Genomic DNA, 132,303 nt, shown 5'->3' on the forward strand with positions numbered 1-132,303 from the left:
AACACACTTGGGATGTTAGCACTAGGATCTGTGAAAGCTCCTAGAAGCAGGATTTTACAAATGTGAGCCAGTAGGCCTCCAGTCCAATGACACAGATAAACGAGAATTGGCAAAGCCAGCAGGTCTTGCCTTTTGGCTTTGGCAATGTGTTTTAGCCATTATTTCCACCGTTGGCTGTTGTTCAGTATTGCTAAGTGTTACTGTTATGTGATTGATGTGAAACGTTAGATTGGAGTAGGGTAGGTTTGGATAGGGTAAATTGGGGCAGGGTGGAATGGGATTGATTGGCATAGAGTGAAGTGAGGTACAGTAAGCTAGAAAGGAGTGGTGTGGATTGGGGTAGATTGGAGTGGGGGAATTGGGTAGATTAGTGTGGTATATTAAAGTAGGATAGACTCAATCTGGGTAGATTAGGGGGGGGGGGGGAATTGGGTAGACCAGAGGAATAGATTAAAGTAGGGTAGATCAGAGTAGATTGGACTAGGATATATTAGGGTGAGTGGAGTGGGGGATACTGTAACTGGGCGAGCAGACATGCTGGAGGTCTTGATGGGGTGACACTTGCCATCTGCCTGCCTCACTGCCTTTGCCTCTGCTGGGGGCTGCTGCTGGGTCCCACGTCTGTGGGGACTGCTTGTGTGGGTGTCTCTGCGCTGCCATCGGGGCAGTAATTGAGCCTCAGGGTCAAAGGGGAGTGCTGTTGCTAGGGATATAGTTGAGCTGGTACCCTAAAAATTCTGTCAATGCTGCTTGCTCTCATTTGAGTTCTCTGTGGGCCCTGCTCCTGGCTGAGGAGCTAGTAATTTATCTGTACTACACATGGCAGTAGGGGACACCCCTCAGGGGGCAAATCATCTTCTCATAGAGTGATGGCACGACAGGCGACCATGTTGGCTCTTCCTCACTGCTCGCTGGCCTGGCCCTCCCTGGTGGTGCCATGGCTGAGGATAAACTGGAGGCCTCGACCTCCTAGCAAAAGATTGACAAATTTACTATGAAACTGGTCTCAGATGAGGTGGGAGTGGCTGAGGGAGCTCCGGCGACAGATGGACGGACACAAACCTCCTCCATACTGTATGCAATCCAGGATCTTAAAGTCACCATGGAGGGCAAGATGGGGGGAGCTAAAGCTTGACCTGTGTTGGGGAGCAGAGGTGGCGGGCAGGGTGTATACTACTAGGGATGCTGTCAGTCACTCGAGGCTCACCTGGTAACACCATTATCCTGTGCATTGTGGGCATACTGGAGGCCGCCGATGGGACACCCCGTCTGCATTCATACACAACTGGTTGTTAAGCTGGATCCCTTTGGGTGATGTGTCAAACTGCTTCATAGTGGAGCGGGCTCACGGGGCGTTGATCGCAAAGCCATCGGTGGGAGTGCCACCTCACCCATCCATTGCTCGGAAACTCAACTATGCTGATCAAAATGCCATTCACAGGGTGGTATGCAACACCAAATTGTTAACCTGTCAGTCCTCTCCCATGATGGTCTTTCCAGACTACACCCTGGTCCAACAACAGAGGCTATCCTTTCAAGAAGTGACAAACTGTGTGCCATGGAGATCACCTATATGATCTTTTTTTTCCGGCCCGTCTAAAGGGTATCTTCCAAGGCAATACATTCCTTTTTGCTACTCTGAAGGGGATCTGGGAAAGGATCGAGAAGCATCCCAGTTTGCAGACCAGGGATCTTCTGCCTCAGCGGGTGGGGGATGGGCAGGGGGTGTGGAGGTAGCTGGAGGACCTCCTAAGGAGTTATGAATGGCCCTGAAGATGCAGCTGCACTGCAGAGCTCAATCCCTTGGCCCAGAGGACACACCCACCCACCCACCCTCCCTCCCTCTAGCGGGAGGACTCTTCTGTGGCAGCGGAGGACCTTGACTCTCAGACTACCTGTGATGATCGCATGGAGGTTCTGCCAGCTAACACTTGATTTGCATGTGGGTGCAGGTGGTTCTGGAAACCGCTATAAAGACGCACATAGGGACTGTGTGGCTCACAGGCTTCCCCTCTTTTCTCCCTCCTTTAATTCCATCTTTCTTCTCTATTCCTTCCCCGCCCTCTCTTTTTATTTAGTAGGGTCAGGTTGGTTTCTTAGGGGTGGGGGCTTTTTGGCTTGGGGAGATTTACACCTCACGTAACAAGGTTGGCTACAATCCCTAGTTGCATCAGAACAGGTACTTCCAGTTCACGATGTATGGGGTGGGAGTTGTGGGTGGGGCAAGGCTTTTAGAAACAGTTCTTGGTTTTGTTTTATATGGTACTTTTGGACACTGATGCAAGGGAAGCGCACAAGGTGGGTGCCTATGACACACTTGCATGGCTGCAGCAGGATGGCTATACCTGAGCCCATGACTGGATCGCAGCAGAGCGCCCTTACAGGTAAACTTGCAATACTTTCATGGAATTTTAATGGCCTTCTTAAAAAAAAAAAAAAAAAAATGGGGATGGTTCTCAGGGCAACCTCAAGGGCGGACGCTGACATTCTGATGCTCCAAGCAAGAAAATCACCTTCTTAGTAATCACTGTACCTTTCTGGCCCGTCGGGGTTAAGCCGAGGTCTATCATTCGGGTTTCCACAGGGGTTTGCACAGCACAGCCATCTTGATTCAACAACATATCCCTCTAGTACTATCAAAAGTGTGGTGTGATGCTCTGGGCTAGTACGTGGCAGTAATGGGCACTCTGCAGGGTGCACCGATGATCTGTGTTTATGCCCCTCCGCCTCTTAACTCTGACTTTTTGTGGTGACTAAGTGGCTTACTGTATGAGTTACCAGCAGCTCCGTGGCTTTTGGGCGGAGATCTCAACAGGGTGTGCGGCCAGAGCTCAATCGCTCCTCTGCCCCCTCAACCACTGGCCGAAGTCCAATGCTGTTATCAACTTTCCTGCACAACCTGACTCTGGTGGACGTGTGGACGGTTCATCTTTTGAATGAGAGGGGGGTACACTTTTTACTCTTGAGTCCACAGGTCCTTCTCTAGATTTGACAACTTTCTCGTGTCCCAAAATGACACCAGATCAGGTTTTGAGTTGTGGATTTTGGCGCATTGCCTCTCTGACCACTCGCTGTGATGGCGGAGCTGGTAAGGGGCACCACCCTGAGCAGCAATGGGCTAGCGTATGAATATCAGCTATACCAAAAGTCAGAAGGACCACACTCAGCAAAGAGTTAAGGAACTCAAGGAACGGGTGCTCGATCTTGAGGTCTGCTATGCAGCGCCCATGGAAGAGGTCCCCCTGAGCAACTCAACACACACGTAGATACTGCTTGGACCAGAATTCACACAGAAGGTGCAGGAGGCCTGGATTGCCACCTGTAGTTGCATCTACCAATAGGATGACAAGGCCAGCAAAGGTTTGCATTGGCTATTTATCCCCTAGGGAGCCTGATGCCCCAATGGCCTTCCTAGTGGCTGGGGATGGCTCACAGGTGACGGGCACCGACTACATAGCACATGCATTTGCATCTTAATACCAAGACCTATACTGTTCTGACCCTCCAGGCCTTAAATCAGACCACCAATTTGTGGCGGCTTACCAGACCCCCCCCTCCTCTTGTCTGCAGATTATAAAACTCTGGAGGCCAATGTCCGATGCAACAAACTACAAGCGGCTCTGGCACATCTTCAGGCGGGCAAAGTGTTGGGACCTAATGGTTTTCCGGCAGAGTTTTACCATCTTGTTTGTCCCCACACAGGCCCCTTGCTGCCCAGAGCCTTCAAGAAGGCAGTGGGGCAAGGTGAGTTGCTTTTGGATCACCTGGAGGCTGAAATTGTGGGCATTCCAACACCGAGAATGGAAGGCACATGTAGTAAGGACTGTTGACGGTATTGTTACTAAATACAGAGGTTGTAATTTGGGCCAAAATTCTGGCCACTAGAGTTTCTGGAGTTATTACCCACGTGGTCCATTCAGATCAGGCTGGATTCATGCCCCGTCGAGTATTAATGGCCTGGACTGACGCTGCAAGAGTCGTGGGGTGGGTGGGTAGGTTGACACTGGAGACTCCGCTTTGACTTCGACAAGTCACTGCCCTTCGTTGTTTCTCCGATTGGGACACCATAGGCATATCCACTTTGGGGGATGTGATACATAATGGGTCACTAAAGTCCTTTCAGGAGTTATATTTGAAATACAGCATCCACGGCTCACAATTTTTTCCATACCTCCAGATCCGCAATGCAGTTGATACAGTCTGTAGAGGACATCTCTGAGTATTCCCCCTGAAGCTAAAATTCTACTCACAAATATATAGTTCATACATTTTCAGACATATATAAAATGCTTTTTCGAAATTTACCTGATCCAATGATGAAGGTGAGAGCAGCGTGGGAGGGAGGCCTAGGACCGATAGATGGCAAGGACTGCCTGAAAGCAGTCGAGGCTCCCTCAGAAGCAGTAATAGCCTCCCAATTCCGATTGATACAGCTGAAACTGTTGCATCGCATATATCTCACCAGAGCATGGCTACACAACATGGAATTATTAGCCTCAGGGAACTGTTTGTGATGTGACAACCTGTATGGGGACATACCACACACACGTTCTGATATTGTCTGCAATCTCACACCTTTGGAACAGGGTCCGGGGTAGCTTGGAAGGAGTGTTTGGTTGGAATGTACCCAGGGATCCCATTACTGTGGTTGGGTCTGATCATCGCTAAACGAGATGTGGCGTGCACCTGAAAGGACACCCAGGCTCCCTCGGTTGGGTAGTGGGCCAAGGGCATGGATTACTGTATGGGGTTGGAATGCCTGATCTATCTGGGGAGAGGGTGTCCCCAGAAACACTACAAAACCTTGAAGGGCCAGGGTGATTGCAGAGGTATACAATTGGAGTCCTGTCTGCCTAGACCATGATCCATTTCTGGAGATGCACAACCTGGTGACCTTTATGTATGTGGCACGCATTCAATGGGATAAGTTTCAGGCCTGCGATGCACATATGTGCTGCTATACTATGTTGCGTGTATTGTTGCTTTCAGCCTGTCGTAATGTTGAAGTCATGGCAAGCTTGTGCTCTCCTACTGTACTAATGCTATGTATCTTTTGGATGTTGTGTGTTAAAACCAATAAAAAATGTTTTTTGTGTTTTTTAAAAAAAGAAGGCCAGGACGTGTTGGTGCTAAAACAAATTTGTCCCAGGGCTTTGGAGGACAAATGTTGTGGGCAATGCAAAATAGTTCAGAAATGTTCTGAAGTAGCTACTTAGTGGACACAGATACCACAAGGAAACCTAGGAGGGTGTTGCATGTGAATAGGCTGCAGCCTTACCTCTGGTAAGATTTCAGTGAATAGCATGACTAGGGCACACAAACTTGAGGAAGACTGTGAGCCTCTTCCTGACTAGTTGCACGGTGACGTAAGGCATGGCCCTGTGGAAGGGGTTCAGCTAGCCTCTGAATCAATGTCTGAGCAAGAGAGAGATTGTAGGGCGATATTGGGACAGATTCCCAACCTCATCTCCCTGGCTGCAGGGTTGACACTCATCTGTGTGCTTGACATAGACACACGAAATAGTCTGCTGGTGAAGGGCAGAATGTACAGAATGTCTGACTGAGTTCAGGGTATGCCTTAAGGCGGAAGTTGCCAGAATGTTGGACATGGGTGTCTATGAGAGTTCTTATAGTTCATTGTCTAGTCCTGTGGTACTATCCCCAAAGCAAGGGTCTATATGCCTTGCGGTTCTGTGTGGAATACTGAGCTGTCAATGAGGCGGCAAAGACCAATGACCAATCACAAGAGTGGATAAGATACTGGGTAGGTTAGGTGCTGCAAAGTACTTGAGCACCTTTGTTTCGACTAGTGGCAGGTCTCATTAGAAACAAGTGCAAGGAGAAGATGGCATTTTTAACTGATGTGTGTAAATTATTGGAAAATGAAAACTGTGAAAGTATATTGGAAGAAACCAAATCATGGAATCCCTATTTTATGTAAAGATAACTTTAAGGAAAAATCCAAAATGACATTAAGCTTTAGTGGAGTTTAGGACTACTGTGAGGCTTTGGGTTCAGGATGGATAATATTTTGGGTGAGGAAGGGTTTTAGGCAGTACTTAATTTGAGCTGGTGGTTTCTATTGCGGGGCACTGCCACTTATTTTTGAGGGCCGGCACTTATTATTCTGCATCAGGCATTTACTGCGAGCAAGTGACACCTATGAGAAAGGTAGTGGAAGAGAAAAATGAAAAAGTATCACAAAGGGAGAAAGCAGAAAGCTGCAAGAGTGAGCCAAAGGGGCACGGAGTGGCTGTAAATTGATTAAAGAGGCTCGAGACAGCTTTGGGATCATGTTGCCTCAGTATTCAGCGCTTGTACATTTAAGTGCAGCAGGCGCATGTTTCAGAGGAGAGCTTTGTGCACTGGTACGTTTCTATTTACAAATTAAGCACTGGTTTTATGGGTCAGGAATAAATGGAGTTTGGGCATAGAAAGGGGTTTTTAGGTTTCAGAGATGGGGGAGGTGTAGGGGTCTGAGGTTTTTAGGGTTTGCAGATGAGTGATATTTAGGTGTGTGAGGTGTTTTTAGGTTTTAGGGATGGGTGGAGTGTAAAGGTGTTGATAGGTTTTAAGGTTCACGGATGGGTGGAGTTTAGGGCTGGTAAGCGTTTTTAAGGTTCAATTATGGGTAGCAAAGGGGGGTGAAGGGTCTTTAGGGTTCAGGGTAGGGTGGAGTTTAGGGTGGTAAGGGGTTTTATTGATTCAGGGATGAATGGAGTTTAGTTGTAGAGAGGGGTTTTTAAGGTTCAGGGATTAGTAGTTTAGGGTGATGAGTTCTTATGTGTCATGGTGGCTGGTGTTTAAGGACGGTGTGGGTTTTTTAGGGTTCAGGGATGGGTGGAGTTTGGATGTACTGATGTGTTTTAGGGGTATTGGTTGAGGAAGTTTTAGGCATAGAAAGGGGCTTTTAGAGTTCTGGAATGGCTGGAGTTAGGGACAGTAAGTTATTTTGTGCCCCTGGGATGGTGGATTTTTATGGTAGAAAGCTTTTAGGCTTCAGAGATGAGTGTAGCTTAGGTGTGGTGACTGGTTTTACGGGACAGGGAATGATGGTGTTTACGGGTTGTGAGAGGTCAGTGAACTAAAAGCATCTTAAGTAATTTTTAGACACTGCAAAAGATATAATTATGAAATAATGCCCCCTAAAGTAAAGCACTGAAATAAATATCCCCAACAAAAATGTTTCTTAAAGTAAGACCTGCCACCATTGCTTTTACACTTAAAAGGAAGCATTCAAAAGCCAATTTCAACCAAACAGGCATTCTATGAATTTGTTTCTATTAAAAGGTAAATGCCATTCATTCTGAAAATTTCCATTAAACAGTTTAGATGAAATGGTTAATCAATAACGGTATTCCATGAAATCGTTTTTTTCTCTAAAATCGCATACAACCATTTTCAATACTAGAAGGACTGTGTCAGTTTAAGATGATGGCCATTCGCTTGTAGAATGCGCCTCCCATTTTTCAGCAACTGGTGAACCTTGTTCTCACTGGGCTAGAGGAGATCTGAGTGGTCTACCTGAATGTCATTACAGTGCTTAACAATTCAAGGCAGGACTATGTCCCCAGATGGATGCCTCCGACAAAGAAGTGGGAGCTGTTTTAGCTCAAATGGGTGACAAAGGTGCAATTGGATGGCAAAGGTAGAGAGCTTCCGATAGCCTTTATTTGTAGATTGCTACAAAGGGGAGATAACTGGGTGGCTATTGAGAAAGAGTGCTTTGCAATTGTGTGGCCATGCGTTTGTCCACACTTCCTTGTTTGGCATTAGTTTTGCAGCGCATACAGATCATAAGCCAATGAAAGACTTTATGATTATGAAGGAAAAGAATCACATTTTTTTAGCTGGTCTATCGCTTTATAGGATTAGATTTTGTAGTGGAGCACAGAGCAGGATTGAGCCATGGAAGCCTGATGGACGTTCCAGTGGGTTTTACCAATCGAACAACCCAACCTCTTCAGATTAGGAGTTGGTTTGGGGAAGTCTCATCAGGAGGGGCGTCTGTTGGGACAGCAAAAATCCCTCACATGGTAATGGGCTACTGCCCTTACAAAAAACTAAGTAGCATGAGCACGGTTGTGGCAGCCCACTTTTGTGATGAGTATCCAGGACAGTTTATCTGCGTCAATGGAGCGGGGCCTGCTAGACCACGTGATGGAAGTTCCAGTGATATGTGCTTAGCTCACCTTTGGCCTGTATCAGGATGGATGGAGTGCCTAAAAAGTGTTTGATTACATGCCATGCTGTTATGTATGTGGGTCTGTGTTGGAGTGTCAAATCCTGCTTTGCAGGTCTGCTGGGATTTTACATATAACACATGGGGCACACTTCAATCCCATGTCCGTTTTTGTGTATCCACTACCTCGTTGCTGGAAAACCCTGCTTTTTTCTATCAGACTTCTGTCTCTCAGTTGTTTGGAAGTTACAGTGATCACCCCAAACTGGATTTTATTGTTAGATGTGTTAGGACACTAGGATTACCATAGTACAATTCCCAGAAACATCCCCAGCCCTCAGAGCCCATGTTTAGTGTGGCTGAAGACATCTGCTATCTTGAAAATGCCCAAAGTAGGTAGGGTTGTTCCTGGGAACTTTTACCCTATTGGCTAGTGGAGCACAGGAGTAATTCCCACATATTGGCTTGTACAAGACATCAATGTGGCATCTTCAGGTACGCACGTAAGAAAACTATTGAACATGAGGAAAATCAGAAGAGAACTGAACCTGTTTTCTGTGACCTGAGAAGAGCGCTGAGGGTCTGGACCTGCCTCTCTCTTGTACCCAGGGAAGAGATGTAGACTCCAATGGCCAGATTTACTAGAATGTGGTGCATCTGCTTTGATGTGCTACTTTTCTTTCACCCCGTTCCCTCCAATGACAACATGTGTGCGCCGTATTTACAATACAGGGCACCATGGCACTCGGTTCCACAATAGCGTCATAATTTATGATGCTATTGTGGTGCTTTGCTGGATTAGCGTCATAAATTATGACGCTAGTGCAGCAAAGCACTGGGGAGGCCCATAGGCTACTATGGGCCCGTCACTTTAATGCCTGCCCCAAGCAGGTATTAAAAATGACAGATAAAATGTTGCAGTGAAATCTTGTGTATTTCACTGTGCCATTTTTTGCACCCTCCCTGTGTGGAAACTCCCCCCCACCTTGCATTCATTATACCTGGTGCAGCTATAATGTGGTGCAAGGAGTTACAAAGTGGCGCAATGCTAGCATTGCGCCACTTTGTAAATATGGTAAAGGAGAATGGCCTCTTTAACACCACATTAGCGTAACAAAATAATGCTAGTGTGACACTAAGAGGTGCTACTGTCTTTTAAATCTGGCATCAAGATTCTTAAGGCTGACCTCTGGTTAAAGTTAGAGGCACACAACAAGTTATATGAAGCCTTTTTCTGCAGCTGCCCAGCAGCACCTGGACCTGGACTGCACTCTGCTGTTTGACCCCTGTTTGAAACCGTATGAGTCTCAAATGGCCTCCGCTAAGGTTCTGGGGGCCTTATAACTGTATTCATGGGATCAATATAGACATAAAGTACTAAAGTCAAAAGGTAAAATCACTGACCAGGACAAACCTGGTTCATGTATCTGACCCACGCTCTATCACAGTCAGCATCAAATTGAACCTAGGTCCCAGATTGTTGCGACCATTGACTATCATTGGCACTTCTTCTTGGCACTATTCCTACTTAAAACTTTAATAATTCATATCTCCAGTTCCCCCTTATTGGATTTTTGTTATTGTTATTAACTTTTATTCTGTTTGTCTAGTCCAGTCTGGGTTTTTTATTGTTTTGCATTTTTACTTTATTTCTATTATTTTACTGCATAAAAACTTTACCCATTGCCCTAAGTTCAGCCTGTCTGCTCTGTGCTTAATTTAGTGACTTTGACTGTTCACCCTGACAAAGGTTGGGATTATTCCTTGAAGTGGGTAGTCACCTACCCCACATAATAATCCAATTTCTTGTATTGATCTTCCGTAGTGGGACCCAGGACTTATGTGTTGCATTAACTCTCAATGAATTAAATGTAAATGAAAAATTCCTTTTTAATGTGACATCATAAAACAACTTTTGGATTTTGAAATTGCATTTTGATTTTGTTTGCTCATTTTTCATTGTTCTTAAATTGCATTCCTATCCTCCAATTTTGCACCTTTGATTTTTGAAAGAATGAAAGTGGATCTGAGCAGCACTGACAGCCTCATCATGGGAGATCTGAGGGCGATATGAAATGAGAGAAGGATGAGACTGGCAAGAAGGGGTACTACTGGATCACCCTCTGAACACGGAAGAAAGTCCTATGCTGCAGCCCACCCCACAGAAGTGAAAGCATAAAGGGGCAAGTGAGGCGGAAGAGGAAGAGGTGGAGGAAGAAGGCATTGCAGTGGTTCCCGTGCCAGAGGAGGATGTGTCTGTAGGAGTTACATCATGTGAAGTGTCCCTCTGCAGGGAGCAGTGTGTCCAATCACAGCTTGACAAAATCAGAATTGTAGGACAGGCTGACAGAGGGAGGGTTGAAGCTGAAACTGGCTATATTATCCCTGGAGGAAAAGAAGACAACAGCAGCAGCAACCATGGCCCTGCAAGAGGAAAAGTTGGCTCTAAAAGAAAGGAAAATTCTTCTGATCAATGAGTGACCCCAGAGAGAGCTGGACCTGATGGCCAATAGGTCCTCTAAGGCCCCACGGTTCCGCATGATTGTGGCAACGACAGAGAAGTGCCTAGTAGAGTCCACATTCCCAAAGACCTGGTGCCTAGTTTATCTGATGGGTATGACATAGATAAGTGCTTTACAGCATATGAGGTGGCTGTACGTATGAACTAAGTCCGAGAGGGGGACGAGGGGCTAGTCTGTAGAAGCACATGCCAATCACTGGGAAGGATACCCTTTGGCCCTAGAGGTAGCTGACCAGATTAAGTATGTCTCCCATGAAGGAAGCCTTTATTATGGAGTTTCATTTAACCCCAGAAAAGTATTGCTTGAAGTTCAGGTATGGCCAGAAGCAGACACATCAATCATGAGTTAATTTTGTGGATTCTTACGGTAAGGCACTGGATGACTGGGTGAATGGCAGCAAGGCAAATTATTATAATGGGCTGAATAATTTGTTTATGAAGGAGTACATTCTAAGTAACTGTTTTGCAGAGTAGTGGCAGCACCTAGTAGATGCCAAGCGCACTGTGTCCAGAGAGCTTAGGAAAGATGCTGACCCCTGGATCAGCACCAGAGTAACAGGCGCCATGGTGAGTATGGGCATAAGGGAAAGAGGCATACATGACAGGATTTTCTAGTGGCCCTGTCATAGGTGAATGGGTTGCAGTTGGCACCATAGATTGGATGGCCGGTGACGGGGAGGATCAACAAGTAAAGAATATGGTGGCAGAGAATACCAGGAGAGTCTGGTGTAGCCTAGCAACTCAGGCCCAAAAGTAGGGCATGGTCCAGTGCGTCTGTGCTGACATTGGCAGAGCACATGAGTGTTCTCCCTGATGAAGAATTAACAGCGTCAATCAGTTTGTGAACATTGTTGAGATGGCAGAGTCGACGATTGGGAACTGTGAGCCAGTCAGATGATTGTTGAAGAGGAGACTGTGGAGGGGCTGGAGGGCAGTAACTTAGAGGAAGGTGTTGGTGTGTTACAGAAGAAGGCAGGACATATGGCAGTTAGACGGCAGACCTTGGTGTGGGTCACAACCCTGAGGCCGGGCTAGGCAGCGCCAAATGAGAAAGAGACACTGAATGTGCTCTCCATTGGTGGGGGCAAAATGAAAAAAGTAAGGGTGTCTTCAGAAAGAACATTATGGCATGGATAAAGGGATTGGTACTGAAGAGCTGGTAGTTGTGATGGAGGATATGAAAGGAGAAAAATCTTGGGATCCCGAAAGGAAATAGAGTAAGGAGTTTATGAGTATAAAAAACTGCCTTATATGGAGGTGACAAATCCATTCAGTGCCCCTTGATGGATGTCACTAAAGAGCAGATTTGGAATGGTGAATACATTGAGCTTTTCTAGTTATTGCAGAGGGAACGGCGCTTGAAAGAGGTTTCCAAAGACGAAGATCTATCAAGAAGGCCTAAGGTGCCAGAAATGATTGAGAATTGGACAGTTGCTTTTCTTGTCTATGCCAGTGTATATTGTGAAAAGTTTCCATAGCGCAGTGTTGCGCTGTTTGCATACATTGACATGATTAGGAAAGGTCAGATGATGTTCAGAGTTTTGGCCTTTATGAGGTATTATATTATGAGGAGTTTTGTGCTGGACTGGTGGAGGATGTGAACCGTAAGTGGGAAGAATTAGATACTGCATTGTGGCTTCAAGTCAAGGACTGTCTACGAGACCAATACCAAAGACATATAGCTGGGGGATTGCCAGTTATTTACTGTCCTTTTCACAGGTGGATCTGGTAAAGGGCAAAGTTTGCATTGTGAGACCTGTTGGGCTTTAATAAAGGTTTTTGCAACATGAAATATTGCAAATTTCAGCACAACTGCTACAAAAGTGGGACAGAACATGCATTTACCAATGGTTGTAGCCATGCAGATTGAATGACACAAAGGTGTTTGGGGCAGGCGCAAGAAGGCAGAGGTGAGGACAGGCAAGCACAATTGGAGAAGGGCTCTTACTCTAGTTAAAGTGACTGTCTTGAATTTTTTTGCTACAGTTTTATCCCCAAATAGGAAGATGCTGTTTTGTTACTGGAAGGGTTTTGCATAGGGCTTTCAGTTGGGTTATGATGGACCAAGATTCGAAATTATGTCAAATTGTTCTTCAAATGTTTCAAGTTTTGATGTAGGAGGTTGTTCCCGTTGTTGCCTGAAAAGATAGTTGGGACAGCTTTAGTGCTGACTTTTCGTGGTATTGAAATATATTCAGAGGTGAATGAAGCCAGGTTGCTGCAGGACAAAAGAGGGGTGATGATCAGCTATTCTAGAGGAGATGCTGGCAAAGAAAAAGGTTAAGATGAAATTGATTCAGGTACTACTTGGACACCTCAATTCTGCAATTTTGCATGTTGTATGGTAATGCCAGGAAAGACCTGTTGTAGACGCCTGAGGCTGTCATTGTCAGGGCAATAATTAACTCTGCATAGGGTTCACTTGTGTATGGGAGCGAAAGTAGATCTGTGTGTGCTTGTCCTTTTTGAGGCATTTTAATGGTGGTCCAGTGGAAGATCTAGGCAGTGAGGTGGAATGGAGTATCCAGATATTTTCAGATGCTGCAGAGGGAAAATGTTTCGTTCTCTACTGGCCGGGAAGCGGATGTGCAGAGAAATGTCTAAAAGACCGGAAGAAGGAACAGCAGAGCATAACAATTTTAGAGTTTTGCCTTTTGATGTTTACATTGATGTGGGTAGGCATTTCAGAAAACGAGAGTGGCATTTAATGTTGATAATATGTTGGTGATGCATGCTCTAAATAGGCAGTCAATGAGGGACAATCAAGTTTTGAAGTTATGATGTATTATTTGTATTGGGCTGTTGTCAGTACGATGTTGTGCTTACAACTAGGCATGGTTGGAGTTGGTATCTGAAGCTCAGCGTCTGTCTCAAGATATGGGGTCCAGGAAGCAGTGCAAGGAGGTCAAGTTTACCTTTATTGTGAGTTTAATTGAAAAAGGTTTGTCAGCAGTAACTATCATAGGTAGGATGGCAAGCATGGTGTTTTACGGTAAGTTGTTCTATGGCTATGAGCCAATGACAGATAAGATGGGCCAAAGCATGTTAGAATGTTGGGTGGGGTAGAATTCTGGCTATGGAAGTCAATTTCCATATGTTTATTGCAGCCGGTTTTAGGTGTGTTACTTATTTAGGCGGAGGGGGTCACTCCATCACAAACATGACGTGACGGATATCCCTTCTGACGAATTACAATTCCATTATAGCCTATGGAACTCGTAATATGCCGGACAGGATATCCCTCACGTTTGTGACAGAGTACCCTCTCCGCCAAAATCTAAATCAGGCCCTTAGTTTCTGTTTTGATGGGAGCGAGGTTGTACGACTGCGACTGGTGATGTTCTGGTTGTTTTTTCTGGGACTTTAGGGCGTCTGAGTTATTGGGAGCAAAAGAGGTGACCAGCTTTGTTGAGGTCCGAGGTGAGAGACATCAGGATTGTTATATGGTTCAGGAAGTAAAAGACATTTCAGAGAGGTTGTGGGAAGTCCGTGCAGATAAATAGTTATCCGGTGGAGATTTGTCCGCAGGTCAGGTCAGTGGCTTAACGAAACTTGAGATGGCTCCCCTGCAAAGTACATGGAGGTGCCTCACCCAGAATCAGTCAGGCCATGGCAGTGTGCTGAGGGAGCCCCTGGAGCGTGGAAGCCCCCTGCACCGCATGGGCTGTGGGGACTAATGTTACGCCACCGGGCCAGGTAGTATACATATGGAGATGTTGGGTTGGCTAGGGATTCAAGGGTCTTTGAGTATACAAACAGATCAGCTTTGGTGAGTTTTCAGTTGTTGTGGTTGTTCAGGATGGCTTTGGTACTGCTTGGTTTGCCTGTGAAGGAATTTGCCTCATTCATTCTGTATAGGGTTTGCGAAAGAAGCAAGCTTATGGGTTGTTCACTGGATATGATGAGGGATTCATGTCGATGGAGATCTAATTGTTATACGAGATGGGTATAGCCTAGATGGTTGTGGTATGTTTAACTTTAAAGTTTGTCCTGTTGTGTTTCTTTTAGGTTATGTAGAGGCTACCGCCACCCAGGGCATATGGCTGTGGATCTGCACCCGTTCCCTTGTAAAGTAGTAGGCCAGGCAGATGGAGCAAAAGCTATTTGGAAGGCAGCTTGGTTTTGATGACGTAGGAGTGCAGATCCAGTGATGGGGTAAAGGCAGCATGAAGTGAGGGAATGTGTTGACAACACTGGCACACTTGTTTGAAGGGAAGGGTTGTCTAGATGTTCTGGTGGTACACGGTGAAAACTGTGTGATCCAATCGAAAGGTTTGTCATTACTTAAGAAAGTAAGAGGCATCTGTAAAATGAAGAGTTTGTGGACTAGAGCTGCTATCCTGTGGGCAGAACTGATACTGAGATAGATATGGTGTGCCACATTTAGGGGGGAGGTGATTGAGGGGGCGCATAGGAAAATCAGTATAGAGACGCAGACATTTTGCAGGGAGGAGAACGCGGGTAGGGTGAGGCATGTGCTCAGTCGGACTGGACAGAAAATAGGCCTGGGAACCAAAATAAAAGGGCCCCCCATTAACAGATTAGATAACTGAAAAAGTGGCTCAATTTTGCAAATCAGGGCGGTTTCAAATTGAAAAAACAAGGTTTATAAGTGTTTTGTAAGGTATCTACATTTGTGCTTGCTGCAAGCAATGTTTATGGTAATCTCTGAAACATCCACAGTAAAAACCAGCCCAGCAGACCATGAAACAGGCCACAAAGCCAAAAACCAGCTACCGTTTGAGAAGTATTTTCAGGATGATGAAGTGCACCTGTCCTCACGGCGGAAAAAACACCTCCCGGAGGGGTTTTCTGGTTAGGATGTTTTTAGGAGTTCATATTAAGTTCCACTCAAGGTTGGACTTGCAAATTGGTCGGTCAGGTCAGCTCAAGTGAGGGAAAGAGATATAGATTTGGGGTGAGTTGTGGTACGGTTATGACAAGTTAAGCACAAGCTTGAGAAAAAGGTGTTGTCGAGTGGGGCTTGTGTTAAGGGAGTACCGTTGCCATTGTTAGAAAAAAATACTAATAGTTTGTGTAAATTTTGCTGTTATGGAACAATCGAGCTGTGGAAGGTGAAAGGGAACTCATGCAACATTATCACGATTCTTTCGTAACACCGTAGTTACCCCTCTGTTTGCTCTGATAATTATTGTGACATGAATTTTGGACAGTTCCAGATACGTTTTAAATGATTTCTTCATGTATTTCAGTGGGAAAAAAATCGGATTTCACTACTTTTACTAATATTTGTACGTCCCTGGAATTAAAAATACTTCAAATTGCTTCATAACAATAGCTAGGTGGCAACCCAACAGGTGGTTGTGACGATGAGGTGAGCTCAGGGGTTACTCAGGGAATTTCAGTTTAGACATTTTTTTGCCTGGGCATTGGGAGTTGTTCGGCCCGGGCTAGATTTGAATTGATATGTAGTGAGGCCTGTTGTTTGAGCAAAGGCCGCCCCCGCAGGGGGCATTACGGGCTGGTGCAATAACGACTGCCTTGGACCTGGAAGGGACGACCGGTTTAACTGGTTTTGGGGGAATCTCCTGCTCACCCAAGAGGGGGCACCTCCTTCGCCCCTCCAATAAACACCAAAGTGGGGACAGAAGGTGCAAAGAGCCACCTCAAGGACCAATGGGGAGGGTTTGAGTTGTTCAAACCCTCCAATGAGTGATAGGGCGACAATGCCCAACAGAGAGTTGGGGGCATTTAAGGAGCCCCCTCTGGCTGGGACAAGGACACACGGGAAACTAGCACAGGACGACAGCTGAAGGCGAACCACTCACGCTCATAACGGAGCAAAGAGACATTACAGAGGCCAGGACTAAAAGGCAAACCAGTCCCTGTTTACATTTTTTTTCTTTTCGAACACCGTTGAAGTCTTGTAGTATTGAGTTATAATCTAAGTGTGATGTGATGTTTGTAATCTTTCAAAATGGTGATGGGATTAACAGGGCAGTCAATGTTAAGGTTTTCATGGGCAATTACGCACATTTGTTATGTCAAATAAAAGCGGCCAATTTTTATCCACTGTCAAGTGTCTTTTGCGCGCTGCCGGCACCATTGCAATATCATGTCAAAGTACTGGAGTGTGACAAGTGCGGGAGTTCAGCTTGTGAGGCGCATAGCCAGGGTTAGCTTTGCTGTGATGTGCACTGTTTTCCACAAAAGAGTGTCGTGTTTCCTCTGTTTGCGCAACTTCGCCCCGGCCTGCCGGCCTCCATGGAAGAACCACGAGCAGAGCTATGCAGCGTGATTGGCCGATCAGCTGGGACAGGAAGCCCCTGCTGCGTTATCTGGACAGCCTGGAGGTTTGGCATCTAAGAGGCCTTGTGATCTCAACTTTAAGAGTTTAGCTTAGAAGGGTGCTGCGTTATCATTCGCAAGGGGAGCTTCCGGCTTCTAAAACCTGTGCCAGACTCCATGGTAGGCCGTGTGTAGATGTGCATCTAATCAGAACATATTTAATCCATCCTCCTGTAACCTCCGGGTAGTTTCGGCGAAGGAGGTTCGGTTACGCAAGCCGGCTTTCTTCAATGAATAACAAATGCTGCGCTGTCGACCGGAAGAACGGGTCTGGTGTGTTGTGGGTCGAGGTGACACACAGCCCCGTGGTACCAGGCAGGGGGGGCATGCGCGAGACTCAGCCCTTTCTTGCCCAAAGCCCCGCCCCTCTTCGGTGGGCATCACTTCCTCATTTGTGCTCTTAGCTTGCGATCGAGGGTATTTTGAGATTTCCTTCTCATTTCTTGAGGAGCGCGCGGCTCCATCCGGTTTTACAGAAGTGCGCCTCGATCCAAAGGTTCACATATTGGCGCTTCGCCATTTCTACATTCCATTGAGGTGTGTGCTTTGCTTTCATCCAGTTCAGGTGCTCCACTCCAGCCATCCCAGAAAGAGGTAAGCAAGTTGTCTAGTGTTCCCATGTTAAGTTTGACATGTTCATATGCTAGGGGGGCGCATGTCACGTGACGTGATAACCTTTCCACTCGTGCTGGCATTGTAGCCAACAGCACTTTCGATGCTGGGGCTTTTAGGGACACGTTGTTAAAGACGAGCATTGGCAAAGCCAATAGGTCTCGAATATGCGAGAAGTGGATGCTGTTCAACATGGCTGAAAGTTAGTGGAGTAGGGTGGGATGGGGTGGAGTGGAGTTGGGGGGTAGAATGGAGTGGGTGTGGATGGGGGTACATTGGAATGGAGCGGAGTGAGGTGGATTGGAGTGGGGTAGATTGGTGAGGTAGATTGAATTGGGGTGTAGTGGGGTAGATTGCAGTGCGATAAATTGGAGTGCGGTAGGTAGGAGTAGGTTAGTCAGTGGGGTATAGCGGAGTAGGATATATTCGGTTAGATTAGAGTGGCGTGGATTGGGGTAGATTGGAGTAGAGTTGGGTGGATTGGAGTGGAGTGGGGTAGATTGGGGTATGGTGGAGTAGAATGGAGTAGATTGGAGTAGATTGGAGTAGATTGGAGTAGAATGGAGTAGATTGGAGTGAGGTAGGTAGGAGTAGGGTAGATCATGGTAGATTGGATAGAATGGAGAGGGATATATTGGGGTAGATTGGATTGGGGTAGATTGGAGTGGCGTGGCATAGATTAGTATGCAGAGGGGTAGATTGGAGGGAGTGGGGTAGACTGGAGTGGTGTGGTTGATTGTGGTGGGGAATGTTAGAGTGGGGTTGAGTGAGGTAGATTGGTTTAGAATGGGGTATATTAGAGATTAGAGTGGAGTAGACTTGGGTAGATTGGGGTAGGGTAGATTGGAGTGAGAGAGTGGGACATATTAAATTGGTGTAGATTGGAGTGGGGTATATTGGAGTGGTTTATAGCTTGCTGGAATGGAATGGAGTGAGGCAGATTGAGGTAGCTTGGAGTGGGGTAGAGTGGAGTGGGGTATATTGGAGTGGAGTGCATTGGGGTGGATTGGGGTGGGGGAGTGGGGTAGATTGAATTGGGGATTTGGGTGTAGTGAGGTAGAGTGGAGTGGCATGGATTGGGGTAGATTTCAGTTAAGTGGGATTGATTGGAGTGAGGTGGAGTGAAGTGGGACGTATTGGGGTAGATTGGAGTGGTGTAGATTGGGGAAGAATAGATTATGATGGATTGGGCTAGGCTGGAGTGGGGTAGATTGGAGTGGAGTGTGGTAGATTGGTGTGACGTGGGGCAGATAGGAGTGGACATAAGTAGATTAGAGTGGAATGGGCTAGATTAGAGTGGAAAGGGAGTAGAGTGGAGTGAGGTATATTGGGTGGATTATAGTAGGGTAGATTGGAGTGAAGTGGGATAGTTTTGAGTGAGGTAGTTTAGAGTGGGGTAGATGGGAGTGGAGTAAATTGGAGTGGGGTAGGTTGAAGTGGAGTGGATTGTGATAGCGTGGATTGGAGTAGGGTAGTTTTGGATGGAGTAGATTAAAGTCGGATGAAGTGGGGTGGATTAGTGTGGAGAAGGTTAGGTTGGTCTACAGTGGGATAGATGTGAGCGGTGTGTGATAGATTGGAGTGAAGTAGAGTGGGGTGGATTGTGTAGAGTGGAATGGAGTGTGGTAGATTGGAGTAGAGTGGAGTGGGGCAGATTGGGTGGATTGGAGTGGGGTGGATTGGAGTTGGATGATCAGAGTTGGATGATCAGAGTGCAGTAGTTTGGAGTGGGGTAGATTGGAGAGGGATAGGATAGATTTGAATGGAGAGGATAGGGGTGGTGTAGAGTGGGATGGGGTAGAGTGGGGTAGATTCGAGTGGGGTTGATAGGAGCAGGATGATTAGAGTGCAGTAGTTTGGAGTGGGGTAAATTGGAGTGGAGTGGGGGTAGATTGCAGTTGAATGGGCTAGATTGAAGTGGAGTGGGGTGTATTGGTGTAGGGTACAATGAGGTGGGGTGTATTGGTGTGGGGTACAATGAGGTAGGGTAGATTAGACTGGAGTGGGATGGAGTGCAGTGGGATGGATTGCAGTGGAGTAAATGAGGTAGATTGGAGTGAGGTAGATTCTGCTGGGGTAAATTGGGAAGGGATAGATTGGAGTAGCGTAGATTGCGGTAGGAAGGGGTAGATTGAAGTGGAATGGGTTAGACTGGAGTGGGGAAGGGTTGAGTAGAGTCTGGTATATAGGAGTGTGGTAGATTGGAGTGAAATGGAGTGGGGTAGATTTGGGTAGAGTGGAGTGTGGTAGAGTTGAGAGGTGTACATTGGAGTGGAGTGGGGTAGATTAGAGTGGAGATGAGTTGGATAGATTGCAGTTGAGTTTGAAGTGAAATGGGGTATATTGGAATGGAGTAGGTTAAATTGGACTGAGGTGCAATGGAGTTGAGTGGGGTAGATTGAAGTGGAGTCAGGTAGACTGGAGTAGAGTAGATAGGGGTAGGTTGAATTGGGGTGGAGTCGGGTAAACTGGAGTGGAATGAGGTGGAGTAGACTTGAGAGGAGTGGATTGGAGTGAAGTGGGGTAGACTGGGTAGATTGGAGAAGAGTGGAGGACATTTGATTGGAGTGGGGTTGATTGGGGTGGAGTGGGGAAGATGAGTGGAGTAGATTGGAGCAGGGTAGATTGGTGTGGAGTGGGGTAGATTAGATAAGAGCGGAGTGGACTGGGGTAGATTGGAGTGGACTGGGGTAGAGTGGGGTAGATTTGAGTGGGTTAAATTGGGGTGGGGTAGATTGGGGTGGAGTACATTGGAGTGGGGTAGATTTGGTGACGTGGAGTAGATTGGAGGGGAGTAGATTGTTGCAAAGTCAAGTGGGGTAGATTGGAGTGGAGTGGGACAGATTGCATTAGAGTGTAGTGGGATAGATTGCAGTGGAGTGGGCTGTACTGGAGTGGAGTAGGGTGAGTGTAGAGTGTAGAGTGTAGAGTGGATGGGTGTAGAATGGAGGGTTTTTTTTTGTCATGGAGTTAGCAGCGTAGAGTAGAGTGGAGTGGCATGTCATAGAGTGAAGTGGAGTGTCGTAGAGTGGTGTGGTGTGGCGTAGAATGTGCATGGTATGGTAGCTCACTGCAATTACAGAAACATGTTTTCAATTGAAATAACAATTACATTTGCACCAAAATATGGTTTTACTGTGCACAAACTGCAATGTGTGCAAATGTCATCACCTAGTGTATTGATGTGTTTGATCGTATTCAGATATTTGTTTCCACCACACTTCAGAATTACAAAACAATGTGCTTCATTTGTACTAATTCTGATGTATTCTGAAACATCTGCACAGTTTGTTTATTTTTGTGTTTGAGATGTGCTACCAAAAAAAACATCCTACACCCTCTTCTCTCACATGGCTACTCAGCAGGATAGTCACATAAATGTACTTACTTTTAAGTCAAAGAAAGAAAAGTAACCTTGGAAGACAGAGCCTGCTGACATTTGACCTCAGTCTTTGAACGCACAGCAAATGTGACAAAATAATAAGATTTAAAGGCTTGTTTACAGAAAGCAAGTTAGTGGAAGAATACAGTTACAAAGGACTGGGCAACAGGAGGGACGAACTGAAGCTGGACAGCCTAAAACAAATAAAGCCAGCAATTAGAGAGCCAGAAAATGTGTGTTACAGATCTCAAAGCCAATCGTTAGCAATGGAAGCAATGTATTCTCAGGGAAGTTTTCAGGATGTCCCAATAAGTTGTAACCAAACCAGACAGCTGTGCTGTCTAGTAAGCTTTGACCTAAAAAAAGAGAAAGCCCTAACTTTAAAAGCAATTCTGACAAAGGCCGAAAGTTGTTTTTAAGACTTCATAACCAGAGCCGATTTTTAGGACGCTAAGGCTGTATAGTCTGGAATCGACCCCCTGATTCATCTTCCACCATAGCATACATGCTAACAGCACGGAGCAGAGAGGAAGAGGGTCAAGAAAACAACATTAGAGGGATTTAATTCTCCCATTAATGTTCATATAAACGCAGAAAGTTGTAAACCCTATTATAGCTTAAAAAAGCCATTTTGTCTTAAAAAAAAGTATTTAGCCTGAATTAGGACTGTTGGCAAACATGCCACCGTACACTATGTGTCTCTTCCAGTATGGCAGCCTGCAAACCATGGCTGCTTACGGCTTGCAGGCACCACAGAGATGTTTGCACCAAAAGCTATAACCAGCGGTGGCCTGCCGCGACAAGGGAAATACTTAAATAATACTTTTTTTAAAACTTACCATACCTGATGCCGCCACTGTCTGCCTCGCTCCTCTGCTCTCCTCATGGTGTCCCAGCAGTCCCTGGGACACCAGCACAGGCTCCCCCCCCCAAGCAATCCTCCTGCTGCTCTCATGCTATACCTAGCATGAGAGCAGTGCCAGGTTTGGTCTAAGAGGCTAGGTCTGCCGCTCATACAGTGCACTTGGATCTGTGCAGTTTTTCCAACCTAGTTGTGCAATACATCTTGGTTGGAGAAACCTAAGTGCGCATGTCAGTTTGGCCGACTTAAGATGGCCGGCCAAACTGACATGCACACTTAGTGCACTCCATTCCTCTGCTCCTTCCCCCTCTCTTGACCCAGCCCTGCCCCCCCTTGAACATGCTGGCTGAGACAGCAGCTGAAAAATAAAACTATAATGAAATATCGTTTTATTTTTCAGCTGCTGGCTCTTAGCCAGTGGGGCGATGCTTCTCTGCCACTGCGGAGGAGCCCCCCTGACTATAACCCACTGAGATATTTTGACTAAAACTCTTGCACGTTCTCTGGATCAAATAAATGCCGGTGCCCGCTAGCTGCTCAAATTAAGCAGATATTATGTGACTACTGCCGAAAATGCAAAAAATATCGTATCCCATGAATTAGAGGGGTGAGCAGCAACAGAAATGGGTAGAGCCCGTCAGAACAGAGTCCATGGCAATCAGGCTGCGCGTTACTGTTACAAATTCTGCCCTAAAGAGTTAGCAGCAAGCCAGCAAGTCATGGAAAAGGTTCTCAGACATGCCTAAATACTAAAAAACAAGTTGCGTTTTAAGATAGCGTATTACGTACACCAGCAGGTGCGCCTCTAAAAATCTAGTGCTTAATAGACTTGCTGGAGAGGTCTATTTCAATCATCGAGTCACAGACTTTTAATAGTCTATAAATCTTGCTCCGTGGTTAATATGCTTGTTGCGTGTGCTGTGTAGGTCACAGATTTGTATTTTAGAAAAAATATCTTGGTGGATTACTGCTTTTGTTCCCAATATCCTTGTGGTCATATGCCTCCTTTCTTGTGAAATAGCTGGGCGAATTATGTGTCCACTTCAGACTGTTCCATGCAAGCCTGCAAAGCATAAGTTAAAAAACTTGCAAGTAATAACTACATTTTTGGTGTTGTGCGTTTTTGTAAAATGGGTATTGATAAGTAGAAACAAGTATTAAATATATATTCTGTAATATTTAAATTAACATAATTGTTTTAAATACAAACCAACCTGGTATTTCCTTTTACACATCATTATTAACACAATCTCCTTAATCAACAACCTTCTCTGACATGCTCCCCTATCTCTTTTTATTAATTTCCTGTATTAAAAAAAAACTCTTCTTGGACTTTGAAAAATCTGTGTTCTTGTTCATTTGCCTCAGAACACATTTGAACCCACTTGTTTTTAAAACTTCGTCCATAACTGAATAAGCTGGCCTCCAATTTCAGCTTTTCTCTTTCTGTATTCAGTTCTGCATTTGTATTGTATGTGTATTCAGTTCTATATTTATATTGTGTACTACCTGTGAGTTTCCAACAAATATGCGTATCCTGACATGATATAAATGCCCTTGTTGATCATGGATAGGCTTACACATTGTAGAAGACACAGGACCTGAGAAAGTCAAAAACACTTTAAAACCTCCTCTATTGAATGACAATTTGCGGAGTGATTGCACAATGTGTCATGTCTACTGATGAGCTGCTCTGTGTGGTGGTTACGTATGAGGTCCAGGTGTGACCACAAGGTGGCCCTCTAGCCTCTGCTTCAACAAAATGAATAGGATTGTCTACTAAGCGGCAAATCCAGCTGATCATGTTCATCAATCAATCAATCACTTGTTAAGCTCGCTACTCACCCGTTAGGGTCTGAAGGCACTGGGTGAGGGGGTGGGGGTTGCTACTGCTCGAATAGCCAGGTCTTGAGTCTTTTCCTGAAGGTCAGGAGGTCCTGGTTCAGACGTAGGTCGATGGGGAGGGAGAAGGATCTGCCGCCGGCTGTGGTACGATGGATGCGGGGGACGGTAGCGAGGTTGGCTGAGCGGAGCTGGCGGGTGGGTACGTGGAAGCTGAGACGTTCGTTGAGGTAGGCAGGGCCTGTGTCGTGGAGAGCCTTGTGAGCGTGGATGAGGAGTTTGAAGGTGATCCTCTTGTTGACGGGAAATTGACAGGATGTTGGAAAGGAACACAAGAGTCTGTTGCAGTTCCACTAAGTGGAGCACACTTATGTGCACTAATGTCACTGCAGGTGTTCTGGTGTCCGCACACAATAGTGTCACATGTTTTTTTTGTTGTTTTTTTTGGATGGTTTTGTGGGGTCAGCCTGGAACCATTCAAGCTTGAGAATAGCTGCCAGTACAGGAGTCCTGCTGGTTCACACTTTATTCCAGCACTGGTTGACACAACACATCCATGGCATCAACAACAATTCTGAATGTTTATTGATTTTTTTTGTTGAGTTTTTAAGTAGAGACTTGTCACCAGAACATGTATTAAAAAACTTTACAGAGAACCAAACTTAACCTACATGAGCTAATAGAGGGGGGAAATGGGGTGGGGCGTACCATTTTGAACACCTAACAAAAAGAGATGTTTACGAGGCCTTAGCAACAGAAAATCCTCTTTACCACAACTATACTGTGGTATTGTAAACTAGGAGCCAAAAGGCTTGTGATTGCGGTGGCAGGTCTACATGTCCAGTGGCCAAAATAAACTTAAAGACTTGTCATTGACCACAAACAAAATGTCCTGGGTGCCCTTGTGGCAAAAACCGACTTTCAGTTATCGTGTCTTTGCACTTGATCATGTGTGCTCTATACATGTCCTATAAATACAGAAAATTAAAACAAAAAAATCATATCAAATAATTACATAAACTTTAATACAAAAAAGCAGAGATTTCAGTATCTGAATGCTAAGGTAAAAAGAGAACCGAGTCAACTACTCAAACATGCCATTGGACACCCTCTATCACGAAGTCACCAAATGTTATAAATGTTTATTTTATTTACATGAACGAATGAACTAGTAATGCTTTGTAAAGTGCAATAGCTACTCAGACCTGAGTGTCCCGGGACTCAAACCAGTAGGGTGGCTGCATGAACACCTCATGTCGGCTTCTACGTGAGCAGAAGCGCGTTTTAAGGGATTTCCGGAAAGAGCGTTCTAAAGAAAAGAAGAGAATATGAGATGGAAGAAGATTATTCCAGAGCTCGGAAGACCCATATTTGAGGGAACGACCTCCGATCTGCGATCTTTGAAATCTCTGTCGAGCGAGAACCCTTTGGGGGGCTTAAAGTGCCCTGGTGGAAGTACACAAGGTTCACGAGTTTTGCAGGTATTTAGGCATGTGGCAGCTTAATATGTGAGTGTAAGTGATTTAAATTTAATTATCTTCCAAAGATGCAACTAATGCAAATTTTCCAGGACACAGGATACTGGCTGATGTCCAGGTATATTCAGAATCAGTCTGGCATCTGCGTTCTGGACATCCTGGACAGGGTGTGTTAGGAATTTAGGGTCACCAGCAGCAGAGCGTTGCCCGAATCCAACCTGGAGGCTATAAATGTATGGACACGGTTTTACAGGTGGGCTGTGGGATATAATCAAAGATTTTTTACAGTGTTTTAAAGTATTGTGACTTGAGTAGCTAAAGCAGGTTTCTTGCTGGGGTGACTGGTAACCTTTGCAAGTGGTGAGGCAGAGCGAAGTGCCACACCGCTTCCCAAAAAAACAAAATAAAACGCCTGCCCCCTCCCTCCAAAATAAAACAACTACACTAACATTTAAAATAAATAAACTAAAAATAAATGGCACTTAGCCTCTGTTGCACGTCCCCTCTGTGTTCTGAATCTGCAGCCTGCTGCTGAGGTCCCCTAACCAATCCAGACGCTGCTCTCATGCTGTTAACCAGCTCCCCCGCCTCATGCTATTAATGTTCTCTCACCCTCGTGGAGAAGCCGCTGCTGGTTTCTTGCCATGAGGCTGGACACCAGGACTTGGTGGCCCTGCTGAAGAGAATATTTTCCACTTTGTCAGAGTTAAGATGGAGACAGATTTGGGTCAATCTTGTGGCATCTGTGGTAAGACAATCCTTAATGTTGGGTTGCAGCTTGATGTTCATCTCACTAAGTGTAACAGTAAGTTGTGTGTTGTCTGCATAAGGTACTATTTGAATGCCAAGGGACTTTAACACTTGTGTTATTGGTGTCATATAAATGTTTAACATAAAGAGCAACGTTGCCAGAGAGGTGCAAGCGTGCTGTATGTAGAATCAACATGGCGACACATAGCGTCTCTTACAGATGGCCAGTGTGTATAATGGTAGATGTATGTTGAGCTGTGACAGAAGAACAGTTTAACAAAAACTTTATCAAGACCAAGGTGGGATAGATGTCAGGAAATTACAATTTCGAGTTTAAGTTAAGGGCAGCAACACAGTATAAAGAATAACAAAGGAATATTAGAGTTGAAATGCTGTGAACACAAAAGGAACAATTAAGTAGATGTGAGACAAAAGAGTCAAACAGGTCCAGGGGAGAGAGAGTCAAGAATGTAAATGTGAGGGGCGAATAGTAACAGTAGAGGATATTGAGGGAGGGAGGAAGATATTCTTTAGTGAAGGAAAAGTGAAAAAGGTAAAAATGGGGTAGGGGAAAAGCTGTCGAAGCAACAGGCGAAAATCAAGGTATGTGCAGGCCAGGTAGCAGGGGAGAAAAGATTTTTTTTAACATACATTTTATTGGGGTTTCTTAGCTTGATACATTTTTCTTCACTGAATATCTTTGTGCATTGAAACAGTGACATCTTCAGTCAGATATTACATGGAAGCAAATATTCTCAGTCTGGTATTAGATTACAGTTTGCATAATTGTAGCACAGTATATTCTTCATTAGTATTCCTTATCAGAACCTCAGCCTTCCCACCCCAAATTAACTTTTATAAACTTGTCACCTAAAGAAGCATATTGTATTATCAATAGTACCATACTGAGACGCATGGAGAAGGCTGCAATGGAACACATATGCGGATTGGGTCAACATTTGGGCCATGGGACCAGGGTAGGGCACTGTAGATGCCGAGTGACATCACATGCGGTGCTCAACTCTCCATGTCAGGGTCTGAGCCATATGTCTCAAAGGCCTCCAAAAGCACATCCCATGCCATGGAGATAGGGCTATGTGTGAATGCCCCTACTTTCCCGTCGCAGAGCCATGTTTTCTGCCAGTCCCCAGTGTTCCACCTCCTCCCACCAAGTCGACAACTGAGGAGTCCTTGGGGATTTCAAATTCCTTGTCAACAAACGCTCTGCCAACAACAGGGCCATATTAGCAAATCTGAGCACCACCTTAATGCTTCTGGGTCTGGGGTGGAAACCCAATAGACATTGCTCTGGGGCATTCTATTGTGGGATGTCTGTGATCTCGGACAGGACCGCAGCCACATCCTTCCAGTAAACGGTAAGCCTGGGGCAGGCCCATAGCACATGTAACAAGTCAGCATCTTGACTCTTACAGCGTGGACATAGCAGAGGATTAATGTCAAATATTGGGTTGAGCCTGCACTGAATCAAGTATGCTCTGTGCAATATATGTAACTGTGAACGTTTAAATCGTGCGTTGCACGAGACATCTTTGGGGTATTGTAGTATTCGAGTCCAGTCTCGGTCGTAGGGCTGAAGATTTAAATCTTGTTCCCATCTAAATTTTAGTGAATGAAGGGATGTTCCTGAATGTTCCCTAAACGAATCCCCCGGTACGGCTGGCGGACTAGGTGTCTACCGTTCCCCATAATGTGCAGTGCCTGCAGTAATTTGTGTGTAGGAGGGTCACTTCTATCTGGGGCAAAAAAAGGACGTACAAAGTGAACTATACTCGCGTGCAAGAGGAAGAGGGAAGGAAGAATGTCTTGCATGCACAAAATCTGCATGTGGCATTAGGTTCCCATCATGAAACAAGGAACCCAGAGTAATTTCATCGTCCCTTCCCCAAGGAACAAGTCGCCATAATGTCACAATTCGAGATGCCGTACGTAAGCCTCTTAAGGGGGCATTTGGCGCATAGAGGAGCATAGGGGCAGTGTATCTTTGAGTCATTCACCAGTACGTTAAGGCTACTCATAATAGCATGGGCATTTTACGGGGCTGCTCTACACCCAGATATAGCAGACCGGTCAGTTGGCCTGTGGCCAGCTGCGCCGTCGTGTATTCAGTTTCGAAAAGGTTGTGTCCAGGTAACCATTAAGATAGCCACTGCAGTTGTCCTGCCATACATTATGCTTTAAATCGGAAGCGCCCATTCCTCGACAGTCCAACACTAGTTGCAGCCTAGGGAGGCTAATTCTGCGGCGCTGCAACCCCCAGATCAGTTTCACCAGCATGCTGTTCATCCATCAGAATACCGCTGCTGGTATTATCACTGGGAGAGTTGTAAAGAATTACAGGAGCCGTGGTAGTATGACCATTTTAGCAATGGACAGGCGACCTGCCATTGACAGCGGCAAGGTGGTCCACAAGACTATTTGGGCATTAGGCAAATTAATCAAGCGCATGAAATTCCCATCTAGCAGTTCTGCGACTCTCAATATATCCGTACCTCCAAATATTTGAATGTAGTTGGCGCGACCTGGAGATTCGCCTGGCCAAACCGTAGTGTGAGTTGATCCATTACTGGGAGAAATAGGCACAGGATTTATCCACATTAATATGTAGAGCAGACAATTCACCAAAGGTACTCAAGGTCTGAGCGATTCCATGTAGCCCCATGCGGAGGTCCTTAATATACAGTATTATATCATCTGCATACAGGGATGTAGCATGCGCCCTACCCTATGACCTATAGATATGCCCCATTCAGGTGAGCTTTGTCGCAGCCAATGTGCTAAGTCTTCGATCACTAGTAGAAAAAATGAGGGAGACAACGGGCACCCCTGTCTGGTTCCACAGTATATATTATAGGATTGTGAAATAATAGCAACAGTTTTGGCCCTCGCCATAGGTTGCATGTAGGGAAGGTGTATCCATTTAGGTAAGTCTGGGGTATACCATATTTGGCCAAAGCTGCTAACATAAAATCCCACCCGAGGCTATCAAAGGCTTGACGCACATCTAATGAGATGCAGCCTGCTTGTGGGTAGATTTTACGTTCTGTTACCTTCACACTAAAAAGCCAGCGTATATTCAATGAATTGCAGAGTCAGGCGACAAAGCCACATTGATCTGCCAGCAAAAGAAGTGGGAGCAGGGACAGCAATCTACAGGCTAGGATCTTGCTTAGGATTTTATATTCAGTATTAAGAATAGTTAGGGTTCTATATGAATAAAGTTCTGCAGGAGGTTTGCCAGGTTTTAACAAAGAGGTAACTATTGTTTCTCTGTTATTATCGGGTAACACTAGTGTCTAACTAGGTGTCATAGAGTTTCTCCAATTTAGGGGCCAGCTTTGACATAAATGTGAAGTAAAATTCAGTTGATAGCCCATCTGATCTGGGTGCTTTATTTATGGGTAGGTCTTTTATTGCGCCCCCATATCTCGTTAGCTGTGATAGGAGGCTCTAGTGCCAATCTGTCCACTTTTGTTATCCTTGGCAATGGGATCTGATCTAGAAAATTTTGAATTTATATAGGTTCAGAGCATCCGGGCAGTAAATAAGGTAGTATAATAGTCTTCAAAGGCTCTGTTAGTTTAATTTTGTGAAATGAGCACCTCTTGTAATGGACTGATTATGGATAGCATTGGGGTAGGAGTAGGAGGTGGATGGATAATGCGTGCTAAGAGTGCCCCTGACTTGTCTGGCTCTGATTGTGTTATTTGTGTGTAGGTGCGATAATCTATGACACAGAGTTGTTCCAGAAGATGCGGGCATCCTGTAGTGTGTTTAATGTCTCAACAGACTCAGCCACTGCTGCCTCTAGGGTACCCAGTCTACCTTCTAAACAAGTGAGTTCCCGATTGATCTCATGCCTTGCTCCCACCATCGATTCAATGAAGACACCACAAATTACTACCTTGAAAGCTTCCCACTTCAATACAGGAGAGGAGGTGGTACCTTCATTACAGCTGAAGTATGAATCAATCGTTGTAGCCAATTGTTCTCTAAAGACTGCATCTTCCAGTTGAGACAGTTGTAGACATCAGGTCGGGATTGGGGTTGGAATATGGCCCCATGAAATTGTCAATTCTAGGAGATTGTGAACGAAGATTGTTTTCCCCAAATATTTGGTTTTGCATATAAAGGATAAGAGATGCATGTTGCATAGCTACCTATCTTTGCTGGAATGCAAAGCATGGAGGGAGGGACTAGAAGGAGTATTCTCTGTGCCCTATATGCCTTTCGTGCCACACTTCTCGTAATTCCCATCCATTCATCCAACTCTTTAGTGCCATAGCCTGGCGCACTGTCGGAGCACCTGGCAAAGGGGGTCGGGAGTGGTCTAGAGTAGTATCAATGATGGAGTTAAAATCTGCGCCCAGCAGCCAGGGATATGCCACTTAATCCAACAGCACCAAAGACAATTGAGCCCAATAGACATCCTGCTCTGTATTTGGTGTGTAGATACATCCTAGTGCAATAGGTTCCCCATCTAATCTGCCCCTCAGTAAAACATATCGACCCTGATTGTCTATCTTAGATTCCAGCAGCTCAAAGGGCACGCTGGCTGAGAGCCATATTGCTGCACCATGCGCAAACACAGAGTATGACGTGTGAAATACTTGTCCTTGCCATTACCCGTGCATTTTTTGTGCTCCGTGTGTGGTAAGGTGCGTTTCTTGGAGAAATCCTATGTGTGCCTTACGTCTATTTTTTTGGGGCAAGTACTCTATGCCTTTTGTATTCTGAGCCCAGACTCCACACATTCTAAGTAGCAATAACATAATCACTCAATGAATGTTTCATCTAGTGGAAAAATCAGCCGAGCCCCTCCCGCTCCCAACACCCAACTCCACAGCCGGTCATCTATGCACCTCCCGTCTCAGTAATCGGTGACAGTAACATACTATGCTGAGTCTTCCCCAGAACAAATAAAGCAGCAAACAGAACTAATGCGCGGTCCATCTAAAACCACTAGGTGGACCAAACTTTAACATTAATCAGGTGGTAACCGCTTGGTATCCTACAAGTTCCTCTGTCTAATGGGGGTTAGTCGTGGTCAAAGCTGTAGTATCAGTGCGTAAACCGCTTGTGAAGGTCTGATTTTGTACCCAGTGCATCCGGACCTGGTACCTCCATATTGTATGTGGGTGTGGTACATTGCAAAAGAAAACCCCTGCCATATCAGTAGTTAAGCATATTGCATATCAATCGCCCCCAATTCCCGCCCACATTCCCAGTCACCTTCATTTACTGTTATGCATACTCCAGTATGATGGGGACAGAGTCAGTGTCACACCTATGCTCCTTCAACTAGCTGATCATGTGACAAGTGGAGTAATGGCATGGAACAGAGCCATACTACCTCCTGAGTCCGAGTCCAATCCACTGCCATGCGGGGAGCTCGAACTACTGGGTTTCCTGGAAAGTCTCATGGAGTTCACTGAGAGTATGGCCACTTGACGCCCCTTCAGGGTTTGTGCAGAGTTGGAGCCTTCCTGATCTGGAGCACATGAGTTTGTCGCATTCAAAATCTCCTCAGGGTTCTGCGCAACCTGGATGTGGTGGATTTTTGTGAGGTAGTCCCCGTAGTTTCAGGAAATTCTCTTTCCAGCCATTCACATGCCTCCTCCGCTTGGTCAAAAAACAATGACTTCTGGTCATGAATGATTTTCAGTCTGGATGGAAACGGCAAGGCGTACTTCAGACCACTGGTGCGCAGTTACTTCTTGATGTCTTGAAAGCCAAAGCACCTACACTGTACCACCAGAGTATAGTCCGGAAATAATGAGACCCGGTAATTTGCCAACTGGAGGGATGCTTTTTCCCAGGCTAGGCGTAACAGTGTGTCACGCTCTCTATAGTTCAGGATCCTGGCCACCATGGGGTGTGGGGGAGCTCAAGGTAGTGGTCTCCTAGTAGGTACTCTGTGGGCTCTCTCCACGACAAACAGAGGTGAAAGTTCAGAAGGTGCTGATAACAACTTCAGCCAATCCTAAATGAACTGAGTGGGTTTGGGCCCTCCGCCCACTCTGGCACTCTTACAAGGTAGATATTATTTCTTCGGGGCCACCCCTCCTCGTCTTCCACCTGGAGGTATTCCACTTTATGTTGCAATTGTGAAATCTGTTCGGTGTGATATGACTGTATAGGAAATAGCTGATAACTGTTGTTCTGTTGATTTGACTTTTTCGGCTAGTTTATGTTGATCATCTTTAAGTAAAGTAATGTCTGCTTTGACAGCTTCCAGCCCTTGTTTAAGTGAGATCCTGGAATCTTGTATTTCTTGTAGTATAAGGTCTAATTTATCCACTTGTGGGTTTAGGTCTGTAGGGGGATACAATCCTCTGGGGAAGGGGTCAACGAATCCTTTGAGGGGGTAAATCGGGCATGCAACAGGGATTTTAGGCCACTTTCAGAGGATTTCGTCCACCCTATGTTGTTGGTTGGGTAGCGCTGGTTATGGAGGCAATATAAGGAATTAATCACGAAATCCACCCTGCCATGTCTCGGGCGCGCTCCGATCCCCTCACAGGACCCAGAGGGCCCTCTGGCGTTATCCACCAGTTCCATTCCGTGCCTTCGCGGCCCCCTCTCTCCGCTGCCCACAGGCTGCAGGGACGTCGCTGGGACCGGGCAGCACAGTTCAGTTGTCAGGCCCCGGGAGGCCAGAAAGAATGGCACTCCGGGGCCGTTCTTTGTTGCCAGGCGCTGCAGGGACATGCTCCCGCCTCCGCAGCCCCGGATGACTTCTGCACGGGGGATTGCACATATATTTTCAGTCATGGGCGCTGTCGCTCAAACTTCTGCCATCTTTGGGAGTTAACCCCTCCTCCCCCACGCAGGAGAGAAAAGATAGTTGTACTGATAGTTAACAATCGCTAAGTTTAAGGAACAGGTGAAGGAATGTGTTTTTAAACTTTAGAGAAATAGGATGAAGCTATTTGAGCATTGAATGTCAAATTGAAGTGGGTTTAAAGGACCGGTGTGCTCCCGAGGAGCATTGTGGTGTGGCTTGTGCAATCTGGATGTTTGAGGTCCGGCCAAAGCGCACAGACACAAGGCTGAAAGACAATCCGGTCAGCGTTCCGTGCTAAATAGCGACCTTGTCCGATTTCTGATTTTTGTGACTGGTGCAAAGAGTGAAAGGAGAAACTGACAAAGAAAAATATTTCCATTTGCAGCTTCCTATTGGTCCTCGTTTTTGCTGAACTGACAAACTTTCTTTAACCTCTGTAAATGAAGGGGTTACATATGTGCCCGCATGGCACCTGTTTCAGTCACCCTTTTTGATTGCTGCTGGTGCTCAGACCTGGCAGGGCCGGCCCCACTTAAAGCCCTGGGTGCCTCCTCTGTGTAGAGGATTTGATATTGGAGATCTTGTCCAAGGGCGTAGGGAAGCCCCCACTATACTAGCTTCAGCGGGGGTCAGAACAACTCATTGTTATTGTCTTTAATCTGTGATATGCAGGTCACAAGATAAAAGCCGAAGATAATACAAATTTAAGGAAAGAATATACATAGCAAAGCGGTGGGATCGGTCAAAGGTGTGCCAAAGTGGTACAGAAAGAAAAAGAAACAATGGCAGTGACGAAAATATGTAAGCGGCTAATAGAGTGAGAAAACACGAAAAAGAAGGAAAAATAACACTGCAAAGAAAGAAAATAACGATCAGAAAAAAGGAAGCACACCTGAAAGATAGCACAAAGGAAAAAAGGAAGGAAAGAAAGATGTGAAGGCGGAACGATAAAAAAAAAGGGAGAAGAATGGGTGAAAAGGAGATAAAACATAGAGGGAAAGAATGTAAGAAAGAAAAAGAAAGTAGGGTGGCAGGAAGGGAAGGAGGTAACAAAATTATAAATGAAAAATAGGAGGGAAAAAAGAAGGAAACAGAAAAACAAAATGAAATATTCAAAAAGAAGTCTAAAAAAGAGGAATGAGAGACAGGAAAAAGGAAGGAACGGCAATGAAAGGAAGAAATGAGGAAGAGAAAGAAAAAAATAAAGTAGGAAAAGCATAATGAAAAGAAGGGGAGAAGGAAGGGCAGGAAAATGATGAGTAAAGAATAAAAATAATAAACAGGAAAAGAGAAGAAAGAAGCAAAGAGGGAGATAAGCAAAGGAAGCTAAATAAAGGGCAAAAAGGTAGCAAGAAGTGAGATGGAAGGAACGAATAATAGAAGGAAAGTAAGATGGAAAGAATGAATTAAAAGAGTGGAAATGAGGAAAGAAAGAGTATTATAAAGTAGTAAAGAGAATGATATAAAGTAAATAGAGAAGGGAAAATAAATGAAGAGCAAAAGGAAAGAAACACCATAGAAGAAAGGATAGAGTAATTGTAAGAAGGCAGGGAAGAAAGAAGGAAAGACTGGTAAACATGCAGGTTTTGTGGCCAAATTCTCTCAAAATTGTGCTCTAAACAACTCTCACAGGCCTGCATAGAAATGGTCTGGATTTCTCACTTTGTTTGCATATTTAGTGTCATGTGGTTCAAAGTGTGTGTGGGGGGGGCTTGATTATTTTATTTTTATGGCTACTCCAAAGATGTTGTCTTTCCACTTGTTGCTGGTTCAATTTCCAGTCTTCTCACATCTCCATATTACCCTCCAGCTCTGCAATTCTTGGACCAATTGTTTGCGATCTCAACAGAGAGAGGCAAACAAACAATTGGACTTATACGACTAAGAAGCAAGTTTGCATTACAAATTTTATGTCAGGACCAGAGGCTCGTATTATGCTTCTCTAGTCTTGCCTAAATGAATAGCAGCAGTCAAGAAGCAAAAAAACTACATGTGCCATGAGGCCAAGGAAAAACAACATGCCAATGGGGAGACAACGGCATTAACACATTGAACCAATCAGTGTCGATGAACAGTCTCACATACCTAACTTGACTGCAAGAAGCCCTCTTTTCTTGCAGCTTGCAGTCAAGATAAGTATATTTTATATATGTGTTAACAATTTTTAATATGCCGTTTTTACTAACTTTTGTAGCTTAGTTGGACTCTTTAATGGCTCTTTTCTTGTTCCGTAACGAAGCTCGCGGTTTCATTTAAAATTGCGGCGCACCCACTTCAGCACGTCTCTTTGGCTACCCCACCCGCTATCTTGGTCGCGCCTGCCAGTCTGTAGCTCAGCACGATAGCAACAGTACCTGCTTCCCTACAGAACGTGCGTCGGTTGAACCGTCTCATCCGTCGTGTTAACTCAACTCCTCCCAGCAAACCTGTAAGCCACGTATCTTCTCGGAGCCTGTGTTCCTCAAGGACCGACTCTTCGTCATGCCTGGGGCCATGACCTTCCTCCCAACCCTGCCTTTTACCTCACTTACTTACCTGTACAATTTCTCCTCCCCCAGGGAAGCAACTCCCAGTCTGCATTTGTTTTTTCTGTCATTAACCTTTTGTTTACTAGCTATATTTACAAGTGTTCCATTTTACTCAATAATGGAATTGGGCAAATCTTCCTTTTTAGAGGATAATAATGAGAATGAGGAGGATTTTAAGAATAATATGAATGACTGTATTCAATTCTCTGTAGCTCTAGCTGTTTCAGCTTCTATGAACAAAGTAACAAAAAGGTTTGAAAATACAGTTTTTATTGTCACGTCGCAACCTAACCTCGCCCTATCTGAGAGGGAAAGCAGAAAGCGCAATGCTGCAATGGCTTCTCAAGATCATCACATGAGTACTCCTAATACAGAAACTGCGCTTATGAAAATTGAGGCTTCCTCACATGGGTTTGAGGACAAAGTTTCTCCTGGGCATCCTTCCAAGGAGGGGAACATGCCTGCTGGTAAAAGCAAAAATAAATCAAAGCACTTGGAGGACAGTGCACATAAGATTGTGATATGTGATATTCAAGATAATGATGATGATAAGGGTGTTCCTGTAGCCGATAATGACTCTGAAAGATTGGATAATTCTGATATTTGGTTTGGCTCACAACCCAAAAAACAAAAAGTATCCCTTTACTCTAACGATCCCTTTTATTCCAAAACCCTCCTTGATGAGGAAGGCCAGCCCATGTTCGACCCCAAACTAATTCATCACCCCAACTCTACAGAGTGGCTACCTTCAGAACATGTGGGGGAATATATTACAGCTGGATTACATTTACCTCTTGATAAACAAACAAGAGCTAAACTCACGTCTGAGTGCCCCAGACCTTCTCTTCCTTTTTTCATCACCTCTACATCTGCCATGGATCCCACACTGCTAACCTTCTTTTCTAAATTAGGCAAAGATCCATGCAAAGGTGTTGATAAAGCATGGTCCACTTGCCAGGATAAAATGCTAGACATTGTTGGTCCTTTATCATGCATTTTTGACATTGCTGAAATGGCCAGACTTGATAACGCCTCCATTGATGCAGAAGAGTTATTGTGTGGATACAAAGAGCATTCTGTTTCTTGGGTAATGCCAATTCAGCAGTGACTCAGGAAAGGCTCAAGGGTTTGTTGCTTAAGAAGGATTCCAAATTAGCAAATCTTGCAACAATAGACTTGGCATCAAAGCCAACTTATTATTATTTGGAGATTCCTTTATCAAGGAGCTCAGCAAGTATGTCACCACCTTCGCCTCTTTAGATAAGGCACAACAATCTCTGAAAAAGATGTTTGTTAATCGTGTTTTTGACAGGGCCAGTACAGGAAGGAGTCGCTTTACCGGCCACTCCATTAGAAATCAAGGATATAAAGGCTCCTTCAACTCATTTTCTTAAGAGTTCTGGACCCAATTCTATCCTCAGAGGTCAAGAGGCTACTATGGATGTGGACAAAGGGACCTTTCGAACTTGCTATCCTGCAAGTAATTTTAACTTCTGGCCCACTTTCAGTAGGGGATTGATTAAAGTTCTTTCTACACAGATGGAAAACCATCACTTCATCTCTTGGGTACTAAACACCGTTCAAAGTTATTCCATAAAACTTCACAAAATGCCTTTTCAGATTTTTCTCCCCCTCTAAAATTCTCTACTGAAATGTCATCCCTGATTTCCCAAGAAATTCTTTCTCTCTTACACAAACAGGCCATCCAACCCACTTACACCCATCTTTCAGTTTTCTTAAGTTCAATTTTCCTAGTTCAAAAGAAAAACAAGAAAATGAGACCAGTCATAAACCTCAATCACGTCAATCAGTTTGTAGTTTATCACCATTTCAAAATGGAGACCATTTTATATCTCAGAGATATTCTGCTTTCTGCTACAAAGCGATTGGATGGTACGTTCGGATCTACAAGATGCATACCTCACCATCCCTATTCACCAAGATCACAGGAAGTTCCTTCAATTCCAATGGCAGGGAAAAACCTATCAATTCTCTTCCCTTTGTCTTTCATCTGCAACATGGTGTTTCACCAAACTGATGAAATCTGTTGTTTCCCATCTCAGGTCCCAGGGTATCAGATTAATCATGTATCTGGACGATATTCTTCTCATGTGTCAAAACCTTCAAACACTTCACTCCCAGATTCGCACCGCTCATTCTCTTCTCTCAGAACTTGGTTTCCTCATAAACAAAGAGAAATCGATTCTAACCCCTCTCACCACATGGAGTTTCTAGGCTTCATCATAAACTCTACAGATGCAACTCTCCACTTACCCCAGACAAAAGTAAAAGTAATAAAGTCAGGAATTGTCAACTCTTTACGCTTTCCTACCATCTCCCTCAGGTCTCTTGCAAGGATTGTCGGGTTGCTTTCTTCATCAGTTCAAGCCATTTTCCCAGGCCTATTTCATTATCAAGCTCTATGATTAAAAATTACACAGAGGACTTGTTAATTCTAACTCCATTTCCCTTGACCATGAATCCTGACTAGAACTTCAGTGGTGGCTAGACCACTTAGACGACTGGACTGACAGGACTATCATCACTTCAGCCCCAGAACTTGTATTAGAATCTGATGCAAGCCTGACAGGTTGGGGCACCTGATGTGGTCAAATATCGACTGAAGGTACATGGTCTACGCAGGAGTCATTATTGCACATCAACTGTTTAGAGATGCTTGCAGGCTCCTTTGGGATCAAAAGTTTTGCAGAAGACAGAGTTCAATGTTCCATTCTTCTTCGAACTGACAACCTTTCAGCAGTGAAATGCATAAATCACCTCGGCAGCACCAGGTCAAAACCTTTAGCAAAATTAGCAAAAAGCTTTTGGGAATTTTGTCTTCACAAGATCTCTGTTTGTGCAGAATACTGACCAAGCGATCTCAATACTGGGGCAGATTGGCATTCTCTTTACCCTGCATGACTCCAGTGATTGGAAGCTCCATCTATTAGTCTTTGATATGCTATACCACAAATGGGGACTTCTTCAGATAGATCTTTGTGTCTTGATTAAATTCACATCTTCCTCACTTCTTCAGCTGACGACCGGATCCTTCCTGATGATCAAGAGAGTCCTGTCCCAGGTTTATCGTCAGAATGCCATTCCAGTTCTAGTCATCCCCTTCTGGCAATCACATGTATGGTACCCTCCCCTCCGAGAGCTTGCAGTAGACTTCCCCATTCTACTTCCTTCCTGTCATGACCTTCTCCTGAATCCAGAAGGACACGCTCACAATCTGATTCTGAACAATACCCTTCATCTATCTGCCTGGAAAGTAGCAGGGCTTCCCAATCTTATCCAGGCATTTCAACAGAAGCTTCAGAATATCTCAGTAAATCCTGCGCTCCAGGCTCTACCAAAGCATACAAATCAGCCTGGTCCCTTTGGGCTAGCTGGTGTGTGGGAAGGTCTGTCAATCCGTTTTCAGCAGATTTCACCCTTATTGCAAATGTCCTAGCTTCCCAAGCTAGTGCAGGCAAATTTTTACCATCTGCAATTTCTATCAACCATTCACATGTCAATGGAAAACCTGTCAGTGAAAATGAACTAATCTGTCGTCTGTTAAAGGGAGTAACATTTTCTAACCCTCCTATTCCAAAATCTAGTGAGTTATGGAATGGTAATGTGTTTTTTCCTTTCTTGGCCTGACAATGGTTCCCTCTCCCTCGAAATGCTATCAGCTAAATTAACAATGTTATTGTGACTAATTTCTATCAAACGCCTGTCAAATGTAAACGCACTAGACATCTCAGATCGCTATTTTACTCCCACAGATATTCTCTTCAACATCAGGAGACATACCAAAAATAATTTATCTCTTGTCTTTTGTCCTTATTTCTCCAAACAATCTAAGTTATGTGTGGGAATTGTCTCAAAACTTATGAACAAAAAACAATCCATATCAGAACATCCTCTAATACCCAATTACTCATTTCTTTCAGAAAACCAAATAGATCAGTTTTTCCCCCACCTTGGCCCAGGTTAAATGGGTTATGTCCCTTGCAGGTATCAATACCACCATTTTCGGGGCTCACTCATCCTGTGGTGCCATGGCTTCTAAACCTTTGTGGGCAGGTTCACATTTAGAGCACATTCGGAGATCGGCTGATTGGTCTTATTATGTCTCTTTTCACATTTATTGTAAACCAGTTAATATGCATCTTGTGAAGTAGTTAATATGCTTTCAACAAGCATAATATGAGCCTCCGGTCTTGACATAAAATGTAGATTTTCTTAGTAACTTATGAAGGAAAGTCTTAATTTTATTAAAGACACGGATGCGAGTATTATCCCCCCACAACACTGTATTAATTATGTGTTTCCCACCCTAACAGTTTCATCTACTCCAACAACACCAACCACTTACGAAGCTCCTAGGCTATCACAATTCTTTGGCCAGTGATCTCACAGAGGTTTCAACTCCTTCCTGGAACTATCTCTCCTTGTCTCCTTCTTCAGAGTCTGGATTTTATCAGATGGGCTTTGTTCAAGATGTTTTTTTTTGTCTTAGTTATTTCCATTTTGTTTTGCATTTTCCCTATGTTCAAAACGTATTCATGATTTTCTCGCACAAGAAAAGAGGGCTGCTTGCAGTCAAGTTAGAGATATTACAGTGTTCCTCGATTCTGATTGGTATAATGTGTTAATGCTGTTGTCTTCCCAATGACCTGCTGTTTTTCCTTGGCCTCATGGCATATGTAGTTTTCTTGTTTCTTGACTGCTGCTATTCATTAAAGCAAGAGTAGAGAAGCATAATATTTGCATCCGCGTCTTTAATAAAATTAAGACTTTCCTTCATAAATTGCTAGGAAAATCTACATTAACCATAAAGACGCACTTCAGCACCCACAGACAGGTGTGCTTGTAGGATGCCCATTGAGTCCGTGGATATTTGTAAGTGTTTCTTGAACGGAGCAAGGAAGAAGCTGTAACACGCCAGAATGAGCCTGAACAATTGTCACACCTATAATGTAAAACAAAATCACATGCAAAAACTATGCATATGCAAAGCTAATATTTTAGGAAGGAGAAATTTTGTAATAAGTCTAATCATGGAAGTTAATATCCCCATCCAGATTACAGGTTGTGGACCTTAACACAGAGATTTCAGCTGCTACAAACAACCACCATTTCAGAATGAAGCACTTGGGGAAAAACAAGTGGGAATCACTGTGGAAGCACTGCATCTATCATGCTATTCCCCCAAAACTTGTAATCTCCATTATGTCCTCACCTCTGGAATTATCAAGACTTTCACTGTCACTAATTTTGGAAGCAATGAAATAATGGGCATTATTTGAGTATGCGTTCCAACATTTCCAAACAGGAAATAGGGAGACAGTGAAAAAAACAAGCATTGGCATATCCAATAGTTCTTGCCTTTGGAACCTTATGGCTTTGCCACAGTTTTTATAGTGATGCTGTACGCCATGGGTACTTACAAAGATTGTCCCAGAGGTAAAAAATCATGGTCTGTGGTGTGGCTGAGGGCTGTGTTTATGCCAGTAGGGTAAGGGTCAGAGGACAGGTGGATGTACGTGAGGAGAAGGATGTACATGATGGGCAGTGTTGATGATGGCATAATTTTGAGGGTTTCATTCCATACTCCCCTCTAAATATGCCCCAGTCTGTACGAGAGATACAGAAATGACAGTACTATGCTATGTGGTATCAGTCGCTGTCCCTCTGTCTCGCCCTGGGGTAGGCCTTCCCTGCTCGTTATTGCTACTTTTAGTTAGTCTAGTGTGCAAAGGAAATCATTTGGTTATTGAATTTGAATGAAACTGAATTTTAGGCCTCGCAATCTCCTTATTCTTTTGGTCCTTCATCTGTAAACAATAGGAAATTAGCAATGCTTAGAAACAGCCTCGGTTATGGTAGCAAGTGCTATAAATACTCTTTGACAAAGACTCCTCACTTTGTCGAAACTTGCTATATAGGTGTTGCTGATAAAGGGAGCTTATTGGATGGTTCTTCTAATAGTTGTTTGTAATGTCCGTGCACATACTTCCTTTATTGCTCTTGAATATATCATTATGTAGTTTTTAGATACCTGGAACAGTCCTTTGAATGTGTCCCTGCACTTTTTTCAGCTGATCTATTCAATGAGATTTTGAAATGCGAATTGCAAATAACACAGCATATATGTTTCGTTGATAATGACTAGTCTGTTTTCTCACTGGTGTATTAACAATCAGTACAGAAGTAAAATCTGAGAAGTGATTGCCAGATATTTGAACAAATGCTATTTAAATTGCAGTTGGCTGCTTCCTTCAAGACCTGTGTAGAAGCAGAATAGTTGAAAATGTGCGTACGAGCAATTGGCATGCACCACTGGTACTCAAATCATTTTCAGAGCGGGGTGCTGTCATTAATGTTACAACACTGAAGTCATAGGGATTGTGAAAATTCCATGTGTCACACAAAAACAAGTGTTGCCTATGTATTCGGAAGGAGAGTGGTAAACCTATAGTATGTAGCTGATGGTACATTTTGGAGGACACTGTTGCAAGTATATTATTAAAGCATGGGGTGGCAGCAAACTGCCATTACAGAGGACACATTCTCCTTTGAAATGACAATTACATTTGCACAGGCGTACAGTTTGATTGATTAAACTATACAGTGCACAAATGGTAATGTAGAAATTGGCATCAAATAGTGTATTGATTTGTTTTGATTGTACTAAAATCTTGCTTCCACCACACTTCAGAATTACACAAAATGTGCTACATTTGTGCTTTCCTAATTCTGATATATTCTGAAATATTTGTGCAGTTCATTTACTGGCATTTCCGTTTTGTTGCGTATTTTAAAAAAGAAAATCCTACAGCCTTTTCACACTCCCATTTCCCACCAAGACTGTCACATAAATCTTCCCATATTGCAGTCAGCGAAAGAAAAATGAATGCCAAATTTTGTACTAAGAATAACCATCAATGTTTCAGAAGACAGAGTCTGAGTTTTGACCTCTACTTTGAATGCAGAGCAAATGTGACAAGATAAAAACAAAATGTTAAGGCCTCTTTATTGTTCATTGGATTTCTGAACCCCTGCATGTTTATTTGGGGGGTGGGGGGGGCTTCAGTATCCCTCACTTGCTAATGTCCAGCACCTATGGCATGGCCATGAAAATTAGGAAGATGATTTTGTTTGAGTTATGTTATTGGTAAAGAGCACTAGTCAAAATAAGCAAGCTCAGAGATAGAACATTATTCCTTGCAGACATGTCATATTTATGAACTGGTAGTGGCAGAGATAAGTAGAATCAGTCAAGCAGAAAGATAAGTGGCAGCAAACATTTTAAAGAAATGCAGCACTTTACTGCTATGAACTGGCATACAATCAAGTAAACAATTGAAAACAAATGTACTGTCATGGATTGCTTCAAGAAGAAGATTTCAGAAAGCGAGCACTTGTGGAATAATACAAGGAGACAGACAAAGAAGTGGTAAACAGGCAAAACTCCATCGGAGGAACAAAGACATGCTGGACAGTCTAAAACAAATAAAGCAAGCAAGTACAAAGCAAAGAAATGTGAGTTACAAACAACAAAGCCAATGTTAAGCAGTGACCGGAATGCAATTTTAGGGAAGCATTGAGCATGCCCCCAATAGGTCTTTGCAACCAGGCAGCTGTGCTGTCTGGTAGGCTTCGACCTAAAAATTCAGAGGAATTTATTTTCCCCATTGACTAACATTAAAAAAGAGGCGATGTTAGGCAATAGACAGCCAAAAGTAGACTTTTTTTACTTAAAATATGAGGAGCCTCCTGCCTGAATACGCTCTGCTGGCATATATGGTATGGGGCACTTATAATATGTTTTTGTGAGCTTCTGCTGGTTTCTAGATGGGTTACTGAATTTAAGATTTTGAGATTGTCTCTCTGACCAAGGACACTGTCTCTATTCCACATCTTTGTTAGATGCACTGACTGATTTACAGTCTGCACATTGGTAAAACAGAGGTGCCCCAGAATAGTGCAATCTCTGCACATTCACAGCTGCCTTGTCTTGCTGACAATTATTCAATAGAAACACAGCTGAACAGGAGTGAGTAGTAACCAAAAGCTGTTTGGCTTTAAATGAAAATGTCAGCTGTTGCAATAGGGTCTACAACATTACGGGTAAACCTAGGATATTTTGTATTATTTGGGAAACACCAGCTTTACCTTGCCGTGAGCTCAGCTGAAGGAAGTTTGTTTAGTTCACTTGGACAAGGAATGAGGATATGCTACACACTCTTCCCTGCGCAAACTGTGTTGCAATTCATGGTCCTTTCTATTCCACACATCCTACATTTGTACACATTTCACTGTGATCTCACTACCTACCCTCTATTCACTCTTGTGATTCGGTGGTGGGTTTGGCTCTCGGAACCAGACCTCTGCCTAGAGTTATATAGAGAAAAGATAAATATTGAATCTCATTTAAAAAGGAGATGAGATGGAATCAATTTGAGCTCTGTATGAATCTTGCTCCATAGTTTGGAGGCCACAAGAGAAAGATTATCTGAATCAAGGGATTGACAGACCATTGGTTTGAGATGAATGAAGATTCCACCTGGCTTTATACAGCTTGAGTCTATTTCCCAGGCCTATGGAATGCAATAGTGAGCAACAATGGGACATTCACCAAAGAGGGCACTCAAGGGCTATATTTGGTAATGATACATAGAAGAAAGGTAGATGGCATTCTCCCCTGTTTGGCTTTTCTGAGAATGGGCATATGACTGTGTGTTTTTCAAGTGCGTTCAGTCTATGCGTTTTTGATGATATCTATAAGCATTTTCGAGGTTGTTTGTGTTGCTCGGATGGTGCCTGACCTCTGTATTTCTCACAGGACAGGAACCCACCTTGGATTCTGATTAGATGATGCTTTGGGTCGGAGTGCTCGCTCTGCTCTTTCTCCGGGGTACTGAGGCGACTGAGGCTGGCTTGAAAGGACGGATTACCCAGCAGGGACTTGATTATGGTATGCAACACCTGTCCTTACCATGAATTCATTTCTCATTGTCTTGGTTACGCATGCCTGCTTTTATTTGTGAAAATATACTGTATAGTTATTGTTTGTATTGAGATTTTGCGCTTTTAATGCCTAGAATTCCTAAGAAACCAGAATTGGCCAATGTTAGCACACCACCATGTAACCCTCAACCTCCCCTTTAGCCTCCCAACAGGATAAATGCATTATCTAGCACCTTGGCGCGACAGCCCGTTCAGAGAGAGCAGAGTGATTTACCATTGGGCTGCAGACAGTCATCTGTGGATTCCTGCTCCTGCTTAGAATTTGCTGGTGTGAGGTTCTGCTGGATCCAATGTGTAGGCTGCATGAGTTTTCTTAGATTAACACTGTGGTTTGTACCTGGGGGACATGCTAATTGTTTAAGTACCTCTCGTGCTTGTTCCACTCAAATGTTCACAGGGAAAAAACTAACAACATTCCTGTTGTCACAAGGCCTCTTCAATGTGAATTTACCTTAATGCACAATTTTATCTCCTTGCATCTTGGATTGGTTATATACCTTTTAAGAAAAAAAAACATACGCTTAATGGCGCTTGGCATAAACCATAAAGGCAAAGAGTCCAGGAGATCCAAATGACTTTGGTGAATCCAACCAGAATCCGAGCCCCAACACTCCTTCACAGGCCTTAATTGTGGCCTAAACGCAATCGTCAAAAGTTAATACCAGCCCTGTGTTGCTCAGAGCCGCTATAGTGAGTGGACCCAACCCTGTCCAGTGTAGCAGCCTCTGAAGTGGCTCCTCTGCACAAGAAAAATTCAAAAAACAAGGGGCTAAACTCTGCATGTTTAGTTCATGGTGTGGAGCAGTGCCCATGAGTTTCCCACCTCTGCAGCATCAGAACTGAAACACATTGATAAGGCCCACCAGGGTGTTTATGATCTTTTCTGGGCCTCACTACAGCCTTGGTTCTACCCGCTGTAGCTCTTGGTTCTTCTACTCTAACCTTTGAACTCACATCTTCTTTTAGGGCGCCAGGTGGGCATACAGGTCCTCAAGGACCAACTACAGAAAATATCAATTCCGGACCTGTCTGGTACATACTCTGTTCCAGTGATCGGAAATGTGCATTACACCGTGTCTGAGTAAGTATTCCACACAGAGGTTAGAATTTACTCATAAAGATAGTTCAGTGTGTCCATAAACTGCTCTACGGATCAATTTTTAACTCTCAGTCACCAGGTGGAATACTTTTAGAATCTAATCAGCTTTTCACACTTTTGGGAGCAATTTGTTGTATTGCCATAGATACATTGTATCTAGTGTAACACAAATGTAAGAGTAAACCTACATTACCATAGGAATCCAATAAAGCTGCCCATGAGATGCCTGCAGGTAGCAGGGGATTACAAGCATTGTCAAAGTGAAAAGGTCTGGCTTGCATGTTCAACCTTGACTAAAATACTTAAAAACCTTCTACAGTGAAAACACATAATGCATCTATGAGATAAAGAATTTAAAGTGAAATGGTTTAGTGTACTTTGTTGATGTAAAATAACCCCTTGTTCATTGCAATGCAAGCACTCCATATGAGGCAGAACTACACAGACAGCCATAGCATTAATTGAGAGAGCTATACTCCGGGTGGAATGAAAGACCACGCAAGGAGATTTTGACCAGTTGGTAATTGTAGGTCTGGTAGACAGCTGCAGTGTCAAGCCAGACCTACAAACGTGCAGTAGAATAGTGCTAATGGTATCAGGGACCATACTTCACAGTGTGACATTGTTCACAGGAAGGTGTACTCCCTCTCTTCCTCTGCACTCAGGAGGTCATTCTTTCCAACACCATAGGTAAATTTCTAGGGAGATGCAGGTATGAGGAAGCCATCACAGACTGAGATTGAGGGGGAAGGATGGTGATGGAGAAGGATGGATAATGTTGGAGAGTAAGATCTACGGTCTAGGATTATACCCAAGATTCTGGATACTGGGTTGGCAGTCTTTTGGCACAAATCTCCAGTTTAGTTGACTCTCCACTGGTAATTGTAATTGACAGTCAGTGCCTAGCTCATTGAAGGATGATCTGAAGGTAAGAGCAAGACGAAGTCTATCACAAAGCTATCACAGACTTATTGAAATCATTAATGCTAGTGTCCGGTCAAAGCCATTCCCTTTAAAATGAATATGTTTTTATTTTTTACCCACATTAATTGAACAAGTAAAATTAGACTCTTGAAAGAAAATGAGAAGTTTGTAACATAATCTGCTTTATGTCCCCTAGCAGGTTTGGTTGGTGTATGCTTAAAGACAACTCCTTGTAAGGGCATTTTGTATTTCTGCAGGGCTCGTGGTAAAGGGGGCACCAACGTAGAAGGCTGTATCCCCTAACAGTGGTCGCACCACTTCAGGCCTAAATAGTAAACACTCAGCTAGGGGAGCGCACAGGGCATTTCATGGAAGTAACACAAGAGGCTAGAAAGGCATCATCACTAGGATACAGAAAAAGGCTGTTCCTGCAAAATCTCCCGTAGACTGTCATGAAGCAGGAAGATTCCAAGCTCAGTAATCAAAGAAGGTCACTCCCTGTAGGAAGAAGCAGGGGGAAGCTAGGTGACCCCTATCCTTCTGCTAGGAAACACTAAGGGGGTGACTGAAGAGCCCGAGGCGCCTCCTTGCGCCACATTAGCGTCGTTTTTTTAATGCTAATGTGGCCTAAGGAGGCCAAAATCCATGCGCCAAATTTACAAAGTGGTGCAATGCACGCATTGCGTCACTTTGTAACCCTTTGCTCTACATTATGCCTGTGCTGATCATAATGTATGAAAAGGGGGCGTACCCCATTAGGGGGAGTGAAAAAATGGCGCAAAGAAATGTAAGAGATTTCTTTGCATCATTTTTCTCGGCACTTTGAAAGCCTGCTAAGAGCAGGCGTTACAAGGAGGCACACCATTGTTTTCAATGGTCCTCAATGGGCTTCGCAGGATTAGCATCAAAATTCTTTACACTAATCCTACAAAGCTCCAAACTAACATCAAAAATGTTGCTAGTTCCCCTAATTACCGCCATGGTGCACCGTATCTTAGATAGGGCGCACACATGGTGGTGGTGTTAGGGAGACGCTAAGGGGCGCAAGAAAAGTGGCGCTGCACTCTGTGTAGCGCCACTTTTCTTAAATCAGGCCCTAAAATTGGCTACCTGGTTTGGGTCATGGGATCAGAGTACAAATGTTTGGGGAGGAACAGTGTGTGGCAGTAATGGGTGGTGTTGAAGAGGGACTGACGGTGATGCATCATGGTTTGGTGGTGTTGAATAGGGCAAGGGTGGTGTTTGATAGGGGTGAGTGGTGTTTGAGAAGGGTGGGTTGCAGTGTGGATGAGAATGATGGGTGTTGAGGAGGAAATGGTGGTGGTGAGAAGAGATGGCTAGTGCTAGAGAATGATGGATGGTGCTGGATACTGCTAAGAATCTATTCCAGGGTAGCCATAGTTGTATGTGCGCTGAGGTCCCATGTTGTTCCTTTTCTCATCCTAGGATACGGATTCAGGATTTCCAGCTCCCAGACTCTGCTGTTGGCTTTGTACCTGGAACCGGGATAAAGTTATCGATCAGTGAAGCCAAGATTATGATTACTGCACACTGGCACGTGGAGGTCCTATTCATGTGAGTACAAATGTGAATCCAGTGCGTTTCTGGAGTGTATTTGCAATGCAAGGTGGAAACCGTGGGGCTCTGGACTATGTGTACAACCCAAACTGGAACCAATGTGGCTATGGAGTGTGTATGGAGCTCACGGTGGAACAATGACTGCTCTGGAGTGTGTCTGCATCCCAAGGTCGAACCAGTGGGGATCTAGAGCGTGCATTTAATCCAAGGTGCCAATGTGGCTTTGAAGTGTATAAACAACCAGGGTGGAACCAGTGAGGCTCTGGAGTGTGTGTGCAGCCCAAGGTGGAACCAGTGTAGCTCTGGAGTGTGTGTACAACCCAAGGTGGAACCAGTGAGGCTCTGGAGTGTGTGTGTACAACCCAAGGTGGAACCAGTGAGGCTCTGGAGTGTGTGTACAAGCCAAGGTGGAACCAGTGTAGCTCTGGAGTGTGTGTGCAGCCCAAGGTGGAACCAGTGTAGCTCTGGAGTGTGTCTACAACCCACGTGGAGCCAGTGCAGCCTTGGAATGTGTGCAAAAGCGTAGGTGCAACAAGTGCAACATTAGAGTATTGAGTGTACTTTTCTGAAAAACACATCAGAAATTTTTGTAAATCTGATTTAATTCATGTATTCGCCCTAAAACATGTCTGCAGTGAATTATTTTGCCTGTTTAGGTGTTTTAGATAATACTAACATGTGGCCTTACTATCCACATTAGGATGATCAGCTCCCTCGAGGTCATCACATGCACTCTCTCCAGTCATCAGCTCTTCACCCACAAATCATTGATTTCAGGTGTGTCAGTCTAATTATTGAATGGAAGCAAAACAAGACTACAACACTCTAAAGACGTTATTAGGCTATCACTCAAAAGCCCAGGTGTGAAAGCAGTAACCTTTTGACCTGGAGGGAGGTGGTCACCCGTATCCAGATAGTCTCAAAGAGCATCATGCTTTAAGGGGTATGCAAAGCTAGGCAATGCTCGCTCCCTGGTGACCTCTCAGTCACCTCTGGTGCCTCTTGATAGGCCCTGAACAGCCTGGTTCTATGTGTAAAGCGATCTACATGGGATCAGGAATCCATTCAGTGCTAGTTCCGAGAATCCTCTGACAGCACATGGTCTCCCCGGGGGATAGCCTTGGCACAGGGCCTGTAAGCAGCCTTTAGAGTGGCTCTAGCCAACCTTCTGGAGTGTTCTCATGGTAGACTTCAGTTCGGTTCCTACAGAAGCTACTTAAACCAGCCAGCCCCTCTCCCACTGTGTTGGAACCACCTACCATTTTCTGTTACAAAATAGTCTCAGGTTGACCTCTATAGGGTGAGGATGATGCACCGGCTTATCACGAGACCAAGATACACCAACAACTCATTGATGCCAACTCAGTTGGAAATTCCATTTTGACCATATTTTATACAAATTCCATTTACTGGTGAGCGGAGTTTTGGAAATTTCCTGTGCTCTTATGGAGAAAATTCTAGTTGATTTCAGCATAATTTTTAAACCTGTTATTGGCGTCTAGCGTTTGGTCTCTTTTGGTATGTTTTTTTTCTCCAGTTCTGTTGATCTTATGCAGCCCAAACCTACTGGATGGAGTAGAAACATCTTAAATTGAGAGACTAAATGAATTTGTTCCAGGAAATAAACAGCCAAATGTACCATTGGCAGGGTCTTGTCAGAGTGCAGTGTTTACACAGCATCTGCCATGTGGCCCAGCTAATTTATCTGTGCAGTGCTAACTTTGCCAAGAAAGTCGAAAGCACCTAACAAAGAAGTCGTTCATAAGGGTTTGCAGAATTCTGACTTCAGTAATATTCATGAACCATGTTAAAAAGTTGCCCAATACTAAAGGGACATTAAGGGAGCCTGGAGCAGTCAGTGGGATTGGGATCTGCTCCCTCTGATGCCCACTGCTGCCCCTTACACAGTAGAAGCTAGATGTCCCTCGTAGACAGCTACTGCTTTGCAGCTAGTTACCGACTGCTCTCCGCAGTCTGTAATCTCTCAGCGTTCCTCTAGGAGCAGTTGCACATCATTGATGCATACCCTTATGAGTGCAGGAAGGGCAATGCTAATTTCTGCACCCTTTTCCTTGCCACTCTACAGGAGACGCAGTGTAGACATTATAAGCCCCAATGTTTGTTTTGGACTTGCTGTCACTTTTAAACTCTGCAATGCAGATTTTTGCACTGGGCAGGCTTTGCAACCCCCGTTGTACGTCCAGCCCAGCGTTTTTTCAATTTTGCCGACAGTGTCAACAGGGCCATAATAAACAATCTGAATTCCAAAGCGCTTTCCCCATTCGTTTGTCTGACTGATCCAGGCAAGGCTCGACCCATCACTGTTACAACCCACAGATGGTAGGAGGAAACCAATATTTTCTGCAACAATCAGCCCTCCGGTAGTCTCCGATCCCGATCTTCAGACCTAAGCCCCGTATTCAGACCCACCGCAGCACATTCAGCCCCTTTCCTCAACTTCACCCACCTTAAAGCTTGCAGCCAATCAGAACAATGCTCTCTATAGGCCCTCACCTCAACTTTAAACCAATACCCCTATCCTTAGCCCCTTACTCCACATGCAGACCCAGGCCCATGGCTTCAGGCGCATACCTTTGGCACTGTACGCCTGCTCCACCATTAGACTCCCATCTTCAGACCAGATGATGATGAAGAGGTTTTGTAAGGAGTACAGAAACCCAAATGGGTGTCCTGGCGATGGACCAGACTGGAGAGGAAAATGTAGGTAAGGACAGCGTCAACATCACAGGGGGAAAAGATGAGCTTTATCTGATTTACAGAAAAGAAGAATATTCGGTTGCATGTGAAGGGAGGAAGAGTGCATTATGGTGTTTTGGCCCACTGTAAGAGAATATGTGTCTTCCACACCTGGAACGGAGTATCTTGGGGACCATCAAGACGGGACGGAAAGAAGAGCAGAGAGGGCGGCTGCGTTGATGATGCATGATTCTATTTTGCGGGTGACGAATGCAAAGACCGTTGTGGCAAGGCAGAGTGACTGAACAAAGAACACTTTTAGTAGGAAGCCAGTTTAAGGTAGTCAAAGGCCATGTCATAATTGCATCCCGAGACAGCCTAAGGAGAAGAAGACTGGCAGCTGCATTCTGCACCAGGTAAGTTTGTGCAGTCGGGCAGTTTGGGGGACCGAGGAAAGGAAAGTTCCCATAGTGCATGTGGGAAAGGACTCCTCCCTGGAAAGCTCAAAGATGGTCACCTTGACCATGGTCGCCTTCACACCTTTGACACTTGCAGACCGCCTTGACACTTTCTTAGTCATGTCCCAGCTTTATACCCCCAACGTTAGACCCTCATACACAACTTAAGTCCCACACCCTAACATTCAGACCCACTCCCCCATTTTCAGAGCCTTGCCGGCAGTCTGATAACCACAAATTTAACTTCTGCCATTAGCCAGTCCTTTCGGTGGATGGATGGGTCACATTCTAACCCTCACCATCACCTTCAGTACCTCTCCACACCTTCATATTCTCATGTGACCTACCTAAATGTTTCTGCTGAGACAGGATCTAAGCCCAATTAAGGCTTTTCAAAGCTTGTAACCATATGTGATTAAAATATGACGCAACAGATGTTAAATGTCTGTCTATCTGTGTAACACCCACACTTCGTATTCCCAGTAAAGACAGCGGCTCCTTTGACGTGACTGTGGATGGCTTGTCTATCTCGGCTGCTCTTGGTGTGACACGGGATGACAGTGGCCGCCCAGCAGTGTGGAAGGCCTCCTGCAGCTCTAGTATTGGGGCGCTCCATGTCACCTTCCATGGTGGCGCCAGGTACCGTGCTGATAGAAAATGTTTCCAGAGTTATCCTGTGTGTACTCTTTCTCTCAACCCATCACTCATGTGTTTGTTTCTGTCTTTGCAGCTGGCTGTACAACCTGTTCACAGGGGCTTTAGAGGGACCTCTAAGAGACATACTCAATGAAAATGTAAGCCTGGTTGATCCTTATCAAATACTGATGTGGAGACCTGTGACAGATGTTAGAGAGGTGTCAGGTGAAGGTGTGCAGTGGGTTTAAATTAAAGGGTTATGATAGATTAAGGAGTATGAAATGGGAGAAATGGGCATGTCTCTATAAAAGTGGGGCCAAGGCTTTGCATCTAGCCTTCGACAGACATGGCAATTGTTGCTGTAGGGAAGTAGAGAGTGTCTGCCTTCATGTACAGTATGAGATAAGATCTTAATGCCCAGAGAAATGCGTTTTGGGGTTTTAATACTTTCAGGAATTAGGTCACCAACTACCTCGTGTTTACAAAACTAAAGCACTGCTACCGGCATGTGTGAAGGGTAGCCTGAAAAAACAGTGCAGACGTGTATTATATGCATCAGCACACATACATGTGCCACAATAGAGGAGCATTGTCGGTGGCAATATCATGGAAGCACATTAGGGAAATAGGGAGCTTTATGTGATAGAAATAACATGGTCTGGTGAAATAGTAAAATATTCGATTAAGTAGATTTAACTGTAGAGATTAAAGTCTTTGTATTGTGCAGAATCCTGAGGCATCCTGTCCTGTTTTAACTCTCTGGCTGAACTTATCTTTTCTCCTATTGAATTAAAATCCACCTGTTTTGATCTTGCTCACCAGCAGATTAGAATGCCCTGCTGGACAGGGGTGAACCAAATGTATTCATTCATTCACCCACCCATTGTAGAGGGTAAGTATGTCCCCTCTACCGGCTACAGGAGGTTGACAATTGACAGAACATGACATTTTAGTGAGAGGCACAGCTCATTTCTACTTTTAACCCTGGAAGAGGAATTTACCAGTCCCTCCTTATGAAATATGTTGACTTCTCTTTAGTAGGGGTCCTTTACGCCACCTGCGTCTTGTCGTGAATAGTTATGTAGTATGATCAGAATACCAGAACCGAATGATTGTCTGTGTGAAAAATACAGCCGTAAATATTGTTTATAAAAATATTGTCTCATTTGAATTATTAATAAACAAAAATCTGACTTTAATGGGACAATATTTTTGAAGCAATATTTAAGACGCAATATTTATTTTAGACATTATTTTATCTGACATGCTAGAAAGATGTGTGTAGATAAGGTGAATGTGTAAGTGCTAGATAAATGGATGTACATAGTTTGGTTGGACCTGTGCATTCCACAATCACACAGTGATTATATCACATTGTGGAGGTCCCCCCCCGTGTTACCTTGTGACCTTGTGTACGCTCCAGGGAACCCACATTTAGGTCCTGCTAGGAATAAGGCATGTAGGAGAATGGAGGGCCAGACAAAACCAATTTTGCTGGTTTGCATCTTCGACTGTAGATCCGTTTGGAGTTAAGCTTGCCAATGTGTGGAAGCTACACCCCATCACTGCTCAGATATCCATCCTTGTGGCCTTTTATGACCTCCCACTTTGTCTAGTGCTGGGAGCTACCTGGAAATTGCAGTGACCCCTCCCGGGAACCTTATATCTTCTCCCTTGAAAAGGGCTTCTTTTATGAGTTGGTCACTGCCTCAACCCGCTTATGCGAAGAAAGAATGGAAAATGTGCCCAGCAATGGTAGGCAAGAATTATACATTTTGAGCATTGCACACCATTCGGTTGGTCCTGGCTTCCAGCCGTTGTTCCGTTTTACAATAGACCCTCCAGAACCCATGTCTTGTATTTCTCTGGGCAACTACATGTGCTGTGCTGCACCACCGCACACATCTGCCCAGAAACAGGGCTGTAGATGTTGTTGGTTACCCTAAGGTTGCAATTAAGGACTTGGACCATACCGTTAATGCCTACCCTGAACTAGGGAAACCACACTGCCTGGTGTGAGGAGAGAAGTTGGCTCCTGACCAAGTGGGCAAGGAGCATGCCCCAGCAGACTGAAACCTGTTAGGAAGTTCTTATGAGGAAGTGAGCACCAGAGAGTCATGAAGACCTCAAAGTCCAGCTGTTCAGAACCATAGTGAAAGAATCTACTTTGCAACAGGAACTGGGACTTTCAGGCTACATTCCAGAGCTGTGAATGTTTTTTTCCCTCACTTTCCGTGATCCGCTGTGCACCATCCCTAACTTTCTGGGAGTCCTAATCACCTATTTTCCAGCTAGAGCAGGATTTGAAGGGTTTTCTTTCCCCCTGTGACCACAGTGTCACGTTCCCTTGGTGAGGGTGTTTACCTTGATTCAGTAACCTTTAAGCCACCCCCCCAAGCTTCTGGCAGTGTCACACTTTGAAGACAAAACTAGGCACTAAGTTTAAATTGCAGTCAGTCCCTCAGTACTGTTAGGAACCAGTGGGCGCCCTAAAGCTGGGGTCCCCCCACCATCAAAACATTTTGATTACTACCAGATGTTTATGGTTACTAAAAACTAAGTTACTAAAAGTCTCATAATATTTGGTGCACACAGTGGACCTGCAGCGGGCTAAGTTGAGGTATCAGCAATCTCCCTGTTTAGTCATCCCATTGTTACCAACATCTGGAGCCTTTAATGGTCACCAAAACTTTAACTTTACACTAGTGCTTTTAGGCATCTTTATGGATCATTTTCCTGTGAGTGATAATTCCAGTTCAAGTTTTGGTTGGTGAGTTTTTGGGTGGATTAGAAGAGATTTGTTCTATGGCAGATTATCAGTTTAAGACCACAGTGTTGCCCTCTCTTGCGGCCATGGCCACACAGAAACTACGACAAGTGACAGAGGTTTCATAGCACATACCTAAAGTGTAAAACTCTCTATGGCATCTTTGTTCCATTGATTGAGATCTGTAGACAAAGCCATAGTAGTTATTGGGGCCCAAAGTGTTCTGAAGAGAGCTGATGACAGAGTCTTTTCCCATAGGAAAACGCTGTATGTTGTCACCCACGACAGAAAGTACCTGATAATTCAGTTGATGTTCAAGAACGCCTGAAGCCCTGTGGCCTGGGTTCCACTACAATGGAAGAGCACCAGAAATATATTTAAGGCCAGTAGACTGAAGTACACTGGACAACTGATGGATGGGGTCCTTGTCAGGAATGCCAGACTGGTGCCAGGGATGACGTGAGCTGGACCCCTGCTATAGGACAACTGTACATTCTCTGCTCACAGTTGCCTTGCATGATCTGATTCTGTGATTAAGCACCTCAAGTTAGAAAACCTTCTACAGAAGGGTAGAAAGAAGATAAAGCCAGGGAGTTTTAGCCAACAAAATATTAGGGTACCACCAAAACACGAAGAGCAGGAGGGAGAAAACAATAGAACTGAAGGCAATGGATACAGAGGAAAGTCAATTTCATGAAGGTGAAGACATTTTAGTTGGAGATACTGAAGGTGTCCCCGAATTGCATTGTTTAAGAGGCCCCTCTTAAGGAGCTGCAGCAAGGCTTGCCTCTGGGCCCCTTCAGGAACTTAGCAGATCTGAGACTCTCTAAACCTTCTAACTGTTCTTTATGCCTCTATCAGCATTGATCAGAGACTTGCTGGTCTTTAGAGAGCTTGTATATAAAGATAGGAAACTGTAGCATAATAGAGTTGGGGGTCTGGGTTGTGAAACGAAGTAAACTCAATGACACAAAAGGAAAGACGAAATAAAGAAAGTTAGGGAGAGTAGAGAAATACAGATGGGAGGAAGAAAGAAAGAGTGTGATTGGATGAAGAGGAAAAAATGGAAAAGGAAGAAAGGAAAGACGGATGGAAGAGGAAGGAGAAAGGAAGACAAACTGAAAGGAAATGGAAGATGGAACTGAAGAAAGATGTATATATCTTTAAAATATCAAGTTGCATACACAGATTATATACATTGCCTCTAAATTATATGACCATTTAAGCCAGATACGTTATTGGACTAGAAAATGCTTCCTAATTGTACCCATCTGATATCAAGTTTTCCTGGGGGCTCAAACCCGCGAGCCCCTAAGGAGGATCAGACCTGTGGCACAGCATAAACTATCGAAATACTCCATGAATGCCACTTCGGAATTGCTTATATATCCCTAGGCCTCATTAGTGTGTTTATTTAAAAAAATCACTACAAAAATATTTGTATCTATTGTTTTGGGAAAGATCACCTTTAGTACGAAGTGGTCGATTATTTGGATTATTTCATGAGTGCCCACTCGAAACTTCCTGAATATTTGTATGGTCTATGAAAATTGTACGGAAACATGCATCATTTAGCTCCATTTTTCTCAAAATGTCCGTGGGGTGAGGAGAACCCCCTCTGAACTCTCCTAGAGAGAGTTTTGCGCACTCTGTGCCATTCAGGATAGGCTTCAAAGTGGGTGGGATTTTATTATTCTGGCCTCTTTATTGGTGGCCAGGGCTCCAATTGCTGGCCCAGCTGCATCCAACACTCCCTAGTACATCTCCCAGTGTCCATAAGATCCTGGGTGAGACAGTGCTGACCTGCCTAGTTGAGTGTGTGGAGATGACATATTAGATGGAGCAACTCGCTGTAAAGAGAAATGCCTCTGCGCCAATGGACCCACTGCTCCTGAGTGGTGATGCGGTCACAGTGCATCTGAAGCAAAGATACAATAAAAGGTACAAATGCACAAAGTTTGTGATGATTAGAAGGTTTGAGTCTAACCATGCTCAGTACCTGTAGTGCGGGTTAAAGAATATAGAAGGCCATTGTTGATGTGTGAAATGTAGCTCTTGATGAAACAGGAAGATATAAGGTTTGGTGTCAGGTGGAGGAGGGGACAGCACATTAAGTATTGATAGGTCTTTTTCTTGTCGAGCAGCTTTAGAACCCTTGTCCATGGAGCAGCAACTGCATTTGGCTGATTCACAGTTCGTGACTGGCAGGGTCAATCAAAGGGGTCAAGGACCTTAGCAATCCAAACAAGGCAGCAAGTCAGACTCACAAAGCATACATCAAATGACCACAACAGTTTCCAGAATTCCCGTGAGGGTTAGAATTCCAAGGCAAATGGAACCTATCACCAGGTCAAAATTCAGAATTTGTGATGGTGGCCTAGAACAATTTCCACTTTGCGTGAAACGTAGTCAGCAGGGTCATCAGAAAAACATTCTGTCTGGACTGTAATCGGTGTCCCAGAAAACAAAGATTCTCTGGCCATAATGGCCACCGTAGAAGCAGAACTGGTGGCATTGGGCAGAGAGAGGAGTGGGCTCTTGATTGGTCTCCTGCCTACTACTGACCCAGGAGTTATTTACACTTTTAGCAAAATAATCTCTTTCAAGAAATTATATCTACATAACTGCATATACATAATTACATTGAAGATCGATCTCCATACGTATGTACAGAGGTTCCAGGTTAATGGCCAATGTCAAACACCACTCTGGCATCCTGGCCCTAGATTGACAGTGTCTGCGCCCACGATGTGGCCCTAGAAGTATATCTGCACTCCCTGGAGCCATATATTACCAGTGGAAGGGGCCATTTAGGCAACTTCAGGTGAGAGTGGAATTTCAGGTTGAGGACGCTGTAGACGTGTTTAAGGTGCGAGTTGTTTTAAAGTAAATGAAGCTGTGCACTAATCAGATTTTGAAACAGCCATATACCAAAATCCGAAATCAGATCTAGACAAGTGAATACTTCTAAACCCTCGATCAGTGAGAGCCCTTGATCAGTTTAGGAAAGAGGCCTCCTCCACAAGCACAGACTTTGGTGTACTTTTCTCATATCAGCACATAACTGGTGCTGGGTTTGAGGACCCCCAGTAGGTTTATCATATGTGCTGTGGATGGAACACTTGATTTTTGTGCTTTTTTGGTTTCGGAATGTCTTCCTTCTGTATGATATTGATGGGGAACAAGCTCTTTTAGCAAGTAGAATGCGCTGTGAACCTTTCTTCAGAACCCACTCCAGGCATAGGGCCGATAAACAGATTTGGTAAATAAGAATTGCATTGATTACTGATGGAAAAATTGATAAAGGCTTCCTTTCTCAACTTGATACTCCAAGACTTGATATTGACTTAAAATCTCAATTTTTATATTGAGCCCAGCTAATGGACTGCACTTCACCACGATGCACCTAAGCCACCATTAGACATTTAGGGGCATTAGTGCTTTGATCTGAGTATTGTTTTAAGTTTTTCTGTCAATTGCAATAATATTTTCCACACACAACACGATCATTTTTATTCTTAATGAACCATTTCAAGCTGGAAAATGTGTGCAGGCTTTGCTTCAAGCTTCCCTTTTGCACAGTTTTCTGTATACAATGGCAGAAGTATACCATTTTTTTGCTCTGCATGTTTACCTTTTGTATAACTTTTTTCTGTATAGCGGTACTGCACAGGAGAAGAACGGTAATTGCTTGCCGTGAAGTGTATTTTTCGCAAAACATAATTATAATTAGTGTTACATAAGGATAGATGCATCACAAGTTGTCACAAAATTCATGATTGTCACACGAATGTAGAAAGACCAAAAGGTCATGAGCTTTGTAAAATTGCAAACGTTTGTAAATACCTTTTTGGAGGTTTAAAAACAATGCTCTCAACTTTCACGCCTACGCCTTCAGTTTCTGTTGATCTGGACATCTGTGCTTAAGCAAGCTCTTGAAAATAGTTAGCACTCGCTTCTGCCCTTTAAATACATATACGTATCTGCTTTCCTGAGATGAGGTTCTAAGCTGCATTAAGGTTTTCATATTGGTAATATGTCCCCTCTGTTTCATGGTATGATTCTCATATTGAACATTTGCTAGGCTAGAGGCTGTGAAAAAAGAGTGTTCTTTGGACGACAGAGGCCAGGATGAGTGTGCCATGTAGGCTGCATCTTAAAGCATTCACAAAGTGGTAGAAATGCAAGTAATTACTGATTGTGTTGTAAGATGATATTATGCTCTCAATAACTTTTACTTGTTAGGACGTGTGCTATGGAGTCATTTCCGTGTTTCCTACATCTCCTTCCCTGTGCATTCGGCCAGGCTACAAACTCTTAGCCAGGTTTGATGTATTCTGACTCTCTCTGTGGATGTTCCCCTCATCTTCTCTCAGTCTGTGTGGAGCAGACATTGTAGGCCACACTGTATATGAGTCTTTGCGACACTCTGTGCTACGTGCATCATCTGCCTGGTGGTGCAGCAAAGCCTCTGTCCTAGGACGATCTTCCCTCAGCTTACAATGAGAGGGCCTAGGGTGTCGACCACCTTTACTGCTCCTGGAGCAAGATTTGAGGCTCTCTGTGCTACCCTAAACTCATAGGTGACCCTCTTTTGTAGAGTTTCATCCTTGTCCGTCTTTGCTATCACCTAGATTATAGAAGGCGTAGCTATGCTACACAGTGCTGAAATGTTGCCTGACCAAATAGCTGCCCCCAGATTTTGTTTTCTATTGGCATTCCATTCAACCTGCACTCTAAACTCATTATTTACTATCCATCCTCTAATCGCCATTACCTTTACATTTATTAATTACCATGGGTCATCCATTCATATATGTCTCATTCAACAATCAACCTCACTTCACAATTTACCACATATTGTCCCTAATTAATTTCTTTTTTCACCTTCAAATTATCATTTCATCCACTATGCACTCAACTTTCTTCTTCCATGAAGCATGTAGACATTTTTTTCATTTACTCTCGAGCTTCCATTCACCCTCCATTCTTGAGTAACCATTCATACATTATTTTTCAGTTTGCATCCGTTCATTACCTTCCTGTTAAAGGTACACCTGCCCTTTTGAGAAGAAGTGAATAGTGTGCATGAACTGATGTCTATGGGAGGGTAGATCTTTGGAGGGTCGGAACCTAGGAGGCTAGCATCTGGAGTTTATAAGGGACACCAATAATTGTTTGTGTGTGGCGGAAGTGGGAGGTGTGTGACAAGAGGTGAGTGGTAATGGGTAATTTTGAAATGTATGAAGGATGGAGAACTAGGGTTTCCAGAGAATGGAGCAATTACACAAAGCAAATCAACTGTGTTAAGCGACCTTGCAGCAGTGCAGTGACATGTCCTCTGTGCTCTCCAGCTGTGTCCGCAGGTTGGTAACGCCATTGGAGACCTGGAGGAGGTTCTGAAGACCATACCAGGTAAGAAATACTCACAAAAAGTATCCCCACTGGTGTAGTATGTGATCAGGAAGCCTTTTCCTCACCACCTCCCCAACTGCTGTGGACCCTGAAATAATTATTGCCAGCTAGTAGACATGGCGGTAAGTCACTAGCTTCTGGAGGGAGAGGATGGGAGATGCAGTCTAGGCACACAAACAATTGCCTCAGAAGGATTCCTCATGAGGTCACCCTGGGCAGGACCTCCAGGAACTTTTACAGACACAGAATGCATAGCAGGTACTTCTGATGGGCTGGTGGCACCTGCCTAGTAGTTACCGAATGCATTATATAGGGGGCATTGTTTGGTTTACTTTTAAGAGGAGCCTCATAGCTGCACTAACTTCCCAGGTGGTACAGAATATCCTACTCAAAACACGGCTCTTGTCTTGCTTTTTCAATTTTGTCATGTCAGTTGCACCTTGAAGCCAACATGACAGTACCCAGGGCCACTGAAAATATGTGATTCTGTGGCTGCTGGTTGTTCCGCATAATTAATTTTTTTTAGAACATAACCCACCTCATGTTGTATAATTTACAGATTTCAACAAAGATTGTTTCTAGCTAAAGTGATTCCAAACACGGTACCACCCAGTGGGAGACCCCTTGCAAAAGCTTACTTGTCACCTTTTATTTTCTGATTTCTGTAGTCATTTGTTAAATATGTACTAAGGAGGTAAGTGTTTGCCCAGGCAGTATTAATGTGTGTTAAAATTATGAAATAGTGAAATAGTACTGCCACGGAATATTCTACTTCATCCCCAACATTGCCTTTTATTGCCTCATAATTTAGTCAACTCTGCCACATAAAGTGCTCCTCTATTGCTGCAGTTTCAGTGTCCCTGCCTTTCAGCTGCCGTGAGGGGCAGCATCATTGCGTAGTCCTTTGATGCACCTAGCAACTCAGAGATCCTTTGATTGGCAGTCGGTCAGGCCTTTGTCCAGTAGCCATATTCCTCTTGAAGCCCTGGGTAGGTTCATAGAGGAGGCTGCCTGTTCTCACAGCTGTATCATGGCGCACCATACTGTGTTCTTTGCACAGAATCCCTGCCAAGACTTCTTCAATTGTCCAACGTTAATTGCTTAAGGTTTGATCCAGTGATGCAGTGCGATGAGTGGTTTCAGTTTCACTATATCTGTGATAATATGGAGCTTACTAAATGTCAAGGCGAGGACAAATGAATGTCTTCGAAAAGTAATACACAGTTAAAATGCCTTAGAAAGATAGAAAATGTACTACCAATGTCAGGATGCACGTCACATAAATACTTATTTTAAGTGAAACACAACATTGAAGTATGTGGGACAAATTGATGCCATGATTTAACGTAAAACAGTTTGACATAGTATATTTATTTCAACAGGCCAAACATGGCTGCTACCACCAGGGGCCTGATTACAATTTGAGGCGTTATTTATCACCTCTCCATAAATAACAATACCATGGAGTACATTATTTATCAGATGCGATAAATAACACCTATTACAAGTTTATGGAGAATAACATGCAGATTTTGGTGTTTAAAGCCCGAAAATCAAAATGCTATGGTAAATACTGTATGTTTTCCCCTGTTAAAGTTCGTCAGACTTGATCTGCCGATATTTAATGAACATTGAGTTATTTAACACATCTGATAAATATCAGATGCGTTTAATACCTTTCAACTTGTAATTCCGACCCATGCGTAAACAGGGGTTAATGCAAGGATCAGAATATTCTGAGCAAAATCATATGCAGGCCCCTAGTGTTTCTTTGTAAGTATAAGGGTGTTTTGGGTTCCAATACTGTGTTTAGAAACACCCAGAGTCAACAGAGGGATACAATGGGCCCTGTGTATACTGAACATGTCTAGTACAATGGTCTCTATTAGTCTGCTAAGGGTTCAACAACAACTCATCAGGCTTGGCTACTGCTAGAGAGGGTTGTGGGCCAAAAGACCAGTGAAGTCTTCCAAGCTGTGAGTTAACAACATTTGTGAGGGCTCTGAGACTTAGGAGACGTTTTAGTCAAAATGTATCCAGTTTCTATCAGTACTCTGCTGCCTTTCTTGGGTACCATACTCCATCTTCAACTGTCAGCTAAATATAAAGGATCAACAACTGAAAAAGTGAAGAGAGATCATAAAACAAACTAAAAAAAAGAATTGCACTTTAAAATAAAATGTGTTTTTTTCAATAATAAACGCTCATATTTGGGTCCAGTTTTTCTTAAATGGGGAATAAGCTCAGATGTTTGCTACAAATACTGGTGGGTGTCCAACCAGATGTGGTTTCCAGGTTCCAAGCCTGATATCTGAAATAATTCCATGTATGCAATGCCTATATTTGAAACCATGCAAGAAATGTGGAAAAGGGTGAGGCACACAGGGTAAACACAACACTAGTACGCTATAGCTGGAGTCAGCACACACAGGCACACCTGTCAAGTTTTCTGATTGGTAACGTGATATTTCCAGAGTTTCAGTGTGCATTTGAGTGACATTCTCCTGTCAAATGTGTGACACTTCGAGCGACACACTACTATGAGTACGCCAGTAGATTGGCTTGTTACTGTTAGTAAAATAGTGTTTGAACCTTGCAGAGAGGAATTTAGAGCCAATCCCTCTATTGCCTTTGAAAGTGAATAAAATCATTTTGAAAATACTTTCTTATGAATTGGCAGCCAATGAAGGGGTTTTAGGGATGCTGAAGCAGAGATTCCCTTGGGTAGCTTAAGGACTGTCCTTGTGGCAGCATTTTGTATGGTCTGAAGTCTGTGAAGTACTTGTTTTGAGGAGGTCACAAACAGGCTATTGCAATCTACCCTGGAGGTGATTAGGGCATTTGCTACCAATTTTCTGGTTACTAGCGGTAAGAGATCAAAGAATTTTAGATTTAATTAAGTTAAAGAAAATGCCTGCAGTAGTCACGGCATGAGAGAGAAACAACAGCTGAGAATCAAATTTGACTCCCAGATTTCTGATGACATCTACAGTCGGGGGAGGAGAAGGGATATCATCTGGCCAACAGCTTTAAGGGACACATTTGTTGGCTTTGCCAAATAGCAACAATGTGCCAATAATTTCTTAGAATGAGCAGTTTTGGTATTATTAGGTTTAATGCCTAATTTGAGCCGTTGTCAACACCGGCGCCTATGACAGTCTGCCACATGGTGGCACTTTCAGTCTAATTTAGGGATGAGCACAGTCACAGTTATTGATTCAGTATATACATTGAAAATGACTAATACCTGCTGAGCAAGCCAATCTTATAGCTTTGGAGACCTCTAGTAGTCTGAATAGTCACTCTTGGAGGAGTGTAATGAGTAGGAGTTGAGTTGGTACTGTCATTGGCTGCACTGGCAGGGGCAATGGGTGGTACCAGCTGCAGTGGCTTCCTGATGATGGCCCTGGCACTTAATTGCTTTTACAAATTAAGCACTGATTAGGGGCACCATCAGATTAGTCAAGATACCTCAAAGATATCAAATAGACAAAATGTTTCCTGACTAGTGCGCTGGTCAGTACAAGTGTGACCGGTCAGAGCTGTAGGACTATCTTAGTGCTTGAAAGACGTGTAGAGAGGCACATGGGCAGACAAAAGTTCCATCTTCCAGAATCACCTGGAGGGAGTTGCCTTCGAAATTTCCAACTCCGCTAGTAGCCAAAAAGCTAAAAATATCCGTCAGGCTCTGCCACGGCTGGGCCTGGAGCAGCTATATGTTTAAGTGTAAGTAGTTATCACTAAAGTAAACAGTCACCTCTCCTTGGCCTGTGCCAGGCTCCTACCCAAGCTGGCTGTTGACCACTGACCAGTGTTCTGAGCTGAAGTGCCTTTTCATTCATATGAGGTGCTAGCATCATTATGCATAACATAGTACTTTAGGGTGGTAATGCAGACACCAGCACTGTAATGCATTGTGTTAATCCACAGTGTGTGGTACTTGGCAGGGCTGCACAGGTGAAAGCAAGAAAACTAAATGATTTTAACTCTGGTGAGGCTGGTGCACCTCTTCTCAGGTGCACTCTACAAGGTATGTAGACTCTCTTTAATCAAGCACCTCCAACAAGGATGCCACCCCTAGACGGGTTAGGGTGGTTTAATTAGTCCTTGTGAAAGCATGGCAAGGTCTGCATGGAAACATCTGGAACCTGACACTGACAAAGCAAATTTTCGAGGTGCAAATGGAACAAAGAACGGGGTCCGAAAGCTGCACAAAGAACTCCCGGCATTCATCTCCACAGGGAGTCGACCTTACCTCATGGGGTCTTCTACACTGACGTATAAGGTCTGCCTTTCTAAGTACATTGAGCTGGGCTCAGAATGATTGAGTCATTCATGTTCCAGCTTCCAATACCACCCCAAATGCACACCTGCTGCACAAGGCCAGATGTCCTTCCTCGATCATGACTTGGCAATACACCGAACCACGCTCCCTGTTCAATTTTCCCTGACCCTCAAGCCATGTTGCCACCTACATCATTCATTCTTTCATTCACTCATGCATTCTTTCTCCCAATATTGTTCCCTTCTGCAGAGAACAATGAAGCCAGGAAGACCAAGGTAGCTCACAGGTCGACCATTCAACCCTAGGGTGAAATGTACTGTTCTTCAGTATATACCGTATGTTGGAGACCTTACTTTATGACCTTTGCACCCTCCCATATATGCCCTGCTGGCCCAAGGTTTCATGGCCTGGCATGATATGACACTGCTGATTACTCCGCCCATCTTTAGGTGTTGGCATCATGTGGAGTATTCAGATGGGCGGTAAATGACTACTTAGTAGAGGCAATTCAGTTTGTGGTGTGTACTGTGCCGCAAGTCAACAGGAACTGAACGGTTAATGTGAGACAGCATCAGAGTGCAGTGACCCTGAGATCTCAGCACAGTGGATTAAATGGACAGGTAAAAGATAGTAGGATACGAACATGCAGGGTGTGGAGACCTAAACGGGCCTGACAGATTATTAATAATGTTTCTGATTCTTTTCACAGTCTGTGCCCAGACGGACCCATTTGCTGAAATTGATTATTCATTGACCAGTGTCCCACAGATTATGGATGTGCACATGGACTTGGATTTTAAGGTAAACAAACTAGGATCTGAACATAGTATTGGGTACCAGTGGAGGGCAGGGATTACGCAGGACGGAAAGTAGAGGGTTAGTATTTTTCAAGACAAGATTTGGAGGGCAGGCACTGGTGTGATCTAGAAGTGGAGGGCAGCAGAAATTGTTTTGCATTGGAGTGCAGAGATTATCAGCAATTGATGTCAGAAACTCGTCAGCATCGAAAATGTTAGGGCAGGGAAAGTCAGCACTAGTTTGGAGGACAGAGATTGGCCAACACGTGAAATAAGCATTACAGTAATATGATGAAGACCAAAGACTGCTAAATCTGGCTTAAGGATCCTACTGATCTGGACTATGCACCTTTGGCCACCAGTACAAATGTTTGAGAGGTGATTTGATTTGGCTCTTTGGCTTGAGTTTGAAGGTCTACAGACTGAGGATTCAAAGGTTGGTGATGGAAGGTCTAAGATGTTTTACGGAGCATCAGTAGACAGGTTGAATATCAGACTTTTTAAATTCAAGGTCAAAGAGGGTTTGGAGTTAGACTGTGGGGCACTGGATTGAGGGTAGGATTTTTTTTTTTGCATGTAAAGGTATCGGTTAGGTGGCTGATTAAGCCATTAGGAATTTTAAATGAGGATCAAGCAGTAATCTATCTAAATATTTGTAAATGGCAACTTGTTACTCCATTGGGTGTCCTGAGACTTGTGGCAGCTTATTCAGAGGGCCATCCTGATGGAGAATCAGCAAATTAGGCACTACTCTAGAACATGGCAGAAACAACATTTTAAGGCTTTCCAAAACTGCAGGTGGTTTATAGAGAAGTCTGACAGAAAGAGGGGGTTTGCTCCATGTTTGACTTCCTTTTCGGAAGAACTCCCACCTAGACAAGCCTTTTTGTCCTTGGGAACACCAAGAAAATTCACATATGCTGAGCAAAGTTGGTGAGTCAGGATGTAGGGGGGAAAGCATATGCTAAAAATACAAAGGACCAGTATTTCAAAAGGCTCTATCACAGATGTAGAGAGCTTTACAAACAATACATTTTGCAGCACTGAACCAAGTAAGGCTGGGGAGAAAATTAGAAACATCAACATATCTAGAAAGACTGAGGAGAAGGCAAACAGCGGAAGTTTGAACCATTGAAGGCGGGAGAGACATCAACACATCTAGAAAGGCTAAGAAGAAGGCAAACAGCAACATTTTGAACCATTAAAGGTGGGAGAGACATCACTGCATCTAGAAAGGTTGAGGAGAAGGCGAACAGCAGCATTGAACCGTTATAGGCTGTTCCTATATTTTTTGGAGGTGAGGGAATTTATTGTAGGTTTGCTTATTTTTAGGTGTTGAGTGTGGTAGGCCGTTGGCATCAGGGTGTTTGATCAAAGAATGAGAGTCTGATTGAAGTCATGGTGTTCGGTTGGTGGTTGGACGATAGTTGTGTTGTTGAAAATTAATCCAGGTGTTTGAAGAGAGCATCAGATTACTGAAATCAAAACATCAAAGTTACCTAGAAGGATGTAAGGTGGTCAAGCACAAGGTGGCTGGCAACAGGATGCAAAATCTTAAGATGGGGAAAGAGAGTCAGAGATATGGAGCAGAGTAAGAGGATTTCATTGTCAGTGGCTTAGAGTGAGATCCAGGAAATTGGTTTGAAGTTCAATGTATTGGAAAGGGCTGGAGGTGGAGGTCAGTAGACTAAAAGAAGGTCACCCATACGAATAGAGAGGATCTTCAGACTGAAGTGCAGACCTGTATATTGGACTGAGGGGTGAGTAGGTTGGAATGGGGGTCTGGCAGGGTAGAGAAGGATCAGAAGATTTGAGTGGAATTAGAAGAATATAGTCTGGTGTAGCCGATAGGAATGGATGTCAGCAACCTGGTCGGGGTACTAGTAGGTTGATGTAAAGGTGAGGAGGTTAGAGAGGGTGGAGGAGGATCACCAGGTTGGGATGGGAGTCTTCCGGTTGGTGTTAACTCATCAGGTTAATGTGGACTCAGCAGGTCGAAGTGAGAGAAGTGCGGAAAGCATGCACACCTAGGAACTTTGTTATTCCCTCATATTCTGCTTTGTTCTATATTTTCCCCACTATACCCATTCCCTGTATTTAACCCCCTCCATTCCTTGTTCCTCTTCTTCTTTCTCAATCAATGATTCTCTGCACGTCTCATTCACCCCTTTCAATGTTTCTCAACTAGGGTGAATTTTACAATGTGGGGCACCACAGTGAACCCCCGTTTGTTCCAGCACCCTTCTCCATCCCTGACCAGAACAACCAGATGTTGTACATTGGAGTCTCTGAGTTCTTCGCCAACTCGGCTGGATATGTCTATTTCATGTCAGGAATTCTCCAGATCAACCTCACGGATGCTATGGTAAGCTGTGGGCAGTGGGGTGAATAGTGGGGAGGGGAAGAGCAGAAGATGCTCCTTGCCAGGGAGACGTGGTGCAAGAAGATGGCACTGCCACATCACAGCACAGGCAGATCCATGGGATGTGTCCCACTACAGAACGCTCCACCTGTGGCTGGAATGGGATGGTAGAAGGCACTGCACTCCCCACCCCCCACGTTTTATTTTGTAATACTCCTAAAAGTTATCTAGCTATAAAGGAGTAGAAATGTACATTCTGCAATTTTCTTGAGTATCTGAACTAGGGTCCAGCAATGTGCCATGGACCCTAATGCAAGGAAGGAAAATACTCCCTGACTGCCCTTTGCCTATTAAAACAAAGCAACAAGCAGGGATAAGTAGGCTTCTTGGCCCTGGTGCCATTGCACTTGCTGCACCATTCATAGCTAAGCCCATTATCTGATCCGAAAACACTTCAAGAATAAAAATATACATATCAGAAATAGGAGCAACCACATGCAAGCGTTCGCCAACCTGAGGGCGAATGGAATTTTTTTTATTTGATGGATCATGTGGGAAAGGACTGGTGCCTCTACGACTGGTTTTAGTGGATGGTGAGATAGCTTGTATGTGTTCATAGCTGCTGATCCAAAGATCCCCACAGAATGAACAGGCTGCTGAAGGTTAAACTGTTGTTTGGTGTCCAGGCCTCCCATTGTCTTTCTTTGGACAGCACCCCCATAGATGCCAAGACCCACATTCTTTCTATGGCACATCTTAGAAGAAGGGCTGTCTGGCTCTTTGCACTCTTTGATGTCATATTCAGTCGCTCGTCAGTTTATGAGATGTGAAATTACCTGGCACCTCCTTTCACATTCTAAAAACATCTGAAATGTGGAAAAAAATCAATCAAGATGTACTTTCAGAATCATCTCGAGTAGGCATTAAAAGGGCAGAAAAAAATGACGCAAAGAAATCTCATAGATTTCTTTGCGCCATTTTCACGGCCCCCCTAATGGGGGATGCCCCTTTTGCATACATTATGTCAGGCGCAGGCATAATGTAGCACAAAAGGTTACAAAGTAGCGCCATGCATGCATGGCACCACTTTCTAAATTTGGCGCAGTGATTTTGGCCTCATTGGGCCACATTATGGTTTAAAAAATGACGCTAAGGTGGTGCCAGGAGGCGCTAGGGGTTCTCAAATCAGCCCCTTAGTGCTTTTGCTGCACTACTATCCAGACTCACTTTGCCTTAAAGAATTCCTTCAGAAAAGAACTGGATAGCAGTACACAGAAAAAAATATAAATGTCCCTTGGAAAAATATCTTGGAAAAACATGCAAAGTTCCGGTTTCGTCCTAATATTTATTAGGTTGTTGTCAAGAAAGGCACTTGCAACACCAAGTTGATTTGAAAAGTAGTTTAATCCCGTATAAAGGAGCCCACGTTGCGCAGTCCAACTCTTGCGACTTCCAACACCAACTGGAATGCAAAACATCCAGGAAAGAATATGTACAGAAACAAACAGAAGTACAGTAAAAACTCACACTACATTATCTTATCTTTCTTTTACAAAACAGATGAGACATTGTCACCAATGCAGTGTTAAACAAACACCATGAAATTAAAGAGTGATATATGTAAGTAAGTCTTTGAACCTAGAAGGCATGGAGATATTATGCGAGACTCTAACATTTTCCATAGAGGAATCATATTCCAACTGTTTATAAGTGGAACTCTGACTATAACCAATGTCACCACTTTAGTAATTTCTACTCTCACTGGTGCTGCATACATTAAAGGAAGAACTTGAAGAGGGTAAAGAATTTCCAACATTTAAATTTTCAATTGGTCACCGGTTGGATGAGACTGTTTCAGACACATTAGATCTATTAATATTATCACATTCTGGAAACCAAGAATTAGCCTTGAAAAATTGCTCTTTCAAAACTCTTTTACTCTTGAAGATGTTTCCTGCTTGTTCAGCAGATAACTTGACTAAACATTTTTTTGCTCCACCATCCTTTTCCAAAAAGCAAAATGGAACCCTTCCCTACGTTGATTATTAATATTGGTTCAGTGTAAATGGATTCCCCCTTTTTATGTTGTTTTGCTTTTTAATTAACACCCAATCACCAACTTGAATACTTTGGTCTTTCACAGAGTGTTTATTATCAAAATAAGACTCATGAATAGCCTGATAATGCACAACTCTATTTGCAACTTTTTTTATAATCTTTGCAAAAGCAAATATCATCCTTTGACTTAAAACTCTTGGACTAATCTGGACATGCCTTTGATCTGGAATCTTTTTTCCTCAGAAGTCGAAAAGGCAAAATGCCTGTGGTGTTGTGTGGAATGACTAGATATGTCCACAACATTTTTTTTTTAGAAATGCTTCTACTAGTGCTCCTCTAGCTAGAGCAGATTGGATACCCTATTTCAGAAATGCATTTGTTCTCTCAAATAATCCATTGGAAGTTGGAGAATACAATGCCACACTTAAATGTCTGATATGAAAGGATTTAATTCATTCCTTCATCTGTAAAGATGTAAAATGTGTACCACTGTCAGGCACCAGTCCTTTAGGGGGACCTTCAATTTCAAACATTTTCTGTAAAGTTGTAGGTGCAGCTGTATATACCCATTTTGAGAAAAAGTCAGGAGTATTAAGTATCTCTTATCACTAGTCAGTGTTTCAAATGGACCTGCAAAACCTAACGCAATCTTACATCAAACATCCTCTGACAAAGGCACATTGTTTGCCGGGGTCTGAGCAGTCTTCCAATGTTTAACAGATATTAAACGTGTGTCAAAGTTAGCTATCCAATTAAAGACTTGAGCATCCATGAATGGCTACCAAAAGTATTGCTTTGAGTTTTTGCAAGTGCCACCCACCCCAAGATGTCCTTCAAGTGCTGTTTGATTAGAATTTCATGAATTTAACAAGGTGGAATACATACATCATTCCTCAACAAAACTCATTTTAATATATAGAAAGCTCACTTCCTACCTTTGCAAAAGTTTTGAAAGATGAGGTTAGCAAGTCTTCCTTGGGCCAACCTTTTTTGACATATTCCATAGCTGTCACCAATACCTCATCTTCTTCTGCAGTGCTCTTTTAGAGATATTAACCCACTGGAATTTAAAACATCTTCAGCCACTGCCACCCCACACTCCACATCATCGACATCTTCCTCTACCGGAACAGTAGTTAAAGCCATTCTCGAAAGGCAATCATCCCTAACATTCTTGCCTCGAGGGATGTATTTGATTGCAAAATTAAATTCTTGCAGGCAAGACAGTAACCTGACTAGCTAGGGTGACGCCTTAGCTGAACCATTCCCATTCAGCATCTGAATGAGTGGTCTGTGGTCTGTAAAGATTTCAAATTGTGAGCCCCATACAAATGTTTTGAATACCCCCATTCTATTGTGCTGTAATGTGATTCCATTTGTTTTAATCAGCGAGAGGTGAAACCAGTGGTTTGTTCTCTGTTATTGACTAATTGTGAAAGAACAGCACCTAAGCCCCTTTGGCTTGCATATACAGTGTGCAAACATTTATTACCAGGTGAGAAAGGGGAAAGTGCTGGTGCTAAAGCAATCAATCCTTTGACTTTTTCAAGTGCTTCATTGTTGGAACTATCCCATTCAAATGTCACACCCTTCCTTAACAGATTGCATAAAAGCTGCACTATGAGAGCATATCCCTGAATAAATCTGCAGTACTATTCACTCATTCCCATAAAAGGTTTAAGGGCATCTTTATCTCTGGAATGTGCAACACCCTTTAGTGCTTGAATAAGTGACAACTTGTGTTTGATACCCAATGGTGTGATGCAGTAACCCAAGTAATCTAATTCTTTTGCTAAGAACTGGCATTTCTCAAACGTTCTCTAATATGTTTTTGTGTTCTTGAAGCCTGCCTGCAAATATCAGCACATCATCTTGGTATGATTGCACTCCAATAATAACTAACAGAATAGTGTTCATCAACTTTTGATATACACTCGCTGCAGATGCTAAGCCAAAAGGTAGTTGCAAAAATGTATATGCTTCAAAAGGTCTTATTAAAGAAGTCAATTCTTACAACCCTACAGTGAGTGGTATTTGATGGTATGCAGACCTCAAGTCCAATAAGGAAATATACCTTGCTTTGCCGATGTTGGCTAATAAATCTTGAATCTTAGGCAGTGGGTGACAATCTGTGATTATGTTTTTATTAAGCTTGCGTAAGTCTGACATCGATGGATGCACCCTGTCTTTTTGTAGACAATTACTATGGGACTAACCCACTCTAAAGGATCAGTACTAGCAATCACAAATTCGCCTTCCAGTTTATCCAGCAAATTTTTTAGATCTTGTTTAACACTTAGTGGTACTGGTCTGATCTTGTGAACAAATGGCACAGCCTTTTTCTTTAAACTAGTCAAATGTTCAAATTTTCTGATTGACCCACTTTTTTCACTAAACACCTCTGGGGTATTTTCTATAATCCTCTCAGCATTTTTCTGAAATCAAATCAACCTCAGGCAAGGCAATAAGTGCATAATTTACCATTACCGGAGTGTCAGATTCTGGGACTAGCATTAAACCTAGTTTGGCTAGGTCTTGCCAACCAACAATGTTTTTCCTTTTAATGACCACATATATTTTTGCCACAGTCTCTCTCCGAAGGCATGTTAGAATGTGAATGAAGTAACCCAACATCTCAATATCCTAATCTCCATAAGCCTTGAGATGAACATCTGTTGGACTGAGAGTTTCTTTATCTGCCCAAAATTGGTTATTTAAAATATCTAAAATAATTTTAATTAGTGCCCCAGAATCTGCCATAATTTTTTGGTTTACTTCACCAGTTTTTACCTCACACAATGGATCTTTTACCTGTTTTATCAAAGGTGTACCAGAGTCAAGTGTAAGTACCAATTGTGATAAGTCGTGCACACATTCATCATTTTGGACATCAACTGTGCTTACCATCCCTACAGACACTCAGAAAATGAACCAATTAGGACACTTGTTACAGCGTTTACCAAGCACTGGACAAAAAGGGTTGTTGCTCAAATGAGTTTTTGAACCACATTTACATCACACTGGAGTACTACTTTTATTTTTGAATCCTCCTGTAGATCTCTCTATTCTGTACAGAATTAATATAAGAAAAAGTTGGCTCATTTGTCATGCATTGCTTGAAACTATAGAACGCTCAATATTTTTTGCAATGTCTATTACTTCACACAACACTGGGTCCCTACAGCTTAATAAGTGTTCCTGTATCTTCTCGGAATGACAACTGTAAACAAACTGGTCTCTAATGTATACGTCCAGAGATAATTCAAAATTACATGTAGGAGCCAAGTATTGTAACTCTGAGGTATATTCCTCCACTGCTTCTTCCATGTTTTGTTTTCGTTTGAAAAAATTGAACCTCTCAAGTAACCTGCTTGGCTTTTCAGTAAATTTCATAGAAATTCTGGTTACCAACTCTGTATACTCATTCTAATTTGTGAAGTTATCTGTGTGAGAATCAACCTCAGGCAAATTGTCAAAGGACCGAATGACCCTCCTGCTCCAAATGGCTAAAGAGAAAATCCCCTTTCCTCTCTTGTTCGAATTCTTCAGCATCTATTGCCACCAAGTAATTTTCAAATGATCTAATCCAAGCTTTCCAAAGCACAGGTGGCTTCCTGGTTGTGTTAGAAAATGAGCTATTTGTAATAATTATTGTGAGGAGGCCATATTTTAATTGAGCTTTTTCTAAATATTGTAGTAGATTTCAGTTTCTGTGAAATTGCCCTTAAATTTCAAATGTCACTATTGGGTACATTCAAGGCAATAAATTGTCTTATTACATACCATTCATGTTATGTGAAATGTCTTTCTACATGAAATAGTAGACTGTCGGTTTACTGAATGGTACTTTCCTACTTATGAAGTTCACTGAAACAATGTGCACATAAATTCCCCTTTTTATGCACAAAATGCACCGAGTTGAATAGGAGTCTATCCCAATCCAAGATGGCCACCACATGTAGTGTGATGACTTCATTTCATCATTTGATGCGTCAAGTGATGATTCTTCCGATAAGCGCAAATCAGTGCCAGACACTAGTAACTAACCAGTGCGTGACCATCAGCACTGAAAAGCAGTTGCTTGATGATGTTCAAAGTCCTCATGTGACGCCTTTGCTTGTGGTACTTGCGTCAGCTTGTGCTACTCTTGGGAAGCCTTAGGAGTGCTCAGAGGGTGGGGCACAAACTCCAGGCAAAAGCCCACATTAGGGAAGGACTTCCGAGGACCTAGCAGGCCAGCAAATGGTCAATTCCTGACTATTTCCTGACTATTTCCTCCATAGGGATATGTGGCCTCAAGAGAAATATACAGGTAAAGTGATGAGAATGTTGACGGTGGGCATATGCCGCTTTTCTTCCTCGTCGCCAAATGTTAAGAAGGGTATTCACAACACCAAGTTGATTTGAAGAGTAATTTAATCCAACTCCTGCAACTTTCAACTTTCAGCTCCCACTGCCCACAGGTCTGCTAGTTGGAACTCGCAGTGAGCAGAGCTGGGACATGGTATTCAACACAAAAGGTAATATGTTTATAGCAGATAAGCATATGTACACAAACAAACAGAGGACTACAAATGTAAAGTAAAAGCTCATGCTACAGTTGTCCTCTGAGGTCACTGCTTGAAGTACCCACGATTATAAGGGTGATCCGAAATGATCTACTCTTGTACATGTAGATTTACGCTCTCCCAGTTAGAGGAGGCCTCTGACTTCCCCGCCTGTGAAAGAGTTATCTCTGACCCCTGCTTGGGACAAGCATGCCATGCAGGGCCAGTTTTAGGGCATTGCAACCGGTGTGGCCACACTGGGCGCTGACCTGGAGGGGTCTCTGACCTCGGGGGGGGGAGCGCTTTGTTTAGCAGTAACCTATGATTTTATAAGCACCTGCTGCAGAGTTCCTTGTGCATCCAGCTTTCAGGCAGCAATCAAAATGTCAAGATTAATGTACCTGCTAGAGAGAGAGAGATGAAGTTTTGTCCAGTGGCAGTTTCGACTCAGAATAAAATAGTGCAGAGGGTCAATATGCCTCCTGCACATAACAGATCTGTATTGTATGCGGATAGCTGAGTGGATTAGTAAAGCCAGCTTTTACCAGCACTTTAAAACGAATAAAATGTATGTGAGAGAGGGACTATGGCGAGATGAGCAGCATTTTTGCCAGGTGGTAGTGAAATAATCTGAGGAGGTCATGGGTGAGGGGCCAGAAAATATTGTCACAGTGGGCGCCACCAACCCTAAAGCTGTCCCTGATGCCATGGCCGCTGTACACAGCTTTTGACCAGAGAGCTGCCCGTACCTGTGTTTTCTTTGTCTCAATAGAAGGTCCTCCAGCATATCTCCGTAACTGGCGAGGGTCAGAGATATATACCTGAATCTAGGCTTCCACCCAGAGCACATTCTGCAAGTGATCCCAGCCAGAGGAGTCAGGCCACCAACCTAGACACATTCGGGAGTCTATGGTAAATTGTAGTACAGGCAAGGCGGTTGACGCAGAGCAGTGCATTGCTACTCTGTTACAGAACCATGAACACGTTAACTGAGGCCTTAAAGAACGTCTCGGAAGTGGGTGAGGTCTCTGCGGAAACGGGTGCTAAAAAAAATCAGGTTGTATTTTCCAAGATGGCCACGAGATGGCAGTGTTGATCCATCTAATTGGAAGAAACCACTCTCCTATTGGCCGTTTTCTGTCCTATTGTGTGTTACTTCCATGCTCGACTATATCATACCCACCATGTGGCACGGTCGACTTAAGTTCTAACCAATGGCCTAAAGCAGTGTTTCCCAACCTTTTGACTTCTGTGGACCCCCATTTTATCAATACTGGAGCCCAGGGACCCCCACTGAATCATTATTGGAACCCGGGGACCCCCAGTGAGTCATTACTGATAGCTGGGAACTAATATTATTACATTTTTTAAGCAGTCGCGGACCCCCTGAGGAGGCTTCGCGGACCCCCAGGGGTCCCGGCCCACAGGTTGGGAACCACTGGCCTAAAGGCAGGAGGCACACCGCGATTTGCATGTTTAAACAAATACTGACAAAGCCAATAGGCATGTCGTTTTTTTATAAGCAAAAGCACATGATTACGTTGATAGTTTGTGTGTTAACCTGTGCGCTCTCGCGTGTATGTGTGTGAGAGAGTGGGTGGCGTGTGAATGGGCGAGTAGATAAATGAGAGAATGAACCAAAGGCTGGATGGTGTAGTATCTTGTCTGTGACATAACATTACATTTCCATTGGAAATGCCTAAAATCCACAAAAAATCTTATGTTACCATCTGACAGCAGTTTTCTTGTGTGTGCCTAGCCTACATACTACGCATGCTCTGTAATCATGCAAGCATGAGTCAAATGTTAGATGGTTGGAGAGGTGAAAAGTCCTCTCATTTCCGAGAACCATTGTGACATAGCCCATTGGGAAGGTAGGACACACACACAGTAATGGGAGGGGTGCCTGACGTGTACCACCTTGGATTGAGGGTCTAATGGTGCAGTCCTGTACACCACGTGACATAATCAATAAACAATTGCGCGGACAGGAGGGGGTGGTAATAAGGACACCGTCGGTCACAAAGTTAGTTTGAAGCACATGCCTGTCTCCTGTGTCCTGCGACGTTGGGGGTTTGCATGGGACCGGTCCCCATCACTATCCCCGACATAACAGATGGCTAAGTGAGTGCGCCGAGGGACAAAATATCGGTTTAATGAGCAGTGAATTGATTTATTAATGGGTGAGGGAGAGTACACGAAAAGGTGGACGAGTGAGTGTATGGATGAATGGGCGATGAGTGGGTGAATAAATGGGCACGTAAGTGCATCACATTGTCACCCATTGACAGTTCCTATACTGCTTCAGTAGTCTTCATTCTGCTGTGGTTGATCAGGTTCAACAAACAACAAAGTGATGGAAGGAATGCTTCAGTTAAGCTCTTCCTCGAACAGTCACTCGGACTTCATTCCATATCATCTCTTTTCACCCACTACGTCACTTCAGATGGAGATCAGCCTTATACAAGCCAGTCCTTCGTTCTGCTCCAATATGAAAGTCTATCCCGAGCTGCCAGGCCAGGTCCACACCACACGGGAACACAACCAAATTCAGATCGGTTGCAGCCAACTTAGACCTCATTAGTGAGGTGCAGCTTCAGTCCTGCGGCGCAGTTAGCATGGGACCTGCAACTGCATATATTTATCTCACTTTAGGCATATATGGCAAGATATATAAGGGAATGCTTGAATTAATGACCAGTGGCTGAGATTAATTCAAGCATTCCTTCCATCACTTTGTTGTTTGTTGCAGTGGTCCATCAGACATCGCCACTCATCTGTCTAAAGGTGAGTCTGCCCATGCTGATACCAGAATCTTTACCTCAACCACCTGGGTCTCCCTTGGCTGATGCCAGAGTCTCTAACGCAACACATGGCCAGCAGGATGCTAAGACACAGTGAAGCATCACTCACTTTGCAGGGCTTGCATATATGTGATGGGGCGACCACTGCTAAGGAGGCTGGGTGGTCACTTCCACGGCAGCTGCAGGGGCCCCTTCTTCTGCGGAAGGTGGCTCTTCTTGACTTGGCAGTCCATATTTTTTCCTAATGGATCTATGGCATTATGGGACAGTCCAGCCATCAAGACAATTTGTAATACTTTCCACATACTCTCAATCAATATGGACTAATTTTCCAATTGTTTTTGCCTGCTTACTTATGTGGAGTTGAGATAGAGTTGAAAGCACAGGAGCGGCAATCTGACAGTTGTACTACTGGATGTCAACACCAAAAATATCTTGGTACAAGAGTATCGAGGACAGAATATAGAGGGACAAAATATTGAAAGGTAAGTGCATACAGGGAAATATAGATTTACTATTTATAACTCCACATCTACATACCTGGAAGATCTATGTACCACATAAGTACATTTAAGGTGAGTTATGTATAGAAAATCTAAACGACTGTCATTCTGTTTTTTCTATATTTTTTCCCACAAATATTGTGGGTTTGATATTCAGAGTGCGCACCAATCTGACATTAAAAGATCTTTTGTCAGGAGGCAGGACCTTCTGTTCTCAAACCTGCCTCATGATTCGGGTGGGGGGATGTCTATGTTTCAGTATAGGTGCTGTAACAAAACTGAGTTTTTTAAAACTGCAACACAACTGACAAGTTTATAACATATGCTAATTGTGAAGTAGCAGAATTCCATGTCAGCACGACAATTGCATTCTTTATCAAAACAACGAATGAGAAACAAAAGATACTTGCGTAGCATTTCCATTTCTGAGAGCTTGTTATGTATGTATGTATTTTAAATTTCAATGATGAGTTCTGACAGAGACTTAAAACTTCCTCTAGTTATAAGGGGAAACACGTTCTTTTCTATTCCGGTGACGTGCCTATAAGCTTTTGGACTTTGTCTGCGACACAGCACTGTTCTCCCCAGTCCCACTAGACACTTTCAATCATGAAAGGATAAGGGGAATATGAAAGGTACCAATATTGAAAAATCATAGGACTTTAAAATGTGGCTGATGTCCCATCTGCCATATTAGAAATGCATTGTAGCCAGGGCCACTGGAATTATGTGTCAAGGGAGCACCAAATTATGCAGCAAGATTGACTAAATTATGCAGCACAAAAAGGAAAATTGTGCAGAATAATGCTGCACATTTTTTATAGTATTCATTATTTTGTCATTTAACACATGGTAATACTGCCTGGGCAAATAGTTCACATCATTGGAACCAGTTTAACAACCAAATACAGAAATAAACAACTGAAAGATGACCAGCTAACCTCTGCAGAGGGCCTTCCACTGTGCACAAACACCTTTATAGCACCGTTTGATCCATTTGATCTTAAAATCTGCAGATTATGCAACTGATGATGGATTATGTGGCAAATGTGGAAAATTCCATGATTATGCTTAAAAATCTGCAGCAGAGGAGTCAAATAATTCTACTGGCCCTGATTATAGGCTGTGGGTCATGTAATATGGCAGACGGGACATCCATCAAATTTTGATGGAGTAGTGTGTCTGCCAAACTCTAAATGAGTCCCCCTTGTTGTTCACTAGTTCCAGGTCACAAGAGTCACTTTTATGCAGATCAGTGTGCTTTTTATCAACAACATCCATACTTCTCAACTTCTAGCACATATCCTGAATGGAAAGCACCAAACTACACATTCTATAACGCAAAGAGATGTTTGCTAAAAAGCCAGGGCCGGCTGAAGGTATTCCAGTTCACCAGGAGCCAGTAAGTAACAATAACACTTTTGGGTCTTCTCTTCAAAAAAGTGAAATTGAGAGAAAGGATAATGTACAGCAGGAAGGGAGAGTCAATTGGCCGGTGAATGTGTGTTTCCAATTCAAAGGTAAGCAAGGCCAGTCCTGTTAAAAAACCACAATGAGAAAATCAGCGATCAGACTGAGTAATGTTCTTTTTCAGTTATTGAGGTTTGTGTTGTAAGTGTAGGATTAAGGCATTAAGTGGCCAATGCACAATATATTTTAGTTTCCCTCCATTGAAGACTTTACAGCCTATAGGAACAAAGCAGGGTGGTAAGTTGTATTTGTTCCCAAATGTTAGTATGTTTAGCAGTGCGAGCGGTGGTGGGTGGGAATGGGATGATGTCAGGGTTGGTGTGCACTAGTCCGCATGCAATGCGTTCAGAGTAAGCTTTTCACCTGCCTCTCCTTTGAGGAGACAGCCCACCTTTGTTGTGCGTACCCTGACAATGTGTGTTTTCTACAGTTATATGGATAAATGTCAGCCATCTTGGAATAGGCTTTTCATTGCCTTCAGTAGATAACCCCATTCTAATATGGACTCCATTCACCCTTGTAAATATACATACTTGCACAACCTGGTGTGCGGAGGTAGGTGGTCTGTCCCTCCCTGCCAGCACACAGGCTGGACTGTCGCCTGTGGGCGCTGCCTCCAGCTACACTTTGTGCAGAGGCCCAGGAGGTTCTGATTGCCACAGAGCTTGCCAAAAATAGTTATCTTGTTTTACAATAATCTCTACAAAACGATGTACAACTGCTCAGATGCTGTGGGAGGATGATACAAAATGAGAAAGATACTTCAACCAAGCAATGGCTGAAGAGGGCTGACCCTTAAAAAACAGTGGTTAAAGAGGGCCGACCAAATGACACTGTACATTTTTCACAACGTCTGGGCTACCCCAGACCTAAAAATGGTCCAACCGGCAAGACTTGATTATGAGTGGAATCCTCTCATTTACAATGGCGCCAGCACCATCACATTCATATGATCCCATCTCAAGCGCAGCGATTCTTCATAGAAGCGAATGTGTTTGCAAGCCACTCGTTTGGTCGGTATGTGCTCATGTTCTAGTGTTCATAGGCAGACAATGACCCTGCAGTGGGACATCCACTCAATAAAGATGACAGTGAAGAGAGATGAGGTGACAGTGAGCAATATGACAGAGTGTCCTCGTGTCAGAGCCAAGAGTTCATTCTCTCCTGCGCTCTCTGCCATTGCACATCGCACTGTTTCCATGTGCGCCTCCACTTCTGTTGATCATAAATGTGAATGATTGCCAAAGGGGCCATTATTATATGTATATTTGTTGTGTTTACTGTAGCTCAGGAACATCATGAGCGCTGAAGGTATCACCTTTTTCAGAGAAAATGCAGAAAAGTCAGTGGTGGGGTTAACAGGCTCATAGCGAAGCCACATTTAGGGCCATATTTATACTTTTTGACGCAAACCAGCGCCGGTGCTGATTTGCGTCAAAAAATTTACCGCCGGCTAACACCATTCCTACGCTCCATGCGGGCGCCTTATTTAAGGATTGACGTTAGCCGGCGCTGCGGGCTGGTCAGAGTTAAAAAAATGACTCAAACCAGGCAGCGCCAGCTGAGGGGGAAAAAGCGGGTTGTGCGTCAAAAAATGGTGCAAGTCAGGTTTGAGTCAAAAATCATGGCTCAAACCGGACTTGCGCCATTTTTTGACGCACAACCCCCATTGAAATGACTCCTGTCTTAGCAAAGACAGGAGTCATGCCCCCTTGCCCAATGGCCATGCCCAAGGGACTTCTGTCCCCTGGGCATGGCCATTGGGCACAGTAGCATGTAGGGGGGCCCAAATTAGGCCCCCCTATGCCACTAAAAAAATTAAAAATAAATACTTACCTCAACTTACCTGTACTTACCTGTGATGGGTCCCCCCATCCATGGGTGTCCTCCTGGGGTGGGCGAGGGTGGCAGGGGCTGTCCCTGGGGGCCGGGAAGGGCACCCCTGGACTGCTTCCATGGTCTGAGACCATGGAAGTGAGCCCACAGGTTCCTTAACGCCTGCCCTCAACCAGGTGTTAAAAAACGGCGCACAGCAGGCTGTGTGCCATTTTTTAAGGCCCGCCCCCTCCTGTGCGTCAAAATGACGCCGGAGTATAAATAAGGCGCCCAGGCCTTAAAGTCATTTTTTGGACGGGAACGCCCACCTTGCATGTCATTAACGCAAGGCGGTTTCCCGCATCCAAAAAATGACACACACAGAGGTTTTTTGACCTCTGCGAGGTCGGGCGTCAGAGTTTAAATATGGAGCACGGTTTGCGCCGAATGTGCGTCACAATGTTTGACGCACATTCGGTGCAAACAGAGTATAAATATGCCCCTTAATGTGTTTACAAAGGTGTGAAAAATCCTGATTGTCAACAGCCACTGTTCAGAGGGCCTGAGCTAAAAGGAACTGAAACAATATTTTTAACAGGGCCCAAGGAATATGCCTTGTATTCCTGTGTGTAAATTTAACAGTGTTTACTGAGAGTGTCAATATGTGACTGAGGTACTTTATGCAGGTTACACTGCAATCAAATCATGCCTAGATCCCTGGAAGAATTTCAGGTGTGGATTCGGTACAGGTAGTTTCACTGCTTAATTTGACGTGGTAGTTTCCGGTGCTCGGCACATGCACTTAATTCTCAACACTGGCGCTAATGACAGTCCACCATATGGTGGCCCTGTCTGTTTAATGTTGATATGGGCACAACAATAGTATTTAATAATTCAATATACATTAAAATGAGCAACACTTGCCACCCAGGCCATTCTTATAGCTACGGGTGGCCTAGAATAGTCTGTAGGAGTGCGATGGTTAGTAGTCATGTTGGTACTGTCATTGGCAGCCCTGGCAGGGGCAATAAGTGGTGCAAGCTGCAGCGGGCCCGTGAGAAGGGCTCTTGCAATTACTCTATTACAAATTGAGCACCGGGTAGTTTAGGCTGGATTGGCAACACTGGACAATGATGTCCTCCACAATTTCTTAAACTGTCCACCAGACCCCGCTTCTGAAAATGCATGATGTTACCAGTTTCTCATGCTGCCCACCATAGCCAGTTACCTACACGGCCTGTATTTTCCAGTTTCTCTCGTTGTCAGCTTCCCACACTGCTCACATCTACCTGCTCCCACATTGATTTTCAGATCCAACTTTTCAATATGCCTACTACTTCCTGTGCTGCCCACCAGTGCCAGCTTTTCAAGTGGGAAACAGTGCCAGCCTCGCGCACTGTACACAGTGCCAGCTTCTCTTTCTGCCTGCCACCGCCTCCGAGTGCCCAGCAGTGCCTGCTCTTCACACTGTCACCTTTGTAAGCTCCAAACAGTGCCAGTTTCTCACACTTTTCACCAGTGGCAGCTCCTCACACTTCCCAAAAGCGTGCATCACGCCGGCTCAGATGTGGCTGTGCTCGGTGTAGCACGACAGTAATTCAAATAGATCATTGTCGTCGGCAGGGCTCCTGGAATTATGTGATTTTGTGGTTGCAGCATTTTCAAAATTATTATAGATATGCTACATTTGCCACATAATCCATCATCTGCTTCCTAATCTGCAGATGTTTAACTAAACACAAATTCTAGCTGAAACACCTAAAAAGCCCTACAAATACGCAGCAACATGTGTTGCTACACAGTGGAAAGCCATTAGCAACATTTGTCTGGTCACCTTTCTTTTGCTTCTTGCTGGATTTTGGTGTCAAACTGGTTCTAAAGAGGTGAAGTCTTTGCCCAGATAGTGTTAACTGTGTAAAAATAAACAAATCATGTAATACTACCACAATATGCGCCATATTATGCCTCATATGTGTTTATTTTGCCACACAATTTAATAAACCTGACAACATATTTTGGGCCTCCTATCCTACATAATTCCAGTGGTCCTGGTCATATGAAAGCGCATGAAGCACCATGTTGAGTCTGCATCTGACATGCTCTGAGTATGACAGTGAAGGAGCTTAAGACTGAAAATTGACTTCAGAGAGGCAACACAATGAAAGGAGCATTCATGCCTGGCATAACCAGACATTTCACATGGCGGAGTACGCTGTTTCCAAGTCAGTTCCTGGATCCGAAAGGAAACACACTGTATGTGACATAACATCCTCTTTGATGCTTGCAATACCAGTCCATAGTATGACCAGAGCTTGGTTCATCTAATAAAATCTGTTCTTCATCCACCTGGCATACCATGCCACCTCCAGTCTAATGTTTACAAGGTGTTACAGTGATCTCTGTCTTTTCTTCTAGATCCCAAAGGAATCACCCATCCACCTGAACACAGAGAGCTTTGGCACTTTTATTCCAGAGGTGAGTATACTGGTAGCAAACACTACTGAAAATATGCACGAAAGAACACATGTAATTTGTCACAGGCTGGTCTGCTATTTGTGTTTCCGATGTTCAGTTTATTTAGGTTCCCCATCGGTCCATGCTCCTCAGTCTTTGGTGTGCATGCAAGAGAATTTCACAGGTGCGCTGACTGGTGTGTACCTTTTGTTAGACAGTGCTCACAAACACTTTCCCCAGATATTCTGGGACTGCACTGAGAATAGTAACTCATCTTCTCTTTGACTACTTTGGAGTAATCTTATGCGTCCCCTCCTACTTCCAGGAAAACATAGGGATGCAGGCAGTCCTGGGCTGCAGAAAACAGACGGGGAGCGTGAATTGTTCACACACCAATAAAAGTGCCACATAATCATCACATAAGTAACCACTAAAAGAACTAGACCAGTTTAACCTTCAAAGCTATAAAGAGTCAATGTGTGATGTTCTCCAGATGTGCAGAGCAGCAGCCAGTGTGGAGACAAGATTGTCATTCATCTGTAGGCCTGAGGGACGAACCCTGTGGGACCATTCTGTATGTTATGCTGATTTGTATAGCTACTAATCACCTAAGAAGAAAACTAGGTACTTGAGATTGTGTGTAGGTATGCAGTTCTCAAGGTGCTTATACAACTAGCCTGGTCTTCAACTTCTTGTGGAATTCAAGAAGTGAGGAGTAGGAGGCTCTAATGTGCTGGGGAAGGTCATTCCATGTCTTGAGTGCGATGTAGGAGAATAAGCGACCTCCAGTTTTGCTTTTAGGGATGCGGGGAGTGTGTGAGAGTGAGGCAAAACATAGGTCTCTGGTGGGTTGGTGAAAATGTATGCACTTGTTCTGGTATTCTTGTCCTGTGTTGTGTAGGGTTTTGAATGTGTCCTTGCGAAGTATGAATTGACTTGCCTTGTGCATGGGGAGCCAGTGCAGCTTCCTGAGGTGAGGTGAAGTGTAATGTGGGTGTGGTGTGGGAGGATGAGTATGAGTCTTACATCTGTAGCCTGTCTAGGAGTTGTTTGGAGATTCCGACGTAGAGAGTGTTGCCGTAGTCCAGCCTGCTGTTAATGAGTGCTTGCTTGATGGTCCATCTGGTGTTCTGAGGCAACCATTTGAAGATCTTTTGCAGCATGTACAGGATGTGAAAGCATGAGATGCACACTACATTGACTTGAGCCCTCATGTTGAGCTTGTTGTCTAGGATAATTCCTAGATTTCTTGCATGGTCTGTAGGTGTGGGTGTTGGTCCTAACTCCCCCGGCCACCAGATGGAGTCCCTTGGGGAGGTCTTGTTGTTGAAGACAAGTACTTCAGTGTTGTCAGAGTTGAGCTTCAGGCAGTTGGTTCACCTCCAGGCTGCTACCATAGCCGTGCAGTTGGTGAAGTTGGTTCTGGTGGTGGTTGTCTTGTACGTCAGGGAGAGGATGAGTTGGGTGTCATTGGTGTCGTAGATGAAGGTGATGTTTTGTGATCAGATGATTTTGGTGAGTGGTGTCATGTGTATGTTGGAAAAAGTGGGCCTGGGGGACGATCCTTGTGGGACTTTGCATATAGGTTTCTTGGTCTCTAATGTGGAGGGTGGCAGCCTGACTCTTTGGGTTCTTCCTGTGAGGAAGGAACAGATCCATTTGGGAGTGGATCATTGTATGCCAATCTTGTGAAGTCTTCTGATAAGAGTGTGTTGGGAGATAGTGTTGAAGGCTGCAGAGACGTCGAGCAAGCAGAGGGTCACTGTTTCTTCTCGGTCCAGAATGATTCAAATTTTGTCATTGGCCATGATGAGTCCTTTTTCATGCTGTAGTTCTTTCTAAATGTTGATTCAGTGTTGTCTAGAAGATGGTGAAGTTCAAGGTGGGTTGTGAGTTGCTTGTTGATGGCCTTATCAATCACTGTAGCTGGATAGGGGAAAGGAGATCAGTTTGAAGTCATTCAGTTGATTTGAGTTGGCTGTGGGCTTCTTGAGGAGCGCTTTCATTTCTGCAAGCTTTCCTTCATCCAGAAAAGAGGCAGATTTGATGAAGATGCTAATGTGTGTCAGGGTGGTGCTGATTGGTGATGTTCCTAGGTTGTACATGTAGTGGATGCCTGGGTCCGTTGGGGCCCCTGAGTGGATGATCCACATAATTCCTGCTCTGGTAAAGGTGGTTGATTTGGTCAGGTGGCTGTCTTGGTTGGTGGTGGGTAGGTTAGTGATGAATTCTCTGGTGTTGAGTTCATGTGTGAAGTTGCTGTAGATGGTTACTATTTTGCTGCATATGAAGTTGGGTATGTTGTTGCAGAGTTGTTGGGAGGCAGCAATGTTGTTTACAGTGACTGAAGGCAAGGTGAAATCATGATGATTGAGAAGATCTCCTTGCAGCTGTTGAAAACTTCGTTCAATGTGGTCCACTAGTGCTTATTTCTTGGTGTCTCTTAAATGCTAGTGATAGTGTCTGAGTGTCGCCCCTTAGGTAACTCTGTTTGTGGTGTCATGGCTGGCTATTCATTTCCTTTCTATCTATTTACAGTGTTGCTTGGTGTCTCAGAGATATTCTGTGTACCAGCTGGCCTACTTGTTTGATCTGTTATGCTTGTTGGGTTTGATAGGTGTGAGGGAGTCCGTGCAGTTCTTGAACCAGTTGTTGAAGTTGTTGATGTCCTTCTCGAGGTTGTCTGAGGGGCTAGGTTGATATGTGCTGAGGGCGCTGAGACAGTCTACTTCTGTGATTTTGCATCAACTCCAACTTGGAATCCTGACCATGGTCGGGGTGTTCACTTGAAGTGTGGTGATTTGGAAGTAGATGATGGAGTGGTCAGTCCATGTGAGTGGTGTGGTGGAGTTGTATTTGATGCTGTCGCTTGTGGTGAAGATTGAGTCAATTATGTGTCCTGTGGTGTGTTTTGGTTCTGAGATGAGCTGTGTGGGTCCAATGTTGCTCAAACTTTCGAGGAGTGGTGTGGAGCAAGGTCGTTTCAGTCTGCCAGGTGAAAGTTGAGGTCACCAAAGAAAATGTAGGCTCTGGGGTCCATGGTGAGCTGAGCGACAAAGTCGGTTATGAGGTTGGTGAAGGTGGCTCATGGTCTGGGTGGTTAGTCGTCGAGGATTCCATTAAGGGCGATATTTTCAGATATTTGCAGCTTGAAACGTGGGTGTTTCATTAATGGGGCGGTGTTCTCTGTGAATGTTGTGCATTTAATGGATTCCTTTTAGATGATAGCGAGTCCTCCTATGCAGTGCACCCATATCTCATCCTGCAGCATCTTGCTCACTAAGCATCTATCACTGTTGCCACATGCACCACTCAATTCCACTTTCTGTGGTTGTACACAGGAATGTTTTAAGACATTGGCAAAGTGGGCAATTGCCCAGGGTCTCCACCTTCCAAAGGCCCCCATTGGGAGGTGAACATTCTGTCTATTTGACCTCTGTCTATTACATCTATTTCACTTTCTAATCCACTCTTCCTCTCTCTGTATGTACCTCTTACTCTGTCTCTTGCTCCAAAGAGTCATAAAGAATTTTTGTAGTCCCTGGCAGGACATATTTCAATTATTTTTGTGTATTTTTGTTTCTGAAAGTTTACTATATAATTCAGTATTGTTTTGGGATTACAATGGCTTGAATTAACAGGAAATTCATTCTAAATGTCATGGTTGCTACAAACAAGCTCATCCAACATATGTCTTGCCTGGGACCCCCAAAATCCTTACGATGATACTGACATCTTCCACTGTGCTCATCTCACTCTGTACCCATCCATCTTCAGAACCCATTCCTGTCACTAGTCCCTATCAGGCTGTTCTTCGGTCCTCTCCTACAGATCCCTCAGCACTCTCTACCCCATCACACGTCTCCTTCTCCTGGCTGATTAACATGGTCTTTGCTTGCACCCTCAGATCTTTCAGATTACCCCTATCCCTTGCCCTGTCTCTCTCCTCTCTTTCACCTGATATAGGGGCACTCATCCCACTCACTGTCAACTCCTGCTAATCACTCATGACCACTCTTTTACACTGCCCTTTCTCTCCTGATGGACACCATCTAGGGTTGATCCACACGTCTCAGTCACTCTTTGAACTGTGCATACGTGTGGTCATCTCTTTCACTACCCTTTACCCAGTCTCTTGTAGTCTCTGTGCACTGTCCCATTCTTCTTTGCACTCCTCCCCTTTCGAGCCTAATGGTCACTCCTTGCATTGCTATCCTCCTTCAGCCTTTAATAACATGCAATCACTCTTTACACTCTCCCACTCTTCCTAGCACTACCCTCCTCCTGAGCCTTATGGTTACTCCTTTCACTGCTATGCTCCTCCATCTTTTGATCACATATAATTATTCTTTATATTGTCCCTCTCTTCTTTGCAATGCCCTCATTCTAAACCTTGTAATCACTCCTTATACCTTTATACTCCATCTTTTGATCATATATAAGCACTCCTTTTACTGCTCATCTCCTTCATCCTCTGTCCATCTCCCCTGATGACTGATAGTCCCTGCTGGGACTCTCTGCGTGTAATCACTGTCAGGCTGGCACCCATTGCAGTGTCCATGCTCACCGGTTTATCACTAAATGTCACTTTCTGCACTGCCCATTTAATCCTGATCCACTGTACTCACTCTTCACACTGACACTCCCTCTTGATTCTCCCTCAGTGCCAAATACCTGATGCGCTTATGGTCACTCCGTGCATTCTTCTTCTTCTCAGGTTGTAGATAATTAATTGATTGGTCATATATTTATATATACTCGAGTTGAGATGTATTGATCGATGTTTTCAAAGTCATTTTGTTTTTATGTGTAACTGTTTATTTTCTTTTTGTATTTTTGTATTTTTTCTTCCAGGTCATATTATCATGTTAATATGTATGCATGCATGTTGTTTTCAATTTCCTGTATATAAATATTTTGACAACATTGATAAAGTAAGAATATATTAGTGAAATATGTGTCGACTCAATGATGGAGTACAAGAGAATCGAATCCGAGTTTTAAAGGATCCTCTATCCCTTCCCTGTCATGATATAATTTGAATGTGTAAATTGACAACGTGAAGTGAAACTTTGTGGAATACAAGTATTTGATAACATAAATTAATTCTTGCAAATAGTAGACTTTTTGATTTTGTTATGTTGTTATAACTATAGTTCAATTACTCAGAACAGTGCATATGTACCTGATCAGCATAGAGGTAGTTCAATGTTGTGTCTTCCATGTAGATGGCGTACAGTCACTGCTTCCAATGTCCCTCACTTCCATGCACTCTATTTCCTCTCCTGTCACTCACTCATGTATCTTCATGACGTAGCGCTGCCTGCCAAGTCTGCCATACTCAGCTTGAAAAGTGTGGAGACTGCTGGTAGAATCATAGGCGTGAAGCCCTGTCTAACAATCGTTCTCCCCTGTTTCTCCACAGCTTCCCAAGCGGTACCCCAATATGTCAATGATGCTGCAGCTCTCCGCTCTGAAGCAACCCATACTGAACTGCCTGCCAGGATCTCTGGAAGTGACAGCTTATGGATCCCTCCTGGCCTTCGCTATCCTCCCCAACGCTACCCTGGCACCAGTCTTCCTTCTGCAGCTGGTGAGAAATGAGTGCAGCGCGTGCTGGAATAGGAAGCAGCTAGGAAGTGGGGTGGCTTAGATTAGGGGTATATAAAAGGGGTACAGGATGGTCGGACCCATGCTAGATTTTAAGGATAAACAGTGACTAATGTAAATGCATAGATATCAATTAAGGGTCACCATTGCCCTTTGGTACCCCTACCTTAGCATTTAAGAAAGCAGCAGCAGGAAAAAAAGGTAAACAAGACTCTGGCGGCCTGGTGTACAAATCCATGCAGTATGTTGTCCTAAGTGGGACAGGTATGCCTATACTTGCACACAGTGTCACTGCAACTAAGATATACCTGGATGTTGAGTCCATAACAAGGGTGGAACCGGTCCTGGGTTACTTGTGTTCTGGTTCAGGGAGGACCTGGCCTGGCAGATCGGGATGGACTGTTCCTGTTGGAGCAGGGTCAAGACTGATTTGTATATAACTAGGCCCAAACTTAAGTGGCACGATGTGCAAAAGAATGATGGATTAATTCAAGCATTCCATGTATTACTTTGTGTATACTTTTGGGTGCAGATTAGGCAGCATCAACAGCATACAAGGATGGGCAGTTGACATCATGTCTGTGTGCAGTTCAGGAAGCAGCTGTAGGGTGAGATCTGCACAAAAAGTCTCTCTCTCCTTTGCAGAACAGCACCGTCCTGTGCTCTCAGCACCTGTGAAGCTATGGAATCTGAAAACACTATGGCCCTCATTACGACCCTGGCGGTCGGCAGTAATTTGGGGAAAGGATACTGCCAACAGGCTGGTAGTACCTTTTCCCAAATTATGACATTGGCGGTTTGGCTCAAGCCAAACCACCAATGTACTACTCCGTCCGCCAGGGTTGTAACAGCCGCTGGGCTGGAGTCTTCGGTCTCCAGTCAGGCGGCCGTCACAATCCCACCTTCGGGATTACGACCCCGCCAACCGCCATGATTTTTGTGGCAAGTGTACAGCCACGAAAACCATGGCGGTAGGCACAATCAGTGCCAGGGAATTCCCTCCCTGGCACTGATAGGGGTCTCCCCTGCCCCCCTCCCCAGAGTCCTCCCCCACCCTCCCCTCCTTCTCCTGCCCCCGCACATTTACACACCCACACACGCACACATACACGCTCATACACACACCCGCATACCCACATCCACCTACGCATGCGCACATACATACCCACACACCGCAACACACACCAACATACATTGTCACACACACGCATTCACAACACACGACATACACGTACACTCACATTCAGTCATTCACGCACTCATCCAACGTGACTCACACCCGCATGCATGCATACAAAAACAGACACCCCCCCAACAAACACACACCACCCCCTTCTCCTGTCAGAGAACCTGACTTACCTGCTTGCAGGGGGTCCTCCGGCAGGAGACGGGACGCAGCGGTGCTGTCAGCAGCAGCGTCCGCCAGCGGAACACCGCCAGGCCGTATCATGGCTCATGATACGGTCGGCGGTGTTTTGCTGGCGTGGCGCTGCTGCTGACAGCAGCGCCACCTTACCGCCGTCTGCCACCATGACCGTTGACTGTATTCCGCCAGCCTTCTGGTGGAATTCCATCTACGGTCATAATGCGGGTGGGCGGCTGATAGCCACGGCGGCGGTATGTTGGCTGTCGCCACCCTGGCGGTAGGCGGTCACTACCGCCAATGTTGTAATGACCACCTATGTCTGCTCTCTTTATAGGACTCCACTGTGAAGGCCCAGGTGGTTGTTTCTGAACAGAAGATCGGCGGGTCCCTAGCGCTGAACAAGTGAGCATTTTTGCTGAATCTTTGGGAAGTGAGTATGGGAGGAAGAAACTAATTCTAGAAAAAAGCACAACTGATCAACTACCATAGAGACATTGCCTAGTACAATAGAGATTAGCAGTCTGTCAATAAAAATGAAGGTGGCAGAGTACCATAGAGATCAACAACCTAACAGGAATGAGGAAGAGTAGCTTTGTCCAGTGAAGAACTCTATGACATGAAGTGGTAAAGTAGGGCAAGTAAAATGATGACTTGAAACAATCGAGTGAACCCACTGCAATAAATGGAAGATGTGGTTAAAGCCATAGATAGACACTCTTGCCACTGAAGGAAAGACGGCTGCTGGTATCAAAGTCTCACGCTTGCAGTGATGACTGGAGTGAACCCGTTATCTTGAAGTAAAGTTTATTCTAGTTACTCAGCTGAAAAGCTGTATGCTATATGCAAGATTCACATACATTAGTTTCAATGAAAGTCAACAGGGGAAATACATTGTCCCGATTATTTTTTTTAAATCACCCACTTACCTCTTCTAAAATGTTGCCATGTATGCACCTACTGCTCAGTCCTTTTTCATCTGACAGACCAGCTGACACCAATGGAAATAATCCACCTTCGTCGCCCCTTCTCTTCTCTACACATACACACTCTCTCTCTCTCTGCACCCCCCATCACCTCCCACCCCCCGGTCATGCTAGCTGCAGCACGCAGGGGGACGCTGGAGCAGCAATACACCTACGTAGAAAAAGGACAGTGTTCATATAGGATATTGGTAAGGGCACATCTATACAGGTTCAATTTTTACATCAAATAATGTTAATCACATGCATGCTTCTCTTATCATTGGCCTTTTTAGGGCAAGCCTGCAAGTGCATGCACTAGCGCATGCATCTCGCTTGTGAGACTGTTTTGTACAGTAAAGGTCTTGGAGCCCACCAGTGGCTTTACATTTGTGGGCTTGTGGGACAGCCTCATAATTTATCACTGCCAGGCCTAGCAGCATTTCCGTTCCTCTTTGTGGAGCAGGAACCTAGTCAGTTCCCGTCCGCTGCTTCCGACGTGATTGAGATACAATTTTGTTCTTTTTAACTACTAGGGTCATGCAAACAGAAGGCGTGTGACTGGCAAAAACATGTTCAGCAAACAAACAAAACTGCAAAGTTTCATTTTTTATACCCAACTTTATTTTATTTTGCCATGTCGTGTTTTCTCACTTTGCAGTCATGTTTTCCTTTGTTTTTGCTCGTGGGTTCTGTTCTCAAAAGAGGACCATTACCCTGTTCTAAATATTCTAAAGTAATATATTTTTTTTAATGTGTAATTCATGAAATAATGTTTTAACACATAATCTTTCAGTACACCCCAATCAACCCCACTACAATCCACCCTACCTCACCTCAAACCAATTTACCCCACTCCAGTCCAAACCACTGACCCCAATCCAATCCAATCCAACTCACCCCACTCTAATCCTCCCAGCCTACCCCGAACTAATCTGCCCCCCCCTCCAGTTCGCCCCACTCCAATCCAAAACAATCTACCCCACTCCAAAACAATCTGGCCAGTCCAATCTAGAACAACCTGCCCCACTCCAATCCAAAACAACATGCCCTACTCCTCTCTACCCCCATTCCAATCCAGAACAATCTGCTCCACTCCAATCCAAAACAATCTGCCCCACTCAAATCTACTACAATCCAAAACAATCTGCCCCTCTGCAATCTGCTGCACTCCAAACCAAAACAATCTGCCACACTGCATTCCAAAACGATCTGCCCCACTGCAATCCAAAACAATCTGCCCCACTGCAAACCAAAACAATCTGCCCTACAGCAATCCAAAACAATCTGCCCCAATTCAAAACAATCGCCCCTACTGCAATCTGCTGCACTCCAGTCCAAAACAATCACCCCCCTCCAATCTGCTCCACTCCAATCCAAAACAATCTGCCCCACTCCAACCTGCTCCACTCCAATCCTAAACAACCCACTCTAATCCAAATCAATTTGCTCCACTCCGATCCACCCCGCCCCAACCAATCCACCTCACCCCAATCCAGTCCAGCCTACTGTATCCCAATTCACCCTACTCAAATCCACCACAATCCATCCCACTAAAATCCACTCCACCCCACACCAGTCCAATCCACCCCACACCAATCCAGTCCAGTCTACCCCAATCCAGCCCCGTTCAATCTACCCCACTCCAATCCAATATACCTCAGCCCAGTCCAATCCACCCCACCCCACCCCATCCAGTCCAATCCACCCCAATCAAGTCCACTGCTACCCAATCCACTTCACTCCAATCCAATCTACCCACACCACCACAATCATCCCACTCCAATAGTATCTGCTTTAATCCACCCCACTCAAATCCAATCCAATCCACATTAATCCACCCTACTCCAGTCCAATTCACCCACTCCAAACCACCATAATTTACCCCACTCCAATCCAGTCCACTACACACACCACACACTACACACCAATCCAATCCACCCCTCTCCAATCCAATCCATCCCTCTCTAATCCAATCCACCCCAATCCAATCCAACACACCCCACTCAGTCCAAACGTCTCACTCAAGCCAATCCACCCTACCCCACACAATCCGATCCCCCCACTCAATACAAACTGCCCCACTCAATCTGATCCACCACACTCAGATCCATTCAATCCGATCCACCCCAGTCAGGTCCAATCAGTCTGATCCGCCCCAGTCCAATACACACCACTCCAATCCAACTACTCCTATCCACCCCACTCCTATCCACCCTATTCTGGTCAATCCACTCCAGTCCACCCCACTCCAATCCACCCTACTTGAATCCAACCCACTCCAATCCACCCTACTTTAATCCAGTCAACCCCAATCCAATCCAACACACCCCAATCCAATACACCCTACTCCAGTACAATCCAGCACACTCACGTCCAGTCCACCCCAAGCCATTCCACCCCACCTTCCAATCCAATCAATCAGTTTATAATCAATCAATCAGTTTTTATAAAGCACAACTACTCACCTGTGAGTGTCGCAAGGCACTGGTGGTGGTCTGGGCCTCATTCGAAGAGCCATATCTTGAGGTTCTTCCTGAAGATGGTGAGTGATGGGCTTTGTCTGAGGTGCGTGGGCAGGTTGTTCCAGCTCTTAGCTGCGAGGTAGGCGAAAGATTTTCCTCCGGCAGTGGTTTTCCCGAATGCGTGGGATGGTGGCTAGCACCTGCTGGGTGGAGCGGAGGGGTCTGGCGGGTTATGGAAAGAGATGCAATGATTCAGGTAGGCCGATCTGATGTTGTAAAGGGCCTTGTAGGTGTGGGTGAGTAGTTTGAAGTTGATTTGCTTCTCCACTGGGAGCCAATGGAGGATCCTCAGGTGTTGGGAGATATGTTCCTGGTGGGGGAGGTTCAGGACGAGTCTGGCGGCGGTGTTATGGATGAGTTGTAGTTTCCTGATGTTCTTTTTTGTTGGGCTGGCGTAGAGTGCGCTGCCGTAGTCGAGCTTGCTTGTGACTAAGGTGTGGGTGACTGTCTTGCGGCAGTTGACCGTGTTCCATTTGAAGATTTTGCAGGGTTGGCGGAGGGTGTGCCAGCAGGAAGAGGTGACTGCGTTTAACTGTTGGGTCATTGATAGGGAAGAGTCGAGGATGATTCCTAGGTTGCAGGCGTGGTCAGTCGGAGTAGGCAGTGCGCTGAGCGATGTGGGACACCAGGAGTCTTCCCAGGCTGAAGTGGAGTTTCCGAAGATGATGAGCTCAGTCTTGTCTGAGTTGAGCTTGAGGCAGCTCTCCCTCAACCAAGCGGCGACGACTTCCATTCTGGTGTGAAAGTTCCTCTTAGCTTTGTCCGGGTCTTCAGTGAGGGATATGATGAGCTGTGTGTCATCGGCATATGACACGTTGTTCATTCCGTGGCCGCTGACGATGGCTGCAAGCGGGGCCATGTAGATGTTGAAGACCGTTGGGCTCAGGGAGTATTCCTGAGGGACTCCGCAGCTGACTTCTGTTGGTTTGGATATGAAGGGTGGGAGCCTGACTCTCTATGTTCTTCCAGAGAGGAAGGAGTGAATCCATTGCAGGGATTTTCCACGGATTCCTGCGTCGTGGAGTCTGGTGCACAAGGTGCTCTAGGAGACCATGTCAAAGGCTGCTGAGAGTATGAGTGCTGTGGTGTGGACGCGGTTGAGGAGTGTGCGAATGTCATCGGTGGCTGCAAGAAGAGCTGTTGTGATTGCTGTGGAAGCCAGACTGAGAAGTATCCAGAGAGTTGTTGTCTTCGATGAATTGTCGCAACTGCGAGTTGATGGCTTTTTCCAGTACTTTGGCCAGGTAGGGTATTAGCGAGATGGGCCGGAAATTCTTTAGCTCTGATGGGTCGGCTGTGGGTTTCTTCCTGGAGGGGGCGGACTTCGGCATGTTTCCAATCTTCGGGGAAGGTGGCTGTGTTGATAGAGCAGTTCAGCATCCTGTGGAGTTCGGGGACGATGGATGCGCTGGCTTTGTTGTAGATGTGGTGAGGACAGGGGTCTGTGGTAGCTGTGGAGTGAATGCTGTTCATGATGCTTTCAGTCTCTTCTGTGGTGAGAGTGGGCCAGCTGTGGATGGGTTGGGTGGGTTCTGGGGAGCTGGGTCAGTCGTAGGTTCTGATGCTGGGTGGGTTCTGCTGGAGGAAGCCATCATAAATGTCCTTAATCTTGCAGTGGAAGAAAGGGGCCAACTTGTCACAGAGGTCTTGCGACGGGGGATGTTGGTGGCTTTGGAGGGGGGATTGGTGAATTTGTTGATTACCATGAAGAGTTCTCTCGTGTTGTGCGGGGAGGTGTTGATGCATTCCCGCAGTGCGGCTTTTTTTGCGTTCCTCATGCGTCAGTGGTGGGTGGCAGTGGCAACTCTGAAGGAGGCAAGGTCTTCATTGGTTTTGCTGTTTCTCCATTTCTTCTGTAGGCTACTACACTCTATCCCATTTCAATCCACCCTACGCCAGTACAGTCCACCCAAATCCAATCGAATTCATACACACTACTCCAATCCAATTCTCCCTACTCTAGTCCAATCCACCCCACTCCAATTCACCCCACTCCAATCCAATCCACCCCACTCTAGTCCAAGCCTCCCCACTCCACCCCACTCCAATCCAAGCTTCCCCGCTCCAATCCCAGTGAATCCAATCCACCCAACTCCAATCCAATTCACTCCATTCCAATCTAATCCACCCCACCCCAATCCAGTCCACCCCCACCCTAGCCCTAAACCTCCAATCCAGGCCTCCCACCCCATTTCAATCTAATTCACCCCACTCAAATCCACCCCAGTCCAATCCACCTCACCCCATTTCAGTCCACCCCACTCCAATCCAATCCACCCCATACCAATCCACCCCACTCGATCCACCCCACTCTACCCCAATCAAATCTACCCACTCTACTCCATTCATATCCACCCCACTACCTTAATCCACTCCACCCTAATCCACCCCACTCCACTCTGCGACACTCTTTGCCACTAAACTGTACTCCCTTCTACTCAACTCTACTACACTCTACTCTCTATACTTCACTCTACTACGACACTCCAACAAGTCCACTCTACAACACTTAACTCCCCACTAAATTTCAACCATGCTGATCAGCAGCCACACTGGTGTACAAGATGGCAAAACACATTGCCAAAGCCAATAGCTCTTGTATAGGTGAGACCTATTAGCTTTGCCAATGATTGCTTATCCTCTTAGTAGACTGCAATAAAAGATCATACCTTGAAAGGTTGTGACCTTAGGTGGGGGGGAGGGGATACCATTAGCATTTGTGTTTTCATGAAAAATTACAATTCCCTGCTCAACCCTGAAGAAAATTAGCATTTTTGAGCATGGCATGGGTGAACTAGTAGATAGACTTTTTCTATTGGTATCTGAAGGGTCTATTGCACTGACTATGAGTAGCCAGGAATCCCTTTGTACACTTAATCATCCAATGGCAGCAAGGTGAAAAGTGAAAGTTTATTCAGTCAGATACAGTTTGACACAATAATCCTCCCAATAAAAATATATAGCCTATGTAAGTAGATGTTCCATATTTATACTAAGAAACAAGAATTGGGAAAGCCAATAGGTTTCACCTATGCAAAATCTATTGTCTTTGTCAAGCAACATGGCTTAAAGTAAAAATGAAAAGGTCTATGATGTGGCCAGCTCTGACTGCGTCACAGTGTTTTGTTTTTTTCACTTTAAGCCATGTTCCACAGCAGCTCAACTGCTGTGCAACATGTTAAAAAACACTGACAAAGCTAATAGATTTCGCATAGGCGAAACTTATTGGTTTAGCAATGCCTGGGCTTAAGGGTGGGATATGTAATTCTTTTAGCATAGAGATATAAATATGCAGACATTAACTGCATCCCATATAATACTTTAGACAGTATTTGTAGACATAATGGGGGTCATTCTGACCTCAGCAGTAAAAGGCGCTTACCGCCGGTCAGAAGACCGCCATAACACCGCCGCGGGCGAGGGAAACCGCCACGGTCATTCTGACCCGCAACAGGCAAACCGCCAAAAACCCGACATCCACAAAAGTCCGCCACACCAACGGCCAGCGAAAAACTGGCGATGACCAAACCTCCACCGTCACGCCAACAGAAATACGCCCATTCCATTCCGACCCACGAATCCACGCGGCGGTCTTACAACCGCGGTATTCCATTGGCGGTACACACCGCTGCGGTCAAAATGCACACACAGCTCCAAAGCACTGCCACATTGGACATTTTGAAATACACACACCTGATACACATACAAACACCACTCCCACAAACCAAACACTATATAAAACACACACCCACATCACCCACAAACCCCTACGACCACCATTTATTGACTAAGGCCAGAGAGAGACACCACCAGCTAGTACAGAGCATTCACAGGCACATAACACCATCACTCACACAACATCCACACACAAAACACCACACACCACCACACTCACCACACTCATCACCACAAACACCACCCCACACCTCATCCACACCACCCCATGGCACCCCAAAGACACCCCAGGTTTTCAGACGCTGAACTCAGGGTCATGGTGGAGGAAATAGTTCGGGTAGAGCCCCAGCTCTTCGGGACACAGGTGCAGAACACCACCATTGCCAGGAAGATGGAGCTATGGCAAAGAATAGTGGACAGGGTCAACGCTGTGGGTCAGCATCCACAAAATCGGGACGACATCAGGAAGCGGTGGAACGACCTATGGGGGAAGGTGCGTTCTATGGTATCCAGACACAACATTGCGGTGCAGAAGACTGGCGGGGGACCCCCACCTCAACCCCCAGAATTCAGAGTAAGATGCCCAGACCCCCGCCAGCAAAGGATACCCCCTGATTGTCATCCCACTGTCCCACATTGTCACCCTGTCCAACCTTAAACTGCCCCAGCTCCACCTTCCACAGGCATATGGACAATGCACCTGTGAGACTGAAAATCTGGACTCTGCCATGGACATTCCTCCACCATCACCCATCACCGAATTGCAACCATTACCCAAAATTGAGTGAGCACTTTAATAAACACACTTATTGCACAAAAATTATCTGGAGTCTGCCTGTATTTTTGAACAAATGTATTACACAGAACCGTGCCAAAATGTCCAGTTACATTGTGATGACAACATACCACTGTCACACAGCTGTAGTCCATGGGGAAGCAAAGTAGAGGTCACGGAGTGGGGCCCACATCTCTGAAATTGGAAGGGAAAGTCACAACTCAGTTAACATACACTGGGGGGAAACTCAGACAGTAGAGAGGCAGGAGACTTTAAGTAAATGTAAAATGCCGGGGTTGAATCTTACCTGTATGTCATTGAAAATACTGCTGTATTACTGTGTCCCTGTTGTCTGTGTCGTCCTCTTCGTCTTCCTCCTCTTCACTCTCCGCAGGCTCCACAGCTACCACAACACCACCATCTGGACTGTCCTCCTGCAGGAAAGGCACCTGGCGTCGCAAAGCCAGGTTGTGAAGCATACAGCAGGCCACGGTGATCTGGCACACCTTCTTTGGTGAGTACATTAGGGATCCACCTGTCATATGGAGGCACCTAAACCTGGCCTTCAGGAGGCCAAAGGTCCGCTCGATCACCCTCCTAGTCCGCCCATGGGCCTCATTGTAGCGTTCCTCTGCCCTTGTCCTGGGATTCCTCACTGGGGTCAGTAGCCATGACAGGTTGGGGTAACCAAAGTCACCAATTAGCCACACACGGTGTCTCTGAAGTAGTTCCATCACGTAAGGGATGCTGCTATTTTGCATGATGTACGCGTCATGCACTGACCCAGGGAACTTGGCATTTACATGGGAGATGTACTGGTCAGCCAAACAGACCACCTGGACATTCATGGAATGATAACTTTTTCTGTTCCTGTACACCTGTTCACTCGTGCTGGGGGGGACCAAAGCAACATGTGTCCCATCAGTTGCACCAATGATGTTGGGAATATGTCCAAGCGAAAAGAAATCACCCTTCACTGTGGCCAAATCGCCCACCTCAGGGAAAACAATGTAGCTCTGCATCTATTTCAGCAGGGCAGACAACACTCTGGACAACACCTTGGAAAACATAGGCTGAGACATCCCTGATGAAATGGCCACTGTTGTTGGAAATGACCCACTTGCCAAAAAATGGAGTACTGACAGAACCTGCACTGGAGGGGGGATCCCTGTGGGTTGGCGGATGGGTGACATCAGGTCTGGCTCCAGCTGGGCACTCAGTTCCTGTATAGTGGCTCTGTCAAGCCTGTATGTCAGTATGACATGTCTTTCTTCCATTGTCAACAGGTCCACCAGCGGTCTGTACACGGGAAGATTCCTCCATCTCCTCGCAAGTCCCAGCGGACGGTGCCTAGGAAGGACAACATGGAGCACTGAGTCAATCAACACACAGGTACGTTCCCACAGCTTGCACAGTACACGATTCTCAATGCATTGAATGGCTTGTATGAGTGTTGATGCAAGGCCTAGGTATGTGTGACGTAGTAGAAATTAAGCCATGTGGGCCCTTGAAATGGCGGCTGCCTGACCTGTGAATTGTGACAATGGGATGTGAGGTCAATGCGCTGGCGTGGCACACCGTGGAGGTAGGCGGTCGAAGACCGCGGCGCAAAGCCGCATTGGTTAACATTGATCCCTATGGGTATCAGGAGCCAATGACGATGTGCGCCAGCGGTCGCGGTACGCACCGCCGCGGGCGTGACCGCCATTTTCTATCTGCTTAATCACTCGATACCTGATCATCCACAGGAGAGGACCTATACTGCAAGTGCTGCTGTGACCTCGGTCTGGAAGAGACAATGGCTGCTGCGACTGGGGAAAGGGCCCCTGCCTTCACTTCTGAAGAATTGGAGAAACTCGTGGATGGGGTCCTCCCCCAGTATGCGCTACTCTACGGTCCTCCAGACCAACAGGTAAGTACACTGGGACCATGCTTTGTGGCCAATGCCTGGGTTGAGTGGGGTGAATGAAAGATGGTGGGGAGGGGAGCGAATGAGGCATGCATCAAACGACAGATGAGAGCATGTGCCACATGGCAAGGGTGGGGATGGGGGGCCACTCACATCGAGCATGCAGAAGGTGATGATTTTTATTTTCTCCCCCTGTACATGTCACATAGGTCAGCGCCCATCAGAAAATCGACATTTGGCGTGCCATCGCCAAGGACGTCCGGACCCTGGGGGTCCACAACAGACAGGTTACCTACTGCTGGAAGAGGTGGGAGGACATCCGCTGCGGGAGCAGGAAGACCGCGGAGGCTCTGCTGGGGATGGCCTCCCAATGTAGGAGGGGTGCCAGTCGTACTTTGACCCCCCTGATGTCCCGGATCCTGGCGGTGGCCTACCCCGATTTGGATGGGCGCGTGAGGACATCCCAACATTCTGCTGATTTTGCGTGCAGTGGAGGTGTCTGTGTGGGGGAGGAGGGCTGTGGGTATCCCTAGGCCAGGGCGATTTCTGTAGGCTAGGCCCCTCCGTTAGGCATGTCCCTGTGCCCCCGCCCCCCACCTCTGTAGGTTGCCTAGTACAGCTATTCATGGCCCTGTGTCACCTATGTGTGGAGTTGTCATCCATAGGCTTGTAGGCCATGTCCCACGGATTGAGTAGAGCACCCCAAGTGCGTGGCGTAGTGCAGGGGGCTTCTGTGTCTGTCCTCTCCGCCAACGGTGTCGCCAATGCATGCACTCAACATGTCTTTATTTCTCTCCCCCCCCTCTTTTTTGGTGGTCTTCCTGTTCATGTGTGCATTAGCATCATCAGGCGGAGGAGAAGTGGCATCGGAGCACGAGGGAGCTGCATCTCACATGGCCATGGAGGGCCATACAACTGACTCGGATTTCACCAGTGAGACGGAGGGCGAGGGGAGCTCCACAGCGGGGACACGTGGTAACACCAGCGACACAGACACGTCCTCGGAAGGGAGCTCCCTTGTGGAGGCGGCAACATCTGTGCCCACCGCAACAACAGGTACAGCCGCCACCCAACGCACCAGCTCTGCCCTCCCAGCAGCCCCTCAGCGTTCGCCCCGTGCCCGCTCACCCAGGAAGGTGGGCATCTCCTTCGCCCCAGGCACCTCAGGCCCTGCCCCAGTTACCCCTTCTGCCCTCAGTGAGGAGGTCATTGACCTCCTCAGGATGCTCATTGTTGGGCAGTCTACCCTTTTGAATGCCATCCAGGGTGTAGAAAGGGAGGTGCACCGGAGTAATGCATACCTGGAGGGCATTCATTCGGGTCAGGCTGCCCATCAGCGATCGTTCAACGCTCTGGCCTCAGCACTGATGGCAGCCATTGTCCCTGTCTCCTGCCTCCCTCCTCCAACTTCCTCAACCCAGTCCAACTCCCCTGTACCTCTTCCTATCCCAGACACACCTACAGACCAGCCTGCACACACCTCAACACCCAAGGGAAGCTCATCCAGACATAAGCACCACACATCACACAAGCATTCACCCAAGCAACATCCACATGCAGACATGCCAACAGCCACTGCCTCCTCTGTGTCCCCCTCCTCCTCGTCTCCCTCCTCCCTCCCTGTCACGTCTCCACTCACACTTGCATGCACAACATCTTCAGCCACTACGTCCATCACCAGCACACCCACCAGAACACTCCGCACACGTGCAGTCACCACCCCCACTACCATTTACACGTCCCCTGTGTCCTCTCCCAGTGTGTCTGTCACCCCCTCTTCCAAACCACACAAACGCAGGCAGCCACCCACCCAACAGCCATCCACCTCACGACAGCCTCCAGCCCAAGCACCTGCACCCAAAGACACCAGACTTCACTCTCCTACAACCACATCCTCTTCCTCCACTCCCATACCCACAACAACTACCCGTCCCTGTCTTTCTAAATTGATTTTCCTTTCCAACCTTGACCTCTTCCCAACAACTGACCCACCCCCTCCATCTCATAAGACTCCAATCAGCACCTCAGCCACCACAAACCCTGGACCTACAAGGACAATAGTCCAAGGATTTTGGAGTCCACCACCTTCAAGGCCAGCTACTTCGGCTACCAGTAAAGAGACGGTCAGCCCACCCCCTGAAAAAAAAGCCAAGAAAGCCAGTGCCCGGCGTGAGAGGCCAAAGACAGCAGGCTCCAAAAGCACTACCTTGGCACCGTCAGGAAGTGGGGTGCCACCTGGCACATCGCCAAAGGGAGGAAAGGGCCACAAAGGAGCAGGGAAGGGTGGCAAGGGCAGCACGCCCGACAAGTCCGGCAGCAGGCGAGCTGCCCAGGAGGGCCCCACCAGCCCCATTCCAGGTGTGCAGGAGGACACCCACGGGCCTGGGACGGCAGCACAGGAGGGCCCCGCAAGCGAGAAGACAGATGTGCACGAAGGGCCCGGCAGCCACATGTCAGGTGGCGAGTGAAATCCATGTCATGGCCGGATCTGGTGACCTGGACACACATGTCAAGAACCGCTGAACAGGGCACCGCCGTCTCAAGAACCGCTGGACAGGGCCCTTCAAGTCAAGAACCGCTGAACAGGGCCCTTCAAGTCAAGAACCGCTGAACAGGGCACCGCCGTCTCAAGAACCGCTGAACAGGGCCCTTCAAGTCAAGCACCGCTGAACAGGGCCCTTCAAGTGAAGAACCGCTGAACAGGGCCCTTCAAGTCAAGAACCGCTGAACAGGGCACCGCCGTCTCAAGAACCGCTGAACAGGGCCCTTCAAGTCAAGCACCGCGGAACAGTGCCCTTCAAGTCAAGAACCGCTGAACAGGACACCGCCGTCTCAAGAACCGCTGAACAGGGCTCTTCAAGTCAAGAACCGCTGAACAGGGCACCGCCGTCTCAAGAACCGCTGAACAGGGCCCTTCAAGGCAAGCACCGCTGAACAGGGCTCTTCAAGTCAAGAACCGCTGAACAGGGCACCGCCGTCTCAAGAACCGCTGAACAGGGCCCTTCAAGGCATGCACCGCTGAACAGGGCCCTTCAAGTCAAGAAACGCTGAACAAGGCACCGCCGTCTCAAGAACCGCTGAACAGGGCTCTTCAAGTCAAGAACCGCTGAACAGGGCACCGCCGTCTCAAGAACCGCTGAACAGGGCCCTTCAAGGCAAGCACCGCTGAACAGGGCCCTTCAAGTCAAGAACCGCTCCGTTGGGCCCTTCATCTCAAGCACCGCTCCGCTGGGCCCTTCATCTCAAGCACCGCTCCGCTGGGCCCTTCATCTCAAGCACCGCTCCGCTGGGCCCTTCATCTCAAGAACTGCTCCGCTGGGCACCGCCGTCTCTGCACCGCTCCGCTGGGCCTTTCATCTCAAGCACCGCTCCGCTGGGCCCTTCATCTCAAGCACCGCTCCGCTGGGCCCTTCATCTCAAGAACCGCTCCGCTGGGCACCGCCGCCTCTGCACCACTCCGCTGGGCCCTTCATCTCAAGCACCGCTCCGCTGGGCCCTTCATCTCAAGAACCGCTCCGCTGGGCACCGCCGTCTCTGCACCGCTCCGCTGGGCCCTTCATCTCAAGCACCGCTCCGCTGGGCCCTTCATCTCAAGCACCGCTCCGCTGGGCCCTTCCTCTCAAGAACCGCTCCGCTGGGCACCGCCGTCTCTGCACCGCTCCGCTGGGCCCTTCATCTCAAGCACCGCTCCGCTGGGCCCTTCATCTCAAGCACCGCTCCGTTGGGCCCTTCATCTCAAGCACCGCTCTGCTGGGCACCGCCGTCTCAAGCACCGCTGGACCATTGGCAGAAGGGGCAGGCCTGCATCTGTGTCGGGCAGGGCTGCACGAAGCACTCTGGGCACCATGCCTCCTCCAGAACCAGTGGAGTCTGTAATCCACTTGTGAGACTGTGGCTTTGCACTCCCCATGATTGAACAGTGGGCAATCCACCCACTGTAGAGACTTGAGAGACTGTGGCTTTGCACTCCCCAGGATGGCACAGTGGGCAACCCACCCACTGTAGAGACTTGTGAGACTGTGGGTTTGCACTCACCAGGATGGCACAGTGGGCAACCCACCACTGTAGAGACTTGTGAGACTGTGGCTTTGCACTCCCCAGGATGGCACAGTGGGCAATCCACCCACTGTAGAGACTTGAGAGACTGTGGCTTTGCACTCCCCAGGATTGAACAGTGGCCATGGAGGCCCCTCGTGGATCTGGCGTCGTGGACTCATCTGGCTGAGGTGCCCCCCCCTTCCCTTTCCCCTGAGGTGCCTGTAGTTTTGCTATCTGATGCCCCTGCAGTGTTCTCTCCTTTGGAGTCGGGTATCCTGTGTGGGCTTTGCCCATGTGTTTAGGCCCATTGGCCCACGAACAATGGCTGATACCCAATTTGGACAGGACAATTTACATATGTATATATAGTTATAGATGTTTGATATATTTTTTTACATAGCCGTACAATATACTTCAAATTTCATGATCATTTTATTTTGTCTTTGCATTCTTCCGGGGGGTTTGGGGGTGTCACTCTGAGTTGTTGCTCTGCATTGATGTGTATGTAGTTGTGGGTGAGGGTGAGGGTGGGTGTGTCGCGTATGTGTGTCCCCGTAATTTTTTGCCTCCCCCCTCCCCTGTGTCGTAGGTGCAGTGCTCACCGTTGTCTTCTGCGCTGGCGTTCGTGCTCCTGGTAGAGGAGCAGGAAGACAATAGCTGGTAGGATGTGTAGTTCGGGTTCCATGCTGTCCAGATTCCTCGTGGAGTGTGTAGAGGTGAGCGTTTCCCGTTCGTAATGGCTGTTTCCGCCGTGTTTTTATCGGCGGGGCTACCGCCCCGGAAAAGGGGGCGGATTGGTGGGTTGTGATAGGGTGGGCGGTACATTGACTCCCGCCTGTCTGTTGGCGGTGACCGCTGTGCTGTTTGTTTGTCCCGCCGTGGCAGTCGGAGTGTTGAAGTGGCGGTCTCTGTTGGCGGTTTCCGCCAGGGTCAGAATTCCATTTTTTTTACCGCCTGCCTGTTGGCGGGTTAGCCGCCGCTTTAACACCGACCGCCAGGGTTGGAATGACCCCCAATGTGTGATATTCATGCATGCTGTCGAAATTATGAACAGATGCCAGCTGGGAGCTCTCGTATCAGCTCTAATATTTTGTATTTGTGGTCAAATGTGAATTCAACATGGCACATTTGCATCTTTGTTTGGGGACAAAAGCAGAATATATAAATGACCTGCAGCGCATAAAGAATATTAATATAAATTGTTATGCAATAAAAGGGTGCCTGTGGAGTTAAAGTGGTGACCCCACACCTTGTCTGTCAAAGGACACTCATTGCATGACCGTGCACAGCAGAAGACATAACAAACAAACCATTGAAAAGCTTCAACTGGTCTGCTGCAAAAATATGTTCTTAACAGCACACATCATTTAGAGTTTACAATGTTTATGCATGAGTAGGTCAGCAAGTCAAGGCTTCCTCACTTTACATTATCGGACCTGCAGTCCATGCTTTGCCAAGGAAAACCCTGAACTGGAGGTGCTCCTGCCACTGCCAGACTGGGAACTTAAAGCAGCCCTGGAACATGTTGTCAGACCCCCACCCTTAGGGTTCATAGCGAGCAAGTGAATGTACATATTGCTATTACCAGAGAACCCAGACTTTTGTCAGCAAAAAAGAGATGAGTAGTATCAGAGACCCCACAGTCAAGACTTCTGGCACTGTTAAGAAAGGGAAGTCTTTTACTCCAACGTACAACCACGTGCAAGTCAAGGAAATATTGTCCAGTGCCATAGAGACCAGCCTCACGCCAGTGAAGACAAATATGGCCTAATAACATAGAACCAAGCCATCTGCATGAGATGGGAACATGGATGGGAAAATATGGCCTAATAACATAGAACCAAGCCGTCTGCATGAGATGGGAGTCAAGCCTTCAGTAGGCAATGGAAAGATTATTTAGTATCATGGTCCTGCCTACAGCAGGTGACTAGAAAGATGGCCCAGCACAACAGAGTCTGCCTCCTGCCAATGAAGGGAATGATGGCCTAGTATCCTAGAGTCCAGACTCCTGTCAGTGAATGGAAATCTTATAATTGGTAAATAGTTGGAGCTCCATCCCTATGTTTCTGTTGGTGGAGAATCCTTAATGACACTGGTTCTTTTGAGGGAGTTTTCTAGCACAGTGTTGCTCTGTAGAGGGGACTTGTCCTGATATGCATAGTTCAGGAAGGGAAGACCCATCCCCATACCGGTGCTGGTATCTTCATTCCTACATTAGCCCATCAGAGTTCTGTCCTGCCTTTTTGTATTTTTTTAGGCTGGCTGCTTGTTCTGAAGATGGGTCTCCAACCCTGTGATAGTCTGGGGCTAAAGCTCTGTTGCAATTTGCACTTTGGAGACACAAAGTGATACTGATTCTTGTAAATTTTCTCCTTCAGCTTCAGCCTGTCTCTGGTACACTCTGATGTTGGTCCTTTCAAGGTAAGGTGCCTCTTGTATGTGAAAGTGAGGTTCAGCAGGAAGAAGAGATATTTGTGAGCACTGGAAATTAAATAAAGGAGGCTGGTCTTTGAAGTGTGGGATTAATTGTAGGGAAACAGATGGGGTGCAAGGAATTGTAGCAAGTGCATGGCGCCCTGTGGATGAGAGTCCCCCTCGCACCCTATTAGTGGGTGACTGGCCCAAGAAAGTAGAGGGGAACCATATTCTGCTAGTGTGGAGGTGTTTGATGAGTGTGCCTCTTGAGGGTTTTGCATCCCTGCCTTGTGAGTGATTGGATGTGAGAGTGTATCAAGTGATCTTAAGCCAAGACTGTTGACAGGTGTGTTTTGGGCCCTGTCGGAGGACTCATCTACCTCATACCTCTGGCTGATTAACAGCTTTGTCAGACAAACTGCTGAGAAATAAGGGAGCTCACACTAATATGTAGCAATCTTGCCTTTCATAGTGTTCTCCCAGAAGCGGTTTAGGTGTGACGTCACTGGGCCACCTGATCAGGGCAACCAATCAAGTTTAGACAGTTAATGACATATTAGTCATACCCTGTCCCAGCCCTCATGGGTCTCCCAGAGGTACAGGACTGTGGCTGTAAGACAGTGTGCTAATGTTTCTCACCCTGCAAATTACTGTAATATATGCCTTTGTTGGTATGTTCAGGTTGACACTCTCCAGACATTGATGTCATGGGCCCTGCGGCTGGTTGTGCTGCCCAAAGTGAACGGTGAGGATCTGGTTCATTCTAATGTAACCCTCTGGTGCTTTAGTTATGCTCGGGCTGATATTTCACCTGTGCCTTGTTTCTCTCCCAGAAAAGCTGAGTAAAGGGTTTCCGCTGCCCACTATAGCCAACCTCAGACTGGTGAACCCCAGTGTCACAGTGAACCAGGTAAGTGTGAATGGCCATGCAACACCGAGAGCCCTGAGCTGGTCACAGTACCCCCACAACCCCAATGTTGAGCCCCTATCACTTGTTCCATCACACATGCAGTAGCCACCCTCCACCTTTAGTCCTACCTCTTGCCTCACGTGCCTACATCTGTTGACACCTCACTGCCTGCAAGCTGTAGCCGTAGGCTTCAGTAAATCCAGGGACACGTGTAGCGTATGCACTTATCGCCCCATCTCACCCTTACTATGTGTGTATCCCTCCTGAACAGTAAAGTTCATTTGCCCTTAAAATGCACCCACATTGAGAAATATAGAGTACAGACAACAGACTCATTCCATCCATTCATAACTCATACTGGGGGCTCTTACCCCTTTCAAATCCTTTGCACTTTCTCTTATATGTGTGTTAACTCTGGACTTTCTTTGTGCATACGAACTCACACACACTACTGCCCTGAACCAGTCCAAGTTATCCTTCCATGACCCATCTCGGACACCAGTGCTGCTCCGGCTAGTTACTGCTGGTTAATGCGCTGCGCCTATCATGGCGTCTATGTGGCAGTAAAGAATCCCATTACCAAGGAACCCAATGCCTGGACCCCATTACCAAGAAACCATTAGCACGGTTTGCTTGTAATATTGTTCATTTTATTTTGGGGTAACACGTAGTTTACATCAGAATACAGTCCGCTGCCTGGTGTTGGGCTCGGAGTATTACAAGTTGTTTTTCTTCGAAGAAGTCTTTTTTGGTCACGGGACCGAAGGACTCCTCCCTCTTTGGCTAATGGAGCCGAAGAGGGAGGAGTCCTTCGGTCCCGTGACCAAAAAAGACTTCTTCGAAGAAAAACAACTTGTAATACTCCGAGCCCAACACCAGGCAGCGGACTGTGCTAAACATGTGAATCTGCAGTGACTAATGCCACGAACAGATGTACACTGGGTAAGTGACATTTTCATTATAGATTTTCATACATTATTCCTGTCCTAACCTTTTTCTGTTGCCCTGACCCATTCAAGCTGTCCATTCTGCCTCTATCCCAAGGACCTGCCCCCTTCATGCCTTTTATTTTTCTAGGCCATGTCCCTCCCCTGACACTTGTCCCTGAATGCATACCTTGCCTCTTCCTTGATGTCCTGCCCTTCTCCTTGATCCTGCTTAGTGCCAGGGTTTGCTGTGCCCCACATGCCCATGCTCTGCAGCCCGCCTTATCCTCCAGGCCACTCTTCTAACACCCCAGCTCCCTCCCTGTGTACTGCTCCAGTCCTGATGCAAGCCTGCCAACTCACAGGCGCTGCCCTGGGACACACACTGCTTCATTTGAGCCGGTAGATGAACGCTGGGCCCACCTGCACTACCTTTTGGGGACTGGCACACATTTTTCCTCATTGGGTTTTTACCCAGAGCAAGAGAATGAAAAACACAAAAGGGGAGAAGATGGAGAAAGGGAAAAACTGAAAAACAGTGTCAACGAAATAAAGGAGGGATGGAAATCAACTTGAAGGAGTGAGATAAATGAGCAGGGGATGTCTTGGAGAGGATGAAAGAGTCATGAGCTGGAATCAAAATCATGCTGGCTTGCTACTCATCATCCCAGAATTTTGAGGGAGCCAATCACGGGCTTCTGAGCAAAATGTTGCCCCTGGCACTTTTTTTATGCCTGTCCCCTCGCCAACACCACGCCCTTTTCTAGCTGTCACTAATAGGATGAAAAATATTCTGAGGTTGACGCCTGTGCTGATGGTTGAATCCAGTACCCTGACGATGGCTTGTATTTTGTTCACAGGGCCACGTGCTCATTGCTACAGATGTGCAGTACTCTGCAAAACAAAGCACAGCTGCATCGCGCGTCCCTGAGTGACGTCAGTAGGCAGACGTAATCAAGCAGATGCTGGACCAGAACACTCGGAGAAAATGTGAAGATTCTTGTGTATCAACGACCTACCTCCAGCGGAGACCCAACCTATTCTCACTGTGTCAACAGCAGCGCGTGCTCACTGCCTTCACTGCAGACTGCTGGCCATTTCAAGAATATGATACAAAGCTCCTGGGAAAAGATTTTCTTAGATTGTTGTAATATAGAAATAATCATTATTTCAATTGAACCTGTCCTGGGAGATCTGCCACGGAACAGTGCGAATTTTTCAATCAATGAATTGAACGGAAGTGCCCTTTTCGTCTTCCGGCAGCAGCTGTAGTGCACATTTGATGCTTAAACAATTTACTCATCTGACGCAAACTATCTTACACCCGGAATAATGTTATTTTGAAAGCATTGCTCATGAGAACTAACTTTGTACTGTAAAATGTTGTTTAGCAGATAATAAATATGCGAATGTGCATGCCCTTTATTCAATTTGAGCATGCTTCATGTTTCAAAAATATTACTGCTCTATATAATTCCCTCCAAAAATTGTACAGTTTTGTATACACCTGTTCGGATAACGTTGGTGTATGTTGCTGCAAAGATTTAACAGGGTTTGACTGTTGTGTTATACGATGTTTTTTGGCACACATCACAAGCGATACTTGACGTTTGTCAATATGGATGCGTCGTTTTGTATTTGCTAAACTGTGCTTTGAACCATCATCGGTGAGTGCTAGGGTGGGCCCTTCCTGCCAAGGGTTCCTTGATGTGACATGACTTGATAAGGGTCCCAAGAGTGCGCAGGTTTCATCTGTGCTTCTCCTGAGACACTGATTATCGATCTCCCGCGGTGGCCAACAAATCACCACCAGTGCTACCAACACCATGGGTGCGTCATATCCTGGGGGTGCTCCGCCCATTCTGGTGGCGGGTCAGACACAGTCCTCAACAAGTCCTGTTGGGTGCAAGGAGTGCTTGCACCGTATCCTGGTATTTCTAGACGTGTGGTCACATAGCTCCCTCTGTACAATTCCATGTGCATATTTCTCCGGGTAATACCCACAAAATGTCTATGGTGAAAAGAGGTAGGGAGGAAGCAAAATGTGGAGTAATAGACAGGCAAGCTTAAATTTATTATATAAAGATACCATTACAATATTGTGGTAGTCAATATGTTGGCATCAATATTTTTGTAGCACAATCTTTTTGGCTCATTATTATAGCTGCACTTGCTGAGGCCCCTCCCACTGAAGGCCGCTGTACCTGGACACCTCTCTATAGAGCTGTCAGTGCATGTGACGTGTATTGGCTTTGCAAATGTGTGTTTTTTGGTTTTTATGCAAGGAATACCAAAGCTGTACTTACCAGAGTATATTCTACTTTCTGTTCTCCCTTGCCCTTATTTCATACCAACCAGAAGCAGCATCCGTCTAGGAGCAGACACAGCAGTGGTGAAAATACAAGAGGGACTGTGCTGTGCCATTAGTGTGCTGTGTGATACAACTCTATGGGCATTGGTCCCTTCAGCACAGCTCCACTCCAGCTCCTCCTTCATGGCATGTACCACAAGCCACCCAGCACTTATGCTCTCTTCATATGTGCCAGTCTTGTAGAGGCATCCTTCCCTTCATGAGTAAACCATAATGAGCCTCAGCCTGAAGAAATAGCACAATATAGAACCACCCTTTAAACCCTTTCACTACTAGGAATTCCTTCACTAACTACGCATTCCTATTGAGTCTTAAACAACAAAAGAACTTGTTACCACCTAAATTCCAAAAGAGGTATGTTAGCAGCAAGCAGCAAGAAAATCTTTCTTTTTTCCTGCAAATAGCTACTTTTCATCTGAGAGTTAAAGACTTTCAAATACTGGATTTCCTACTGACTTGGGGGCCCTGATGCACCACAACTTCTATTTTTTAGACAAGCAGCATGGAATACAGTTATCAGAAAGGCAGCGGCGTATAGATACTGTTCTGGTTTTGGAACAACTATTTGTGAGCGCCTGACGTTTGTCAATCTACAGGAACTGTTTCAAACTTATAGGATGCACCAACCTGTTGCACTGCACTGCAAACTTGAAAATGATGTGCTTTCTCTGCTCCATTAAGTTTGAGAGCTGTGTTATGTAATCCAGCAGGCGCTGTTCTTTTCACTCTGCTGTGTTGTTTTCACAAGCCATCGCCAAAGACTTAACAATGTTCAACCTTCAAATTCAGCGGAGGACTCAAGTCCACATCATCAGAAGAAGAATCAAAAGTGACCAGATTTCATCCCTATGCACAAACGTAACTATGTCTGTTTTTCTATAAACAGAAAGGCCCATATTTATACTTTTATAACGCTGCATTTGCATCATTTTTTTACGCAAAAACGGTGCAAACTTTCAAAATATAATTGAATTTTTAAGTTTGCGCTTCTTTTGCATAAAAAAATGATGCAAATATGGCGCTAGAAAAGTATAAATATTGGCTAAAGAGTCTTTAATGGGAATGGTTAGACTTTTTGAATTCTTTTTATTTTTCTTTCTTTTCTTGCATGGAGCAGTAAATGAAAAAATAAATTGTTTCCTTTTATTTTTTGTTGTGCATAAAACCCTTTTTATACTCCTCATCTATGATGTTGCACATTATCATGAATCTTTTTTTAATGTATCTTTCTTGTCAAGTGGGATATGTTGTACGGATCAGGTCTTCGAGTGCAGAGAACCCTTTTCCATTTCAGTTTGAACATGTTATTGAACATGTAACAAGTGATGAATTGCTATTTCATTAAGTGCACATTTCTGGCAAGTGCTTTTATTCTGTAAATGTACAGTGAATATCTCTGATAAGCAAGATCAATAAAACAAATCAATAAAAACACATTCAGTGACTATTTAGCCCAGACATTATTCAAGGATTGTCATAAATCTTATGACTGTTTCCCTCCATAATTATATTATTTTATCTATTTTAATCACTTGTTTTTTGCTTCTTTCTTTTAGTTTCTCAAACATATACAAAACAGATTCCATTTTACCTATAGTTTCCATTTGAGTTAACCTGTCTAGCTTGTTTACCTTTGGCCTATAGTTGATCTTAGGAAATGGAGGTCACCATCTTTGACCATGGAGGCTGCCATCTTTGACAATAGGTGTTTTTTTTACAAGATATTATGTACAAATGTGGCTAAAAATTGTGTAGTTGTCTTTACAATACAACACCCCTGATACAGGTGTCTAGAATTTACTGACAGTTTCAAGACAGTCCACATTTTAATGTTTGTCGACCTTTCGGCCCAACCTATGAAACTCATTCAAAAAGGCTCCTCATCAGGATGGACCATTGTAGGAGGAAGCACCCATCAGTACTCTATGAGTGTACATCCATTAATAAATCCATTCTAGCATCTGAAGGTCAAGGTGTCATACGGACTCAATGTGGATCCAGGGATTAATCCCAAAAGCTCCCCTTGGTTTCCCTGCTGGGCACAGCTGCCCTCTACTTGCAGCATCTAATTAGGACCGCTTTCTCGAGTGAAGTCGCAGGTAAAGTATTGCCCGACCTTCACACTGGTCTCCTCCAAAAGACCAATTATTTTCAACTGCGGGACGAGCTGATGCTCAACTCATTCCGCAGTTAAAAATAATTGGTCTTTTCATAGGTTGGGTCGAAACGTTGACATAAATTAAAAGGTGGACTGTGTCTTGAAACTGTCAGTAGATTCTAGACACCTGTATCAGGGGTGCTGTAAAGAAGATTACATAATTTTTAGCCACATTTGTACATATTATCTTGCAAATAACACCGATGCACTTTAATTTCACTTTATTCACTTGCACTTGGTTGTCACTTAATAGGAGCACCTAATATCAGTACATGTTACCCTGTTGAGGGTGTGTTTGCATTGTTTAATTTTGGAATTCTTTACGTCTAATGAAATGGATGAAATACTTGATGAATGTTATCAAGTTGGAGGGTTTTTAGTAAAACAACCACTGCCATGGAAGTCTAGGGCTATACTTCCCCCGGGAGGACCAATTTTTGCTATTCCAATATTAAGTAACCAGGTCCCAGGGTTACTGGGTTTGCCCAATAATCTTTGACAATAGGGGCCGCCAATTTTCCCAAATTAAAGTGCACAAACATTGAGAAGGTTATGCCCAGATGATCCATTACTAGTGCAAAGCTGGTCCTACGTTGCTTGTGTTCCGGTTTAGGGAGAACATGTTTTACAGTTCAGGTTGGACTATTACCATTGGAGCAGAGTCAAGAATGATTTGTAGATTGCTGGGATAAACTGAGGTTTCATGGTATGCAAAATAACAATGTACTGGGATGCGATCCTAAGTAATTACCAGTTGCTGAGATTAATTCTTGCTTTCCATCCATTACTTTTTTTGTATACTTTAGTGTGTCTCCTTTTGTGTGATGGTTATGCCCAGACGTGGGTCCCAAGCACACTGTGTCACTGGAACCAAGCCATACCAAGCCATACCTATGCTGTGTCCTTAAATGAGTTGAAAATCTTTTTCCAAATCAGTCTTCACAAAATGCAATTTTTTTGCTGTCCCTAAAAAGCAATAGCTTTGATTTAGGGACAAAACTGTCCGATACTCGGGCGACCTGTGACATCATCATTTACAAAGAGCTGAACTGTGATCCTTAAAAGGGGATTTATTATTGGTTAGTATGTGCTCAACAGAGAGTCTTTCTTCTACTACTTTCCATTGTGCTTTGTCTCACGCTGATCACTGTTTCCTTTAAGGATTTCCTCATCCGTACCCTCTTTGTTTTGAAATCCTGGAACTGGTTATCTGCAACACATGTTTGTTCTTTAAAAAGGAAAGCTGGCATGGTAGGAGGAATCATTATGATAAATACCATTCTGCAGAAATCCAGGAATTCAAATATGTCAGCTGTTCAAGCTGCAAAGGAGCAACAGCGGTGCAGGCCAACATCAAATTTAAGACCATATTCTGTGATAGGTACACATTAAAGGGCAGATTTATTGTGTTTTTGTGGTGGAGTTGCAACACTTTTGTGGTGCAGTCCCTGCACAAAATCATTTGTGGTATTTACCAAGCCATGCAAAGTCACTTTTCATGGGTTTGTGTGGTTTAGTAAATACAAAGAAACACAATGCAATGCATAGCGCTGCCTTGCATTACATGGAGCTGGGAAGGCTCTCAATGGGTAGAGCATGGGCATGAGACTTGACACATTCCCAGAAAGCTTCGGAATGCATCAAAAAGCTACGCCTCCTGAAGCAGGCGTCATGAGTAGCAGGATCTTTATTTCTCCTTGCTACTTTCTCTTTTTATGCATGCTGCATTCTGTAGCAGGCATAGAAAGAGGAATTTGCCTCTTTAGATTGTTTCCTTATAGCAAGGTATTCATTCCTGCACAAAACAATCCTGCTTGTAACTCAGACACTCTTGCACCTTGGTGTAAGGGTGCTTGTGTTGGAGCTAGTCAGCACACAGTGCACCAGCGCTAGGAGGCAACAGAAATGTGCCATTCCTTAGTAGATAGGGCACATTTTCCTGTCTCTCTTTTATGCAGTGCAGCACAGCAACTTTGCTTGATATCTTGCGTTGCATGAAATGTAATTAAATATGGCCAAAAATTCACATGAGGAGGGGAACACTGATTTGATTCGAACTGCACATGTCCTCCTGCATCACATTTAAACAATCAAAAGGTGATGGAAGGATGCTTGCGATAAGTCTAATGACTGGCAATCACTCGACTAGCATTCCAATCCAGTGTTCTTTGGCCCTCCATGCCACCTCAGTTTGCACAGGGCCATATGCAAGTCAGTCTTGACCCTCTTCCAATAGGAACAGTTCACCCCAAACTCACACGTCCCCAAACTGGAACACAAGCAACCCGAGACCAGTTGTGCCCTGAGTGGGACTCATCAGGCAGGCGTTATCTGATTCTAGTGGCACAATGGGTTAGAAGGCTACTCCAAACAATTGTTGTTCCGGGGCCAGATTGTGCTCGTAGGTGAACCGAGATTAGCGGTAAAACGCCAAGCCGTAGTGGTTTGTGAAGCCTGATGTTGCCCCGATGAGGCCCTACTAGTAGACTTTGGAGGGTTTTTGTTTACCCAAATAGGGAACTCAAAACAATCTTATCACAGAACTCTTTTCAATAAGGATTAGGTACGTATTAGGTCCTGAAGAATCGCACAAGATCGTTTTCGACTATGAGTAGCGAGAAACATGTTGACCTCCTGTTTTTGATTGAGTGACACAGGAACTCTGTGTTGCCTCACTTCGTACCATTTTCAACGAGATTTACGAATTGTATATTTCTTTGTTGAGGGATTGTAAACATTACTTTGCCATATCCCTATACAGTGTTTTTAATCATGTCAGAGGCATTAACATCTGAATAAATTATCAGTTTTTACCTTTAGACATTTTTATATATTTCTCTATACCAATTCTTTTTCATATTTTGACCGGTTTATACCATTTTTCAAAAGATCTCCGGCAAAGAGCCCCCTTGAGGGGCCTGTCAGGCATTGCAGTGCCGGCCTGACGAGGAGCATGGCCCAATGATGAAGCATGTCACCGGCTGGTGAGTGAGGGCTCTTGCTTTAAGCATATTGCTTTTTCTGATATACCTCTGTCTTAAGAGAACCCTTTCTTTGTTTTGGAACCGTGTGTATACTATTTTTGATTTACTCCAAACAATTGCCAGTGGTTAGACAAATTGCAAGCATTCCTCCAGTCCTATTTCGTGGTCTTTGGGTCACACAACTAATGCAATACTAAGGTGCTTTACTACCCAGTCCAAGGTCACCACACTGTAACACACCTAACAGATTAAAGATTTAGTTTATCCTCTGACAGATGCCTTGACAGGCTCACCAGGTCGGCAGGGGAAGAAGGGCAGTCTGATCACGCCTGAATGTCCAGAGGGCTGTCATGATGAGGAAGCTCACTAGCCTTATGGTTTTGCTGTTCAGAAACAAACCTCAAATATTGAGATTTGTTTTTGAAAAGTGAATCTATCTATCTATCTATCTATCTATCTATCTATCTATCTATCTATCTATCTATCTATTTATCTATCTCTATTTATTCCTCAGACACAGGAACATTTTTTGTTTTCTTCCCTGCTCGTTATGGAAAATGTTATCTTTTCCTTCCTGAGACACTAATGCCTGCCATCACATAAATCAGTGTAGGGCACCCTACCCCAAATAGGGTAGTGAATCTCCTATTGTGACCTGGCAGCCCCTGGGCAGACAGCCACCAGGTCAAAGGCGGAGGCTTCTCCATTCAAACCTGGCATTCCCCTTCCACTAAATGGAACCTGGGAATCACATATTTAGAGTCATCCTGCAAATGGTCTCATATGTTTCCATTTTTCTTATTGTTTTGAGTACCCCAGTGCCTAATTTGAGCCAGTGGTTGCCGGTGGGGAGCACGAGCACTTATTTTTGAGGGCCGGCACTTATTTTTCTGCAGCAGGCAACTTCTGCAAGCAAAAGCCCCAGATGGGAAAGACAGAGGAACGACTGACAGAAAAGCGTCACAAAGGGAGAAAGTAGAAAACTGCAAGAATGAGCTGAAGTGGCAGGGAGTGGTTGTAAATGGATTAAAGAGGCCTGAGATGGTTTTAGGATTACGCTGCTTCAGTATTCCGTGCTCGCACATTTAATTGCAGCAGCCGCGTGTTTCATATGAGAGATATGGGCACCAGCACGTTTTTATTTACAAATTAAGCACCTGAATATCCTAATGCCACAGGCTGATCACTGCTTTCTGTTATTATGGGATAAAATACCAAATCTTTTGAATTAACATATCAAACTTCTTTCTTTCCTGTTCTTTTAATTCTATCATACACTGAGTTGTCGTGCCAATGTTTCCGTTCTTCACTTTTTCACTCCAGTGTCATCAGCTCTCTCTAGCAGAAGCCCATGAATGTATCCCATCTTCCCTGGGGCCAATGAGTACAGGCCTGCCAGCTAAATAAAAAAATGACTTATGAGGAGGGGTTGGCCCTTGGAGGTGTCGGGTTCTTATGCTGAGAATTTCCTAAGAGGCACTTTCGCCACCTGCTCCCACCCAACACCCTCCTACGAAAATAAAAAGGTTACTAAGACTGTTTCCTGGTGTGTTTTCTCACCCCTTAATGGACATAAGCTGTTCAAAATCTCAAACGACGAGATGGAAATAAACTCTTTTTAGTGGTTTCCAGCTCATTTTTCCATCCACCGTATAATATTGGCTCTTCACTGGGCGATCGTATGAAAGGAGCTGATATTGGTTAACCCGCTCTGGTGCACCATCTAAGGAGGCAGGTCAGTGAGTAATAAACAATTAAGCAAAATGAGAACATGTTAGCTTGTGTGAGGATCTTTCCTTCTGTGTTTCCTGGCTGCTCAATGATAATCGAGTTTGCCTAGAGAGCCAGGAAATAATTAAAACATTGATCTGTTACTCAGATGTGGGACCAGTCGGGGGCAGGTCCCACCCCTTTAAAAATAAAAGGAGCGGGTCGTACCATGTAGTGTCTCATCCACAAGTGGTGACCTACAGTGCGGTGCCCCCACTCTGAAGCTAGAAGTCATTAAGTCTGGGACCACCAAAAGCTCCCCATATCATGAGCACTTCAGTCCCTAATGAAATTTGCCTGGGTATGCGAATGGCCTCTAGGTCTCTGCTCACTGGTGGAACACTAACCTTTTTGTAGGTCACCCACAGGGCCCTGTGCATCAAACAGGAAAGCAAATCCACCTTCCCCAGCCCGTGAGCTGGGATGCAGCAGACTTCTGGAGCCCTGTCGCCAGCATCCATGTAGGATCACTCTCTGAGAGGGCAAAATGATTCTTACTCTAGTGAATCTTCTGAAACAATCTCATGTGCAGGTAGACATCATCTAATCACTCACCCTCGGAACTATCATTCATCTGGACCCAGCACAAGCGTACCCCATGCCATCATCCCCCTTACCGGACACACAGAATATAGCGAACCTCTCTGCACTCTCTGTGGCAGCCCTGGGGGCACTAGAGGAGGTGCACTGTATTCTCCTACAAAAACACCCAGGCATGAAACTTAGGGCCTGATTTAGAGTTTGGCGGAGGAGTTTACTCCATCACAAAAAATGTGACGGATATCTCGTCCGCCATATTAGAATTCCATAATAACCTATAGAGATCAAGAGATCATAATACAGTGGACAGGATATGCATCACGCTTATGACAGAGTAACCAGTCCGCCAAACTTTAAATCGGGCCGTAGTCCACTTGCACACTCAATGCAGACTGTCTCCTAGATAAGGGAAGAGGACACTTCAAGAGCTTCCACCGATCCCTCTGTTCTTTGGTGCTTAGTGTGGGTGGCGGAGAGAGTGCCCTGCCGTCAGTGTTTCTTTTCATGGCCCTTTACTAAGTAGAACCCCAGACATGAAGGACATGTTTTATTGGTGGGGCAGCTTCTGGGGAACAGTCCATGGATGGAATTTATGTTTTCCTGTCCCAGATTTGGAGATTTGATGAGCAGAAGCCTAAGAGGATCAAGGATACCATTTAAATCTCAAGTATAGCTCAGAAATTGCATTAAACAGGGTCATCTTAAGGATTTTTGGGGGCCCTGTAAGGTACACATTTGTATTTTATTACCAATTTCTAGTTTACTCAAGCCCTCCTGAATCCAAATAATACTAAATTATGAGTTCAACTTTAACAGGGCCACACAAAACAGATGTATATGTCTTGCATTGAACCCCAAAATCCTTAAGATAAAATAGGATAGAAAGACAAAGTCAAAGGTAGAGGTAAGCAGAGAGTTAGAGAGGTTTAGAAAGAGAATATAATACACAAATAGTCAAAAAGAGAGAATGTTCACTTTCCTAGAGGGCCTTCAAAAGAGAAGGCCCTGGGAAATCTCTCACTTTGCCTTAAAACGTTTCTGACATTGAAACCTAAGCATGATTAAGGACGCAAAAGCACAGTAACCAAAACAATTACCATTGTGGTAAATTATAATGATATCATGAGATCCAAGAAGACTCATAAACAATGTTTTGTTATCTACATCATCCAGTTCCTTATTTGCAAACGTGCCATTCGTCTGTGGTTTTTTTCTTGGCGTTAAACTCCTCGCCTTTCATACTCAGTTTACACTCGGTTTTGTTTCAAATTCACCATGTAACAATCAATCAAGTTTACTGCAAGTTGTTCAGAACAGAATATGCTCCATAAAAGAACATGCAAAAACTATTATAATATAATGCATTATTTTACTGTTGAAATCTACTTAGTGCCTCTATAAAACCTCTTTGTAATATCTGTCTTTGTTCAAGATGTAGTAGGTAGCTAGTCTCTACATGCCCTCCTCTATGTACCTAGAACATGTACAGGAGCAGCATGCCCTCTGTTTATAAATTACATTTTTTAATTATCTTTAGTTGGAATACTCTGACCTGGACAGCTGGTCAGAGCAAGGGTGTTTCCAGACTCGTGCAGAGTGTGCACAATGATTAGAAGTTAACAAGAGAAGTTATCACACTTGGAGCACATTTGCAGAAAGTTTTCTAAACAATCTCTTCTCCCACGCTTCCACTTAAAATAGATACTTTTCTTTCTTTTCGTTTAAAAAAATTAGACAGTAGCACAGAAGGAATTTCCTTTTATCGGGTACTTTAGCATGTTTTTTTAGATACAGTAGCTTGTATGAAAAATATTGTATGCCGTTTGTAGACAATTGACTGCTAAATAAATTAAAAAGACATAAAATTAATTGATCCACTCAGGAAATATGAGCGAAAAACATATTTTGGTGGCCATCTTCGAACATGGCACCTCATGTTGCTTGCCGCCCATGCCTTAAATGCTTAAAATTCCAGTTTCAGAATGGCCAACACTTCTGCCAAGTTTCATGCTTTTACCTAATAACGCACAATTCAGTCTAAGAGGAGGGCATATTCTCTGGACCAAAGCAAAACCCCATTGATACTCTTTTGAACTAAGTTAGCTTTGTAGCTGAAAGGAGGCCATTGCCATAACCCGTTCACATGCTCTCAGCCGTAATGGTCAATATTCAACAAAAAGAATTCTGAAGACAAGCTGTACACCCTTCAGTATGAATAGGAAGTGCTACAAGACCCTTTTAAGCTCTGGTATTCAAGATGTATGCTGAAAAGTTGTAGATAGTCACTATAATCCAGTGGACCGCATGAAGTATCACTTCATAGTAAAGGCCTTCACAGGGGCTTAGCCACAGTCTTGGCCGCAGTATATTAACTAACCTAAACTTATCTAAACTGAAACTCCTTATCCAAAGGAAAAATCAATGCCTTGTCTCACAAGCAAGTGGTGATCATAAAAACCTAGGAACATTTTAGTACCTCAGTTGCCTCAGTGACGTGGGCAGGTCCGCCCTCCAGTTCTCCCCAACTTGTGGTGCAACTGGAACATCTTTGACTCAGGAAATAACCTATTGAAACTCTTCATTGAACAGTTAATCTGCTCTACTCACAGAGAGACAACTTCATGAGAGCCAAAGGCAGCAACACTTACTCCAAGTTAGTCGTATAGGGCCAGTCGCTCAATTGGGATCAATTTCAGATTGATTGATTTTTGACATTGGCTCAGTCCAACCAGGTGCTCTCTTACTTAGCAGAGTGGATCTCCAGTTTCTGCTGGTGGTGGAAGAACTCAAACATGCACAAGAGTTTCAGTACTGATAAATTGGATCTCACCATGAGGATTATGTCATATATGAAAATGAAAGCACTTATTCTTGTACCAGTCACAGTCCTGCAATTGCCTACACAAAAACTCCTTCTAGTCATGTCATCTAGATAATGATGGTAGGTTTTCCTGGAGCTGTCATGACATAGGTGGTGTGACTGAGCAAAGTCTTAGTAAAGCCAGGTCAACTCGAGCAAGATGGAATTGTCTGAGGGATTCAGTGGACCTTCATGAGTGTTTGGCTTACAAAGGGATTCATCACCAGGCTTATGTATTTTTATTATGATTCAGATGGCATCCCAGTCTAACATATTCTGGGTCAACTGCATTTTAAGATTTATATCTTTGATAGTTGCCAGCCCACAGCTCCACATTTCACTCACTAACTTCAGAGTCTCATGAGCCCTGTGAGCATGCCTATAGAAGAGAGTCAGTTTAATAAATGTTTCTGATAGCCAAGTGGAAATTTCAGTTCTGTTAACAATAATGGGCCAGATTCACAAACTGCATTTTGTAAAATATTGCTACTTATGTACTACAAAAAATGCAAAGTGACAAAAGTTCTTGAAGCCGAAATGTGTTATCATTTGCTGCAACAATAAATAGGTGTACCATACAGAATGCTGCCTGTATGTTTTTTGTCTTATTTTGAACATTTTTGAAGGGGGCACCCTTGGCACTGGCACCGGTGATGTGAGGTGGACGAGGTTGTGTTCGTGCTCAGCTGATATATGTATCCAAACGATATTTATCATGTTCATCATGTTTGGCTATGAGTAAGACCGTGTGGTCAAAACGCGTTAGCCTGAATGAAATCATCTTGATTTCACCAGTTCGGAGTGCCAGCATTCCCTTGCTGCGGATGGCTGTGTGAGGTCCTTTGAATATGTTTGTCAGGTCCTAAGCCCATTGCCATGCACTGCCCTGACTGGTGGATGTGGTCGGAAGAACTTCAATTAAAGTGGCTGGCACGGGCGACATGAGGTGGAGGAGGTCATGTTCATGCTCAGCTGATATAGATGCTATATATATATATATTATACCTGTTTCCTGAGAATGCCTGCCACAATTCACTAATCTGGGCAGATCCAGGAGACAGCGCAAGCCGGTACGAGCTGTTTGCTTTTTTTAAAGGAAATTTATTTTATATGTTCAATTGCCAAAATGCAAAGTGTGAGGTTCTACAAACAAACTGGCCTACCATTTTCGGCAGAAAGCTTTCGCTTGGGCCATATATATATTCACTGAAAAAACAAAGGTTACAGGAAAGTTATAGTTACAGAATAGAATTTAAAAAACCATAGAAATTCACTGAAAAAACAAAGGTTACAGGGATGTTATAGTTAGGAAATGAACAAAAATTCAACGTAGTCAGGTCCACAAAACCAGAGAAAATCAGCAGTTATAGTTACCTGAGCTAACTATAACTTGCACCCCTGTAATGCACTGCTTACGGCATCACATATTACATCACAACATAGTTAGTGACATCACTTATGACATCACTGATGACATCTCAAATGACATCACTGATGACATAACTGATGATGTCATCCAGTATCTGTAAGTAGTTAAATGTATGTATGACTGAAGATATGAGTGCTTGTATTGGTGAGTTAGTGGTTGAGTTAGTTACCATAAGTGGATGCATTACTAGGTGCATATATGAGGAAGTGGTTGTGTGATAGTCTGTATTAATACAGTGAGTCGGTATCTAAGTAGCTGTATAACTGAGAGAATGGGTGTGTGGGTGTTTGTATAGGGTACTGCCTGTATGTTTCAGCAACTGTGTTAGTGTGTAACCCTCTCTGTTATTGAGAACACAGATGAGTGAATGCCTTTATAAGTGGTTGTATCCACAGATAAGTGGATCTGTTACTTCTTGTGTGGCACAGTAAGTGTATGTGTGAGATGGTGTACACGTAAGAAAGAGGATTTGTCAGTAGCTGTATGGGCAATTACGTATGTGTGAAAGAGGTTTATTTGGGGACTAAGTAGCCATAACAGTGCATTTAATAGTCAGTTAGTGGGTGATTTAGTGAGTATATCAGTGACTGATTTTATCTTTGAGTCGCTGTTCCCATAAGTGAGTGCTGTATCAGTGAGTCATTGTGAGAGTGAGTGGAGGTGTGAGTAAATTTATTGGTAAAAAACTGGGAGTATGAGTGGCTGTATGGGTGAGTATGTGGGTGAGTGAGTGCATGTATGTATTGATGACTGGGAGTAGGAGTTGTTGTATGGGTGATTGATTGGGTGTGTAAGTCTTTATATCAATGGGTAAGTGGTTGCGTAACTGTATGGGTGAGTTCATGGGTGTGTTTTTTGTTGTATGTGTGAGTGAGTGGATGTGTCTGTGGTTATATGTATTTTATAGTAGATGTGTGGGCCATGTATGGGTGAGCGAGTGGGTGTATCAATGGTGTATTAGGCTGTGAGTGGGTGTGTGAATGGTTGTATGAGTGTGGTACTAGCATAGTTAGTTACATATGCATGAGTGAGTGGGTATGTTAGTGTTGTGTGCGTGAGTTAATAGGTGTGGCAGTAGTTGTATTGCTCTGTCAATGAATGTTTTAGTATTTGTATGTTTGGTGATCTATGCGAGTGTGTAAGAGTATGATTGGGTGTGTGAGTGGTTCTGCGGATGACAGCATCAGTGATGTCATTTGAGATGTCATCAGTGATTTCACCAGTGATGTCACTTACTATGTCATGAGTGTTGTAATATGTGATGTCATAAGCAGTGCATTACAGCGGTGCAAGTTATAGTTAGCTCATGTAACTATAACTGCTGAATTTCTCAGGACACAACTATAACATCCCTGTAACCTTTGAACTTCTTCAGTTAATTTCTAAGGTTTTTTTAAATTGTATTTCCTAACTATAAAGTCACTGTAACCTTTGGGTTTCTTCAGTGAATTTCTATGTTTTAAAAAAAATCTATTTCCTAACTATAACGTTCCCGTAACCTTTAGTTTTTTCAGAGAATTTCTATGGCTTTTTTAACATATGTTAATTTTGATCACTATACGTTAGTCCAACCACCGCCATGCGCAGCTGAAGGGAGTTGGCTGCCGCCTATCTCTCTGGGTGTGAGAAAAGGCATAAGAGGGTGCATCTGGGGTGAGAGTGGCTATGAGAGTCTGTCTGGGTGTGAGAGTGCATGCATCAGTGTCTTAGTGGGTGTGTCAGTGTCTGAGGGGATCTGTGAGTGGATGTATGAAGCTCTGAGTGGTCTGTGAGTGGGTATATGAGTGTCTCAGTGGGTCTGGGAGTGGGTGCATGTGCGTCTGAGTGGATTTGTGAGTGGGTGTGTGAGGGTCTGAATGGGTCTGTGAGTGGGTGCATCAGTGTCTGAGTGGGTCTCTGAGTGGATGTGTCAGTGTGGGTCTGTGAATGGGTTTGTGAGGAGCTGAGTGGGTCTGTGAGTGGGTGAGACAGTGTCTCAGTTTGTCTGTGAGTGGGTGCATGAGGGTCTGAGTAGGTCTGTGAGTGGATGTGTAAGTGTCTGTGTGGGTCAGTGAGTGGATGTGTCACTGTATAAGTGGGTCAGTGAGTGTGTGTGTCAGTGTCTGAGTGGGTCTGTGAGTGGGTGTGTGAGGGTCAGGGTGGGTGTGTGAGGGTCTGAGTGGATCGGTGAGTGGGTACATCAGTCTCTGAGTGGGTCTGTGAGTGGGTGCATGAGGCTCAGAGTGGTCTGTAAGTGGGTGTATGAGTGTCTCAGTGGGTCTGTGAGAGGATGCATCAGTGTCTGACGAGGTCTGTGAGTGGGTGCATGAGGGTCTGAGTGGGTCTGGGAGTGGGTGCGTCAGGGTATGATTGGGTCTGTGAGTGGATGTGTGAGGGTTTCAGTGGGTCTGTGAGTGGGTGTGTGAGGCCCTGAGTGGTCTGTGAGAGGGTGTATGAGTGTCTCAGTGGTCTGTGTGTGAGTGCATCTGTGTCTAAGTGTGTCTGTGAGTGAATGCATGAGGGTCTGAGTGGGTGCATAAAAGTCTGAGTGGGTGTGTGAGCGGGCGCATGAGTCTCTGAGTGCATATAAAAGTGAATGAATTAGGGTATGAATGAGTCTGTGGTTTCTCTTCCAAATTTTTCATGTCTGCGAATATTTTGCGAGTAATTCGCAAATATTCGCAAATATTGCACCTGGTGCCGCAAAATTATTTTAAACCCATAATTTTCCCCTAAAACACCTACACAACACTCCTGGGGTCAGGGTACCTCCACCCTGACCCCTTATGCCACATTCAATTAGGATTTTCATCCCCAGGGACCATGTCCCATGAAATAAAATGGCAGCAGCAACTTTCTAGCCAGCTTGCGGTCAGCCAGTTACAGCACTTCTTTTTGCACACACATTTGTGAAAATTCGAGAATATTCGCGAGCCCAGATATACAAATTTAGATTTACTTTAATATCTCAAAAACTACTGAACAGATTTATACCATATAAGTGAAAGTGTAAGCTACATACCGAAAGCTAGCTTTCTGCCAAATTTGGTGTAATTCTCTCCAGTGGTTCAGACTGTAGTCCTGTCTAAGGGTCTTATAGGAATAAACATAGAACACTCAACTTTTTTTACCCCCCCCCCTTTTTCTCGGCCCCAGCTTGATGGATCATCCCTAACTTTCCATGCACAACAAGAATCACCAGGGCACTTTTGTTTTTTTTGCAAAAATTCACGCAGATTCATCAAATGGTGCCAAAGAAATAGGTAAGTCAAAAAACGCTTTTTCCATGAAACTAGGTCTTAACTGTAACTACCTACTAGTGACCGCCAGTAGGTTATATATATATATATATATATATATATATATATATATATATCAAAAACGAAGTTGTCCTCATGTGAAAGCGCACTCCCAACAGGTTAATTAAACGGGAAGAAAAAGCAAAGCCAGCAACTCACAGTGAATTTCTTTAAGCTGTTTCATTATTCCAGGCCTTTGGTTATAAAATCATCTCTGGACACGTGTTTCTAGGTCAATCCTTTCTTCAGCAGAGAAAAATATAGAAGTGTTTCACCCTCGTAGGTGCAGCCAGTGCTGGAAGTGTTCCAGGCATTTCTTTCTTGTTGAAAAGACCGGCATGGCTTCAGCTTGTCTAATTGCAGGCACCTGATTAGTCTCTTTAAATACCAGTCCGCCCCAGTGGGCCTCTCAAGTGAGCAGTGCATGCTGGTTATGGTGGTCCTGCAATTTTTTAATTTTGCCCCAAGTGGGTTGCTGGAGCCAAACGAAATAATGAACCCAAATGCAAAACCTATGTAGGCGAATCCAAAGTAAAATTGACAGATTTGCTGTGAATAGCCCAACCTGATTGCTCTTATGTGACAATCCATTTTTAGTCCCACAGACCTGCTTCGATGTGCAGTGGTGCTGCCTTCCCGACTGGACGGGCCGGTTAGTTATCAAAAACGAAGTTGTCCTCATGTGAAAGCGCACTCCCAACAGGTTAATTAAACGGGAAGAAAAAGCAAAGCCAGCAACTCACAGTGAATTTCTTTAAGCTGTTTCATTATTCCAGGCCTTTGGTTATAAAATCATCTCTGGACACGTGTTTCTAGGTCAATCCTTTCTTCAGCAGAGAAAAATATAGAAGTGTTTCACCCTCGTAGGTGCAGCCAGTGCTGGAGGTGTTCCAGGCATTTCTTTCTTGTTGAAAAGACCGGCATGGCTTCAGCTTGTCTAATTGCAGGCACCTGATTAGTCTCTTTAAATACCAGTCCGCCCCAGTGGGCCTCTCAAGTGAGTACAGTGCATGCTGGTTATGGTGGTCCTGCAATTCCACGGATTGTCACATAAGAGCAATCAGGTTGGGCTATTCACAGCAAATCTGTTAATTTTACTTTGGATTCGCCTACATAGGTTTTGCATTTGGGTTCATTATTTCGTTTGGCTCCAGCAACCCACTTGGGGCAAAATTAAAAAATTGCAGGACCACCATAACCAGCATGCACTGCTCACTTGAGAGGCCCACTGGGGCGGACTGGTATTTAAAGAGACTAATCAGGTGCCTGCAATTAGACAAGCTGAAGCCATGCCGGTCTTTTCAACAAGAAAGAAATGCCTGGAAAACTTCCAGCACTGGCTGCACCTACGAGGGTGAAACACTTCTATATTTTTCTCTGCTGAAGAAAGGATTGACCTAGAAACACGTGTCCAGAGATGATTTTATAACCAAAGGCCTGGAATAATGAAACAGCTTAAAGAAATTCACTGTGAGTTGCTGGCTTTGCTTTTTCTTCCCGTTTAATTAACCTGTTGGGAGTGCGCTTTCACATGATGACAACTTCATTTTTGATATATATATATATATATATATATATATATATATATATACACACACACACACACACACAAACACACACACACACACATATATATATATATATATATATATATATATATATATATATATATATATAAGACCAATTTCCCCTGCCTTCTCTACCACGGGAAAGAGAACTCGCACCACAGTCAGAGTTGAGCGATATCTTTGTTTATTTCATATCAACAGTGCAAAAAGAGATGGTTGACGCATTTTGGCATAGCCTTCAACTTGACCATAGAGTCAATCTATCTAGATCATCTTTTTAAAGTGACCTCAACCAAATTAGTCAATTTTTACTGTTTACATTCAAACAGCTACAATGTGTTGTTTCTCGGTGAATTATACCAAATCTAATCTCTATTTCCTGAACACAGTTCTCAATTTTAACAGTTGATTTCTACCAATTCAACAACTACCTTGGGCCTTGGAAGACTGACCCGTCCATCTACCAGTGGCAGCAGGACCCACATTGGGGTGATGAATGATATACTCATCCACAGATGATGAGGATTCCTGATGGATAAATCTCTAGGTCGACCACAACATTTTGAATGAGATCGAAATTGTGACAGAAAACCAATGAGATTTTCTTTTATTGGCAAATGGATGAACCTCTAAAAGGGATTTGCAAATAAGGATCGGTAACAGAAATAGATCTTTCATCAGAATAAACAATAGGATTTTCTTAATTTCTCTGGAAGGCACATATTTTAGTAACGCATTAATTTGAGGTCACAAGAATGGTCTTCATTATAACAACTTCCAAGCTTTTGGTCATACAAATGGCGTGGGTGTGAGTGTCCCTAAATATGCATGGCTGAGAAAAATAACTCTGAGAAAATTACCTTAAGTAAGACCTTCAAAGTATGTCAGTTATGGCACTGTGAAGATTATCTTATTCTCCATACAGCTGCAAGATGCCAGTATGGCCTAGAGAGCCACATAATGCTAATTGGCATTTCTAAAGTGGGACCATCTCGCTAATGTAGAACACAGTGGGGTTTGGAGCACCAAATAATCACATGTCTACTGGTGTCAGATAAAGGGGAAAGGTGTTACACCCACCACGACCAGAGTCCAATTAAAACTAGCTAGGGAGCTGCTTTAGTACCTTTCCTGGAGCCACAAGCAATTTGGATATGCAGACATTTCAAAATAACAAGGATTGGCATAGTCGGCATAGCCAGTAGGTCTGGGAATAATATGCTAACACAAGCTATGTCAACACATTGAAATCAGGCAAGAAACAAAAGGAAGAAAAAGATCCCTTGCCTTCCAAACAGTCTTGATTTTATTGATGTTTCAAGTAAAGAGAGCTGTAGTTCTAAAGTAAATCGTTATGCAGTTCACTGTGAGCTCTTGAGGAGTAATGATACACCCAAACAGCCAATAGCATTATATGAGAGATGAATACTCCACTTGGCTGATCCAAGGCGTCATTGAGAAAGTCCATTGCCAATGGCTGAAAGAGGCTGGTCGAAGAAAGTCAGTGGTTAAAAGGGAGAGGACCCAAGCCCCGCCTAAGTCTATTATTAGCAACAGGACATTTTGACACCTAATCTGTCAAAACTCAAACTTAATGAAAGGAGCTGGTTAGAAAAACTGGGCGAGGAAAGAGGGGGAAAGGGTATGTGTACAGGTGGAATTTAGCCCTAATCTACCCCATCGTCAGTGAGGGGGATAGACTGTTCCTTACTTTGAAAAAGAGGAGGGGCATAGGTGGGGGTACAAGATGCCAAGAGGAGTGAGCCCCCTAAATAGCTTCAGTCAACACCCAACCGTATGTGTCCCATGTAGTAGAGATCATTATAAGAAAAGATGAACCAGGCTTGTGCTTGAGCTACTGACAGACCCTCCATTCAGGTCTGAAATAAGCATCACCAATTGGACACTAACCCTCTCCCAGAAGAAGCACAACAACAGAATACAATCAGTCCAACATATTACATTAACTTGTGGGAACCTGTGCATCAATGCTACTATAATGATCAATGAATACTCTACAACCCTTGCTTTTCACATTTATTATCAGCCTATGGAGCACAGGGTGGTGTTTGAAGCCAAGCTAGGCTAGTGCAGTTAGTGCAGTGTGAGTAGGTTACCTCCTACCAAACTTGTGTCAGTAAGTGACCAACATCACAGAAACCCAAGTATCAAATACCATAGCAAAATGTATATGGCAGTACAACAACACAAAAAGCCAAAGCAAACAATGCAGTGGATGGATGGCACAATGCCTTCCGAGACACACTTTGAAGATGCCACTCAACACTGTATAAATTCACTAAAATATTTAAAAAAGAATAAAGCTGTCAAGAACTGAAAATAAATCAATCTCTATCTCAAACAAAATCAAAGGCATACAAACAAACCAAACAAATGTACAAAATGATTGAAAGCATTGTATTTTCATTTCAATACAGTCAAGACCTACACTACCTAGAAACAATAGCCAAAACAGGTTTATAAAAACTATACTAAAAAACATACCGTAACCTAACACATATGATCAAACTCAAAAATTGAAACATAACTTACTAAACATATTTTTATAAATGATAAAAATAATAACATTATTTTTATCACTCTGGATAAAAATAGAGTTGCAAAGAGCAATACGTTTAGCAATGTTTTACTATAGAACATGCCACAAATTATTGTGTGTCTATTAATGCTGGTTATTTAATTTCATTTATAATGTGTTGTAGTGTGCTGTTCCTAATATGATTGTAAAAAGAACAGTTGATGAACGCAATGCAGAACAAATCAAACATTCACCCCCAGTCACAGATCTGGGTTTAATCCATCAGTTTTTTTTGCTCATCATGCCATTCCAGTTTGGACCCAGCCATATGCAAATCAGTCTTGACCCTGTTCCCCATGGGAACAGTCCAGCCCGAACTGCCAGACCAGGTCCTCCTGGGACCAGAAACAAGCATCCTGGGATCGGTTTTGGGGTATCATTCCTCTTCAGCCAGGCTAGCTTGAATCTGGTGGCATAGTGAGCACGGGACCCACTTCTGGCCATACCCTTCCCACTTGGGGCAACAAATGCAAAAAGAACAGTTGATGGACAGAATGCAGAACAAATGAAACATTCACCACCAGTCACAGATCTGGGTTCCTAATATGATGACACATTGTATTCAAGAGACCCACCTCACTGTATAACTGAACTAGGGGTGCACAAATAGCTTGTGCTATAAAAACATTTATGTTTTTTACTCAGAAGTAAATTTACACTGACCATAATCTGCTCACAGGTGTACAGAGTGGGCATTGCAGAGATGGGATGCCTTGGAAAGTAAATGTAGGTACAATGAACCCTGGTCTTCATAAAACCTATTATGTAGAGAGCCAATGTCACAATGACACTAGCTGCCTCTATGAGTCCAGGAAACATTGCTTTCTATGCATTTTAATCCTCCATGTTCCTGTAGGGAGCACCCCTGTGTGTTAGTACATTAGTACATTGGAAAGTACACTTTTCACTTAATGACCCAATAGATGTTTACCTTTCCGATGCAGACAGCATTTCCTTAATTTATTGCGGGTTTTAAACGGGTGGCCTCTCACTATTCTGGTCTCCTTCGGGCAAAACTGTTGGCACTTACCTCTTTCTATTTATCTTTGACAACTTGTTAAACTCTGCTTCTTTTCTCCTTTTCTTTCTTTTTTCCCCTTTTTTTCCCTCTTTCGTTTTTCTTCTGAGTCTAGACTGCAATCTTCATTGTGTTGTACTCTCTATCACAACAGATATCATTACTCTTTTTATATATATCGTTAATATTAGACATAACTCAGCCGAAAAGGCTTTTTTCTTTGATTGTTTACTTATGCTCAACCTAATTATATCAGTCACAAGAGTTTACATGCACATATTTATATTTTAGGCTAAACTGCTGTATTATTACTCATATTATCGACTGTTTTTTGGCTATCTGAACATCAAACTACTTAAAATGGTATGTTCTTTTCTACTTCCTCTTCTTTTCTTCTCTTTTCAATTGTGTACAAATTCTCCCTTGGGTGCAATGTAATAATGTCTCTCTTCGATTGCATGTGTTTTCACACATTAGCCAATTCAGGTCATTTAAAAACTGACCTTTGATCATCTTCATCTTTCCTAAAGGATATTCGAATTGGTCGCCACTAATATACACTTAATTTGTTTGTTACCCCTATTCTGTCACTAGTTCTTTCATCACCCGGCACAGGCCTTTTCTTTTTGGCTTTTTTGACTTTGAGAAGCATGCTTTTGGACAGCATGACCTCTTTTCACGGGTTCATTAGGGCCTTTATTCTTAGGCACCTTTCGGGATTTCCCTGGCATAGTTCTTTGGCTTCCCTTCACCGTTCTCAATATAACTATTCTCGTTTCATTATTGTCTTTAGTCTTATGCCTTTTTTCTTTTCCCCAGCCTTGAGAAAGCCCTGGCCTACGCCCCTGTGGGGCAAAACACGTGTTGCCTGACCTTAATCATATACTCTCTTGGACCCTTGAGTGTCTGCGTTTCTATTATGAATTAAATGTCTTTCAAAAAATAAAATTGAAATTGGAGCAACATTGGATTTGACTATAGCCTTGCTGATGAACACTACATGTCCCTAGACATTTTGATTCTGAAAAAATAACTGCATCTACACAGTGGGACCTCACCACCTGTTTTTGAATTGTACATTGGAAAGTAGTCAAACACGCACACACTTAAGAAATATACCTCTTTCAAGGGACTATAGAAGTAATTGTTTGTCCACGGGTGAAACAATGATCTTTGTCAAACAAAAATAAAGTTTATAGTGCAATTGCACTATTGTGTTATATTTACACATGCATAAATGTACACCACCACAAACATTTATACATGTGTAAATAATAACACTGCTGCACAACATGGACTTCGGAAAACATTCCAGAATCGTTCCAAAAGGAGTTGTGGATTGTTTTGTGAATTCCATGTTAGTCGGAAATGGACACCAAACATGGAGGAAACCCACAGGTGTAAATTTACAACCACTTTTTGTGGATTGGGCCTGCTATGTTTCTAAAAACCTTGGGCCTTATTTAGAGTTTGATGGACAGGATACTCTGTGAAAATGTGAAGGACATTCCCGCCACCGTCTTACAAGTGATGTAGGCTACAATGAAGGTGAAACATGGCTAACTGGATATTCACCACTTTTGTGCATCTGCCAAACTCTAAATCCGGCCCTTTCTCTTTAGACTAAACTTTAACTCACAATTTGCAACTGTGCAG

General features: G+C 44.5%; 1 protein-coding gene across 3 annotated transcripts; it reads left to right on the forward strand.

The window, feature by feature from the left end:
- The first annotated feature begins 17,035 nt into the window (after nt 1-17,035).
- LOC138303858 (bactericidal permeability-increasing protein-like) lies at nt 17,036-111,888 on the forward strand. Of its 3 annotated transcripts, none has more exons than XM_069243341.1 (16): nt 17,036-17,606; nt 44,116-44,242; nt 45,262-45,376; nt 47,765-47,893; nt 51,535-51,690; nt 51,782-51,845; nt 59,809-59,869; nt 64,864-64,955; nt 67,140-67,316; nt 82,926-82,985; nt 88,390-88,557; nt 90,275-90,342; nt 98,269-98,388; nt 99,161-99,266; nt 99,623-99,786; nt 99,993-104,251. In XM_069243341.1, exons 2-16 carry the CDS (start codon nt 44,140-44,142, stop codon nt 100,180-100,182), a joined length of 1,773 nt encoding a protein of 590 aa, XP_069099442.1. In that variant the 5' UTR covers nt 17,036-17,606; nt 44,116-44,139; the 3' UTR covers nt 100,183-104,251. The 3 variants fall into 3 exon arrangements, with proteins under 3 accessions (XP_069099442.1, XP_069099441.1, XP_069099443.1); XM_069243340.1 differs by having other exon boundaries at nt 17,038-17,606; nt 44,111-44,242; XM_069243342.1 differs by lacking the exons at nt 98,269-98,388; nt 99,161-99,266; nt 99,623-99,786; nt 99,993-104,251 and adding exons at nt 106,200-106,242; nt 106,918-106,981; nt 107,070-107,146; nt 108,933-111,888 and having other exon boundaries at nt 17,060-17,606; nt 44,111-44,242.
- The last annotated feature ends 20,415 nt before the right edge of the window (nt 111,889-132,303 follow it).

This window comes from Pleurodeles waltl, chromosome 7 (genome assembly GCF_031143425.1).
Source record: "Pleurodeles waltl isolate 20211129_DDA chromosome 7, aPleWal1.hap1.20221129, whole genome shotgun sequence".
NCBI classification, from domain to species: domain Eukaryota; kingdom Metazoa; phylum Chordata; class Amphibia; order Caudata; family Salamandridae; genus Pleurodeles; species Pleurodeles waltl.

Bases quoted from the DNA above. Each gene is read 5' to 3' on its own strand.
- LOC138303858 (XM_069243341.1), top strand. From the start codon at position 44,140: ATGATGCTTTGGGTCGGAGTGCTCGCTCTGCTCTTTCTCCGGGGTACT. The intron at 47,894-51,534 runs GTGAGTACAAAT...TCGTATTCCCAG, and splicing joins CACGTGGAGGTCCTATTCAT to TAAAGACAGCGGCTCCTTTG. The intron at 64,956-67,139 runs GTAAACAAACTA...TTTCTCAACTAG, and splicing joins ACATGGACTTGGATTTTAAG to GGTGAATTTTACAATGTGGG.